The sequence below is a fragment of the Amborella trichopoda genome, chromosome 9 (genome assembly GCF_054954075.1).
Source record: "Amborella trichopoda isolate Santa Cruz 75 chromosome 9, AtrichopodaSantaCruz75HAP2 v2.0, whole genome shotgun sequence".
NCBI classification, from domain to species: domain Eukaryota; kingdom Viridiplantae; phylum Streptophyta; class Magnoliopsida; order Amborellales; family Amborellaceae; genus Amborella; species Amborella trichopoda.
Window position 1 is genome coordinate 47,860,677 of NC_142344.1, and position 144,179 is coordinate 48,004,855.

The following is a 144,179-nucleotide window of genomic DNA, read 5'->3' on the forward strand; positions in this document are numbered from 1 at the left end:
TCCATGAGTCATAATGCCTTAACGACGAACACCACGATCTGACAAGAATCAACGCTCTCATACTACATTTAAATATCAAAAAATCACCTAACTTTTTCATGATTTCATTTCCAGACCAAAACCTAGATTTATGAATTTTCAAGGCTCGTGGATTCCAGTAGTCGTTGATCAATTAGAAGGTTTTTCAACATTAAAACAACATTTTCCGATGGATTTTTTAGGCGCATATGTAATTCAACATTTTAAAGTTGCAACCTTATATAAATTTTTTCCTTTATATTTTGAAGAGAAAGTATGTTAAAATTTTAGAGAGATAAACCATATCAAATTTTAGAGACGGAAACCATTTCAAAACTCGACTATACTAAATTTGGAATTTTAGAGGAGATTATATTAAAAATTTAGAGAGAGAAAATATACCAAATTTTATTACCAAACAATGGACCTGAAAATGATTGTGAATTTTGTATTTTATATCCAAACAAAAAATTTGAGAAATCCATGACAAGAATCATTGATATTACAAATTTATAAATGTTCTTGAAGTTTAAATATCCAAAATTGCTAACGTCCTCATATCCAAACGGGCCGTTATAATATTCCTGCACACTTGGAAAGAAAGGCCCCTCTACAGACCGAACGTTCCTGCATGAGAGAGAGAGAGGAAGGGAGGGAGGGGCCGCATGTCCAACCTGTAGTTGGAACTGTTTCAGACTCCATGGCCCATTTGCCCATGTTTAGCACTGCCCTTCTTATCCTACGTGAATGAGACCTAATGCCGCATGGCAAACATGCACTTCAAAAGCTATTTCTCAATGGGTCACTGTCTATGTTTACCATTTCTCCTCCAATATAAATGGGCAACTTCACTGCAAAAATAAAAAAAATACAAGAAACCAGCAGGCTTATTGCATTTTAGTCCACAAGAATCATGAAGAGGCTTCCTCTTGCATGTGCCCTACTTCTCCTTGGGGTAGGTTATTTCTCAGTGTGCACAAAATCCCCACTGTAAACTATGCGTGTTCTGTACCATACATAATGGGCAATCCGCTATTTGCTGACTTATTGTTGTTCGAAACTAAGGCGATTCTTTTTTTTCTTTTTTTTTTTTTTTTTTTGGTAACTGTTTAACGATTTGTTTATAGAGTGCTTTTCAAGTACCAGTCCCCCTTTTTTGGTATTTGCAAATATTTTTGGGAAAATTGTTGCATGCTGGACCACAAGACAATATATGCAGTCATAAAATCGTAAGGCATCCATCTTCAAGATGGATGTAAGTAGGTGTTCCATCTAAAAACAATGGAAACTAAGGTCCAAATATTTTCTTACTAGAATTATTATTTTTAATTTTTGATAGGCCCACATTTCTATATATGCGAGCTTGGCTGCATAGAAACCGGGTCCAGCTTTGTGTTTAGTCTTCGTGTAATATGATATTTTGAGTTGAACAAACATGCATCGATCTTTGTCATGTCCCCTGGCGGGACTACTGATCTTCACCGACTTCTTGTTAAATGCTGCCTGCAGGCAAGACTTAGTCATTACCATGTTGGGGCCAGGAATTCCCTAACCCTCGAATTCCTGATGTTATTCGTGCCCGCTTTCGCCTTTTGCCGTTAGGACTGTTGCAAATGGGTTCGAGCAATCGAGACCCCTGCTACACTGAATTCTCTAAGGAGAATTGTAATTCAAGAGAAACAACCTACTTCTTAGAAAAGGACCTGAAAGTAGGAATGAACAAAATTCTCTGCCTTTGCAAGTCGGAATTCAGTTGCGCCTCTCCTTTCCTTTCTCGCGAGGATGCATTTGTCATACCTTTCTCGTCTGGTGAGCTCCCTCGCATAACTTCTTGTTTCCTCCCACTTCTAGTGAGGCTGAAAAAGTGGGTCTTACCCTAAATTGGTGTGAATCGGTGGAAGCCGGGGAGAAATGCCTAACTTCTTTAGATGCCATGTTAGAGTATAGTACCCCCTCTGTTGAGGACCACAACATTATGATGCTCCACACTAGAATCAACAAGAATTCCATGCTCCATGCTTACACTGCAACAAAACTACAGAGGATTCCTGTTAAGCCAAGCTCCAAAGTGTGCCATAACATGCCTTATCCTTATGCTGTCTACTATCGCCACTATATCCGAGGAAGAATCTTTGAGGTTAGCTTGAAAGGGGAAAGATGGGAGCACCATAAAAGCAGTTGCGAGTTGCCATGCCGACAGTAAGTATTGGGCAGCACTCTGTATTCAAGCCCTCCCCACAGGCGATAAGGCAAATCAACACAATCATGCTTGCCATTTTTTACCTGATACCCACATCATTTGGGCTTATGTTTAAGCCGCCATGATCAAAGGATGCAATCATAATAACTCATGCTACCTATATGTCGGAATAACAACGATGCATGTGTTACAAGTTTTTGGATAAGGCTCTGATGCTACTAATGGTTTTTTTTTTGTTCTTTTTTTTAAAAGGTGCATAGCTGCTACCACTTTGTGTTATTTTCAAAGCACATACTCACTCTTGGAGTTAATCAGAAACTCAAGGTTTTTTTCATATATATCATTTCACAGGTTACGTACAATTACATCCATTGGTTGCAGACAAGTTACATACACCGGTTGAACATATCTCATTACATAATGCCCATTTATAGGCGTATACAACAGTTATGCAACTACCCACAACTCACAAACCTGATTAGATAACTACCTACAAAGCCTGTGTGATTAGATAACTCCAACTACCCATTACCAACAAAGCTACGTGATTAGATAACTCCTACAAAATAACTACCCACTCACCCACATAGACAGAGATAGCTATCCATGACTCTTAATTACCCTCACATCTACTTAGAGAAATAGAGATAAAAAAGACACTTACCCCATAGCTCCTATTATTTTGCATCATTTTCAACACTCCCCCTTGATGTAAAATTTCATCTTTTTCTTTTAAATGTCATATACATGATTTTCAATAAAATTACGAAGATTTTCATTTTGCTACTTCAATACAGAAACCAGGGCTTCAAGCTTTTCAATATGCTTCTTCATTTCATAAATTTCGTCTTCCTTTGAAATCTTCATCTTCTTATCTTCGTCATCTTTAATTTCAATGGCTTCTTTCATTTTTTACAATTGTGATATAGCAAAATAGGCTGCATTGTGTTCGACTTCTTTTTTTGTATCCATATATGATTCTTTTCCTCCAACTTCTACCCGTCAGATAAAAATAACGCTATGGTTGGGTTCCCCGTTGATAGTTTTGTAAATTGATTTTTCGATTATATCAGTGTTAGTGGGTAGTTATTTTGTGGGAGTTATCTAATCACGTAGGTTTGTGGGTAATAGGTAGTTGGAGTTATCTAATCACGTAGGCTTTGTAGGCAGTAATTTAATAAAGTTTGTGAGTCGTGGTAGTTGCATGACTGTTGTAGAGGCCTATATATGGGCATCATGTAATGAGATATGTGCAACCAGTGTATGTAACTTGTGTGCAACCAGTGGATGTAATTGTGCATAACCTATGAAATTATATATGTGAAAAAAATCTTGAGTTTGTGATTATCTTCAAGAGTGAATGCATGCTTTTGAAAATAACCCAAAGTCGTAGCAACTACACACCTTTTCTTTTTTTAAAAAAATAAAAACATAAAAAAATAAAAAAAGGCTATCATCAATATCAGAGACTTATCCAAAAAGTTTCAACATGGTATCAGAGAGTCCATAACATTTCAACAACATACAGGAATGTAATAAGTGTGGCACACAATTGATTTAAATTTCCTTGTCCATAGCTTCCCATCGTTTACTAGTGTATCCAGACTTGGCCAAGTCCATTCATACTTTGGCCGAGTACCCCCGAGTTGTGTGTACAGCTCGAGGATACATAAAAAAGAAAGAAAAATCTAAATAATCATTAAAAATACCCTCTCACTTTCTCTAAACCCCTTTCTCACCCCCAACTCTGCTGTTGGATTTGGTGCTATCCAAAATCACCCACATAAGGAAATTCCATATTTTAAAGGATTGATTAAGATTGATCCATATTATGTGGGCTTGAGATATTTTCATATTATGTGAGATTGAGATAGTCCCATATTATGTGGGATTGAAATTGATATTAATAAGTTTTCTAAAGAAAATAGAAATCCAAAAAGGATTAATACTTTTGGATATATCTCTTGGTCTTTTGAGATATATGTATGATCCATAAGAAGTTTTCTATTTAGTATGGATTCCTAACTTTATATATATGAATTGAAAGTGCAGAGAATTTGTGGGCCCCATTTGGGTCACTTTATGGGAATAGTGGTTCCTCTAAAGAAAGAGAGAGATAGAGAGAGAGATATATATAGCCTCTGGTGCATAAGATGCAATTTCCTCTTAAAAAGAAGCGAGCTTCGTATGAAGAAAAACATTGATGATGCCTCTTAAAGATTCTTGTAGAGTGAGAGATTGATTTCTTGTAGAGAAGCGGTTCCCATGGAGATTTTGGGTTGTTTCCTCTTTTAGTAAGATAAAGCCTCGTTTGCTCTCAAAGTTATTCTCTTCCTATACAGTGATCTAGTTATGGAATAGAGATGAGAGAATCAACATGGTGCTGTTTAGGAGAGGAGGTTTAAAAAGGGTTTGCTCGACTGTATTTTTGTCGAAGTTTGTTCTAAAATCTTTGATGTAACTTTCATTAGTATAGTGGATTTTCAGTTTGCCGTGCCCGTGGATGTAGCTCTTTTAGGTTGAACAACGTAAATCTTTGTGTTCTTGTTGTATGTATTTCATGCTTTATTTCTCATACTTTATTTTTCAAATATCAACCCATTGGTAAGACTTTTTGCACACAACAAGTGGTATCAGAGCCCTGGTTTAGAGTTTTCGGTAAGGCGATAAAGGTTTCGAATGCAAAGTTCGAGGTGGAAAAATTTGCTGGCAAACACTATTTTTTCAACATGAATGGTGAAGAAATTTATTTGGCAAAAGATGAAGAATCCATAAAGCTATCAAATGAATGTTGGTAGGGTGAGGAAGAGATTTTGATATCAAGGTGAAGATTGTTGGATTTCGTGCTATCCAAAATCACTCCTATAAGGAAATCTTATATTTTTTTGGGATTGATTAATATTGATCCATATTATGTGGGATTGAGATGTTCCCATATTATGTGGGATTTAGATATTCCCATATTATATAGGATTGAGATTGATATTGATAAGTTTCCTAAAGAAAATAGAAATCCAAAAAGGATTAGGACTCTTGGATATATCTCTTGGTCTTTTGAGATATATGTAAAATCTATAGGAAGTTTCCTATTTAGTATGGATTCCTAACTTTATATATATGAGATAAAAGTGTGGAGAATTTGTGTGCCCTATTTGGGTCACCATATGGGAATGGTGGTTCCTCTAGAGATAGAGGGAAATAGAGCCTCCTGTGCATAAGATGCAATTTCCTCTTAAAAAGAAGAGAGCTTCTTATGAAGAGAAAAATTAATGACGCCTCCTAAAGACTCTTACAGAGTGAGATGTTGGTTTCTTGTAGAGAAGTGGTTTTCATAGAGATTTTAGGTTGTTTTCTCTTTTAATGAGATAAAGTCTCATTTGCTCTCAAAATTGTTCTCTTCCTAGATAGTGGCCTAGTTAGGAATAGAGATGAGAGAATTAGCATGGTGCTGTTTGGGAGAGGAAGTTTGAAAAGGGTTTGCTCGACTGTGTTATTGTCGAGGTTTGTTTCAAAATCTTTGATGTAACTTTCATTAGTATAGTGGATTTTCAGTTTGTCGTGCTCGTGGCCTTTTTGGGTGAACCATGCTTTATTTTTCATACTTTATTTGTAAAAAATCAACCCATTGGGTTTAGACTTTCCACACACAACACCTGCCCCTGCCCCCGGGCCCCTTTTTCTCCCTCCTCTCTCTCTAACATCTTTCCTGAGCAACTATTTTTTACCCCATCTGCGTTTTTCGGCATTCTGCACCGTTGGGATTCCAAAATGCTTCTGTTGAGGGAAGTTATCTTTCTTGGGTGGAGACGGACCATGTAAATCTGTTGGGCAAAGTCATGCTCATGGTGGAGAGAGACCACGGTTCGAAAGAAGCCATGGAGGGAGAGAGAGAGGTACATGTGCCATGGGTCGGCGATGGAAGAAGGGAGGAAAGAGAGAGAGATGTTGTGGAGAGGGTTAGGTGGGTGAATTCATACTACCTGAATTCAAATAAAAAAAAAAAAAAAGAGGATTAGGTGGGTGCATGGGAAAGGGGAGACACGTGTTTTAAGCAATTTCTTTGCTCGCCACACGTTTATTTGTGCTTCCTTGCGCTAACCTTACCCTCAAGATCCTTCCTCTCTTGGCCGGGCTTTTAATTTTTGTTTTTTTTTTTGTACTTGTTTTCAAGTGATTTACGTGCTGAACTTAAAATTCCGAGCAAAATATAAATGCTTTGCTTATAGGCAGAAATTACAAAGAAAGTTGGTTAATCGGCATTTTTATATTTTAAAAAATTATCCCTCGGTAAACCTGAAATTTGATATATATATATATATATATATATATATATATATATATATATATATATTTAATCTTTTTTTTAGTTTTTTGCTTTAAGGCACTAACCTACTAACGAAAAAACTAAAAAAAATCGAAACTTGAGTTGACCAAAAGGTAATTTTGAAAACAATAAGGGTCGAACGACCTTTATAATTTCCCCATATGAGTGGAGTATTTCATATTTTACTTAAAATTTTAAGGTCCGAACGTAAATCACTATTTATTTTTTAGTATCCATTTGATTGAGAGAGGTTCTTGCTTGTTATTTTCAGCCTCTACTTCGGGGTGGCGACAGGCTGGGTCAAGTCCGTGTTAGCATCGACCCTGACATGACCCGACTAGGCGACTTGAGCCAACCAGATATGGTTGATAACAAACATGGATGCAAGCTAGGTACAATCCAAGGCATTTGGACCCATACTCGACCTGCAGGGTCAGAAACTTGGAACTAGACCAAGACCCAGTTCGGGTTTCACTTGCCAAATCGATTGCTACACCTACCTATACCATGATTCCAGTTTGTGATAAAAGAGCATGTATATTATACTCCTGCATGAGCAATGTGGTGCATTTACTCATTTAAAATTCGTATTTTGGAGGGGTCTTGTCATTCGGGAAAGTTTTCGAAATCAAATAAGAAAATAGGTGAATATTTAGGTACGAATGATTCTAATTTTAAGTTTTTGACACTTACATCACACGATTCAAAGATTTGGACAATCTCTGATCGATCTTGACATGTTATTTTCTTCTAATACCTAGAGAGCTTAGTTTGCAAACTTCTTTTATTTTATTTTTTTACTGTTTGTCAATGGTAAAGAAGGTGTATCCCTAAAACTTAAGCTCCTAAAATTACACTTGTATTGGGGTTTACCAGAGAGAGAAAGGTTTACCAGAGAGAGAAATAAACAGTCTCTAATGGGTGTATAAAACCTTTTGGAATAATAATATAGAACTTGTTTGAATAAAAATCAAATGCCCTTGTTCAAAACTCAAACGAGTGTAAATAGAATTGCTTGCATATGAGAAGCATTATCACAATGCTTACACATACGTAGATGGCAAGCATACAAAGAGACCATTTATTTGTCACACAAAGAGGTCACAATCACCATTATCTATTGACTTAAAATTGGGTGATTGTAAATGTGTTATTGACTAGACTCTGAGTTGATTTCTCAAACTTTGTATCACATTTCAAGTCATTTAATTTGATATCTACTGGCTAATAACAATTGTAACCTCCTTGTAAGAAAGATTAATGGCCTCATAGTATACATTCCATTAATAAAAACCTCACATATAAGTGTCATAACACATATATAGACTTCATCCTTATCTAAAATAAAAATAGTCGAAGGTTATATTCATCATAACAAGTAATTTATAGGCTTGAAAATGATAATCAAATATATCCCTGAGAGCTTTCACAAAAGCACAACTTTGTCAAGTGTCCCTGTGAGATTAACCCCATATTAGGCAACAAGTCCTCTCACCCATTAAAGAATTTCAGAGAGACTTGTCTTATAGTGGTTCTTTTCATTGTATATATAATACAAACTCAATAGTGTATTATACACTTTCTTATTTTGTTACATGCATTATAATCTTTATTATCATGGTTACATTCTCCTCTCCAAAGGAAAGAGCAATATTTCTATTATAGGCTTTCCAAATGCTAGAATTTTTTAATTTTGTTTCTTTTACCCCCCTCAAACTCGGCCAAGGAAGCATTTGAAGCTCGAGTTTGAAGCGAAGCTCTCGAAAAACATATTTTGGCAAATGCTTGGTGAAGATATCAGGTACTTGATTACGAGAGGAAACAAAACAAGTGAGAAATAATCCAAGAGCAATGTTTTCGCACACAAAATGATAGTTTAACTCAATGTGCTTTGTTCATGCATGAAAACAGGATAAACTGTTAGGTAGAGAGTACTAATGTTTTCACCGAAGAATAAAAGAAAGTCATGTCAATTCTGCAGCAATGAATGCCTTAGATCGGTATTCATCTTCAGAACTGAAACAAGCCACAGTCAATTATTTTTTAGCACTCCAAGATATGCATTTGGATCCAAGATAGGTGCATAAACTAGTAGTTGAACAATGAGTGGTTGGACATCCATTGCATTCTGCATCAAAGGAAGCATATAACTCAAGTGAACTAGCAAATAAAATTCTTATACCACAAGATTGTGTAACATTGAGATAATGAAGAATCTGCTTAGCTGCCTGAAAATGCGCAATTGTTTAGACAAGCATATATTGACACACTGTATTAACATTATGGGAAAGGTCTAGCCATGCTATGGTAATGTGTTGGAGTGGACCAACAATGCCCTGATAAAGAGATGGATCAGGAAATAGATTAGAATTCCCATGAATATTATTTTTCATTGTCATTGTTGTTTAAATAGGTTTAGCACCGAGCATCTAAACATGACCATGAAAATCTTGAGATTAGATAAATCCCACATGAAAAGTAAGATACATCTATTCTAACATGTTACATCCACAAGGTACAATTATCTCATTACATGGTGCATACAACAGTTTTGAAACTACCCACTACCCTTTTACAATAGCTTTGAAACTATACCCACTTTGGGATTATATAACTTCCCCATAAAATAACAACCCACTAACATATAGACAACAGTTTTGAAACTACTCATTACCCACAAACCTAGATAACTCCCCACAAAGTAACTACCCACTAATGTATATAGAGAGAGATAATTACCCATCACTCATAACTACCCTAACATCTACTTACAAGAGAGATAAGAAATACACAAACCCCACAACTCTTATTATTTTGTATCATTTTCAACAATAAACCCCCATCCAGGAGCATTCACGGTATAAGAGAAGGATAGTGAAGGAGGACCCATAAGTCCTATTATTTTGCATCATTTTCAACAATAAACCCCAATACAGAGGGAGCATTGACTGCATGAGAGAGGGATAGTGAGGGAGGGGACGCATGTCCAACATGCAGTTGAACCGTTTCAGATTCCATGGCCCATTTGCCCACCCTCCTTGTCCTACATGAATGAGACCTAACGCCCCATGGCAAACATGCACTTCAAAAGCTGCCTCTCAATTACTCACTATCTATGTTTACCATTCCTCGTCCAATATAAATGGTTCACTTCACTGCAAAAATCAAACAAACTCAGGAAACCAGCAGCCTTATTGCTTTGTAGTCCACAAGGATCATGGATAGGCTTTCTTTTACTTTTGCATGTGCCCTACTTCTTCTTGCGGTAGGTTATGTCTCAGCGGCACAAAATCCCCAGTGCAAATTATGCGTGTTGCCATACACAATGGGCAATTTACTTTTTCTTACATATTGTAGTTCCTCGTTTAGGCGATGCCTTTTTTATTTTTAATTTTATTTTTTTTATATGTTACTTGTTTAGATCTTTTTTGATATGGGATGCTTTTCAAGTACTAATCACCCCTATTTTATATTTGCTAAGTTTGTGGATTCTATACTGATATGTTTACTGATTGTTTTCTCTGGTAGTAATCTAGTTTTCATAACATGTTTTATTGCTCGGACGAGCCAGCTCGGACGAGCCAAGAGAGTCGGGTATCCAACTTGGGGATCTTAAAAAAAGAAAATGAGATTTATTTGTAATATGTTTTTCTTATGATTTCTATCATTTTTGTAAAGATGAAAAGTACATTTGGCCATGAATACTTATTATTATAATTTTTTTTTATTTTTGGATTATTTTCTAAAATACCCCTGTTTACAAATTAATGTTTTCAAAATTCAAACTTTTCACTACTTTTTTAACCTCATTTCATTGAGATGTGGTTTGTTTAGTTTTACTTTAAGCATTTTGCCTTAATTTTTGGATTTTTTTATTTTTTTCTGTTTTTAGTTTTAGCACTTTTTGGCCTTGGCCAAAACTGGGCCAAAGTTATTTGCCAAAACGCGGCCCAAGTTAATTGCTTATTATTGTTCCTCATTAAGGCGATATTTAAAAAAAAATAAAAAATTTGTGGTACCTGTTTAACGGTTTATTTAGAGTGTTTTTAACTACCAGTCCCCCTCTTTGGATTTGCATACTTTTTTGTTTTCTATACAAGAAGCATTATGTGTACTAATTGTTTTCACTGTTAGTTTCATGAAATTATTGTATACTGTCTTCGTGTAATGGGATATTTTGAGTTGAATAATGAGCATAAATGGATCTTTGTCATGTCCCCTACCGGGAGTACTGATCTTCACTCCTTTGTTAAATGCTACATGCAGGAAAGGCTTAGCCACTACCATGTGGCGGCGACACCAGAGAGGTATTGGGCTCAGGCATTCCCTAACACTAGAATTCCTGATGTTATTGGCTCCCGCTTTCGCCCCGTACCATCAGAACTGCTGCGTATGGGTTCGGGCAATCGAGATCCCCGCTTCTTCTACTCCGACTTCTCTAAAGAGAATCATGATCCAAGAGAAACCACCCTCTTCCTAGAAAAAGACCTCAAACTAGGAATGAACAAAATTCTCTACTTTCGCAAGTCGGAATTCAGTTGTGCCTCTCCTTTCCTTTCCCGTGAGGATGCAGATGCCATACCTTTTTCGTCTGCTGAGCTCCCACACATCTTACAGCGCTTCTCGTTTTCTCCCGCTTCTAGTGAGGCCGTAGAAGTCGGTGTTACTCTAAAATGGTGCGAATCATTGGAAGTCGGGGAGAAATGCGTCACTTCTCTAGAGGCCATGATAGACTACGCTACCCCCTCTGCTCAGGACCATAACATTACATTGCTCCACACTAGCATCAGCAAGGCTTCTGAGCTCCAAGCTTATACTGCAACAAACGTGCAGAGAGTGCCTACTAAGCCAAGCTCCACAGGGTGCCATAACTTGCCTTATCCTTATGCTGTGTACTATTGCCACTCTATAGGCGAAGGAAGAATCTACGAGGTGAGCTTGAAAGGGGAAGATGGGAGCACAGTAGAAGCAATTGCAAGTTGCCATGGCCACACTAAGAATTTTGAACCATTTCCAATTTGGTTTCAAGCCCTCCCTGCAGGCAAAAAGGCGGATCAAAACAATTATGCTTGCCATTTCTTACCAGATACCCACATCATATGGGCTTCTGTTTAATTCCTCATGATGTGAGGATGCACTCAAAATAACTCATGCTACCTATATGTTGGAAAAGTAACGATGTATGCAGGATCTTAAAAAAGTGTGGCTCATGTTGAATTATTTTCAACTAGGGTAAACATGAACACCGTTGGGTTGGAATTATTACATTTTCATAGTATTCAAAGGCCATCGTTGCTGGAAATTACAATTACAGGTATGTATGGACTCGGCCTTGTCCATTCATACTTTGGCCGAGAAACCCCGAGTTGTGTGTACATTTTTCATCTATTTGGTTTTATTTTTCAAGTATAGAATGAAACCATTTAAATTTTATATATAGTGGTCACAATAATCTTGACTATTGGATGTAAAGTTGGTTGGTTGCAATTATTCCTTTGACCAAGTTCAAACTTCAAAAGAATTTTTCTCAAAATTTGTGACTCTTTCAAGCTATCAAATTTCTTAAGGAATTGTGATGACCTTGTACAAAAGGCAAATGGTTTCATTGCATATAATCCCACAAAAATATTACTCCTTACAACCACCTTTGTGTTGAATCAAGCATCGCAAACAAACTAGAAACTAAGGAAAAGAAGTGAAATAGGTTTCGAGCGTGAGATCGTCCTGAAAGAAAAACTTTGAGCTAAATTTTAAGGGACAACAAACTTTTTATTCAAGATATTGTACGCACGACAGTATACGGATACATACGTAGTAATTCATACCCAAAGTGAAGGCCATAGGGAATGGATTTTTTTTGTTTTAAGAAGCACGGGGAAATAGCTCTGATACCAAATGTTAGAAATATGGAAGCAGAATAGGCTAAAAAATATTTTACTATTACAAAAACAAGTGGGATTACAAGGGAGTAATATGGTCTGTAAAGACCACAAGTATATTTTGAACTCTCATTTTCTTTTACTACTCTTTCATACGTATGGGGCTAGGGAGACTTTTTCTATTTTACACAAATGGATGGGTACAGCTTCTTGAGAAGCTCTCTCTTTCACACGAATAGATTGATACAACACACCTTCAAGCCCCCTTTTTATAGGCTTGTTTATGACGGTGGAGAGAATAGTAGATTGGCGGTGATGAAAGATCTAGAGAGAGAAGGAATGGCAGTGGAGAGATAGAGAGTGTAGAGTTTTCTAGAGAGAGGGAGAAAACTTATACAATTTAACATATTTGGCAGGCTTATAAATGCCTTTAAAAGTATTTTCACATGAAAGAACTCTTCTATGTGATTGAATGTAAGAATTGTTTCACACAATTGGCCCCTAATTAGTATGATATGCAAAAACTTCCATACCTTATCACATTAGGGAGTTTTTTATATAATAATGCTTTCATGGTTACCAAAAGTGCCCTATCGCATTTGCAAAACATTTGTGTCAATAATGTTTCTCCAATTAATAATCAAGGGTCGGTAATTGTTGTCCCTCCACTTGGCACAAAAATGGTTAGCTTTTGAGTGGAACAAGGGCTCTGTCTGTCCTATACCATACACTTTATCCGTATAGAATGTTTTTCACTTCTCAACAAAACTAATCTATTTACCAAAAAACAAAAAAGCAAGTATTAATCCCTCACATATAGAAGTTTTCCCCCTAGCGGAAGTACTGATCTTCACTCACTTGTTAAATGCTGCATGCAGGCAAGGGATAGCAATTACCATGTTGCGGCGACACCAGAGAGGTACTGGGCCCAGGCACTCCCTAACACTCCAATGCCTGATGCTATTCGCACCCGCTTTCACCTCGTGCCATCAGGACTGCTACATATGGGTTCGCGTAATCGCGATCCCCCGGTTCCCATACTCCGACTTTTCTCAAGAGAATCGCGACCCAAGAGAAACCACCCTCTTCTTAGAAAAGGGCCTGAAAGTAGGAATGAACAAAATTCTCCACTTTCCCAAGTCGGAATTCAGATGTGCCTCTCCTTTCCTTTCTCGTGACGATGCAGATGCCATACCTTTCTCCTCTGCTGAGCTACCATGCATCCTACAACGCTTCTCATTTCCTCTCGCTTCTAGTGAGGCTATACACGTTGGTGTTACCCTAAAATGGTGTGAATCACTGGAAGCCGGGGAGAAATGCCTCACATCTTTAGAGGCCATGATAGATTACGCTACCCCCTCTGCTCAGGACCATAACATTACGGTATTTCGCACTATCATCTACAAGGATTCTGTGCTCCAAGCTTATACTGTAACGAAAGTGCAGAGAGTGCCTGCTCAGGCAAGCTCCACATTGTGCCATAACATGCCTTACCCTTATGTTGTGTACTATTGCCACTATATCGGAGAAGGAAGAATCTACAAGATGAAGTTGGAAGGGGAAGATGGAAGCACAGTGGATGCGATTGCAGGGTGCCATCCTCACACCAAGAATTGGGAACCACTTTCATACTGGTTTCAAGCCCTCCTTATAGGCAAAAAGGCCAATCAACACAATTATGCTTGCCATTTCTTACCTGATACTCACATCATTTGGGCTCATGTTTAATTCCCCATGATCCGAGGATGCAGTCAAAATAACTCGGGCTACCTTTGTGAAAATAACTCATGCTAGTTAGATATTGGAATAATAACGATGCAAGCAAGGTATTCATAAAGTATGGCTAGCTTCCCTCAACCCATCTTAGTTTCCTTGTCTGCTTTGCTCATCTTGAATTATCACGTTTTGAAGTATTCAAAGCTCATGGTTGCTGAAAAACACAATTAACAGTGTAGTGTACTTGGACTCGACCAAGTCCAATCATACTTTGGCCAAGTACCCATCGAGTTGTGTACAGCTTGGGGATAAATAATAATAATAATAATAATAATAATAATAAATAAATAAATAAAAAGAAGTAAAAAATCCTATGTCACTTACTCTAAACTTGCTCCCGGAGTTCACCTTTTCTCCCGCCCTCTCTCAAACATCTTTCCCGAAAAACTATTTTCTATCCCATCTACCCTTTTCCAGCATTCATTACCATTGGGATTCCAAATTTCCAGCAAGAACAAAGAGAGGTTTCATGCCCATAAAAGACTCCTGTTCCGGGAAGTTATCTTCTTGGGGGAGAGAGACCATGGATTCGACAGAGTCGGAGAGAAGCCATGGAGCGATAGAGAGAGTGATGTGCTATGCCTGTGGTTTGAGATGAAAGAAGGGAGGGGAGAGAGAGAGAGAGGGAAGTTGTAGAGAAGGTTAGGTGGGTGCATAGAGAAAGGAGAGACGCTTGTCTCATACAATTTTCCTGCTCCCAAAGTGTTTACCTCTGCTTTTTTGTGCTGGTCGTGCCATCAAGATCCTTCCTCTGTTGCCTGGCCTTTAATTTTCTGAAAATTTACATATGGATCGGCTTTTTTTTACCGTTATAATGATATGGCCCGAAAATAGGCCATTATTACTCGAAAGGACGTATCCATGATTTTTTTTATTTTTTTCCAAGTTTTTCCCGATCCGATAGTTGAAACATCAAATTGCTTTATTTATCCCCTCAAAAATCTGCTCTTGTCTTTCTCTCTCTTCTCTCTTCTATCTCTGTCCTCTCTGTCAAGAAACTACAGCCATTGGATGGCTCCATGATAAGTCAGCCAATTCACGAGACTGAAAACCATGGGCTATGATTTCATCAGAATGACTACGTCCTGTAATACCCAAAGGAAGTTAGTTCTTGCCTCTAAAGCAGAGAAAAACACTAAAATATCACAGTGAATTCTAAAAATCAGACGGCTACCGCAATGATTATTGAGGGTATAGTTTTTGAGATATTTCACCAAAACTAGACTTTGGACGCTGCCAGAACTCATTTGGAAGGTTTTCGTGAAGCATGAAGGGCTGAAAACACTTGCATTGAAAAGCCCGCACCTCAGTTAGGGTTTTAAAAAGCGTAACTGCTGCAAACTCTTTTTCTAACAAATACGGAGCCAAGATTATGCGAAGAACGGTAAAAATGGTGATGGGATTTGCATCATCTAGACCATTGATCCTTGTTTTTCAAAAGATGGGATTTGCATCAGCCAGACCCTCGATCATCTTTGTTTTACATTGTAGTTTTACAGGTTTCTCTATTGCCTTTCTTCTTCAACCCTGTTTTGAATGGTTCTCCCACAATCTGTTTCGGTGACTCTCTGTCACTCCTATCTTTGTTCGAGATAGGAGAGAGAGAGAGTGAGTTTATTCTAAGGGAGAGAGAGAGGACGGAGAGAGAAGAGAGATGAGAGAGAAAGAACTTCATCTTCTTTTACTTCATGATGTTGCTCAATTACACTACTACAGGGTTGTAAAATAGTATGATGTAATTTTTTTATCTTGGATTATTGAAAACCGAGAAAGGGGCTTTCTTCCCTACTGATTTACCCAAAAAACAAAAATAGAACATATTTTTGAAGGGATAAATAAAGCAGTCCGATGTGTCAAACATCGGACTGAGGGCAATAAATCTATTTTTAGATTTTATTATAAAATAGTAATTCAGGTTTGTCCTTTATAACACTAAACGACAATTTACTCCATCAATAGCACAAACGTTTCTTGTTGTGTTAACACTTATTCTAAAATACGCACGTGTGAAGGCATCCAATATTTTAGTAATTAAAAATTTGATACGCACATCTTAAAATAAAAAATAAAGGAGATACTATTTTAATAATAAAAATTTAGCATTAAATACATTAAATGTAAAATTGATCTATCTAATTTTTTAAAAATATATATTTCTGTGAACCCTCAGAACTATATTATGTAAAAGCTAATTAAACCAATTTTTTCCAATAATTTTATTCTTTACATCTTAATATATTTTTATATTTCATTAAAGAAGAGTAACTCACGTTTCTCGTTGATGGAACTAAACAACAACTTCATTAGTAGCACAAACCTTTTGTGTTGTGTTAAATCATATTCTAAAACACATACGTGAGTGAGGGCATCCAATAAAAAATTTGATTATTATCTACAAATTATTGCACATCTTAAAATTAAAAAATAAAGGAGATAATATTCTAATAATAAAAATGTATCATTACATGCTTTAAATCCAAAATTAATCTATCGATTTTTAAAAATATATATTTTAGCGAACCCCCACAACCATGTTATGTAAAAGCTAAATAAACTAAATGTTTCTAATAATTTTATTCTTTTCGTCTTAATCTCTAATGAACAATAAATCTATTTTTATATTTCATTATAGAAGAGTAATTAAGGTTTCTCCTTGATGGCATTAAACAACAATTTACTCCATCAGTAGCACAAGGTTTTGGTGTTGTGTTGACACAATTCTAACACACACGTAAGTGAGGGCACGAGATCTACAATTTAAAGGAACGTATTCCATGTGAAAGTGGGAGTGTGATCTGTGCGATCGAGCTCTGTTATGAATGCGATTGAGAATCCTGTAAATAGGAGCAAGCTCCCAAAAAATTTGAAACGGGTTCTGGTCGATATCTCAGCCACAGAGTGCCAGAGCTGAGTTCTAGAACGGGAGTGTCACCCTAGTTGGGTATGATCAGCCCTTTCCAAAATCTTCAAACATGGTATCAAAGCATTTGTAAAATCCAACATGGTATCAAAACGTATGTAAAATTTCAACACTGCATACATCGTTCTTATTTATTTCAACAAATAGGTGGCACAAGTTATTTTGACTGCATAAATTGTTCTTATTTATTCCAACATATGGGTGGCACGAGTTATTTTGACTGCATACATCTTTCTTATTTATTCCAACATATAGGTGGCACGAGTTATTTTGACTGCATCATCTGATCATGGGAAGTTAAACAGAAGCCCAAATGGTGTGGGTATCAGGTAAGAAATGGCAAGTATAATTGTGTTGATCTACCTTTATGCCTACGAGGAGGGCTTTAACCCATGTTGGAGGTGGTGCTCAATCCTAGGTGGTGCTCAATCCTTAGGGTCGCCATGGCAAGTCGCAATTGCTTCTATTGTAGTCCATCTTTCACTTTCAAGCTCACTTCGTAGACTCTTGGGAAAATTATTAAAAAACCCCAATATACACTAACTATGCAACTTACCCCCATGCTAACTTTTTCTCTCACTTTTTTCCCCACAAGAACTTTTCTTCGCAAAAGTATATTTCGAACTCTCTTTTTCTTTTACTACTCTCTCACACGTATAGGGCTTGGGAGACTTTTTCTGCTTTACACAAATGGATAGGGACATCTTCTTGGGAAGCTCTCTCTTTCTCACGAATAGATAGATACAACACACCTTCAAACCCCCTTTTTATAGGTTTGTTTATGACGGTGGAGAGAATACTAGATTGGAGACAATAGAAAGACCTATAAAGAGAAGGAATGACGGTGGAAAGATGGAGAGGAGTGTAGAATTTTCTAGAGAGAGAGACAAATTATACAATTTAAACAAGGATTGGGAACCATTTCAACTTGGTTTCAAGCCCTCCCCCCAGGTGAAGTTGGAAGGGAAAGATGGAAGCACGGTGGACGCGATTGCAGGGTGCCATCCTAACACTAAGAATTGGCAACCATTTTCAAACTGGTTTTAAGCCCTCCCCGCATGCGAAAAGGTGGATCAACACAATTATGCTTGTCATTTCTTACTTGATACCCACATCGTTTGGGCTCCTCTTTAATCCCTCATGATCTGATGATGCAATCAAAATAACTCAAGCTACCTTTATGAAAATAACTCATGCTACTTTGATGTTGGAATAATAACGATGTATGCAAGGTCTTCATAAAGTTTGGCTCAAAAAGCTTCCCTCAACCAATCTTAGTTTCCTTCCTCTTTGCTCGTCTTGAATTATTACGTTTTGAAGTATTCAAAGCACATGGTTGTTGAAAACCACAATTACCAGTGTAGTGTATCTGAACTTGACCAACTCCAATCACACTTTGGCCGAGTACCTCGGGGGTACATAAAAAAAAATTAAAAAAATTTAAGATAACAAATAAAAATAAAAAAATATGAAAAAAATTCAAAGAATAGTTAAAATTCGTACGTCACTCTCTCTAACCCCGTCCCCGAAGGTCCGTTTTCTCCAACCCTCCCTCTCTCTCTCTCAAACATATTTCTCGAACAACTATTTTCTATCCCATCTACCCTTTTCCCGCATTTGTTACCATTGGGATTCCAAATTTCCAGCAAGAATAAAGCGAGGTTTCACGCCCATTAAAGACTCCTGTTCTGGGAAGTTATCTTCTTGGAGGAGAGAGACCATGGAAATCTGTTCGGGAGAGTCATCCTCTTCATTGGAGAGAAGCCATGGAGCAGTAGAGAGAGGAAGGTGTGACATGCCTATGGTTTGAGGTGAAAGAAGGGAGGGGAGAGAGAGAGAGGGATGTTGTTGAGAGGGTTAGGTGGGTGCATGGAGAAAGGAGAGACGCCTGTCTCATGCAATTTTCCTGCTCCCAACGTGTTTACTTATGTTTCTTTGCGCTGGCCGTGCTTTCAAGATCCTTCTTCTTTTGGCCTGGCCTTTTAATTTTCCAGATATTTACTTATGGATCGTTTTTTTTTACGGTTATAATGGTATGGTCTGAAAATAGGTCATTATTACTAAAAATGACGTATCTATGATTTTTTTATTTTTACTTTTGTTCCCGATCTGATATTTTAAATATTGGACTACTTTATTTATCCCCTAAAAAATCTGCTCTAGTCTTTCTCTCGATTCTCTCTTCTGTCTATGTCTTCTCTACATTTTTCCCTTTCAAGATACTGCAGCCATTTGATGGCTCCATGGTAAGTCAGCCAATTCACGAGACAGAAAACCACTAGCTATGATTTCATCAGAATGACTACATCCTAGAATACCTAGAGGAAGTTAGTTCTTTCCTCTAAAGCAAAGAAAAGAACGAAAATGTCACAGTGAATTCTAAAACTGAAAAGGATATCACAATAATTGTCTGAGGGTATAGTTTTTGAGATTTTTCACTAAAAGGCTTCCAGAACTCATTGGGAAAGGTTTGGTGAAACATGAAGGGCTGAAAAACACTTCCATTGAAAAGCCCGCACCTCAGTTAGGGTTTTGAGCAGTGTAACTGCTACAAACACTTGTATAACAAATCCTGAGCCAAGATCATGCGAAGAACGATAAAATTTTTGATGGTATTTGCATCATCTTGACCATTGATCCTTGTGTTTGTAAAAGATGGGATTTGCATCATCCAGACCATCGATCATCCTTATTTTACATCCTTTGTAGTTTTGCAGGTTTCTCTCTTGCCTGTTTTCTTCAACTCTGTTTTGAATGGTTCTGCCACATCTGGTTCAATGACTCTCTGTCACTCCTATACTTGCCCCAGATAGGAGAGAAAGATTTTTTTAAAAGGAGAGAGAGGATGGAGAGAGAAGAGAGAGAAAAAAGATAACATATTTCCGAGGGGATAAATAAAGCGGTTCGATGTTTTGAATTGGAAGAAAACTTGCCAAAAACTTAAAATATTAAGGATGTATCCCTCAAGATAATAACATCTTATTTTTTAGCCATACTGTTATGGCGATAAAATTGAGGAGTAGGAGATTTTCATAACATAATCTTTAGAGATAATTTTAGGACCGCTATTAAACGACAAATTTTTTTTTTTATGAATTCTTCCAATTTATTCAAAGTGCAATATTATATCTATTATATTACACATAGCAGACCTTTTAATGACACATGGAAGTCACTGTAGTTGGTTAGTAGTTACTGCAGTTTTATGTATGTATGCTCCTTGTTTGCGATGCTTGATTCAACACAAAGGCGATTATAAGGAGCAATTTTGGTTTGAAACAGGTTGTAAGTAGTTAGTGATTCTGTTTGTGATGCTCTCCGATTATGTAGCTGATGGAGAGAATAGGGATGGCAATGGGCCGGGCTTGATCCTAGCTCGACCGTATTCCCTTAATATCCAGACCTGGTCCTTAAAGGAAAATAAAGATAAAAAGATAAAAAATTATAGTCCGGTCCCAAAGAGGAAAGATCTTGAGGGCACGGTAGTGCAAGGAAGAAGAAATAAACGAATGGCAAGTAAAGAAATTGCATGAGACGTGTGTCCCCTTTCCCTTGCACCCACCTAACTCTCTCCACATCTCCCTCTCCCCCTCACTTCTTCCAACTCCAACTACAGACATGGCACATCTCTCTCTCCTTCCATGGCTTCTCCCCAACTATGGTCTCCCTCCATGAAGAGGATGATTTCGCTAAACAGATTTACATGGTCTCTCTCCCCCAAGGAGAAAACTTCCCTTATCAGGAGTCCCTCCATGAAGAGGATGATTTCGCTAAACAGATTTACATGGTCTCTCTCTCCCAAGGAGAAAACTTCCCTTATCAGAAGTATTTTATTTATGGGCATTGAAGCTCTCTTTATTCTTGTTGGAAGAGGGTAGATGGGGTAGAAAATAGTGGTCGGGAAAGAAGTTAGAGGTAGGGGCGGGGGCGGGGGCGGGGGCGGGGGCGGGGGCATGGGTGGGGGTGAGAAAGGGGTTTAGAGAGAGTGAGAAAGGATTTTTAACTATTATGTAGATTTTTCTTTTCTTTTTTTTTGTATCCCTGAGCTGTACACACAACTCGGGAGTGCTCAGCCAAAGTATGAATGGACTTGGCTGACTTTGGATACACCGGTAATTGTGGTTTCCAACAACAATGGGCTTCAAATACTTTAGAAATGTAATATTTCAAGATGAGCAAAAAGAACAAGGAAAAAGGGAAGCTATGTGAGACACACTTTATTAATATCATGCATGTTGAAAATCATGAAACATTTTAGGTTGTGTGATGCAAAACTTAAGGACGTGTGGTCCGTGTTTGTTTTTTAGTTATGAGTTATGGGTATCTCTATATGTTAGTGGGTGTTAGTGGATAGTTACCTATTGTGGGGAGTTATCAAAGAATCACTCTGTGTTAGTTAGTAGTTATCTAGAAATTGTGTTTGTGAGTAGTTTGAGTGACGTAGGTTTGTGGGTAATTTGAAAACTGTTAGGTAAATGCATATAAATAGGCACCATGTAATGAGTTAATAGTGACATGTGGATGTAACATGTACAGCTCATGTGAAATGAGATATTTGTAATAAACCTTTTGAGTTTGTAATTATTTCTCCTAAAAAGAGTGTGTATTTTTTTAATCTAATACTGTAGAAGAGCCACAAATCTTTCCAAATGATACCAACAGTGGTATCCGCCCCATAGTTACCTAGAGCAGGAGTGAGAACGGCTTCAGTTTTGAGAGTGAGAGCGTAAGATCGACGGCTTCCCAAAGCTCCAAAGCTCAGGGAGAGAGTTTCGGTCAGGTTAGAAAACACAAATCAAGATCTTGTTTGAATAGGAAGCGAGTTCTCGATACATTGGGATCGAGATCCTTATTTAACGAAAACGCGTTCCATGTAAACTGAGATCGTGTTCCCATATTCATTTAGATCATGCTCCCATCGAAAATAGAAACGAGATCCCCCTTTAAGGTTGAGTCGTGCCCCTTTCTAAGAAAGGCCGCGTTTCAAATTGAAAATGATCAAGATCCATTCTAGGTGCTTTTTCAAAAAGGTTTGAATCTCCTTTTTTGCCCTTCCCAAGAAAGAAATGTATGTTCTAAAATGATAGCATTAAATGCTCGATATGTATTAAAAAAGTTATGCGAAATTGAAATGGAAATGATTGGCATAAAGGATATCATTAAAAAGACGTTAAGTATTCATGTTTGATGTGAACCCACAAGACCATATTATGTAAAAGTTAAATAAACCAAATGTTTTTTATAATCTAATTTTTTTTTATCTTAATCTCTAATGAACAATAAATCTATTTTTATATTCTATAATAAAAGAGTAATTCAGGTTTGTCTTTTATGGCACTAAACAACAATTTACCTACCTCATTTATAGCACAAACGTTTTGTGATGTATTAACACTTATTCTAAGATACACACGTGAGGGGGGGGCATCCAAATTAAAAATTTGATCATCACATCTGCATTTAATGCGCATCTTAAAAATGAAAAATAAAGGACATACAATTTTAATAATAAAAATTTATTATTACATAATTAAATGTAAAATTGGTCTATTTTATTTTTTAAAAATATATATTTATGTGAACCCTCACGGCCATATTATGTTTAAGCTAAATAAATCAAATGTTTCCAATCATTTTATTATTTTCGTTTTAATCATTAATGATCAATAAATCTATCTTTATATTTCATTATAAAAGAGTAACTCAAATTTCTCCTTGATGGCAATAAACAACAATTTACTCCATTAATAGCACAAATGTTTTATGTTGTGCTGACATGTATTATAAAGTACACACCTAGTGAGGGCATCCAATATTTTAGTGATTAAAATTTTTATCATTACATGCACATTTAATGCTCATCTTAAAAATATAAAATAAAGAAGATACTATTTTAATAATAAAAATTTATCATTACATGCATTAAATGTAAACTTACGTAAATTTGATCTATCGATATTTTTGAAACATATATTTTTGTGACCCCTCACGACCATATTATGTATAAACCAAATAAACCAAATGTTTCAAATAATTTTATACCAAATAAACCAAATGTTTCAAATAATTTTATTCTTTTTATCTTAATTTCTCCTGGTTGTGTTAACTCATTCTAAAATACACACGTGAGTAAGGGCATCCAATATTTTAACAATTAAAAATTTGATCATTATATAAGCATTTAATGCACACCTTAAAAATGAAAAATAAAGGAGATAATATTTTAATAATAAAAATTTATCATTATATGAAACATTAATCTATCAATTTTAAAAAACATATATTTATTGAACCCGCACTGCCATCTAAAAGTTAAATAAACCAAATCTTTTAAATAATGTTATTCTTTTTTTCTTAATTTCTAAAAAACAATAAATCTATTTTTATATTCCATTATAGAAGAGTAATTTAGGTTTCTCTTTAAAAGCATGAAACAATGATTTACTCCTTCAGTAGCACAAACTTTTTGTGTTGTATTAAAACGTACTTTTTGTGTTGTATTAAAACGTATTATAATGAAACAATGATTTACTCCTTCAGTAGCACAAACTTTTTGTGTTGTATTAACACGTATTATAACACACGTGAGTGAGGGCACCGGATCTAAAATTTAAAGGAACAAATTCCGTGTAAAAGTGGGATCGCGATATGTGAAATGGTATGATCGAGCTCCGTTATGAATACAATCGAGAATCCTATATATAAGAGTGAGCTTCCAAAATAATTGAAACGGGTTCTAGTCGAGATCTCGACCACAAAGTGCCAGAACTGAGTTCCGAAGCGGCGCCAAAACTGAGTTGCGGAGCGAGAGCACCACTCTAGTTAGGCGCTCCCAGTAACTATGATAATCCCTTTCCTAAAACTCCAACATAGGATAGAGATTTTGTAAAACTCCAACATCAGAGCATATGTAAAATGTAAAATTTCAACACTCCATACATCGTTCTTATTCAAACATATAGGGGGCACGAGTTATTCAAACATATAGGTACTATGTAAAATTTCATCTGACCATGGGGAGTTAAACAGAAGCCCAAATGACGTGCGTATCAGGTAAGAAATGGCAAGCGTAATTGTGTTGATCTGCTTTCTTGCCTACGGGGAGGGCTTGAAACCACATTGGGATTGGTGCCCAATCCTTAGTGTCGGCATGACAAGTCGCAATTGCTTCTACTGTGCTCCCATCTTCCGCTTTCATGCTCACCTCGTAGATTCTTCCTTCTTCAATATAGTGGCAATAGTACACAGCATAAGGATAAGGCATGTTATGGCACACTGTCGAGCTTGGCTTAGTAGGCACTCTTTGCACTTTTATTGCAGTATAAGCTTGGAGCACAGAAGCCTTGTTGATGCTAGTGCGGAGCATCGTAATGTTATGGTCCTGAGCAGAGGTGGTAGCGTAGTCTATCATGGCCGCTAAAGAAGTGAGGCATTTCTCCCCGGCTTCCAATGATTCGCACCATTTTAGGGTAACACCAACTTCTACAGCCTCACTAGAAGCGGGAGGAAACGAGAAGCGCTGTAAGATGCGTGGGAGCTCAGCAGATGAGAACGGTATGGCATCTGCAACCTCGCGGGAAAGGAAAGGAGAGGCACAACTGAATTCCGACTTGCGAAAGTAGAGAATTTTGTTCATTCCTACTTTAAGGTCCTTTTCTAAGAAGAGGGTGCTTTCGCTTGGATCACGATTCTCTTTAGAGAAGTCGGAGTACAAGAATCGGGGGTCTTTATTGCCCGAACCCATACACTGCAGTCCTGATTGAACGGGGCGAAAGCGGGCGCTAATCACATCAGGCATTCGAGTGTTAGGGAATGCCTGAGCCCAGTACCTCTCTGGTGTTGCCGCAACATGGTAGTGGCTAAGCCTTGCCTGCATGCAGCATTTAAGAAGAAGTGAGTGAACAGCAGTGGCTAAGCCTTTCCTCTCTTTCTAATACTTGCAATTTACGTTCCTAAAGAAACCAAAGGGACTGCTTTCCATATATATCCTAATTTATTTCCATCCAAAGAAAAACATAACATCTACTTATTAAAAAAAAGGAAAAAAAAACCATACTAATTTTATTTCTCAAAAAAGGTAACTCTAATAAAAAAATACAAAATTCTACTTAAACTTTAAAAATAAAATATCCCCTTAATGAGGAACAACAATAAGTACGCAAATAGTGGTACAGAGCACGCATAATTTACGGTGTGGATTTTGTGCACACTGAGATATAACCTACCGCAAGGAGAAGTAGGGCACATGCAAGAGGAAGAGGGAGGCTCTCCATAATTCTTGTGTGCTACAAAGCAATAAGACTGCTGGTTTCGTGAATTTGTTTGATTTGTGCGACCCATTTATATTGGAGGAGGAGGAATGGTGAGAGACAGCTTATGAAGTGCATGCTTGCCATGGGGCGTTAGGTCTCATTCATGTAGGATGAGGAGGGCAGTAATAAACATGGCCAAATGGGCCTTGGAGTGAGAAACAGTGTCAACTACGTGTTGGACATGCGGCCCCTTCCCCTCTCTCATGCTGTGAATGGTTGCTCTGTACAGGAGACTTTCTTTCCAGATATACAACAATATTATAAGAGCCTGGAATTTTGGATATTTAAAATTCAAATTTTTTTATAAATTTGTAATATCCAGGATTCTTCTCATGAATTCCAGAAATCTCTTTTTTGATCTATAATACAAAATTCACAATCATTTCGATGTTCATTGTTTGATTTCGATGTTCATTGTTTGGTAACAAAATTTGAAACATTGTTCACTTTAAAATTTTAATATACTCTCTATAATTAAAAATTTAGGATAGTCTCTCCCTCTCTAAATTTTTCGAGATAGTTTCCGTCTCTTAAAATTTGATATGGTGTCTCTCTCTAAAATTTTAATATACTTTGTTTAAAAAACTTAAAACTTAGTATAGTTTTTCTCTTTAAAATTTTAAGATACTTTGTCTCTCTAAAAATTAAAATTTGAGATAGTTTCTCTCAATAAAATATGATATAGTTTTCTCTATGAAGTTTTTAGATATTTTCACTCTTTAAATCTTAAAATTTGAGAATATTTCTCTCTAAAATGTTTTGGACAGTGTCTCTTTTTTAAAAAGTTTAGCTACTTTCACTCTCTAAAGTTTGATATAGTTAGTCTCTCTAAAATTTTAGAATAGTTTCTCTCATTAATACTTAAATTTTGAGATAGTTTCTATGTATGAAATTTTGAGATAGTTTCTCTCTCTAAAATTTTAATATAATTTGTCTCTCTAAAACTTAAAACTTGATATAGTTTCTCTCTCTAATAATTTTGAAATACCTTTTCTCTCTAAAATTTGTAGGTACTTTCTCTTTTAAAAATTTGACATATTTCTCTCTCAAAAATTTAATAATACTTTCTTTCTCTAAAACATAAAATTTGATATAGGTTGTCCCTAAAAATTTTTAGATAATTTCTCTCTCTAAAAACTTTTAGGTAGTTTCTCTATCTAAAATTTGATATAATTTCTATCTCTAAAGTTTCGTCATACTTTCTTTCAGAACTTTTAAATTTGAGATAATTTCTCTCTCTAAAGTAATTAAGATATTTCTCTCTTTAAAAATTTTCTGGCTATTTCTAACTCTAAAATTTAAAACAGTTTCTCTCTCTCAAATTTTAAAAATACTTCCTCTCTCGAAAACTTTAGATTTGAGCTCTCTCTAAAATGTTTGGGTATAGTTTCTGTCTTAGAAAACTTTCAGGTACTCTCTCTAAAATTTGATATAGTTTCATTCTCTAAAATTTGATATAGTTTTTCTCTCTAAAATTTTAAGATAATTTTTCCTCTAAAGTTTAAATTTTGAGATACTTTCCTTAACCATAATTTAAAATTTGAGATAGTTTCTCTCTCTAAAATTTTTTGGGTAGTTTCTTGCTCTCTCTAAAACTTGTTATAGTTTCTATCTCAAAAATATCAATACATTTTCTCTCTCTCTAAAACTTAAGATTTGAGATAGTTTATCTCTCTAAAAAATTTGGGATAATTTCTATCTCTAAATATTTTCAAGTATTTTCTCTCAAATTTGATATACTTTCTCTCTCTAAAATTTTACGATACTATCCCTCAAACATTAAATTCAGGATAGTTTATCTCTTTAAGAAATGGCATGCACATTCTCTCTCTAAATTTTGATATAGTTTCTTGTTCTAAAATTTTAGTATAATTTTTCCCTCTAAAAATTAAAATGAGGTAGCTTCTCTCTCTAAAATTTTTGAGATAGTTTATCACTCTAAAATTTTTTTACTCCATTTTAATATAGTTTCTCTCTCCAAATATACTTTCGCTATCCAAAACTTAAAATTTGTGATAGTTTCTCTCTCTGAAAATTTTGAGATAGTTTCTCTCTGTAAAATTTTTTAGCGGTTTCTTTCTCTAAAATTTTCATACCTACCAAATGTGCCACAAGTTTCGGGTCCAAGAGCCTACTAGTGGAATTCACGGGCTTGGAAATTAAAAAAAATAGGTTTTTGTGTAGAAATGTAATTGTAGAAAAGTTAGGTGATTTTCCAATATTTAATTTCTATGGAGTTGTAATATGTACGTGCCCTCAAGATCTTTCCTCTTTTTGGCTGGGTCTTTAATTTTTATATTTTTTTTGCTTTATTTTCTTTTAAGGGCCAAGCCCCCAGTTTAGGGGAATAGAGCCAGACTAAGATTAGGTCTGGCCTGGCCCAATCTCGGCCCATTGCCGACCTTGCTCTCTGCGTTGGTTACATAAGCCGACAACATCACAAACAGACACAAGCTCTCTGCATTGGGAAGCCGAAAAAGAAATGCAAACGGCTTCGAGCATGAGATCATCTTGAAAGAAAAACTCCCAACTAGTTTTTCGGAGATAACAAACTTCTTTTTATTCAATATGTTGTGTGTACGTATAACTGAAGTAACTATTAACCACAACATACGACTACATTAACTAATATATACATGATATCCATGATCAGTGCTTTTAAAATCCACTGGCTTCCTAATGCTACGTACCCAATTCCCACTATTGAATACATGCAAATTTATTTATTTTTAACATTTAACAGTAGCTTTTCATTGATGGGATGAAAAATTAGAAGAAAGAGTAACTGAAAAAGAAAAGCAAACGAAGAGAAAAAAAGAAAGCACAATTACAATCCTACTCCTCTCGCAATAGCGTCAGCACTCCCTTTCCTTCCCCTATGAATATGAATAAAGGAGACCTCCTTCCTACATAGGCTTTTGTTAATACTATCCCAAAGATGGGTCCATTGCTAAGGGGTAAAAGTAGGGTTCTTGCACCAATTGATGACATTGAGGGAGTCTTTTTTTATGAGAATTTTCTGAAACGAGTAGTTGAGTTTACTGGTTCCATGATAGAGGGCCTAAAACTCACCTTCATTAGCAGAACATGTTGGCAGGGTCCCATGAAAGGAGCAGATAATATTACCAGAACAATCTCGGAGAAGCCCCCCATAGCTAGCGACCCTCCCATCCTCCCTGACACTACCATCGAAATTAAAGTTTCACCCAGCCAGGAGGTGAAGGGAACCACGTGCTGTCTTTCATAAATTTCTTTTTTTTCAAAGCCAAAAGCTTATGGAAGATGGAGTCGAAAAACTCTTTCGAGAAGTGCTTGAAGAATAGAGTCAACAATGATATCAAACTGTCTAGCGTTTCCTTCAAAGCATCGAGCATTTCTCTCCTTCCAAATGGTTTAAAGGATAGAAGCAATGCTTAGGTGCCAAAGGACAGACACCATGAGGAGAAAGGGAGGGATCATCCATGAGGAAATAGGCCCTCAATATTATTAGGCATCGCCCAATGCCAATTACTTTTGAGTAAAAGCCAGCCCCAAATCTGTTTCAAAAAAAGGTAGTGTAGAAAGATGTGATATGCAAACTCTCCATCCTACTTGCAAAAGACGCAAACATTGACAATTGGAACTTCCTAATCCGAAGTTGATCCATGGTGAGGACACGACCCCAACGAAGCAGCCACATAAACGGTCTCAGTCTAAGAGGAGCTTTACATGACCACACCTTTCTAGAGAAGTTATTTGCGGGGATGAATCTATCCATCCACAGTATATTGTAGAGAGACTTAACTATGAAAACACCCGAAAGTTCCAGGTCCCAAATGACCTTGTCACCCCAAGAAGGGGAGAGGCATAGGTCGTAAAGTCTAGACATTAGTTGCAGGTACTGATGTTCCACTTCAAAGCTAACGCGTCTTGAAGAGAGGGTCAGATTCCAAGTGATGTTCTCCCTTTGCCATACTGAAACATCACTAATGAGAAAATTCTTTGGGATACATTTAAGAAACAAGTCAGGGTACTTGGATTTTTAGAGGAGGACCTCAAAGTAGGAATGAAGGAAAATTTCCACTTTCGTGGGTCGGACTACAATAATTCCTCTCCTTTCCGTTCTCATGAAAATGCAAGCACTACACCTTTCTCGACTGCTAAGTTCCCCGAAATCTTGCCTCCTATGTCTAGAGAGGCTCAGGAAGTGTGCGGAGCCCTAACGTGGTGTGAATCTTTGGAAGCCAAGGAGAAGTGTCTGACTTCTTTGGAGGCCGTGATTGAACATGCCAACTACTCTGCTCTGGGCCATAACATTACTATGCTTCAAACCATCACCAACAACGCTTCTGTGCTCCAAGTATACACTGTGAAGAAAGTGGAGAGAAAGGATACCAATTCTTGCTCAGTAGTGTGCCATAACATGCCCTATCCTTGTGCTTTCTACTATTGACACTATGTCAGAGATCGAAGAATATACAAGGTAAGGTTGGAAGGAGAAGATGGTAGAATAGTGAATGCAATTGCCGGGTGACATGCAAGCTTTAACTCTTGGACTTCTCCGAGCTTTGGGTGGATCGGCCCCCCTCCTGGCATGAAGCCGGATCATGGTTTTCTTTCCCATTTTTTGCCTGATAGCCACATTGTATGGGTTAAAGTCCCAATGATTTCAGAAAGCAGTGAAAATTGCTGATCCTAATCTTATTATGATTGCCATGAGCACAATGTAAGCAAGGTTTTCTAATGAATATGTTTTACATGGCTTTATTTAATTCGGTGCTGAGTTTCCTTTTTTTTTTTATTTTTTTTTGTCTATGTTTTCTTGGGTTTGATTGGCTTTCAATGGGGAAAACCTGTGTTTAAAAAATAGGTGATCCAGATCAGAACCGGCCGATTTGGATAAAGAAATCAATCAGTCCAATCCGAATCCTATAATACATCGGGAAGCAGCCGATTCCCTAATGAACTGGCACGTAGCGGCTGGTCCTTTCCAATTCTCAAACAGAACTGACGGTTTTGTCAAAGAACCGATATAAACTGGCTCCACTTTTCTTTTTTCATAGTTACTAAACTAGTTGTTTGGGTTCAATTCTATCCGGTTCTATCAGAGAATTGGCCAGTGCCACCTCCAGTTAAAATTTTCAAAGTTTTCTTTCAAAGTTTTTTAATTCTTGGTCTAGTAGACAACATTGCCAATCCACTAAACTACATCATAAATCTAGAAGCACGATCCGGGTCACCGATGCATTTCTTAAATCTTCAAGAAAACCTATAAGCTTCGTTCCTTGAACGAGATAGGCTGACCGGGAGCTATTCAATGTGCTTTTCAATTAGATATTTTGTTCATGATATGAATACTGTAGAGAACTCTCTCTTTATTAACTTAATCAAAAATATACATGACCCCGTATAAATATACTACCAGTAATAATTAAAAATAAATACCAATAATTATGGAAAATTACTTACTACTCTTATCATAATCAAGAGACACCTAATTAAGAGATATATTCCCATGCAGTTATATATATATACTGATATGTATTCATAATGATGTATATCAATATCGATATCCATATGCTAATACTCCCCCTCAAACTCAAGATGCTTTTACACAAAGCAGCTGGAATTTAAACAATAAGTTGCATAAACGAACGAGTTGGATCTTTAAGTCTTCACGTTCATAGCATAACCAATAGAAGCAGTGGTCTCTTGCTTGAACAAGAAGCACATAATGGCACTTTACAGAATGACACTTGGAAGAGCCAACAGAACTCGGTGTGGATCCGAGATAGATTCATCAGCTCGTAGTTCGAAACAAATTCAACAACTCGCAATCAAGAACACAAGCCAGAACAAAGACAAAGGTTGTTTTGTAGAGAGTCGAAACACGAGTCGACAGATAGTCGAAACACGACTCGACAGATAGTCTAAACACAACTTGGCAGATAGTCGAAACACGACTCGACAGAGAGTCGAAACACAACTCGGCAGATAGTCGAAACACGACTCGGAAGAGAGTCGAAAGCGAATCTGAGACCTTTGGCAATGCTTCCTTGTGCTATGAGTTTCTCTCACTAAGCTAAGAGTGATGATTGCTTCAACCATGGACGAAAGGAGTGCTAAAGTTTTTGTGCTTTAGAATCGAAGCGATCGATAGAAGAAGCTTGCGCAAGTTTTGAGTATGTCTTTATTGGGGTAAACAAAGAGGCTTGACTCTAAGAAGACATAAGAGTCGAGGAATTCATTCGAGAGATATTTAACAATTGAATAGTCAACAATTATGCACCGTGTAGAATCAAGGATCTCTTCGATTTGTGTGCCAGAGAGGGTGCGAAGGCCAAGACCTTTGGGGTCAGCACAGACCGGGGGCTCCCTGAATATGATCTCAAGTAGCTTCTCAAACCCCTCAAAGCCAATGAGGGAATGAAAGGCCTTTCTTATGCAAAGCACATTCAAAGTGCAAAGGAACAAAATGCATATTGAACGGAAGAAAAAGCTTTATATATAGATGGTGCAAGCTCTCTTGTGCTGTTTTGGGGTGAATTGTTTGCTAGTGTAGATACCAAGGAGGGGATTAGATTGCTAGTGTAGCGTTGGGCCAAACAAGGGCGAGAGCAGGCAATGCAATTCGATGCAAAACGGTAACGAGGGTAAGCAATGAGAGTCCAACGACCAGAACATGTGGATTGTAGGCGTTACTTTTAAGCGATGAGAGCAGGCAATGCAAACAGCTACGAGATTTTTTATTTTTTTTTTGCAGAGGGTTAACATTGAAGAAAGAGAGTCGGAATGAATTTGAAGCCAAGCTCGGATCCGACAACCTCATATCAGAGGTGTGAGCTCAGATCTCGGGTTGAGGAGCCTATGGCTCTGATACCACGTTAGAAACTCAGAATACTGTAGAGAACTCTCTCTTTATTAAATTAATCAAGAATATACAAGATCCCGTATAAATATACGGTCAATAATAATTAAAGATAAATACCAACGGTTATGGATAATTACAAACTAATCTTATCATAATCAAGAGACACCTAATTAAGAGATATAGACCCTTCATAATGATATATATATATATATATATATATATATATATATATATATATATATATATATATATATATATATATATATATATATATATATATATATATATATATATATATATACACGCTAACTGGTATAATATCCGTATCAGATTTGACCAATATGTTGACATTTTCAATATCCATTCGAGAAGGGAAGAAAGTGTGTTAGCATATGGTTACGAATGCTGCCTCTGCTTGTCAAAAAGAGATCAACCTAATTGGGACAGCGAAATAAGCTCAGATCATACTATTTGCTATTGAGAAATAAGTTGTGTGAGAGAGGTTCTTACTTATTATTTTCTGCCTCTACTCAGGGGTGGCGATGGGCTGGTACAAATCCGTGGTGACCCCGACCATGAAATGACACAACTAGGGGACCTGACCCGACCAGATAGGGTTTATAACACACTTGGATGCAACTTGCGTTAAGTCGAAGTCATTTGGACCCATAAATGACCGTCCAGGTTAGAAACATGGACCTGGACCCAAACCCAAGTTGGTTGACTTGCCAACCTGATTGTTACACCTACCGGTACTTGGATTCTAGTTTGTCATTGAAGAGTCTTGAATTTTCTTAAATTTCAAAGTACATCACAAGATTTTATACTTTTGGTATACAACTTCTTCACCATTGAATAACCTCAGTAAATAAAAAAAGAAAGAAAAGTTTGCAATTGGGCTCTCAAAGTATAGGGAAAAAAATAAAGTAGATGATTATTTAGGTAAGAATGAGTTTTTTGACACCTACATCACACGAATCAAAGATTGGACAATCTCAGTTAGGTCTTGAGAATTTATTTATTTTTTTCCAATACTTAAGAGAGCTTAATTTGCTAACACTTTTTTTTTTTATTGAGGTCACTCAATTGTGCAGAAGTTGTATCCCAAAAATTAGAATTCTCAAAATTACTCTTTTTTTTGGAGTTTATCCTAGGCCGAAATGGACAAATCTCTAACGGGAGTATAAAATCTTTTGGCATAATAATATAGTACTTGCTTGAGTAAAAATCAAAGGCCCTTGGTCAAACTCAAAACGATGGCAAACAGAATTCCTTTCATACAAAATGCATTATCACATTGGTTTCACAAAGCTATATTTTAGTAGAATGAAAAGTATACAAGGAACCATTTACTTGTAACACAAAGAGGTCACACACTATTGTCTGCAGATTTAAGATTCGGTAGTCGAAAGTGTGTCATTGACTAGACTCTGAGTTGAAAAATATTTCCTCGGAGTTTAAGTCACAATCCAAATCATTTAATTTGACATCTAATGGTTACTAGCAATTGTGACCTGCCTACAAGAAAGAATAATGGTACACAATCCCTTAATAAAAATCCCTTATAAAAGCATCACAACACACGTATAAAATATGGACTTCATCCTCATCTAAGGTGAAAAAATAGTACAAACTTATATTCATCATAAAAGCCAATTATAAGCTTGAAAATGAAAATTAGATGTATTCCATAGTACTTTTACGAAAGAATAGCTTTGTCAAATGTTCGTGTGAGATTAACCCCAATCTAGGCAACAAGACCAGTTACCCATAACTACATATAACAGCTCTTTTTATGAAATTTCGAATCGGGGAAAAAAAATAAAATAATAATAATAATAATAATAAAAAGGACATGATTTCCATTTTTCCAAGTTAAAAAAAAACGCGTTTTGGAGAACAAACAACATTCTAAAATGAATTGAGAAATAACAAGAGCAACAACTTATGTGAACTAAACTAAGATCTCTCAATAACATCAAAGAAGAAGATGTTTTAATCACAAAGTGTGGTCTGCTTGGAATATAATACCCATTTAATTCGTTTCTCTTCATTTATTCATTGCGAATTAGTAAAATTGATTAGATAAAGACTTTTTGCTTTGAAAAATTGAAATCAAATGTTATTAACAGTCCTACGAACGATATCACTAGAGATGAAATAAAACCCAAAAGGTTGAATTTGGCTCATTTGATTTGTTTTTCCTTGTTTAGTGTTATTTTTTTTAAAGACCAAGTGCATATTTCAAAGGAGCACCTCCTTCTCTCTCTCTCTCTCTCGGTAATGCATCTTAAAGAATAATCAAATGCCTTAGTTTGGATGTGTAACAAAAACCGTTCACCTTTGGAAAACAGGATTGCATGTTATATGGCAATTTACTTTTAGTATAAGGAGTTCACAATTAGTTATGGCCTTCAGTTATGAAATCTGACCGCCTAAGGTATAATACAAAGTTTAAAAAGTTTTATTTTGGGTATTGACACTAGTTAATATAATATTTTCAGCCTATTGAGTTCACATGGTTGATTATGATCTCTTTGTACAAAAGATAAATGGTATTATTGTATATTTTTTCTTAAAAATCTTCTAAGTTATTTGACATTGAAATGAGAATAAATATTATTTTACTTTATTGTATTGGTAGACTCCTTTATCATTTATGAAAATATTTGAAGCATAATATATCGGATGTATCTGTTTGGCTAGTTTTCAATAGATTTTGACATGACAAAAAAGACTACCGTATAATGGTTGAAAAAAATCACACGGTCAAAGTTTATTCAATCTAAAAAATAAGCCAATGAAAACCATGGATTAGAGTCCATATAAGCAAGGAAACGGCATTTAGTAAATAAAATCCTAGATACTACAAAATATGACTTCTCCACGTCGAATTGAAGTACATAAACTTAAAATGGATGACTAATAATATTCTCGGTACTTCAATTCCAATTGAAATTTAGCGGAAAAATCGGCCGAGTAGTTTCTACTCGGCCGAGTTGCTCAGGCTCGGGCCGTTGCCAAGCCCAAGTAATCCTGAGTTGGAGGTCTAACTAGGGGAATTTATAAAAAAGCTAGGAAAATATAAAAAAAGGAATGGTTTCGCAACCTTAAACAATCCAATTAAGGCGCACCTCCAAATCCTATCACAATATATAATTTATCTGAAAAAATTCTTAGGATTATCTGAAAATGTATTTTCATATCTAATTAATTTTTTTTTAAATGGTTAAAATTAACTAGATCTATAAACATATGAAAATCAAGAAAATAGATAGTCTAGATAATGCCATGCAAGATGCACTATTTTTTAGAATTAAAATATTTGTTTTTTTCATCTTCATACATCCCGATCTCGATATGATCAATTAGAGGGGTTTTCAACATTAAAACAACATTTTCAGATGGGTTTTTTTATGTGCATCTTTAAATCTATGTTTTAAGGTTGCAATTTTATATAAATGTTTTCCCATAAAAATCCTAAAAAAGAAAAGAAATATATTTGTAATACGTTTATTTATGGTTTCTATAAGTTTGGTAAAGATTGGAAAGTATTTTGGCCATGAATGTTGGTTTTTATATTTTTCCATATTTTTTATAAAATTTCAAAAAATGCCCCGATCATAAACTCATTTTTGAAAATCTATTTTTTGTTGCTTTTTAAACCACAATTAGTTTATCTTGTTGCATTTTATTGAAATATATTTTTCCTATTTTTAGGATTTTTTGGTAGTTTTTTCTGTTTTAATAATTTTCAAACAGTACTCGTCTCTACTCGGGCCGAGTTACTCAAACTAGACTAGCACTGGGTTGGGGCATAAGCAAAGTAGTCGGCCAAGTCGACTTTTCCAACCCTTCGTTTAGAATAACGAGGTAAAAAATCTTGCTAACCGCTAGATGTAGAATTGGGTAGCTGAATGTATAACTTGATACCAAGTCCAAAATAAAATTTATTGAAGGCACGCTCCGAAGCCGTCCACCTTTACATCTAATTTCTTGAAGAAACACTCCAAAGCCGTCCACCTTTACATCTAATAACTAGGCTTGATTGATCCCATTCCATTAACATATTTTTCAATGAAATCGTTTCCTTAGTACTTATTCCAATGAATCAACGTAAAGTTTTTACTACATTATTTGTAATGGAGCATCCAAAATTTTGTGGGGGATCTAACTTCCATACTTATCAACTTCAAATTGTTGAAGAGAGAAGTCGTCGTTTCATGCACCACTCCTTTAATGATCGTTGGATCATGGCTTATTTGCCTACGTGGAAAGCAAAGATCTCCATGCACCACTCCTTTTAATGATCGTTGGATCATGGCTTATTTGCCTACGTGGAAAGCAATTCTCGTACCAACCATTGGATTCACCACTTTAGAGAGAGAGATAGGTCAATGGCCGCATGTCCAACATGCACTGAAAACGCTTTCCCTCTCTCTATGGCACGTTGCCTATGTTTAATGGAGCCCTCTTCCAATATAAATGGAAGCCCTCACTCCACCACAATACAAAACCACCATCCTCTCTGCTTTTGTATAATCATGGAGAGGCTCCATCTACCATTTGCCCTACTTCTCTTTCTGGTATGTTATGTCTCAGCATTCACAAAATCCTTTGAAAATAAGCATGTTGTGTACCATACACAATTGGCCATCTACTAATTGCCCAAATAATTGGTACTCAATAATGTTACTTGGAAAACCTTTTATTTGTAGTGTTTCGTATGTTGTGTAATGAATGGATTTTTACTCCCTTTGCTCTCTTCAAGAGCACATTTGGTAAGCTTATAAATGTTTTCGTGGAAGTATTTTCACATGAAAGAATTCTTTTATGAGATTGAATGCAAGAGTTGTTTCACATAATTGGCCGCTAATTAGTATGATGTGCAAAAACTTCAACACCTTATCATACACCTTATCACATGAGGGAGTTTTTTTTATAAAAATACTTTTATGGTTACCAAAAGTTCCTTAAGGCATTTGCAAAACAATTGTGTCAATAATATTTCTCCCATTAATTATCATGTATCAATAATTGTTGTCTCTCCACTTATCACAAAAATGGTGAGCTTTTGAGTCAAACAAGGGCTCTGTCTGTGCTATGCCGTACACTTTATGCATATACAATGTTTTTCAATTCTCAACAGTAATAATCTATCTAACTAAAACAAAAAAATTTCCTAACTGGAGTACTGATTTTCACTCACTTCTTGTTAAATGCTGCATGCAGGCAAAGATTAGCAATTACCATGTTGCGGCGACACCAGAGAGGTATTGGGCCTAGGCACTCCCTAACACTCCAATGCCTGATGCTATTCGCGCCCGCTTTCGCCCCGTGCCACCAGGACTGCTGCGTATGGGTCTGGGCAATCGCGACCCCCGCTTCCTATACTCCGACTTTTCTCAAGAGAATCGTGATCCAAGAGAAAGCACCCTCTTCTTAGAAAAGGACCTGAAAGTAGGAATGAACAAAATTTTCTACTTTCGCAAGTCGAAATTCAGTTGTGCCTCTCCTTTCCTTTCTCGCGAGGATGCAGACACCATACCTTTCTCGTCTGCTGAGCTCCCAAGCATCTTACAACGCTTCTCGTTTCCTCCCGCCTCTAGTGAGGCTGTAGAAGTTGGTGTTACCCTAAAATGGTGCGAATTATTGGAAGCCAGGGAGAAATGCCTCACATCCTTAGAGGCCATGATAGATTACGCTACCCCCTTTGCTCAGGACCATAACATTATGGTTCTCCACACTAGCATCAACAATGATTCTGTGCTCCAAGCTTATACTGCAACGAAAGTGCAGAGAGTGCCTACTAAGGCAAACTCCACATTGTGCCATAACATGCCTTATCCTTATGCTGTGCACTATTGCCACTATATTGGAGAAGGAAGAATCTACAAGGTGAAGTTGGAAGGGGAAGATGGAAGCATGGTGGACGCGATTGTGGGGTGTCATTCTGACACTAAGGATTGGCAACCATTTTCAACTTGGTTTCAAGCCCTCCCCGCAGGCGAAAAGGCTGATCAACTCAATTATGCTTGCCATTTCTTACCTGATACCCACATCGTTTGGGCTCCTGTTTAATTCCCCATGATCCGAGGATGCAGTCAAAATAACTCATGCTACTTAGATGATGGATTAATAAGGATTTATGCAAGGTCTTCATAAAGTGTGGCTCACAGAGCTTCCCTCAACCGATATTTGTTTCCTTGTTCTCTTTGCTCATCTTGAATTATTATGTTTTGAAGTATTCAAAGCCCATACTCATGGTTGTTGAAAACCATAATTACCAGGGTAGTGTATCTGGATTCGACCGAGTCTAATTAGACTTTGGCCGAGTACCCACCTAGTTGTGTACAGCTCGGGGTACATTAAATTTTTTTTAAAAAATACAAATAACAAATAAAAAATAAAAAAAGATGTAAAAAGAAAGAGAGGGATGTTGTGCAGAGGATCAGGTGGGTGCATGGAGAAAGGAGAGACACGTCTCTTTCAAGCAATTATCCTGCGCCCAACGTGTTTACCTCTGCTTCTTTGCACTGGCCGCGTCTTCAAGATCCTTCTTCTTTGGCCTGGCCTTTAATTTTTTGAAAGTTTATGCATAGATTGGGTTTTTTTTACCGTTAAAATAATGGTATTACTTCTAGGTCATTATTATTCGGGACGTATTCATGATTTTTTTTTTTAAATTGATCTCCAGTCCGATATTTGAAACATCATATTGCTTTATTTATTCTTTCAAAAATCTGCTCTCGTCTTTCTCTCTTCTCTCTTTTGCTCTTTTGTTTTTGTCCTCTGTATTTCTCCCAAGAAACTGCAGCCATTGCATGGTTCCATGGTAAGTTAACCAATTCAAGAGACAGAAAACCACTGGCTATGATTTCATCAGAATGACTACATCTTGGAATACCTAGAAGAAGTTAGTTCTTGCCTCTAGAGTAAAGAAAAACACGAAAATATCACAGTGAATTCTAAAAATCAGAAAGCTACCGCAATGATTATTTAAGATACAGCTTTTGAGATTTTTCACCAAAACTAGACTCTGAATGCTTCTAGAACTCATTTAGAAGGTTTTGGTGAAGGCTGAAAAACACTTTCATTGAAAAGCCCTCACCTCAGTTAGGGTTTTAAGCAGCGTAACTGCTGCAAACTCTTCTTATAACAAATCTTAAGCCAAAATCATGAAGAACAGTAAAAATTGTGATAGGATCTGCATCATCTAGACCATTGATCCTTGTTTTGCAAGAGATGGGATTTGCATCACCCAGACCATCGATCATCCTTGTTTTACATTCCTTCGTAGTTTTGCAGGTTTCTTTGCTACCTTTGTTGTTCAACACTGTTTTGAATGGTTGTCCCACAATCTGGTTCGGTGACTCTCTGTCACTCCTTCTTTTGCATCATCCAGACCATCGATCATCCTTGTTTTGCATGAGATTGGAGAGAGAAAGAGAGAGTGAGTATTTTTTAAAAGGAAAGAGAGAGAGGACGAAGAGAGAAGAGTGAAGAGTGAAGAGAGAAAAAAAACTTCACCTTCCTTTACTTGGTTCAATTACCTTATTATAGGGTAGTAAAATAGTATGATGGGGTTTTCTTCCTCACTGATTTACCCTAAAAAGAAAAAAAAAAAATATTTTCCAGGGGATAAATAAAGCAGTCCGATGTGACAAACTTGATAAAAAATAAAAAGTTTATGGATGTGTCCTTCAATGTAAGAACGGCTTATTTTTTTGCTAGACCGTTGTAACAATAAAATTGAGGACCAGGAGATTTTCAGAAGATAAAAAATCTTGAGAGATAATTTTATGGCCGTTATTAAGAGAGAAATTTTTTTTTTTTATGAATTCTTCCAATTTATTCAAGGTGCAATATTATATCTATTACATTACGCATAGCAGACATTTTAATGACACCTGAACATTACGCATAGCAGACATTTTAATGACATCTGATAGTCACTGTAGTTGTATGTCATGGTTAGTAGTTACTACATTTGTATGTATGTATCTAAAAAGTTTTCTTTCTCCTAAAATCTAGTTCGGAGTTTCTCTTTCAGGATGATCTCACACTCGAAACCTTTTGCACTTGGTTTTCTTGCTTCCTAGTTTGTTGTTTGAGATGCTTGATTTAACACAAAGGTGGTTGCAACGAGTAAGTTTTTTTTAAAACAGGTTGTAAGTAGTCATGGATTCTATTTGCTCCCTAGTTTGTTTGCGATGCTTGATTTAACACAAAGGTGGTTGCAAGGAGTAAGTTTTTTTTGAAACAGGTTGTAAGTAGTCATGGATTCTATTTGCTTCTTAGTTTGTTTGAGATGCTTGATTTAACACAAAGGCGGTTGCAAGGAGTAAGTTTTTTTTGAAACAGGTTGTAAGTAGTCATGAATTCTATTTGTGATGCTCTCGGCTTATGTATCTGATGCAGAGAATAGGGATGGCCATGGGCCAGGCCTGGGTTAGGCTAGGGCTGATCCTAGCTCGGCTCAATCCCCTTAATGGCTGGCCCTGGTACTTAAAGGAAAATACAAAAATAAAAAAATAAAATATTATAGTCCGGGCCCAAAGAGGAAGGATTTTGGTGGCATGGTAGCACAAAGAAGCAGAAATAAATGCATGGCATGCGGAAATTGCATGAGACGTGTTTGTCTCTCCAATCATGGTTTCCCTCCATGAAGAGGATGATTCCGTCGTTACATGGTTATCTAGAAGTTATGTTTGTGGGTAGTTTAAGTCACGTGGGTTTGTGGGTAGTTTGAAAATTGTTAGATAAATGCCTATAAATAGACACCATGTAATGCGATAATAGTAACATGTGGATGTACCATGTGTATCTCCTGTGAAATGAGTTATCAGTGATAAACGTTTTTAGTTTGTAATCATCTCTCCTAAAAAGAGTGTGTACTTTTTTTAATCAAATACTGTAGAAGCACCACACATCTTTCCAAAATATACTAACAGCAGTATCAATGGCTGCCCAAAGCTTCAGTTTCGAGAGTAGCAGCATCAGATCAATGGTTGCCCAAAGCTCCGGAGCTCGTGGAGAGAGTTCCGGTGGTGGTAGAAGATACGGTTCAAGATCCCGTTTGAATAGGGACCGAGTTTCCGATACATTGGGATCGAGATCCTTATTTAACGAGAACGCGTTCCATGTTAAATGAGAACGTGTTTTCATGTTCATTAGGATTGCACCCCCCTCCATAATAGAAACCGGATCCCATTTAAAGTTGAGTCGCACCCCATCTAAAAAAAACCACGTTCCTATTTGGAGATGATGGAACTCCATTCAAGATACATTCGCATAAAGGTTTGAATCTCCATTTATTCTCTTCCCAAGAAACAAATAAATATTTTGAAATGATAGCATTTTGAAATGATAGCATTAAATGCTAGATATGCATTCAAAATCTTACGTGAAATGGAAAGCGAAATGATGAGCATAAAGGATATCATTAAAAACATTTTAAGTATTCTTGTTCCATGTGAACCCACAAGACCGTATTATGTAAAAAGTTAAATAAACCAAATGTTTTCTATAATTTAAAGTTTTTCATTTTAATCTCTAATGACCAATACATCTAATTTTAGATTTTATAATAAACGATTAATTCAGGTTTGTCCTTTATAGCACTAAACAACAATTTACTTCAATAGTACATACTTTTTGTGTTGTGTTAACACTTATTCTAAAATACACATGTGGGTGATGGCATCCAATATTTAGTAATAAAAAACTTGATTATTACATACGCATTTAATGCACATCTTAAAATAAAAAATAAAGGAGATACCATTTTGATAATAAAAATTTATCATTACATACATTAAATGTAAAATTGATGTATCTTATTTTTTAAAAATATATATTTATGTGAACCCTCACGAACATATTATGCATAAGCTAAATAAACTAAATGTTTCCAATAATTTTATTCTTTTCGTCTTAATCTCTAGTGAATAATAAATATATTTTTTATATTTCATTATAGAAGACTAACTCAGGTTTATCCTTGATGCCAATAAACAATTTACTCTATCAGTAGCACAAACTTTTTGTCTTGTATTAACACGTATTCCAAAATACACAAGTGTGGCATTCCAATATTTTAGTAATTAAAATTTTGATCATTACATGTGCATTTAATGCACATCTTAAAAATACGAAATATAAAATATTTATCATTACATGCATTAAATGTAAAATTGATAGATCGATTTTTTTTTAAACATATATTTTTGTGAACCCTCACGACCATATTATGTATGAGCTAAATAAATCAAATATTTCCAATAGTTTTATTCATCTTGTCTTAATCTCTAATGAATAATAAATCTATTTTTATATTTCATTATAGAAAAATTACTCAGGTTTCTCCTTGATGGAACTAAACAACAATTTACTCCATCAATAGCAGAAACCTTTTGTGTTGTGTTAACTCATACTCTAAAACACACACCTGAGTGAGGGCATCAAATATTTCAATAATTAAAAATTTGATCATTACATATGAATTTAATGCAAATCTTAAAAATAAAAAATAAAGGAGATAATATTTTTAAAATAAAAATTTATCAATACATCCATTAATTAATATATCGATTTCGAAAAACCTGCACAACCATATTATGTAAAAGCTAAATAAAGTGTATGTTTCTAATAATTTCATTCTTTTCATCTAACTTTCTAACTAACAATAAATCGATTTTTATATTTCACTATGAAGAGTAATTCACGTTTCTCCTTGATGGCATTAAATAACAATTTACTCCATCGATAACACAAACTTTTTGTGTTGTGTTAACACGATACTAACACACCGTGAGTGAGGGCACAAGATCTACAATTTAAAGGAATGTGTTCCGTGTAAAAGTGGGATCACGATCCGTGTGATCGAGCTTCGTTATTAATGCGATTGAGAATCCTATAAATAGGAGCGAGTTCCAAAAATAATTGAAACAGATTCCAGACGAGATCTCGACAATGGAGCGCCAGAGCTGAGTTCCGCAGCAGAAGCACCACTCTAGTTGGGCTCTCTTGGTAACACTGATCAGCCCTTTCTACTGTCTCCAATGACTTGCTCACTAAAGTGATGCACCTGACGACAACTTAAGATGTATGGGAGATGCTTTACAACACACATAAAAGGAAAACAGTTGCCAAGGTTCTCCAATTTAAAACAGAATTGATCAATTTACAAAAAGGCTCTCAATCAGTGGCTGAATACCTGAACAAGTTTAAAACTATATGTGACCACCTTGCAACAATTGGTAGTCTAGTAAGTGATCAAGATATGGTTCTCTATACCCTCAATGGTCTTGGTCTAGAGTTTAAGTCCTTTGAGACCTCCCTAATGATCAAACCACCATTTCAGCCCTTCTTAGAGCTTCGATATTCTCTTCTTACATATGAAGTTAGGTTTGTATCTTCATCCATTGTTGAAAGTAATTTTCAAGCCTTGGTGAACACATCATCAAGGCATAGAGGTGGATATATTCAAGGACGTGGTCGTTATGGAGGTAGAGGTCGCATCCTAAATCAGCAAGGCATCCTTGGAGCGAACCCACCTTTCCATCACTCTCCTCTATCAAGAATGGGAATGATACCTCACGTAACTTGCCAGTATTGTGGGCGACATGAACATATTGCTAAAAACACCTGGGACTTAAAAAATATCTCATCGTCCCACAATGCACTATTGCATGATTTCAACAATCTATCGACCACTACACTAACTAATCCTTCCTGAGTTATGGACTCTTGTGCAACTGCTCATATGATAGATGAAAACTCTCAACTTAAAGGTTTGATTCCTAACCAAGTTCTTGTATGGTATTCATTGGAGATGGTACTGCCCTACATATAACCCATATTGTAACTGTGAGTATTTCCACTACCTTTGGTTCCTTAAATATTCCCAATGTTTTACTTGTTCCCAAACTAAAGAAATAACTCATATCTGTATCTCAATTTGCTAAAGATTTTAAGTGTTGTTTTGAGTTTACCCCTCATGGTTGTGTTGTAAAAGATCAACAAAGTGGGAAGGTGATTGTTGAGGGGGTGCTGAGAGAAGGTTTGTACGTGCTTCAAAATGATCAACTCTATAGTCTTGCTATAATTATCTCCAAAGCTAAAGGAGGAGCTAATTTGTAGCATGAGCGCCTAGGTCATCCTAGTTTCACTACTATCAGTCGTCTTGGAAGAGAGTTAGCTCTACCTAATTTTGTTGATGATTTATCTCCTGGCTCACTGTGTTCTTCTTGTCAGTTAGGAAAACACTTTGAGTCTACACTTGACTCTTCTAATAGAAAGCTTTATGCTTCTCTTGATTTAATTCACATTGATGTTTGAGGTCCAGCCCCAGTTACTTCCTTATCATATTCTAAATTTTATGTTATTTTTGCGGGTGATTATACTCAATTTACTTGGATATATTTTTTGAAGCAAAAATCTGATGTGTTTAATTGTTTTGTTAAATTTAACAGTTATATTGAGCATCATTTTTCTCGCAAACTCAAGGCTTTTAGATCTGATGGTGGAGGTGAATTTACATCACATGTTTTTAAAGAATATTTGAGTCAGCAGGGAATTCGTCATCAATATTCTTGTCCTTATAGAGGAAGTATAGAAACCTTTCTTTTACTTTACAACTACTCGATTTAAAATCTAAAGCACAAGAATGATTCTAACCTCATCCGACACAAAATATTTATTAGGAGTAAGCTTTGTGCACGCGAGATGCGGGATGCCTAACACTGATGGTTGCAGTTTTAGTGCAAGACCATATAAATGAGGAGGCATTTGCTACTGCTACTAGGTTCAATGATGTGCCCTATATAGTGATAAACTGTAAGACATTGACTCTCTTATCTAACTATGGTTCAGAATATTGTTTGTAATCCCCCCTCTCTCTCTCATGTACGACAGTGAAAAAATGAATTTTTATTGCATGGTATATCTATCTAAATTATTTTATACATGAAAATGTATAAAATGAGATTATTTACTTTTGATACAAGGATACCATAATCATCATTGACGGTTAGATTTAAAATCGGGCGGTTGAAAGTGTGTCATTGTTTAGACACAAAGTCCAAAGCAAAACTTCTCGAATTAATTTATAAATTTAAATTTATAATTGAGAAATATTATTAATTGATATAAAAAAGCAAATTTTAATTTATAAATATTTTAAATCACAAATAAAGTCAATAAGATCACTCACTTTTCAATTATCTACTAGACAACTAAATTAGTATTTAAAATTATGAAATTAATGTTGTCTCAATTGGACCTAACTAGTTGGTTCTTATTCAAAACCAGTGAACTAGTGGGCATTCCGGTCTCTTTGAATCCCCAGATTGGAATAGCCATCAAACCGGCCTTGAATTGGTGGACCAACCAGTCCATTGGGAATGGAAATATTATATTTGCAAGGGAAAATTACATAAATATCTGTTATATTTGGTGTTGTTACGGATGTACCCAAAAGTTTCTGTTATTACATGTCTGTCCATTTTTTACCTTTCATAATGTAATTTTTTTAAAACGACGGTGTTTAACATCCGAATTTAAGGGTTTTCGGATGTTCAACATCTGAATTCAATGTATTTTCGTCAACAACCGAAAATATGTTGAATTCGGTTGTTCAACAATCGAAATTTAGCGATTTTCGATTTTGATTAGCAGAAAATTTTTGCCCTAAAACTTCCCGTGTCTTAGCGGAATGTTTATGTTTTTTTTTTTATAAAGTTGGGAGGAAACAAACAAAATACAGTATCATACGCACATCATGCCTCCTTTACTGTCTCCCCAATATAGTATCCTACAAAGTTGAAGAGATTGACTCACTATTTGGTCGTGATTGGTACCGTTCTTACTATTGCCTTATACTGTTGATTAATTTTTGCTTATTTTGTTACAATTAATACAATATTATATTTTTTTATTAGTATTTGTTGTGTATTGTTGATTAATAAATAAAATTTGTTAAATATTGTTGAAGTAGTTTGTTTGTATAATTATTTGTTGGTTGTATTAATATTTGTTGTTTGTATATTGTATTCCTTGTTTTGGCTAATTATTGTTCAACTTATTTGTTTGTATTAATATTTTTTGTTTATTTTGTGCTTATTTAAGTATTAGTTGTTTTTTTTTGTTTATTGATTACTTGACTTTTTTTAGTATTACACTATTTCAATCTAATATGTAATACTGACATTTTATGAACCCTAAAGTAGTTAGAAATATCCAAATTTTTTGTATTCCTTATTGTATTGATTTTTTGTAACACAAATTTTGCTATGCATTTAATGCCATAGTATTGACGATGGTTATCGAGGGAGTGCAACTGGTATTCAAAAATGGGGGGTCATTTGAGACGAATGCAGATGATGAACATGTTATTTATGAAGGGAGAAAATTGAAGGTCACGAAGTATAATGGAAATACTTTATTGGAGGAACTAAAAAATCATTTTGGTATTTTAATCATGTGTGATCCAAACAAATTAGCTATTATGTACCACAACACAAGTTTATCTGGTGGGCTTGAGTTGATTGATGTAAGTGATGATATAGATGTATTTTTTATGTTGGGAGGAGAATCTTGAAGAATTGTTGTATATATTACCACTACAATGGAGTCAGCACGAGAATCTGTTGCTGATGGTCCATCTTCAAGGAATAGGTATATCTACAATTTACTTTGTCATCTGTAAATTGTTTTATTTTAATCTTTTATGTGCAGAAATTGTTACTTCACCTTACACTCTATCTTTTGTCTACAGTTGGCGTACGTTTTACCTGATCAAGATCAAAACATTGAAGTTGTGCCCGACCTTGAGCTTGTACCAGAGCATGATATGGAGGATATTGAACCACTAGAGAGCCCATGTAGAGGAGTTGGTAATGAGGATCAATTGGATTTTGGGCAAATATTTGAAAATGTCAATGAATGCTGGCATCTAGTTGATTTTGCAATCCACAATAATTTTGTTTTGCAGTTTGACAAAAGTGAATTGGACGGATGTAGGCAAGTTGCAAGGCAGAGGGTGTACATGGTAAGTGCAATGCTTACGAATTGGCAGTACCACATACTTTAAAGTGAAGTCTATTGTTAAGGAGCACATATGTGATGGTCTAATGGGGAGGGTCCATCAGCCACTAGCTCGTAATGATTGAGTGGAAAAAAGATTAAAGGCCGCCTTATTGACCAACCAAAAATTAGAGCAAAAAACATCGTAAAGGATGTCCAACGTGATCATGGTGTCAGGCTTTCTTACATGCAAGCTTGGCGGGGAAAAGATGTTGCTAGATAGATGATAGATAGACCTCATGAACAACAATACCATGACCTCCCCTTTTATATGGAGAAGATCTGAAGAACCAACCCGGGAACCGAAGTTCGTATCCACACAGATGAAGGCAGGTTCAAACGACTATTTATTGCTTATCGTCCATGCATTATAGGTTTTGTTAATGAATGCATGCCACTAATTGATATTGATGAGACATTCTTAAAAAGAAAGTATCAAGGCATATTATTGTGCATCATCGCCCTAGATGCAAATAATGGGCTCTTCCCATTGGTATTTGCAGTAGTTGAGAAGGTGATAACCAGAGTTGGTATAATCTTAATTATATTGGGTGAGATATTGAATGAGTATGCTAATCTGTCTACCTTAACAATTATATCAGATAGATAGAAAAGCCTACAAGAAGCAATAGAGAAATGCTTTCCCACATGTTTTTCCATCATTCTACATGCGACATATGTGAGAGAACTTCAAGGGCGTTATGAAAAGGTCAGCAAATACTAAAGTATTGCTGATGCTGTTTTGGAAGGCTGCCCATAAAGCGACCATTGGTGGGTTTGAAAAAATAATGTTTGATATACAGTGTGTCGATCCAGAAGCATATGAGTGGATTAAGAATATCCCTCCCAAATTTTGGACGTGCCTATTTCTAAGGGTCAAGATACCTCTACCATGACCGAGTCTTTCAATGCTAAGATTTTATCTACTCGAGAGAAACCGATCATTACAATGTGTGAAGATATAAGGGTACAATTGATGACCAGGTTTGAAGAGAAGATAGAGTTAGGTAATACTTGGAGTGGCATGCTAGTACCGAAAGCTCATGAATTACTCGACTTGTGAAAAATGAAGGCTAGATATTTATACATAGTTATAACTGCCATGGACACACAGTTTGAGATCCACTATCTCTGGAAGAAGTATGCTTTCGATTTAATGCATTGGACGTGCAGTTGTAGAAAATGACAACTTAGTGGCATTCCATGTGATCATAATATTGCGGCTATTAACCATATGCATTTAGGTCCCACTGCGTACTGCCTTCAATATTTCACAGTGGAATAATTTAAAATGGCATTTCAAATTCCCTTTGGGCCTATCCCGGATGATATTGAGTTGACAGGTATGTTCAATCAGACAATGTTGCCACCAAGGACTACACACTTTTCTGGTAGATCGAAAAAGCAATGAAGAATATCCGAGACCGAACAGCCTATAACGAGGCCAAGAAGTGCAAACGATGCAGTGGAATGGGTCATAATAGGGGGACATGCAGAGAAACGATAGAGTGAATTACGTGTTGTAAATCTTGTGTTTTTGTATCAAATTATCAATTTCATTAATTAATGAATAGAGTGAATTCGGTGTTGTCAATATTGTGTTGTTGTACTTGGTGTTAATGTGATTGGAATTTGATGCTGTCAAAAATCTTCAAATTGATCATCTCGACAATATTCCATAAAGCATATTGCGAGATGTTCTTAGATGATATGTTATTAAGAAGCATATCTTAATACCATAAAGATCTACCAGTCTGCTTTACCATAACACAAAACAATTTACAAAAGTATGATCAGAATTTTACTTAAAGTAAGAACAATTTACAGAAGTAAGAATAAAATTACAGAAGCATAATTTAATAACGTAAAGATCTATCAGCATGATTCACAATATCCCTCACATTTCAGAAAGCTTGCATTGCCATTTTCAGATGTTGAACATCTGAAAATAATTTCGGATGTTGGACATCCTAAAATAGCATATTTTTTGATGTACAACATCTAAAAATATGCTATTTTCGAATGTTCTCGGATGTTAATACGCCCACAAAATTCCAGAAACCTTCTGGAATTTCGCAGGCAAATTTTTCGGATGTAGAACATCTGAAAATATGCTATTTTTGGATCACATTTTTTGATGTTAAAATTTGAAAATAATTTTAGATGTTGGACATCCGAAAATATCACATTTTCGAATGTTGAACACCCGAAAATACCACATTTTCGAATGTTGAATATCCAAAAATGTGATATAAAAGGATATGCATGTGTTTTTTGAAATTATTTTAGAAAGTAGTTGTTTTCTTATCTCATATGCTTCTTAAAGAGTTGACTTACTGCTTCTTAAGAAGAAATACAGATTTACTTAAAAAAACAAAAGTGCATTGAACGAATCAATCCAAAAACAAGTAAGAAAGTAAAAAGACTTGACAAAATTCATTTAACAAATTGGGTGGGTCAAAATGACAAATACATTGGGTAGGTCAAAATGACTAATACAATACAAGGGTCAAAAGACTATTACACTGACCGCTTTCTCTTGGGCTGATACTATTTCTTTCGTGTGTTATATCTCCTGGGCTCCTCAACTGCAGTTTGTGTGGATGGAGCTAGGTCTTCTGCAGCCTGACTACGTTCACCCACTACACATGTTTGACCTCGTCAGATACACATTCGTCATTATATTCACATTTTCTATCTTGGCTTCTATATATATATATATATATATATACATATGGAATGGCTGCTATCAGTTCATGTGTTGACTGCTACAGTGGCAGCCAATGGCCCAAATTGAATCTGGGCCGATCTGATGGTCACGACCTTATTTCGTATTTGAATTTTCCTTTTTTTTTAACAAATTCAAATCATTTAAAAATTTAGGGTACATTCTACTCATCAAAGCACACCAAATAAAAATATAAATAAAATAATTCAAAATATATAAATTGACCAAAATACCCCCAAAAGGTTTCAGGGGAATTTTGCTAAATTTATATTTTTGAATTATTTTTTTATATTTTTATTAGATTCTAATATTTTTTTAAGAATAAACATTCAAAATTTCAAGTGATTTAGATTTATATAAGAAAACAAAAATTCAAATATGAAATGAGATCGTGACCATTGGATTGGGCCCCGATTCAATTTGGGCTATTGGCTGATATATATATATATATATAGATATAGGGTGCGGTTTATATAGAGCCTAGGCTCTAAACAATCAAATTACAGCCTACCTTCAAATAGTATCGAGAAATGTGGTTTCAATACTAGAAATCTTTGTGATAACCTTAAAATATAATTTCATCTTCATTTATAAAGTTTAACGCTTCAAATATAGTGTAGATCGACATATTTATGAAACTTGAAAATCTTGAAAATCTTGAAAATTGACGATAAAAAAATACGTTACACAATACACTATTTTCAAAACTTGAAATCTATTTTTTTCTCATGTCCATGCATCTTGATGTCGAGATGATCAATTTTAGGATATTTGGGCATCAAAACAACCTCTTCTAGTGAAATTTTTGTGGTAAACTCCAATTTCATTGTTTAGAGCCTTGGCTCTATATAGACTTCTCCCACATATATATATATATATATATATATATATATATATATATATATATATATATATATATATATATATATATATATATATATATATATATATATATATATATATGGGTGTGTGTGTGTGTGTATGTGTGGAAGATACTACAAAACTCATATAGGCGAAAATGAACAGTGATTTCGCCTACCCTCATCACCGTCAAAAGTTCTTCGCATGGTCACGATTGTCAGATAGTGCTTTATTTTTCAATTTTTTTTTACAAATCAGAATGACTTGAAATTCTGATTGTGTATTTATCAAAAATAGGCGAATCTACGAAAAATATCAAAAAAATATTTTACATGAAGACAATTGACCAAAATACCTCTAAAATATTTTGGGACTATTTAGGTCAATATATTTTTCATGAATTATTATTTTTTATATTTTTATTAGATGCGCCTCACTAAGATGTACACACACTCCAAATTTCAGATAATTCCGATTTGTATAAAAAAAATGAAAAATAAAATACTACCGGACCATTATGACCATGTGATGAACTTTGGACGGTGATAAGGGTAGATGAAATCATTGTTCATTTTCACCTATAGGCGTTGGGAAGAATTTTCCACAAATATATATTTAGAAAATACCTATAAAACACCTATATGTGAAATGCTACAGTGTTTCGTCACCGCCCTCTCATGCTGGTCCATTAACCACCCACGATACCTTGGCAGTACAATAATTTTGGAAAATGGTATTGATCTCTATGGAGTTAAAAATCTCCAAATGAGGGGACCAATTTTGAGAAAATGTAATGATATTTCAATGTACATGTCCCTTTGTTGGATCAAATGCCTATGCCTTCCGAGTGAGCACCTTGGCTTGAATGGAGTAGCTAAGGCTGAGCCAAATCAGTAGGTAGCAGTCTAAGACCGATTCCCTCCTCTCTCTCTCTCTGTGCCTTTCTCTCTCTAAAATCCAAGAGGTCCTTTCTTGTCTCTGAGAGCATGCTCAGAGATCTTTAAATTACAGTATTATACTCTCTCTCTTACAAATTGTAGTAATATTTTATCTCTCCCCCATCACTTGCTTCATAATTATGTACGGACTAGAATAATTGCCTAAAATTCAAAATGATTTGTTATAGGAGGAAATTAAAGCAAGGTTGGTCAACCCATACTTTTTATTTTTACAAAATTGTCTTTAAGTATGAGGAACGCTTTTCTCTAAAAATAAGAAATAAATAGCGGTCTGAGGATGGGGACCTCTGATCGCTCACAAATTAAAGCCTGCTCAATTCAAAGGGTGCCACTACCCCTAAAGCTTGGAGCACTACCCTACTAATAAAAACTGAAAGAAATTTTTTTTTAATGCAGTCGAAGGATGACATCCTTGGATTGACGGATGAATTTTAAAAAAAAATTTAAAAACATAGGTTGACCAACTTTCTACATAATTTTTGCCCAAAACAACGATGTTTCGTATTTTAGATAAAGTTTTTGGGTCCCTACATAATCACTCTTCCTTCTTTGGCAGGGTATCCAATTTTTTGTATTTCTTTATAATCTTTGCACTTGTAGGCTCACGGTCCACACTGCATAGTTGTGGTTGAGAGAGAGATGTGAGATGTTATAATGTTGTTGTATTAAAGAGAGAGGATTTCGACATAAACTCATGAGAAAGAGAAAGAATGTAGGTGTAGATATAAATTGCTCGATGTGTTTGAGTGTAACATATATAAATAGGGAAAGAGAGAGGAGAGAGAGATGTAAGATGTTTAATGTTGGTATGCTAGAGAGAGAGAATTCGGCGTACCCATGAGAGAGATAATTTACGTGCATATAGTTATATGTTTTATGTGTTAGGGGTTGCAATGGGTTGGGTCGTTTTGAGAAGGGTGGTTTCAAAATATATTTTGGATCATAAAAATTCTAAGTTTTATATCTTTTAATCTCTTAAACCAACTTTATCCTCTTTAAACTTATTTTTTTGATCCAAAGGCATTATTAACTCTACCACAATAGTTTATAAGCCAAATACCTGGAGCAATATGGGATATCTTGATAAATAACTGTATACTTAGTTATAAGGTAGAATCTTTTTTGGTTTTGTTTGGAAATAACCAAATTATTGTGGTTAGATATTTAATATAGTTATTTATATAGCCTAATGAAATATATTAAAAGCGCTGTGAAATAACCTTTTATTGCGATAACTAAATTTATACTATCAGAAAGTTACTGCAAGCACAGTTATAACTTTCATTTTGAGTTAAATAATAAATCTTTTATTATACCTTTCCAATCATATTTGAGTTATTCCATTAATCAAACTTAGTTACATTACGCTTAGAGTTTATATGTGGACAATTCATAAACCCCAACTTTAAGGTATATACAGGAATAACATATTTATAAACTGAGACTGTATATCAATAACAATAGAGATCAACTGCATAAAATAAATAAGTTCAAAGCCATCTAAACAGATTAACAGAAACTTAGAAACATGTATCTTGCTAAAACATAATCTATTAGCATATACTGTTTAACTTTGGTTCATAGCAAATGTACTTAGGAGTTTCATATAATTTTTTTTTTGTAACTGTTAACTTTATTAATTGAACTGGTAGGGTACAAGAGCGTGGTTTCTCAAATCGGGACGGGGAACAAAAACTAACAAATGGGTGATTTTAACAGAAGCCAGAAAACAAAAATAAATAAGGTAAAAGAGCTGAGGAGCAACACCTCCCAATGCAGCTACTAGTCTTCCACTTGGGGTGTAATCCCCGCACCTTCTTTGGCAAGGATGTCCGTTGTCGCATTGCTCTCTAGCCAAATGTGACTCCAAGATATTGAAATCCTCAAATAAAAATGGGCAATTTCTTCAAAGGTATGGGCCAATGACCACATATAGGGGACAACCGCTGAGGCCCAACAAATCACGTTGAGAGAGTCTCCTTCAACAATGAGCAGAGACGTCCATCCTGTAGCATACAGACGCAGGCCTTCGAGAAGGGTGAGGGCTTCGGCAGTTTGAGCATCAGAATGACCAATAGATGAGGAGTTTTCATATAATTGTGCCATCTATAAGCTCCATTTGCTTGGGGCAAAAGACCTAGTGTTGTTATCCTTAACTCATGTGTACGAAAGGTCATTGAGTACCTGCAGTAACAAGCTTGCATGAAATTATTGTACAACAGTTAGTCCATCTACCATTAGATACAAGAGCAGAACATGTCACACCACATTAAAAGCTAACATAGTACCTGCCATAACATTTTCTTTGAGTACCTGCAATAACAACCAAGTTCTTCTTTGATTTCTGAGTGGTAGCCCGTCTAGATGGCCGCACAATACTCAAACGCAACCAGGGGATTGTATATAGACTGTGAGAGCCTTGTCTGGTGGGAGAGAGAGTCCATTAAGTAGGAAGATGCACATTTCTCTAATCTGATCATAGGCTTCGCCTGCAAACCACCATGCAAAGATGGGTTCAGTTCTTGTTATGCGTTTAACCAATAACGAATTTCAGTGTACTTAAGCCAGAATTTTTGGTGAAGAAGTAAGTGTCACTTTCCATTTCTGTAAAATCGTTCCAAGTTTGAGCAATAAGTTTCCAAGATTCTGAGATTCAATTTCATATTAAGTTTACTAGAGCCAATTTCAAATTTCAAAGTTTGCTATCTCAAAAGGTGATTTTGGTCACTATTGAATCCATAATTTTGGAAAAGAAAATACAAATTCCTCTCACCGTTTCAATATAAACACTTTCTTTTGTGAAACTTTTAAGTAAAAAACAAAATACTTATCTTTCCAAAATTTAAAAGAATTTCAATAGCAGGAATCCAAAATTTCAACTCTTAAAAACACCAGCTTGCTTTTTACAAGAAGAACATATTTATGGTCTTCTAGGGAGTGCGAGATACAGCACCTAACTTCTCTTAAAAAAGGAAAACGTTCATACAAGGTTGCAACTTTAAAATGTAGAATTACGGATGCATCTCAAAAATCCATCGAAAATATTATTTTAATGTTGAAAAACCTTCTAATTGAGCATCTCAACATCGAGATGTTTGATTATAAAAGAAAAAATGATTTTGAGTCTTAGAAATAGTACGTCTTACAACATATTATCTAGACCATCCATGTTTTAAATTTTCATATGTTTATAGATCTACTTTTTATTTTAACTATTTTTGGAGTTTAAAATTTTATAATTAGATATGAAATAGATTTTGAGATAATCCTAAGAATTTTACATCAAAATTATATGTTATGATCAAATTTGAAGGTGCGCCTTAATTGGATTGTTTAAAGTTGCAACCTAATAGAAACCACACCCATGAAAAAACCATACAAGGGTTTTATAAGTATCCAAAATTGACTCTTGTTTTCAAAATATTATCCTCCTATGATCTAAACTTACCAAAGCATACACCTTTAAGCATATCTAAGAAGGGCGTGCTTTCTATGCTTCCTCTACATCATAAAATTTTTATACTTCGCCTTATCTAACCGTCCATTCTGAATGGAAGGTTAAGATTGCCCCAATCACAATGTCACGTCTCTATACTATTTTATTTTTATTTATTTTTCTATATACTATTTTGACACCAAATTTTGGACGTCCAATCCTCGACTAAACTTGCATTAGCGAAAAATATAAAAAAATATTTTCGATAAAATAAAATGATGAAAATACCCTTGAAAGTTTCAAGGGGTATTTTGGTCATTATATTTTATTGGAAACTTATTTTTAATATTTTTTTATAGTTCTGCCCCAATGAGAAGATGGCACGTGCTAGATTTCGTAGCCATCAAATTTTCATACAAAAACTAAAAATAAAATACTTTGAAACGTCGGATCTAAGATCTAACAATGAGCGACTCTCTTGATCAAAATTAAATAGTTGGATAGTAGTGAAAGCATAAATCTTCTATGCTGCTGAGAAAATATAGAAACCTTTCCCACATAATTGGGCAAACACTACCCATACATGCAGCATATTGACAGTACGCCACATGTCATCTTGACTGTCCATGCTCAAATGGACTATAGATATTAGCCCTTTTTTACTCGTAACCACATTCTTCTCTGCTCAAGCAGCAGGGCTCATCTCCACCATCCATTGTTAAATGCACAGCGGAGATAACATGTAGCATATTGTTGGTGTGTTGTCTCTACCGCGGTATCCAATCTCAATCGGAAAAGACCCAAAAGGAATGGCACCAACAGTTGGTAAATGCCCTAAACGAGGGAGTTATGTACCCGCTGGAGCATATATCACAGCATGCTTCTACGGGATCATACTGTACAATTACTCCATTAGCTAAAGCGCAGGAAGATTTTGTCTCGAAATTTTGGTGTGCATTGAAAAAGCTCTTTCTCTCCGTTCTCTTTATCTCAGCCCGTGCGACCAAAAGTGCAAGAGCAACCTCTCTTTCTCACGCTCCCTCTCTAAAAAAAAATTTGGTCTTGTTAGCGAGGTACTATTAATAAATCGGTTCACCACAAAATTAGAAACAAATTGTTTTTATTTTAAAAAATTGGATGAAAATATTAATAAAAAATACGGAATATTGAATTAGGCTAAAAAAAATTGTAGTAAAAAAATCAGATAAACTTATAATATTAGAAATTTTATAATTCTAAAAAATAAAAATTATGTCAAAATCATCAATAACTAATTCTTCCATAAAAATTTTACTAAACTAATATAATTCAGTCAATTAATTTAAATACTTTCTGGCTCTCATTCAATTATCTAATATAATACCAAAAAAATATACCCATTAAATATTTTAAGAAAATCATACTTCTCATTATATACCAAAAATAAATATACTATATAATTTTATTTATTAAATATTTTAAATATAATATGGTGACAAATATACTATATAAATTTATTCATTAAATATCACATTCAGCAGGTAATAAAAAAAAGAAAAAGCAGAGAATAGACAATTTTTGTTTTCTCGTTACAATGATTTTAACTATAGTATGGTTACTGCGGTCACTCCATAACTATGATTGAAGTTTTATAAATTTATTTAGTTGAAATGTGGCCCGCATATATTTGGTTCAAGTCTTTGTTTACGGTTTAGGGTTTAGAGGGGGAAGGAAGAAGAAAGAGAAGAAAATTGGGCTGAGCTGATAGCCATTATGGTTTATAGAGAGTGAAGATGGAAGAAGTCATCGGCTTCACAAACCCTAATGGAAGTGTTATCGGCTTCACAAACCTTAATGGAAGAGGCTTAGAGAGAGAAAAGGAAGATGATTTTTAGAGAGAGAAAAAATTTGAAGAGGTTTTTCTCTCTTTGGGATGTTGTTTGAGAGAAATTCTTAATTGATTTTTAGAGAGAGAAAGGGAAGATGGAATGGTGATTTGGGATAGTTTGAAGAGGGTTTTTCTCTCTGAGATGTTATTTGAGAGAAAGTCCTAACTTTGTAAAGAGCCCTAACTGATTTTTAGAGAGAAAAAAGAAAAAGGCTTTTCATTTTCTTGGGGGAAACAACATGCAGAACTGAAGGATTGGGTTTGGGAAACTAATTGCTCCTGTAAGTTTACAATTTACACTATATTGTTTATCTTTGTTATCACATAATCAAAACAAAATATTGATTACTCGGTCCTGTAGTCACACTCTCCGCTTCTCGTTAATTAGTAAAAGACTATGTTTTGAGCTCTAATTGCGCCATAAACAGTATTGTCATAAAAACAATTATCACAAATAATCACAGAAATCTACATGTATATGATTTTCTTTACACAATGATTTACTTTACAAAGTGATTTGCTATAAACAATATTTCATTTACGCAATGATTTTCCATAATAATATATGAAATCTGCATGTATTTGTTTAAGTTGAAAAAAATAGGGGAAAAAGAAATCATACCTTCAGTCTGCAACTGTGGCTTTGAAGAACACAGTGGGGATAAAAAATTTTATTTTAGTTTTTTTTTTTTAAAGAATATTTTTTTTTCAAAAGCATGAAAGTAGCAATGGCTGCAATACACAAAACAGGATAAAAAAGAAAAATCTTTCAAAAAAAAATTATACGTAAAAAAAGATACAAGTTTTTGGCCTGATTTAAATCGTATTATGCAGAAGGAGCGATTTTTTCCCGATATTTTCAAAAGTCACTGTTTAAAACTGTTTCCATAAAAACGCCGAGTTTTTTAAAAATCACCTATTAAACGGCGATTTCCTTACTAATAGGCTGTACTTATTTTTCCCTGTTGTAAAGCTGCTCTAAAAAAATTTAGAGCTTTGCTTCTTTTTTTTTATGCCCTAAAACTTTGATAATATGGTTTATTTGATTCCTAATATTCGATGCCCCAAATTCATGTCAAAAAGTACGTTTTCCAATCTGGGATATTCTTCTCAATTGATGAGTGTTCCTTAGATATTTCACTCTGATCGATAGTTAGCAAATTTTTGTTTAAAAGACGATTTTTTGGAATCAGTTTAGAACTCTGAGATTTTCAAAAGATCTTAAAAAAATCACGTTTTTTTTAATAGAGCTGATTTAAATCAGTATTTTATCTTTTTTTCAAAAAACATTTCAAAAAAATTCCTCCCCATAGCTGTATATCTTCTTTAACTTAATATTATTGAATTTTGGTTTAAATATAAGTTCATTAACAGTGGGAGTAAATTAAAAAGCTTGATTTAACAACAACTTCTATCAAAAATTTCCCGAATGAGTTTCTTGTATTGACAAAACAAGCAATATGTTCCACAAAAAAAGTAATCAAAACAATCCTATCTCAAAATAATAGGTAGACTTAGAGGAAGAGTAACCCAATGAAAAATATATATATTTTTCTTTAAAACCAGCATTTTATAACAAGCAAGAGAGAGATTCAATGATATTAGAGATTTGGGTAGTTAGGAGTTAGATTCAAAATTGCTTCAGTATTTTGTTTTTTTTTTATTAATTTTTTTTTTATTTTTATTTTTTTATATGAATAGAGAAGTTTTGATTAATTTCATATCTTACTTTTTATCTTTTATTTCATTGGTTATACAACATAGCATTTTGGATGGACCACTATATTACATATTTGGGTCATTGTGCTTTCTTTTAATTAATTGCAATCCCATATTGAGCAATGATTTCATGCAACGGCTGTATGAAAAATAATCATATACCTTCGTTCACAGTTCTTGTCTTTAGTATTGTTGTTATTTCATTTTATGCTCCTATGTATTTTATGTTATGACAACATACTAAGTATTGTTTTTGGAGTTATTGAAAGTTTCAACAAAAAAATTGTCAAAGTATTACTCTAGTGACACTAGTAGAGCTATAAAATTATTGTTTAATGGCTTTAATATATCTATACAATAGTTGCAAATCATAATATTATATTGTGTTAGATTTACATATCCGACTTTTTCACTACGTTTTTTTGAACCAAATTCGAAATATTCACGATTAGATAACTTACCTTATTTTTTTGGCGATCCTTGTTTTTTACCCGATTTTTTCCTCCGACATTTTGAAATAAAACCGATTTATTTTCGATCTATATTTTATTTTTTATTTTATTTTGTTTCTAATGTTATTATGATTCAAATCAAAATTCTCTTCACATTTGATAAAATATAGATCTGAAATAAATTGGTTTTGTTTCAAAAAGTCAGAGAAAGAATTGGGTAAAAAATAGGGATCTCAAAAAATAAGGTAAGTTATCTAATCGTGAATATTTCGGATTTGGTTAAAAAAAATTCAGTGAAAAAATCAAATATGTAAATCTAATACAATATAGGATTATGATTTGCAACTATTGTATAGATATATTAAAGCCATTAAACAATAGTTTTATAGCTCTACTAGTGTCATTAGAGTAGTACTTTGACCATTTTTTGTTGAAATTTTCAATAACTCCAGCAACAATACTTATTATGTTGTCACAACAAAAAACACATGAGCATAAACTGAAATAACAATAGTACTAAAGACAATAACTGTAAACCAAGGTATATGATTATTTTTCAAAGAAAAAATCAGAAAATACCCCTAATATAGGAGGGACAAGAACTGTAAACCGAGGTATATGATTATTTTTCAAAGAAAAAATCAGAAAATGGCCCTAATATAGGAGGCAGTGATTTCATGCATCAGTTGTATCATAGTATAATGCAATCATACTTCTAAAAAACCATGATTGTGGTATTTGTATGACCTAAAATTTTGTACACACTCAGTCACTAAAAAAAAAAAAAAAAAAATTCAATTTGAACCCTAGATATGGTCAAAATTAATCCCCTCCAACAATGAATCTAGGCCATTGATTTGGTGAATTTCAAGATCTTAGTCGTCACAAACTCAAAATCATTTTTTTCATTTTTAACATTGTTCATCTATTGATAATAAAGCTATCTAAAAAATGGAAAAAAAAAAATCATTCTAAGGCCTAGATCTAAGCATCTTATCAAAATGGACGGTCTATGTTAATTGGGCTAAAAAAATATTTTTTAAGTTGTATTTTCAATTTTTTCTTTTTTTGTAATTGTTCATTAAAATGAAAAGAGTGTATATTTCAAAATTTGAATCAAACAAATAACCCTAACATGGTTTTTTGAAAATTCCTGCATCATAATAGAAGTGTTGCATGAAATCATTGCCTTTTTATTGTTCCACGACATGCTTACTATGCTTTGATCACGTTTGAAGGTTCTTTCACTCTGATCACCTTTGACTGGTTCTGTATCATATCACCATTGCATGACCTGATGAAGATCTGGAGAAGATTTTGTTTCTAATGTTACTATGATTCAAATCAAGATCCTCTTCACATTTGATGAATGCTGCTTAGAGCCCGGCTGGCCTAGTTTCCAGACCGGACCTTTATTTTTTAATCTTTTTCTCTATTTTATTTTCTTTAATTTTTACCTGGCCTGGCCCGTACCGGCCCTGATAGAGCTACAGTCTGCTCTCTCTCTCCCTCTAAAGACGGGAAGCCCGAACCGCTACTGCATTCAGGGTCTTCTCACCTCTGCATCAGCTCTAACCTGCACTATTCCTCTCCTTCCCCTCTTTCTCTCTCTAAACTCTGCAACCCCACCTCTCTCTCTCCTTCTGCTCTTTCTCTCTCTAAACTCTGCAACTCCACCTCTCTCTTTCAATGCAAGCCCCCACCTCCACAGCACCCTCAATCTCTTACTTCTCCTCCCGGCTCTCTCACATTTGATCTCTCTTCAAAAGCAGGCGAATAACCCAAGCAAAGTCCCTCCTCCTTCTCTCCTCTTACAGCCCCATTCTCCTCTCTTCTCTTCTCACTCGTCCCCACCCCACCCCTCCTCGCCTCCTCCTCGACCTCTCTCTAACCTGCCTCTCTCCTCTCACCACTCCTCCGCTCTCCAAGTTTTCTCTCTCATGAAAACCCGAAACCTTGCCCCGTCTCTCCTGACCTTCAACAACTTCCTCCTGTCTCTCTCCTCCTCACTTCCCCTTTCTCTCTCTGACTCCCGCTCTCTCCTCTCTGATATGCGCTCTCTCTCTCTTTCTAACCCGCCTTCCACTTATTCTTACAACCTTCTGATTACCGCTAGTTGTAATCGCTCCCGGCTCTCAAGTGCTCTCTCTCTCTTCAAGGACATGCCCACTTTCTCTCTCTACCCTGACACTGTAACTTACAATTCTCTAATCCATGCGTTTTGCAAGAGGGGGTTCTTAATGGAAGCTCGGGATCTTCTTGCTCGAATGAAAAGACAGAAATTCCACCGAATCGAATCACTTATACCACCATTGTTGCAGGTTATTGCAAGCTTGGAAGAGTCAAAGAAGCTGTGAAGCTTGTGGACCTCATGTCTCAGAGCAACCAGGTTTTGCCTGATAACTGGACTTATAACGCACTATTGAGTGGTCTCTGTGACCAAGGGAAGATTGATGACGCATTAAACTCAGAGATGACATGATGGGTAAGCTCAGAACTCCTCCTGATGCTGTAACTTATAACACCATTATTAGTTCTTGCTTCTGTTGGGGTCAGAGCAATCGTGCTTTAGAGGTTTTCAAAGAGATGGTTTCGAAAGGGGTGGCTCCTAACTCTGTAACCTACAATATTCTGGTTAATGGTTTGTGTAAAGATGGGAAGCTTGACTCGGCAAAGGCATTGTTGAAAAAAATCGTTGGTGATGGTTTCTTGCCTGATTCTGTATCATACAACACTCCGATAGATGGGTATTGTAAAAGTGGCTGACTGATTGAAGCTTTTAAGCTATTGGATGAGATGGTGTCAAAAGGATTGAGAATGGATACTTTCACTTTCAATACTCTTCTCAATTGTCTATGTGACGAGAAGAGAGTAGATGATGCATATGGTTTGCCTGTTTCTTCGCATGGAAAGGGATTTTTTGCTGATGAAGTTAGCTATGGAACTGTGATAAATGGGTTTTGTGAGAAAAAGTGTGGATAAAGCTATGGTTGTTTGGGATGAGTTGATGAAAAATGAGATTTGTCCAAGTGTTTCCACCTTCAATTCGATCATTAAGTGTCTCTGCAAATTGGGTCGGACCAGTGATGCCTTATTGTAGTTCAAAGGGATGTTAGAGAGAGGATTGGTTCCTGATGGTACCACTTATAATACTCTCATCCATGGCTTTTGCAGAGAGGGAAGACTGGAGGAAGCCTTTCAGTTTCATAACCAGGTGGTCGAGAAGTTTTTCAAGCCCGATGTGATCACGTGCAATATTTTGATTCATGGGCTTTGTAATAGGCGGATGGTGGGTAAGGGTATTAAGCTTTTTGAAATGTGGGTTTCTAGAGGAAAGACTGTGGATGCCATTACCTATAACATATTGATTAGAGGGCTCTGTTATGAAGGCAGGATTGAAGATGCAATAAAGCTTTTTGAGGAAATGAGGGAGACGAAATTGGGTCCTGATAAATTTTCTTATAATGCTATTCTTCGTGGGTTATCTAGAGCTGGAAGAAAAGAAGAGGCAGAGAATTTGCTTAGGAAGATGATAGAGAGTGGAGTTTTACCAGACCAGATTACCTATACAGTATTGGGAAAGTCTCACTCTAAGGAATCTAAGCATGATAGCCAATGCCTAGATGAAGAGTCGGAATCCAAGTTTTATATAAATAACATCAAAAAATTTTGTAGTGAGGGTAGGTTTGAGGAAGCAAAATATGTTATGGAAGAAATGGTGCATAAGGGCCTCTCAATACCTAGCTCCACATATGTAGATTTGATTGATGGGTTCATCAATAAACAGAATAGAATTGTGGAGGACGGGTATAAGATGGCATTGTGTGATTAAAGCTTGCTCTAATTCTCATGGAAATCAGAGGGGCTACCATTCTGAAGGAGCTTGGAAATTGCAGAAATTTGGTTCTTTAAGGCATTCAAAGGTTGCATGCACTTCTCAAAAGTTGCGGTGGTGACCTCGATGACTGTCAGGTATCTTTGAAAATTTCAGGTATTCTTGAAAATTTATATTATGTCTGTATTTTTTGGCCATGAATTAGTGCTGGTTCATTGTTTAGTAGCATATTTTGTTTGTACATCGATGGTTTTGAATGTTGTGGGAAATGAATCTGTGAAATGCTTAGTGGAACATGAAATGAACCATTTATTCCTCAAAGAGGATATGTACCTTCCTTGTTAAATAAAAGTTAGCTGTAATTTGGTTTGTTAATGTATAGTAGATACTTCATTTTTTTTAAGTTAACAAGTTGTGTAGATACTTTCATCTGCTGCAAGAGAGGAAAAATCTTTGGTAATCATGAGAAAACCTATGAAGAGTGATTCTTTTGTGGATCTTCCAAACAGGGCATTTGTGGCTTGCATAAGTGCCAATTATCGTTCAAGGTCAGCAACTAACAGGGCCTTAAGCTTATCTTTATTTATATCACCCCCTGGTTTTGTTTTTCCACGCTAAGTGAAGACCATAGCTGAGATCCCATGTGATTTTCATGAAGAATTGCATATTCTTTCTCATATATTGTTACCCAGAGGGCTTAAAATTTTGGATTTGTCTTGTGTTAAGCTGAGGAATCATCATGATAATGAATGACTGCAAGAAGTAAATGATCCATTGGAATGAGAATGTGCGCGAGCATGTTAGGAGTCGAAAAACCTCCTGGACAATGAATGGAGTGATATGGTTATGGGGGAGCAATGGGTGGATGAAGAGGAAGAAATCATACTAGAAAAATTGATGGGAAAAAATTGAAATGGAACATTTGCAGTATAGCTGAGAAACTCATGGTGGATCTTGAATATTTTCAAGAGAAAATGATAAGTCGTTAAATGGTCACCTATGAGATATAATGACATTTTTATGCATTGTCAAGTTTTAGAGTGACCATGGAAATCGATTTAACATGATGGACAGTAATAAACTCATTACTGTCAAAATTTCAACATGGAAATAACCATTGAAAGATGGAGGTGTATGGATAACAGGACAAACTGACAAACATTGAGCCATAAGATAGCCAAGGCCAAGTTTGGGTTGGGAACATGAGCCCTAGTTTGTATTAGGCAGCTTGGACCACTTGTCTGATTCTTCGGCGATTGTTTTCACTATGTTTTGAAAATTAGTTACAGATGCAACGTTTGGTAAAATGAACTATTTAAGATTAGATTTTGTAGTTTGCTCTAGTGTATTGTGATTGATGTACTTGATACTTAATAAAAGGTTGAACTTTTGGGTTCATTAGCGACAAGTTATTGTTATCCCACAATCAAGAAGGAAGTAAACAACTAGTTGTTATCCCTCCAGGACATACTGATATTGGCCGTCATGGCCAATTGAAGGTCAAAGTTCATTGGATTGTGAAAGTTTTTCCTTTTTCAAAATTTTGTACTTTAGTTTTCATATTTGAATCAGCTAGCTAATTGTTTATAGGTAAAGGGGGTTGTGAGTCAATAGAAGATTACCGTCCCACTCAACAGAGAGTTGGATTTCAGGGCTCACACCTTAATGAGGATTGGAACTGCAGGTTTTTGGTTAAAATAGGAGGCTTCATAACATGATATTTCTAAATTATTTATAGGTAAATGATGGTAATCTTCTATTGACTCAAAGCCAATTATGTATAGGACTATGAATATCTAACAATTTGTAACAGTATATTATAACATATTATTTGTAGGGATTGTAGAATATGAGACCATTTACCATTGTTAAAAAGAAGTCACAGTTATACCTAGCTATTCAATGTCAAAATGTTTTTAACAAAACTTTGAGTTCCAGCAGGCGACACACTTGCTACCACCCAATATAAAATTTGATAGACAATAGTGATTGTGACTTCGTATTAAAAGTAAGTAACCTCTTTATACAAATTTTTTTTTTTTTTTTTTTACTTTTTTTTTTAAAAAAGCACACGGATTAATGTGCCACGCACGTTTTGTTGCTTGTATAATTAATAAATGGAGATATACGTTTTTTTTTACCCCATAAAATTAGGGATGTGGTTAGCATGCGGCCAAGCCCGCACATTTATAAATGCGAGCTTGGCAATAAATATATACTAGCTTAGGGATGGGGGGTATATGACAGATAAGTTTCAAAGTATTGAATAATGAAAATGGGTTTAGACGGGAGAAGTCGAAAAGAAGTATGCACCCGTATAAGTTCACATGGAACATAGAGAAACATGACATCTTAGGAGCAATGGTTTAAAAAACGGATCAGTGCCTCGGATCGAGCACCCCAAAAATCCATCCAGATCTGTGAATCGGCGATCCGGATCGGTAACAGACCCACTTGGTTGGATTAAGCTTTAAATAAAATCTACAAAAATGATTAAAATTCATTATAAATGTTGTTTTTTAGGAATCCAATAAGAAATGAGAGTACTACATTTAACTTGTATTTTTTTCATCAATATGCGAATATTGAGATGTTCTTTCTCTGTATGAACTTATGTTTACCATTAAATTTACATCACACAAAAGAAAAATCATAGAATTATCATGGATGAAGTATATAATCATATATGGACTACAATAAAGAATGGATTAAATCGATGAAAGAATGGCCGCTAAAATCTCGAATTGGTGGAAAACCCTAATCCGCTAATAAAAACCCTAAATTATTACAACCTAACTAATTATAATCCAAAATTATTACAACCTAATTAACTATAATATTATATACTGAAATTAAAATTGTTGGTTTATATTTTATAGTTTATTTTATTATACAAATAATGACAAATCCCAAATATCTTATAATATCATGTAATTTAAAATGTATTATTGACAATTGTAAGAAAAAATAGTACATCACATAATTTATAATACAAATAAATTAAAATAAATAAAATAAAATAAAATATTTGGTTATCAATGTAGAAATAAATTCTAAAGTGGTATGAGTTAGTGTTATTTTTCTCTCTTAAAATATCCTCTAAACTAATATTTTTTTATATTCAATAAACTAGAATTAGTATTATTTTTGTTTTTTAATATCCTATGAGCTAGTACTAATTTTTATTCTCAATTAACGACTTAATTAATTATTAATCATATAATGAAATAATCCCCTGAGATAATAACCTAATAGAATTTTTATGTTTCATTTGGGCAAGTAAATTTCGACTTTTTTGTTGGAAGATAGGGGTGGTGAGCACCCAATTATTATTTTTAACAATGTTTTCCTTTTTTTATCAGATAATTTAATTACCACCACCGAGTCGACTCGTCGTTTTTTAAATCTCTGATTATAACTATTAATTATAATATAGTATTATAATATAAAATCAAAATAATTTAAAAATATTAAAAAAAACTTTCATAGATTTTAAAAATAATTTAGTGTATATAAAAATAATTATATTGACATAAATTTAACGTAATTATATTTAAGTTATTCACATAAACAAACAACAATTTCATATAATTATGTTATTTTTTGTAAATTATTATATAGCATTTTATTTTTGTAATTATATGTAATTAAAGATTATATGTACTTTATATTTGTATACCATAAAAAAGAAATAAATATATAATTAATCTTAAAAAGGGTTAAATCTTAAAAATAAATAAATATAATTAATCTTAAAAAGAATTATAGACTATTTCATTTGATAGATGTCATCGTATAAGAGAGAGATCTATTTATAAAATATTTAATTTGTACACAATTATACATATGAGAGAGAGAGCTATTTATAAAGTATGTAATTTACTTTATAGTATGTAATTTATTTTATACATATAAAGTATATAATTTACTTTAGAGCGAGAGCTATTTATAAAATATGTAATTTACTTTATACATATGCACCATTATTACCACTATACATATGAGAGAGAGAGCTATTTATAAAAATCGCAATCACACTGTTTGATGAGAATTATCCCACATCGAACTTTTGAAGAAGATTTACATGGTATAAATTGTATGTGGTTGCTGCAAGTGCGTTGGCTAGTGCGTGACATGTGCAACTCATAATATGTATGTTATATGGTCCCCGTGGAACACGGTTGACATTGTATGCCCCCAAAGTTTAAAAAATTCAAAAGCTTTTGAAAATTTGAAGAAGGTTTTACTGTTTGATGGGAATTATCCCACATCGAACATACATGGTATAAATTGTGTGGTTGCTACCCAATGTTGCGAGTGTGTTGGCAGGTGCGTGATGTGTGCAACCATGTTGTAGTGACGGTTCGCCTCTAGACATGCTCAATCTCTGGTTATAATCGAGAATCGGCACGGGATTATTGATTTTTGGGTCGAATTGCGGCTGATTCCATGCGACTCATGTCGATTTATCCGTTACAATTAGCCGGTTCGCCTCTAGACACGCTCGATTTCCGGTTATAATCCGGGCGATTTGCCTCTAGACACGCTTGAGTTCTGGTTATACTTGAGAATCGGTATGGGATTACCGCTTCCTGACTCGCATCGCGGCAGATTTATTGCCGACTCCGGCGATTTTTAAACCACTGCTTAGGAATGAATCTACATTTTTCATTGTTTAACCCATACTGAAACCTATTTACGTGTACACCAGTCGACAAATCTCTGAATGCACAAATTAAACTTGAACTTTTAGCTGGAGTTTGTCCAATTGACAAATCTCTGAATGCACAAATCAAACTTGGACTTTTAACTGGAGTTTGTCTTTGGAAAGCTTTGACTAATAAACTATAGTCGTAAAATCCAAGTTTTTTGACTAATATAATGCCAGAGGAACTCTCAGAGATGGAAGCATCTATCCCATAAATTTGACATTATTTACCAGAGACACTTGAGAACCTAGGAGTTCAAATCTATATGGAGCACTAGAAAACTAACATAAATTTGACATTATTTACCAGAGACACTTGAGAAACTAGGAGTTCAAATCTATATGGAGCACTAGAAAATCAACCAGAGTGTGACTCGTGTGTCAGAGAAAAGCAAAAGAAATTCTATTCTGTAATTGGGGTTTTGGACAAAGGATGTTTGGGCTGAGGTGCTTTCAGGTTTGAGAAGGAAGTATTGCTTAGGATGCAAGAGCCTTCTAACAAGGTTGAGGGCATTCTCTGAGTACTTCTGTGGTTTCCGATTATTAGCTGAAGGTGATTTTATGAATATCATTTTGTGGGTGCAAGGCAAGGCTCTATTCCCTTGAGATTAGCTAGAGATTGGGTGTCCATTCATTATGTCCTTAGGGAGACCAATGAGATAGTTGACTCTTTCGCAAGTTTGGTAGTTAGAGAAAAGTTTGACCGATGGAATCTTATTTCACTCCATCAACAGATATCCTATATTGTGAATTGTACCTCCTGATACCTCCATTTTGTGTATCGTGATGATATGTTGTCGATTATATGAATGAAATGCTATAATGGCACACATAAAAGAAAAGAGATGCTAGTTTTCGTTCAGAAAGCAATATTTTAAACTGAGGGCAGGCGAAATGTAATTCCTAAATGCAAAAGACACCAGAGCACCTATGCTATCAAAGGAAAAATGCAACTGGATGAGGTTGCCAAGAGAAGTGCTTAGAATCCATTACCAAACAGTATTTTGATATACACTTGTGAACTTTGTCATCTTACTCCGGATTCTATGGACATAGAATACCCTGGTCACTAATGTTAATCACTTTTTTCAGGGGTAGTTTTCATTATTTGTCAAGAGCACATGTGGAATATATGTCCTTTTGGATGAGATGATGAACTGTAAATGCTTCAGTAAGGCTGACGTCGAAAACAAAAATGTGTCAGCACAACCAAACGACTCCCACCCAATGACGATTTGTACCTGTGGGCAAAATGGTATTTAAGTCAGTTGGAAACAGAAGGTCTCGATCAATGATGTATTTTATCAGTGTCTAACAAACATCTGGGTATGTATATACAGATTTTGATGGTGTGTGTGTGTGTGTCAGATTTTAATGAGATCATTAACATGTCCGACAACATCTGTGCACAGCATGGAGAATATGTCCATTTTCTGAGCATTCACAATACCTAACTTTGGTGCAGGTTGGAGACTTTGAAATGCACCTGAGGCGGAACATTGGAAATACAAAGGTTCCTGCTCCTTCCCCTATTGTGTCACCTTCAACTCCTCCGCCAGTTCCAACTAAACCCATGGTTGAATTGGCTCCTGCTACTGCTCCATCTGTCACACAAAAGGCCCTCCAGTTGCTTCCAGTCCATTCTCTAATGTTTCCGCAGAAGTGTCAAAGTGATGGATCAAATGCATATGTTATAGTGGCTTCTCCAACTGTATGATCAATTAGATAATTAAATTTTCAAAGAAAAAAATTTTCACTCTTTCCATTGTAAATTTATGTCTTGATATCTGTGTTGGTTTTGTAAGTTCAGGTTGGGAAATTTCGAACTGGAAGAATTGTGAAAGGAAAAGCTGTTGGTTATGGGGATCCTCTCATTGCTGTCTTGCCTTCCTTTCATGGGATAAAAGTGATTTTAATTTTGTCCATTCATTCTCCTTGGTAGTTCACGTTTGACGTTTTTTGGATTTTCCTTATTTCTAGTTTTGTTCAACCATTTGAGCATTCAAAATGCACAACTTAATGTCCTACAAGAAGAGAGCGAATAATATGATGAAGGGGAGCTTGATTTAATTATTGAATTCAGGAGGTCCTCCAAATTCATGTAGATTGAAGCTGGGCTCTTGGTAGCGTTCAAGATTTTCAAATTTTCATAAATCTATTCGATCTACACTATTTTTAATGCTTTAAATTTTATAATTGAAGATAAAAACATATTTTAAAGCTGTTACAAAGATTTTCAGTATTGAAATCAAGGTGTGTTTTACTTTGATTGTTTAGAGCCTCGGCTCTATACACACTGTACCAAAAAAAAAAAGAAAAAAGGTTGCATGTATTTTGGTTGAAATCCCCGAACCAAATTCCTAGGAACGAAAATTTAATTCGTTCATGCTCCCGCAAGAGTATTTTGTAGACTTATTCCAGGATGTTGAAAAAAGTATATTTTAAATAAAAATATTTTATATGAAAATTATGGTATAAATAAAAATATTTAATATACTTTTAGTTGGAATAGTAGGTCTTTCTTACTTAAATAAAAATTTGGGAAATTTAGCCCTTATAACTACCGGTTCTCAAAATATATCTACATATTTTATAAATAGTTCTACACCACTCGTTATGAGGAATGAAGTGGACGATGATTCAAAGCAATTTGAAATAAATAGTTCCACGCCACTTAAATGAATTGAACGGAACTAATCTTTTTGAACCACTTACGTACTAGAACGCTTCGACACCTTACAATAAGCATTCCATAACATTTCCTACAATGAGCCGTGTAGAACTACTTAGTGATTTGAAAAATGTATCGGTTATCCAAATCAGGCACCCCAAAAGCCTATTCAGATTGGAGGATTAGCGGTCGCTGTATAATTGTGTGAAAAAAACAATACATCGACAAAAAATTACATACAAACCCAATGAACTTGCCAAAAACCGATCCATAGGTGAATCAGCGGGTCCGGATCATAGTTTTATTATAGAAAATCGAAATTTATTATGTTGAACTATCGGTTTCCTTCTAGATTCACCCCTTTTCCTATATACCCACAGAATCAGAACTAGGTGATTGATTCATAGGTTGGACCGAACGATATTACGTCAACTCGGCGTTTTTTAAATCATTGGAACTAATAGCTCCTAACGATTTTGATTCCTTATTCCTTAGAATTAGTCCAAGTCCCTTGTTAAGAGTTGTTCATAGCTAATAGTTAAGATTAAGGGATATTTTGGAAAGTGTGCAGTTGGTATATGGACATCTTGTAGAGGTAAGGTGCACCTTCAAACTTTATCGTGGATTATAATTTTGATGTAAAATGCCTAATTATCTTAAAATTTATTTCTATATCTAATTATAAATTTTTTAAATTTCAAAAATAATTAAAATCAAATTGATCTATAAACATATGAAAAATCTTGAAAATAGACGATGTGGATAATATGTTGTAAAATGCATTATTTATGAGACTTAAAATCCTTTTATTTTTTTATGGTCATACATCTAGATATCGAGATGATCAATCCAAGGGTTTTTCAACATTAAAACTAAATTTTCTAATGGATTTTTGAGGTGTAACCGTAGTTCTACGTTATACGGTTGCATCCTCATATAAATTTTTTCCTTTTGAAAAAGATCAAAGAAGTGCCAAAAACAAGGATATGAATAAAATATAAAATATAATGTAAATGTTTCAAATACTACTAATTACAAGGATACCAAATTTCCCTAAAAATTTCGAGCATTATGGTATAGTTACTGACTTCACGGCACGTACCAAAGATGATGATGTATGGATACCTTTCTATACCTAGACAGAACCAGTGTTTTAAAAAACAGCCAGTCGAACCTAACTCGCCCTGTTCGACTCGGAAACACGCGTGCCCGTGCCTCTTCCAACCGAAAACTGGGAACCGCCCGGTTCTAGAGTGGAACCGCCAGTTTCCATCCGGTCCAGCCCGGTTTAAGAGTGGAACCGCCAGTTCCCATCCGGTTCAACCCGGTTCTAGAGTGGAACAATCGGTTCCCATCCGGCTCAGCCCGGTTCTAGAGTGGAACCGTCGGGTTCCCATCCGATTTAGCCCGATTCACACACGTAACACATGACACGCACGTGCGAGCGTGTCCCACGCACACTCACACGCGCACACGTGTGTCCGAACGCACGTGCGAGCGTGCCCCACACACGCTCACATGCGCACACGTGTGTCCGAGCACACGTGCGAGTGTGCCCCACGCACACTCACTCATGCACACGTGTGTCCTAGCGCACGTGCGAGCGTGCCCCACGCACACTCACACATGCACACGTGTGTCCGCTCGCACATGCACACGTCTGTCCGAGCGCACGTGCACACGTGTGTCCGAGCGCACCTGCGAGCGTGCCCCACGCACACTCACACGCGCACACGTGTGTCCAAACGCACATGCGAGGTTGCCCTAATATTTTTATACACATTTTATAATTCATATTGCATAGGTATTTATATACCAAATTTGAATACCCATCTTTCGATGTGGGATAATTTCCAAACATCATTAAATGAAAACGAAATGTAAATATAATCTATTAATCAGCAATTTATAGTCACATGTAGTTAGATGGCTTGATGGTTATGATTTTGAATTTTTTACTTGAGGTTCCAAGGTCGAATCCCCTTGGGCAACCCCTTGGGCATGTGTTGCATTTGAATCCCCTTGGGCATGTGTTGCATTTTTATTGTGTATATAGTGGTTGGTATAAATATTTTTTTTGTTTTCGAATCCCCTTGGGCATGTGTTGCATTTTTGTTATATATATAGTGGTTGGTATAAATATAAATATTTTTGTTGTGTATATAGTGGTTGGTATAAATATAAATATTTTTGTAAATAATATAAAAGACATAAAAAAATGAAAAATAAAAAAATTAATTTTTATATAACCGTTAATTTTTATTGTATATAATGGTATAACTATTTTTGTAAATAATATGAAAGGTATAAAAAAATAAAAATAAAAATTTTATTCTATTTGAAATCTCCATCTTTCTACTAACAGTCTCTTTTATTAAATTTATTATAGAAACCTAAAAAAATAAATTTTTGAAAAATTGAAGTGTTATTTCCAAAATTTGTATGCATTTTATTATTTTTTACATTGATAACCAAATCTTTTATTTTATTTATGAATTTTTACATTATAAATCATGTAATGTACTATTTTTCTTACAGTTGTCAATAATACTTTTTAAATTAGATAATATTATAAAATATTTTTAATTTGTTATTATTTGTCTAATAAAATAATTATAAAATGTAAACTAATAATTATAATTTCAGTATATAGTATTATAATTAGTGAGATTGTAATAATTTTGGATTATAGTTAGTTAGGCTGTAAGAGTTTGAGTTTTTTTAGCGGGTTAGGGTTTTTCGCCAAAACGAGATTCTAATGGCCATTCTTTCATTGATTAGTCTACTCTTTATAATAGTCCATATATAATTATATATTTTATCCATGATAATTCTATGATTTTTTTTTTATGTGATGCAAATTTAATAGTTAAATAAATTTATACAGGGAATGAACATTTCAATATTTACAAATTAATAAAAAAAATGAAAGTTAATAATGTAGTACCCTCATTTTTTATTGTATTCCTAAAAAACAACATTTATAATGAATTTTAATAATTTTTTTCGGATTTTTTTTAAACTTTAATCCGACTGATTCAGCAGATTCCTGATCCGGATCGCCCATCCGGATCGGTTTTTGAGGTGCCCGATTCGGGTCACCGATCCGTTTTTTAAACCATTGGACAGAACACATGCACCAATCAAAGTCCATCTCAAGATATATATATATATATATATATATATATATATATATAAAATACCTATAGGTAAAAATGAACAGTGATTTCACCTATCCTCATCACCATCCAAATTTCACCGCATGGACACATTTATCCAATAGTGTTTCAATTTTCAATTTTTTAACTAATCGGAATGATCTAAAATTTGGAGAGTTTGTACATCTTAGTGAGGTGCACCTAATAACAACATGAAAAAAAATAATTTATGAAATATAAATTAACCAAAATACCCCCCAAAATTTACGGTGGTATTTTGATTCATTTATATTTTACAAATTATTTTTTTCATATTTTTATTAGGTGTGTCTCACTAAGAAGTACACACGCTCCAAATTTCAAAAAATTCTGATTAATTAAAAAAAAGAAAAGAAAATTGAAACACTACCTGACAACTGTGTTCGTGCGATAAAGTTTAGATGGTGATGAGGGTAGGAGAAATCACTGTTCATTTTCGCCTATAGGCGTTTTGTAGTATCTTATATATATATATATATATATATATATATATATATATATATGACAATGATTTCATGGAACCTTAAAAAATCATCTTATGACCATTTGTTTGATCCAAAATTTGAAATATACACTCTTTTCATTCTAATGAACAATCACAAAAAAATAAAAAATTGAAAACACAACGTAGAAAGTATTTTTTTAGCCCAATTAACATAGGCAGTTCATTTTGTTAAGATGCTTAGATCTAAGCCTTAGAAGAATTTTTTCATTTTCAAATTTTTCGGATGCTTTTATTATCATTAAATGAACAATGTTAAAAAAAAAAAAAAAAGTGGTTTTAAGTTAATAAAAGCTAAGATCTTGAAAATCACAAAATGAATGGTCTAGATTTATTTTTGTAGGGGACTCGACCATATCTAGGGTTCAAATTGAACTTTTTTTTTTTTAGATTGATTATTGAGATGAAGAGAGTGGGTATGCAAAATATGGGGTCTTACAAATACCACAAACATGGTTTTTTAAGAGTCTCATTGCATTATACTATAATATAACCGTTGCATTGGATCATTGTATATATATATATATATATATATATATATATATATATATATATATATATATATATATATATATATATATATATATATATATATGAAAATTCTTCCTAACGGCAAAAATGAACAATTTCATCGCATGGTAACAATTGTTCGATAGTGTTTCAATATCATTTGTTTTCTAGAAAACCAAATTATTTGAAATTGGGAGCATATGTACATCTTAGTGAGGCGCACCTAATAAAAATATGAAAAAAATTATTCACAAAATATAAATTGACCAAAATATGTTAAAAAATTTATAGGGGTATTTTTGTCAATTTATATTTATGAATTATTTTTTTTTACATTTTTATTAGGTGCGCCTCACTAAGATGTACATACACTCCAAATTTTAGATAATTCTGATAAGTAAAAAAAAATTGAAAATTAAAACACTACTGGACAATTGTGACCGTGTGATGAAGTTTGGATGGTGATAAGGGTAGACAAAATCACTGTTCATTTTCGCTTATAGGCATTTTGCAGTATCTTATATATATATATATATATATATATATATATATATATATATATATATATATATATAAGAAAAAGTTAACAATAGCTGGCCAGCTATAATAAATAGTAATATAGGTAGAATGAGAGCCGTCAGATCTTTATCATGTGGTTCAAAATGCATATCACCATTTTAATTTTAATTATTTTTTTTATAAATCATATCATAATGAAATTTTATACATATGTACTAAAAAATAAGGCGCACAAATAAAAAATATAAAAAACATATTTTCCAAAATATAAAATGATCTAAATACCTCTGAAAGATGATAGGGGTATTTTGGTCATTTTAAGTTATTGAAAGTATTTATTTTATATTTTTATATGGTGCGCAATAGTGTTAGATATATACATCCAAAATTTCATCTTAATCTGATTTATACAAAAAATTAAAATTAAAATAGTGATGTGCATTCTGAACCACATGATGAAGATCTAACGGCTCTTATTCCACCTATATTATATTCATTATTGCTGCCCAGCTGTTATAAGATTGATATATATATATATATATAATGCCAGCATAAGCCTACTTGTCTACAATTATATATAGACCAAACGACCTAGATTGAATCTGAGTCGATCCAATGATCACAGTTGTATGAGATGTGACGTTGTAACCTTGCATCACCGACTAAGCAAAATGACGTTGTTTGATATGTGACAAAGATGAGGGATCTAGAGGAACAAATCCGACTATGGAGCTATCAACAGCTAGCAATAGATCGGTATGCTTTGATACCATGTAAAATTTACAATAAAAAAAATAGAGAAGAAAAATCAACACGACATATATTTGATTCAGCAATGGTGCCTACATCAACGGAAGGTAAACCAATATCTCATTCACAAGAATTATTTTGGAATTATAATTCTTGTCCTTTTTAGAAAATAAATCTCATTGCAATAATAATCCCACAGAAAACTTAATATATTACTAGATAGGAAACTCAATATGAGAACTATAGAGAAGCAAGAAATTTTTGTCTTTGCTATCTCTCTCTAATAGCGACTAATAGCAACATTCAAAGAAGAGTCTTATCACGCTGAGAAATTCCCTGTATAACAAGACAAGCATTTGAATTTCAAAAAACAGAGAACTTTCCTCTCCCTAAAAACGCTTCACTTAATATGTTAAATGTGCAATTCTTTCAATTGATCCAATTAAAATAGTTGCTAAAGTCTTTTAATAATCTCACTCCTTGTCTCCTTGATAAGGATTTGGAAAATACAAGAGACAAAATTGATCTGCCCTTTGATGATTTGGATAGCTACTCAATTGCAAACTTGGGGATATTGCATTATGAAAAAACCTCTCAGAAACTTGGAAGATACTGCACATTTCACCATTAACCGCAGCTGAAAACCAAAAAACAGAGTTTCTCTCTTTTTCAAAGCTTCAAAAAGTCTATCATCAGATATTTAAAAGATATTTAAATGAATTTGGTTTCTATTTTAATAAAATCAGATATACTTGCTATACCAACAATATCGTAATTAAAAGCACATTGAGTAGCTATTTGTCTTTCCTACCTCATTTAAGGTACAATAAAAACAAAATCCTAGATTTTGTCACCATTGACACTCCAAAAAAAAAAAAAAAGGGGAAAAAATTTGAGAAAAAAAAAGAGAAGAGGGGTGAAATGCAACTATAGGCATCAACAATTAAAAGGCCTTGTATACATCATTATTATGCCAACCACAATAAAAGGAGGATGATATCAATATTTTGAATGCATCCTCAAGTTATGAGACTTAAGCAGAAGCCCATACAATGTGGGTATCAGGTATGAAATGGCAAATAAAACCTTGATCCGGCTGCTTAATGCCTGCAGGAAGGGATTGAAACCAAAATGGCAAACCGATCCAGTTCTTATTATGTGCATGGCAACTTGCAATTGCTTCTACAGTGCTCCCATCTTCCCCTTTCAAGCTCACCTCGTAGATTCTTCCTTCTTCACTATAGTGGCAATTATAGACAGCAAAGGGATAGGGCATTATATGGCACACTGCTGAGCTAGGCTTTGTAGGCACTCTCTGCACTTTCTTCACAGTGTATGCTTGGAGCATAGAAGCCTTGTCGATGCTGGTGTGGTGCAGGGTAATGTTATGGTCTAGAGAAGATGGGGGTGACATAGTCAATCATGGCCTCCAAAGATGTCAGACACTTGTCCTTGCCTTTATTGGACTCGCACCACGAAAGGGTAGCGTGCATTTCATGGGCCTCACTCGAAGCAGGAGGGATTGAGAAGTGGCGCAATATGCGTGGGAGCTGAGCAGACGAGAAAGGTATGGCATCTGCATCCTCACGAGGAAGGAAAGGAGAGTTATTGTTGAAGTCGGCCTTATGAAGGTGGAAAATTTTGTTCATTCCTACTTTGAGCTCCTCCTCTAAGAAGGAGGTTGTTTCTTTAGCACGGCTCTCCTTTGTGAACTCGTTATTCAAGAAGCGGGGATCTCGATTTCCCGAACCTATATGCATCAGTCCCGAAGGCACTGGGCGAAGGCGGGAACGGATTACATCGGGCAACGGATTATTGGGGAATACCTGGGTCCAATACGACTCGGGTGTCGCCAATACACAGTAATGGCTCACCCTTCCCTGCGTTTCACAAATAACAACATTAGCAGTAACAATAGGAAAAAAACATTCTATATTTGAGGATTAATATCAGGTGAAAGCCATTGAATATGCATAAAGTGTATGGTATAGCACAGAAAAAGAGCTGATTGTTCCACTTAAAAGGCCCACCATTGTATGCTAAATGGATGGACAACAATTCCAGAATATATATATATTTTTTTGGGTGAATCAGTGTGGATGACGGGCCCTATCCATTTTCTTAAGAACCTAAAGAAATAAAGAAAGAAAAAACAATATATCACAAAGTTCTCTAAATACGAAAAGGGACATTGACCTACCGCAATGAGAAGTAGGGCACATGCAAGAGGAAACCTCTCCATGATACTTGTTGAATACAAAAGAAAGAGGCTGTTGGTTTTGTGATGCTTTAATTTGTGCAGTAAGGGTGAGGTCTCTCTTTCATTTACGTGGAGGAGCGTCATGTTAAATATAGGGAATGGCCATGGAGAGAGAAATGGTTTTTGATGTGCATGTTGGCCATGCGTCGTGAGGTTCCTTAATTGTAGGGTTATTTGATGTGCATGTTGGCCATGCGTTGTGACATCCCTTAATTGTGGGGTTATCCATCTATATGGGATAGGAAGGGCCATGCCCAATATAGGAAATGGGCAAAGCGTTTTAAGTGCATGTTGGACATGCGGCCCTTGGCGACACACTGTCTGTCTAACGTGCTGAGGTCTGTATAATCCAATGACCTCGCAAAACGCTGATGCAAGTGACTAGGTTTTGGAGAATGTGGGACCCACAAATAAAAATGGTCCTGCATGTCCTCTATGCTACCTTCGGACTTTCCCCATCCATGACCCTACACTGTTTTGTTGGATGGTAACTAATCTCTTCTTGAAACTTCAGTAGTAACGATTATTGTGGATTATCGACTTGGGATTGTCTATAAAGAGACTATTGATCTTTGTAGATAGAGATCACAATAATTCTCATTTATTAGATGTCAAATTGGATGGTTTGAGGTGATTCGCGATGTTCAAGAATTTTTGTTTTGGAATCTTTGTGTCTATTCAATGACACTTTTCCCACCACCCATCTTGAAATTTAAAGGACAAGAATGATGGTGATCTCTATCTAAGTTCAGAAGATAAATGGCTCTTGATAGATGATCCCTTATGAGTTTTAGTTGTCCATTGATTATAATATATATTGGAAAGAGAAAGTAGTCCCCTCCATGTGACTTACGGTCAATAGACCCTCGGGTACATGCAAACCGGTGACCCTTTTCGCATTTAAAAATTTAGACAAAATAACCCCCTCCATGCTTTTTTTAATATAAGATAATTAAATTATTCATTTTCTTTCAAAGTACTCTAATTTGATATAAAAAAGAAAAAAAAAAAAACAAAATCTCATGGGAAGGACCGTAAAGTTACAAAAACCTAAAGCCCTATCTATCCCAAGAGAACTCTCTCGGAGAGGTCTCATTAGATTTTTGGCCGCTGTCCACCATTGGGCTTGCACCAAACGGGTAGGATTAGCCTATCATGCAGATAGCCCTCTCCATTTTTTTTGGGTAAAGAACGTAGAGAAATACTTTCTGATCCTACATGGTGCTCGTTCATCACCAAGTAATTTTGAACTAAAATATCATCTTCATACTGCGGATGGAGAACTTCTTTCTTATCCTACCTGGTAGTAACACTCCGTTCATCACCAAATAACTTTGAACTAAAATATCATCTCCATTTTTTGGATGGAAAACTACTTTCTAATCCTACCTGGTACTGACACTCCATTCATGTGGGGAGTCAGTTTATGTCTATTTCCTGCTCTGTTCCCTTTGTTATTATGCTTTCACTTTGTTATCATGCTTTGAGTCTGATGCTATGGCTGGCTTCGATCCTATAAATCTTCTTTTTAACATTATGTTTGTTTCTATGTGGGATGGGTAGGAAATGTTAGTGATTGTTGTTCTATTACTGCCTTCTTTATTTTGGGAAAATTAAGGAACAAGATGTGGTGGCTCGTTCCAGTGGTGAAGCTAAATACAATCCTCATACACATGCTATAACAAAAAATGGTTAGTTCCAAGAGCTTCTCGAGACAGAGGCATTGTTCACTCTCATTGTACTCCATTTTATATGATGGGAAAGTATAGAACGAGACCATTTACCTTTGGTACAAGGTGGTTACTTTAATGTTAACTATTGGATGTGAAGTTGGGTGGCTACAATTATTCCATTGACCAAGTTTAAACTTCAAAAGAAATTTTTTCGAACTCTGTGACATGTCCAAGCTATCAAATTTCACATCGGATGGTTGGAAGTAACTGTGACTATCTTGTATCAAAGGTAAATGATCTCATTATATACAATCTTTTTTGTGACAATAAAATCTCAATTAATATGGTTGACCGGTCATATTGAAATTGATTATCACTTTTCGCGTCATTAGTTTTTTTTCAGGGCACTCTTACTTTACGTATTGTTTCTTTGAAGGATAAAAAAGTTAATCATTTCACAATGGCTCACCTATGTTTTTTCTGTTTGTTGTCCAAACTCCAACTTCTCTATCGTAAAGTATTGTGAGTTTGAGGGAGGATGTCTGTGAGTTTGAGGGAGGATGTCAAGGGAAGTGTATATTATTTACAAGGTTCGTACAAAAAGTGTATAGTATATTCGATATGTATGGGAAGGGTAGGTATATTATCTTGCGCTTTATGATAAGTGTTTATGGAAGCTAGGTTCTCATGATTTTTTTCGTCCTAGCTTACAGATATAGTCAACGCCCAATCACTCAGATTCAATTTGAACCTATTTAACGGTCATAATTATATTTTGTATTTAATTTTTTATCTGTTTTCTATGAATCAAAATCACATGAAATTTGGAACGTCGACTCTAGTAATTAAGGAACACCTAATAAAAATATTAAAAAATAATTGACAACTCAAAATACCCCTAAAAGTTTTAGGGGCATTTTAGTCAATTTATTTTTGAAAAATTATTTTTTTAATATTTTTATTAAATGTGCCTATTTTTTTAAAATATATGCTCTAAATTTCAAATGATTTGAATTTTTTGAAAGAACTAAAATTCAAAGACAAAACATGATTATGAGCATCAGATTCGCCCAAATTTAATCGGAGCCGCCGTTGGGCTTATACTATTGCATCAGTCCATGACTGATATAATTTGTTCCCCTCTCTCTCTATATATATATATAGTGAGGAGAGAGAGAATTCTCTTCTGAAAAACTCGAGGCTCTACCAATTTCATACTTGAGGATGATGTTTTGTGAAAAGTCTGTTAGACATATGTTAGACAGTGCATATTTACTGTTAACCACAACCAAAAACTAAAAACGATTGTTGTTATTAGTTTTTTTTTTTTACAAATAAAATCCAACTTCCTTTTTTGAAGACAAAAAAGTGTTTGATTGAATTTGGACTCAGGTAATGATACAAAATTAGACTCTATGGTTGTTGACTGTAAATTCAGTACACATACATAACCACCGATATTTTAATGAAAAGCACATCGAGCAGCTATGAGTCTTGCCAACGTCATTTTGGGCCTCGAATACTAGAGCCCATCGCAATTAACGGCCTATCAAACAAAAGTAAAATTAAGATAAAAAAGAAAAAAAAAATCATCACCATTGTCAAAGCTTTTGTCCAACTAATAGGTTAGTAGCTACATGAATTTTGGTCGGTTATTTTACTCTACTACTCTATTAAATACTCTATTAAAGGAAGAAAAAAGAAAAGAAAAGATAGTAAATCATTGGGACTTAAACAGAAGCCCATACAATGCGGGTTGGCATGCATAATTCTGATTGTCGGTCTTCTTGCCTGCCGGAAGGGATTGTGGCCAAAGAAAAAAGGTCCAACCTCTGGCATTTTCATGGCACGCCGCAATCACATCCACAATGCTCCCATCATCTTCTTCCAACATCACCTCATAGATTCTTCCTTGAAGTATATGGTGGCAATGGTAGACAGCAGAGGGATAGGGCAAGTTATGGCACACTGTTGAGCTAGCCTTTGTAGGCTTTCTCTCCACTTTTTTCACAACATATGCCTTGACCGCAGATGCATTGTCGATCCGAGTTCGGAGGATAGTAATGTTTTGGTCCACACCATAGAGGTTGGCATAGTCAATCATGGCCTCTATAGATGTCAGGCACTTCTCTTTGCCTTCAATGGACTCGCACCATGCAAGGGTCTCGTTCATTCACTTGCTTCAGTAGAAGCAAGAGGAATTGAGAAGTGTTGCAGGAAGCGTGGGGGCTTTGCAGAAGAGAAAGGTATGGCGTCTGCATCCTCACGGGAAAGGAAAGGGGAGGCATTCTCGATGTCCGACTTACGAAAGTGGAAAACCATTTTCATTCCGACTTTGAGCTCCTCCTCTAAGTAGAGGGTTGTTACTCTGGGATCACGATGCTCCTCTGTAAAGTCAGAATACCAAAAGCGGGGATCTAGACCGCCTGAACCCATATACAACAGTCCTGACGGTACTCGACGAAGGCGGGCATGAATGATATCGGGTATTGGAGTGTTCGAGAACGCGCATGCCCAATAGCTCTCGGGTGTCGCCAATACGCAGCAATAGTTCAAACTTCCCTACATGTCGAATATGGCGAGAAGCCAAGTAAAGATTCAGTAGAATACAAAGGGAAGAAACACTTCTGCAAATACCAGAAAGACATGACCTTCCGCTAGGAGAAGTAGGGCAGATGCAAGAGGGAGCTTCCCCATGACACTCGTAGAATACAAAGGAAAGAGGCTGATGGTATTTGTGAATGTTTAACTTTGTGCAGTGAGAGTGAGGTGAATGCTAAATATAGGGCCATGTTCAACATAGGTAATGGGCAAGACCTTTGAGGTGCATGTTGGACATGCGGCCCCTGGCCACTGTGTCACTCTTAACGTGTTGAAGTCTGCATAATCTAACGGTCCCTGTAACGACCTTCGCTAAGTGGTTTAGGAGAGTGTGGGACCAACAAATGAACAACGTCAGTGTTCAGAAAATTGACTCGGTCAAAGATGCTCGAATCTTGACTGAGATAATTTAGCCCATTTTTTTAAAAACAGAAAATCAAGAAGAAAAATTGTATATATAATATGAGCGTCAATTTTTAGTAATCAAGTGGTGCGTGCTGCTTAGCCTACCCACGCCAACATGCCTCTTTGCAAGAGGTCATCTGATCGATTATGGGTTCTTTAAAGCAAAGTAAAAAGAGGTCATGTCATCGATCTCTTCTTTAAAGCAAACGCAAATGAAGATAGGCTATGTATAAAATATGGGGGCCGCTAGAATGTGCATAGGTATACATTCTCCATGAAAATAAACCATAACCAAAGAACAACACACTTTAGAGAACAAGTTCATCCTCATTTTCATATACAGGAAAACAATGTTCGCCCATCGTGCTTCTCGGACATTGGCCAAGGTAAGAAAATCGACAGCCAACGTGCTCGGACATTGGCCAAGGTGAGTAAGAAAATCGACTCGGCCAACCAACCTGCTTGGATATTGGCCAAGGCCTGAGTCTGAGTAACTCGGATGAGTTCATGCCATCCTAAATAAAAGGAATAACAAAAGTAAATGTGAAAAGTAAATATGGTTTATATATATAGTAAGATACCTATTTTTGTCATTAAGACCCAAGCAGCATATTGGTAAAATAAGACAAGAGGTTGAGGCCTCAAATCCTGCTCAAGGCATCTCTCTTTGAGGTTGAGGCTTATTTGTTTTTATTTTAAATAAAATAAGACAGATTTATTTTTAAATAAGAGTGTATGTGCAAACTTTTGGGTCACACAAATACCACAAACATGGTTTTATAGAAGTGTGGTTGCAATATACTATGTTACAACCGTTGCATGAAATCACTGCTCATATATATATATATATGAAAGATACTACAAAATGGCCATAGGAAAAAATGAACAATGATTTCGCATACCCTCATCACCATCCAAACTTTATCGCAAGGTCACAGTTGTCCAGTAGTGTTTCAATTTTCATTTTTTTTACTAATCGAAATGCTCTGAAATTTGAGTGTGTGTACATCTTAGTGAAGTGCACCTAATAAAAATATGAAAAAAATATTTCGTAAAATATAAATTGACTAAAATACCCCCAAAAAGTTTTGGGAGTATTTTGGTCAATTTATATTTTACGAATTATTTGTTTCATTTTTTTATTAGGTGCGCCTAACTAAAATGTACACACCCTCCAAATTTCAAGTAATTTGGATTTGAAGATAAAAATGAAATGTAAAACACTATCGGACAACTGTGACAGTGCGATGAAGTTTGGATAGTGATGAGGGTAGGCATTGCGAAGAGTTTATATATATACATATATATATACAGGGAAGTATAGAATGAGACCATTTACCTTTGATACAAGGTGGTCATATTAGTCTTGATCATTGGATGTACAATTGGGTGGCTACAATTATTCCACTGACCAAGCTCAAAATTCAAAAGAAATTTTCTCGAACTATGTGACACATCTAAGGTATCAAATTTCACATCAAATGGCTGTAAGGAATTGTGACTACCTTGTCTCAAAGGTAAATGGGCTCATTGTATACAATCCCTATATATACATGGGGAAAGTATAGAATGAAACCATTTACCTTTGGTACAAGGTGGTCACATTAATCTTGACCATTGGATGTGAAATTGGGTGGCTGCAATTATTCCATTGACCAAGCTCAAACTTCTCGAACTTTGTGACACATCCAAGCTATCAAATTTCACATCGGATGGTTACAAGAAATTGTGACCACCTTGTATCAAGGGTAAGTGGTCTGATCGTATACAATCCCATATATATATATATATAAAATTCACTGTAGATCTGGGCACGTTTTGGTATCAGAGCCATCAGTAAACTGTTGAGAGAAAAAGTTACAATATTACTGTAGAAACCTAGTTAAATTTACATCTAAGAAAGTTGGTCTGAGAGTTAAGGCAAGAGACGAAAGGAAAAGTCTAGGCAAAGTACCCGCCAAGGCCAGGAAGAGCCGCTTAGGGGAACACGCTGGACCCTTGATCGTCTAGATTGTCATTATCCGCAACCTACAGATGGCAAATTTAATTAGGAGTCTTAAAGGTAATACTGCAACTCAATCTCAGACATTAAGAGTTAAAAATAAGGAGGAGATTATTATAAATGATATTGAACATCATATCCAAAATTGGAATATTCCTAAGGTACCAATAAAAGATATTTATCATAAAGGATCATTTAAATTCAAATTAGGTTATGCTATAAAAACAGTAGAAGAAAGTCTATCCGTAACTCAAAATCAAGAAGACTTTCAATTATTATCAAGAAAAATTATTGAAAAACATAAAGAGAATAATTATAAATATTTGCATATTGGGCTAATCCAAATAGCCATTAAACCTTTATCCCGACTAGGGTTAAACACTTCAGTGCTTGTATGCCTAAGAGATACAAGACACAATAACTTCTCAGATTCACTCCTAGGCATGGTAGATTCTAGCCTATGTAGTGGACCTATATATTTTAATTGCTTTCCAAATTTTTATGTTTCTTTAACAAACCCAAACATATTAGATATATTATCTATAAATTTGAAAACTCATGGATTTAATATGATACATGGTTCTCAGAATTTAGCAATAGTATACAGAATTTATTACAAAGTAATGAATACTCTTTGTCCTAATATTATGCAGGCTGATCAAAAAGATCAAACTATATTATTTCAAACAAATATAGAAAAATCAAATACGATTATACCCAAAACAATTACTTGGTCCGATATTATTCTACCTCAATCTTGGGCATTACAACATGCAAACCAACCCCAAGAAGCACCTAGAAATAATATTCGAAACCAAATAATAGAACATCCAGATGGAAATATTGAAATAAAATTCCAACAGTCTATAGTCAAAGATGATATAGATATTAATAGGAAAAGAAATAAAAAACCATTAATACCTGCTAGAAAATCTTGTCATACTACTCCTGATGTTATCATACTTCCTTCTGCTTCACAACCTACACCATCTTCAAACTTCCAATTACAAGGAGTCAATAGAACAGCTGATCATGTAGTCATTCCTACCTATACATCTGAACCAGACATAGAGGAATTTCAAATACTTACATTACAAATAGAAGATGTTACAGAAGAAGAAATAAATAATAATAAAGCCGTACTTCCTACAAAATATAATGTAATAGTATATATTAAGGTGTTTACTGCATCACTTTCAGTATAAATTATTTCTTGATTTTGTTCATTTCTGGCGGTTCATTGTCTTGTATTGGTAAGGATTCTATTTTTTGTTTCATCATCCACATAGAAATCCTACCAACCTCTTAGCCAGCCAGTGAATCCACTAACTATTGCTTTAGCCACTTCTTGGTCTGGATTACCTGCCATTTTGTTTGCAGAGGTAAACATGGTCATATGTCTCATGACATCTAGTATTTTTAATTCAGATAAACCGTCTATTGTCCAATTAACTATTGATCTTCCTGAATAGGAAACAACTTGTTGTATGTCATCTTCTTCAAGCTGGACATCAACAAGTGTAGGTCTTTTATAATATGGTAAAGCTGTGATTGGTTTCCATGTTTTACCATAGGCTATTCTTTTTATATCAATAGGTGTAGTATCCATAAAAGCATTTTCTTGGTTTTGTATGGTGTCTTCTATAATTGGTTCTACTTCTTGGAACATCATTGTTTCATGCTCTGGTATTTTTGATTTTCTTTTATTTGAAGATTCTGGTAATGGAACAGGTATATTTGGTATGGAAATACTGAGTTTGGGAGAAGGAATTTCTTTAATATCTAACTGGGATAATTTGGCTATTAACTGATCCATTAAGGTTTTATTATTTTCACCAATATGAAATTTATTTTTATTAAGTTATGGGGGTGGTTTGAACAGAACTGCTTTAGGAAGAGAAGGTGTTACTCCTTTATATATATATATATATATATATATATATATATATATATATATGAAAAACACTATGCAACACCTATAAGCAAAAATAAATAGTGATTTCGTCTACCCCCATCACCGTCCAAAGTTCATCGTGCGGTCACAATTGTCTTGTAGTGTTTCATTTTTCATTTTTTTTCTATAAATCAGAATGACTTGAAATTTGGTATGTATATTCATAAAAAATAGGTAAATATTTTTAAAATATAAAAAAATTATTTTACATGAAAACTATTGACCAAAATACCACCCAAAACGTTTCGGGGGTATTTTGGTCAATTTTGTTTTCACAGATAATTTTTTTTATATTTATATTAGATGCCCCTCAGTAAGATGTACATACCCTCTAAATTTCAAGTCATTCCAATTTATAGAACAGAATATGAAAAATAAAACACTATAGAACAATCGTGACCTCTCGATGAAACTTGGAAGGTGATGAGGGTAGGAGAAATTACTATTCATTTTCGCCTATAGGAGTTAGGAAGACTTTTCCTCTCTCTCTCTCTTTCTCTATTTATATATATATATATATATATATATATATATATATATATATATATATATATATATATATATATATATATATATATATATATATATATATATCTTATGGAAATGATTGTATTTTGTATTTGAATTTGAATTGTCTTTCTACAAATCCAAATCACATAAAAATTTTAAAAGAATAATCTGTAAATATAAAATTGACCAACATATTCTTTATGAGTAATTTGGTTCATTTAATATTTGTAAATTGTAAATGTATTTTGGTCTATTTAATTTTCATGAATTTTTTTTGATATTTTCATTAGATTGACCTATTTTTTAAGAATAGACGCTTCAAATTTTAAGTGATTTAGATTTACAGATAAACAATTAAAATTTGAATAAAAAATTCAATTATGACCATTGGATCAATCCAAATTCAATCTAGATCTTTAGGCGTTCACGTTAGCTGCCAACTAGCGGGTTGACCTCATAATCTCCCATTAAGTTAACATGCAATACCACCAATATCTTAGTGAAAAGCATGTCGAGTAGTTGTTAGTCTTCCCAACCTCATTTTGGGCCCTAGTGTCCATCTCAATTAACATCCAATCAATCAAAAGAAAATTATATATATAAAAAAAATTTGTAGTGAAAACTAAGGCCAAGTTGAGTACAACTTCTAAAACTATGATATATATATATTTTTTGAGTAGATTAGGCCCCTACTTGCTTTTAGAAATAATTAGCAGTTTTTGAATACACAAGTGGGAATGAAAACCTAAACAGATAACCGAAGCTCAAGTGATGCTACAACCACAACCTCATCCTCATTCCCAAACCAAGATTAATAATAGAACTTGCATCATGCTAAACCGTAATAAGAGGAGGGCTATGAATTATTATTATTATTATTTTTATTACATCCTCTCATAATGGGACTTAAGCAGAAACCTACACAATGTGGGTATAAGGTAAGAAATGGCAAACAAAACTGTGATCTGCTGTCACGCCTGTGGGAAGCGATTGTGGCCAAAGTGATAGGACCCAATTCGTACTGTGTGCATGGCACACTGCAATCGCTTCCAGTATGCTCCCATCTTCCCCATCCAGCTTCACCTTGTAGATTCTTCCTTCAAGTATGTGATGGCAATGGTAGACAACAAAGGGATAGGGCATGTTATGGCACACAGCTGAGCTAGGCTTTGTAGGCACTCTCTTCACTTTCTTCACAGTGTATGCTTGGAGCATAGAAGCCTTATCGATGCTAGTGTGGAGCATAGTAATGTTATGGTCCCCAGAAGATGGGGTGGCATAGTCAATCACGGCCTCTAAAGATGTTAGGCACTTCTCCTTGGCTTTCAATGACTCGCACCATGCTAGGATCTCACGCACTTCATTTGCCTCACTACAGTCCGGAGGCAATGAGAAGCGCTGCGAGGGAGCTCCACAAACGAGAAAGGTATGGCATTTGTATCCTCACGAGAAACGAAAGGAGATGCATCGTTGAAGTTTTGACTTATGGAAGTGAAATTTGTTTTTCATTCCCACTTTGAGCTCCTCCTCTAAGAAAAGGGTCGTTACTCACGGATCATGACGCTCCTTATGAAATCAGAATACCAGAAGCGGGGATCTCGAATACCCGAACCCATACGCAACAGTCCTATTGGCACCGGATGAAGGCGAGCGTGAATGGCATCAGGCATTGGAGTTCTGGGGAATACTTGTGCCCAGTACCTCTCTAGCATCCCAAGTACGTTGTAATGGCTCGGAGTTCCCTTCATATTGCATATAATAAGAACTTAGTACTTGGAGAAAAACACTCTATATTTGACGATTAGTACTAAATGAAAACCATTCAATTTGCATTAAGTGTAAGGTATAGCACCAAAAAAAAGAAAAAAAAGAGCCAAGGCTTAATTGGTTAGCTCTTGACCATTTGCAACGCTACATCCTAGGCTCAAAAATTGGTTGCGACAAAAAAATTCAAAATATAAAATAAAAATGTTTCTACATAAAAGAACATATAGGATACTTGTAACAAAACTATCACTATTGATTTAGATTAGAAAACAATACTCTAGAATAATAGAGCAATATGATATACAAGACTATCACTTCAACGATCTGTTTTTTCTTCTACCTCACTCTATGGGCTGGTCTCTTAACAACACACTTCAATCTAACATATCAACCACTCTCTTTCACATGCGCCCTACTCGCGCATTCTATCTAACACTCACACTAACATCGATTATATATAGACTCAACTAACCGCCCATCCATTTGGTTTACGATGGGCCACATGGCCCATCATATTGTTAGCTATGGAATGGTCACGTAAACTTCAATTTACCAAGCACTGATTCAGTTTTGGTAAACAGCCTATTAATAATCATCTATTTAGAGAGAGAAGGAGCGGAAGTGAGGCATAAGAGGACAATTCTTTTTTTAAACATCCTCTTAATTTGTCACTCTTATTCCAAGTAACATTCTTAAATGACAAAATATTTCAGTTTTTAGTGGCTTTGTCAGAATATCTGCAACTTATTCTTTTGATCTGCAAAACACAAACTCAAATTCATTATTCTTCACATGTTCTCAAATGGAATGGAATCATATATTTATGTGCTTGCTTCTGCAATAAAATATTGGATTCTTGGCCAATGCTATTGTTGATTTGTTGTCAACCTTAATCGTTGTAGGGCCTTCTTGTGGTACCTCTAAATTCTTTAGCACATTTCGCAACTAAAGGCATGACAGACACATGAAGATGTTGCTACATATTCAATTTCACATGTGGATAATGTAACAATTGGTTGCTTCTTGGAACACCAAGTAAAAGTTGTAGATCCAATATGAAATACATAACCTGTAGTACTTTTTCTATCATACATTACACCTCCTTAGTCACTATTATAATAACCAACAATCTTGAGTTCATTTGAATGAGAATAGAGCAGTCCATACGCCTTTTAGATAGCTAAGAATCCTTTTGGCTGCCTTCAAGTGAGTTTTATTAGGAGCTTCCATATACCAACTTATTAAGCCCACTCCATAAAAAATATTGGGTCCAGTAAATGTCTGATAATGCAAAATTACAACCAAGCTTTAAAAAAGTGGCATCCACTCTCGAATCATCATGTCTTCCTTTGCATTCTATCGAGTAGTTATTGAATTGCAATTTTCCATTTTAAATATTTTGGGAATTTCCTTTGCATACTATTTTGGAAAATATGAATCCCTTCATCACATTGTTTAACTCGAATTCCAAGAAAGTAATTCATAAGCCCAATATTTGTCATATCGAATTCAGTAATCATGGATTGCTTAAAATCATCAATCATGTTAAGGTTATTTCTGGTGAAAATTAAATCATCAACATATAATCAAACTATCAATATATCACAATTATCATTCATCTTCAAATATAGAGCATGATCAAAGGGACCCTTTTCTTGAAAATATTTATCTATTCTTGCATTTCAGGCTCTAGGAGCCTGTTTCAAACCATAAAGTGCCTTTTTCAATTTATAAACTTTATTTTCATGCCCCTTTATAATGTAACCTGGTGGTTGTTTAATATAAACTCCTTCTTCACGATGACCATATAAAAATACAGATTTGACATCCATTTAAAACATTTTCTATTTTCTTTGGGCAGCCATAGCAATAATTAATCTAATAATATCCAATCTAACAACATGAGTAAAAACCTCTTTGTAGTCAATCCCGGCTCTTTGCTTGTATCCTTTGGCGACCGGTCTTGCTTTGTATCTTTCTACTTCACCATTCTCATTCTTTTTTGATTTATACACCCATTTCACACGAATTGCTTTTTACTGATTCGGAAGTGTTGTCAGCTGCCATGTGTCATTATGCTCAATAGCTTGAATCTCGTCATCCATGGTTTTTTTTCACCTTTTGTCACGAACTGCACAGTAGAAACCTACAAGTTCACATTAAACAAAAAAAGAAGCTAAATCATGCTCATTGTTAGTATTTTATGTTTGAGCATAAATTTCATTCAAACTCATTGTCCTTGGTGGCCTTTCATTTGAACTTTTAAACATAGAATAAATAGATGAACTTGACTCTTGTTGAGGAGGTAAGGGTGGAGTATTTTTTTCTTGTGATCTCTCTTGAATATTGTCATTTCCATGCATTTCAATTCTTACATGAATTTTCTTTTCTTTTTTGCTCCATTCCCATGAGGTTTCTTCATTAAATTACATATCTCTACTAATTATAAACTTCTTATTTTCAGGATCATAAAGCTTGTAAGCTTTTGATTTTTCATCAGAACCAATGAAAATACATTTTTGACTTTTGTCCCATAATTTGGTTCTCATTTGATTTGGGACAAGAGAGTATGCAATGCATCCAAATACCTTTAATTGTGTCACATTAGACTTATGTCCACTCCAAGCCTCTTGGGGTGTCCTAAATCGCACACTTTTGGTGGGACACCTACTCAAAATATAGACGTAACAAGAGACTGCCTCAGCCCAAATTTCTTTTTTCATATTTTTGCATTTCAACATGCTTCGTGCCATACCCAAAATTGTCCCATTTTTTCTTTCAGCCACTCCATTTTGCTAGGGTGAATATGGTGCAGTAAATTGATGAAGAATACGATGATACTTACAGAACTCATCAAATGCCTTTGAGAAAAATTCATTACCCCTATCTGATCTTAAAACTTTAATAAAATAGCCACTTTGTTTTTCCATAAAAGCCTTGAAATTTTTGAAGATCCCAAAAACTTCTGATTTTTCTTTTAAGAAATAAACCCAAGTCTTCAGATTGAAATTATCAATGATGATAAGGAAATACTTATTTTGCCCATAAGAAATTAGGTTAAGTAGCCCACATATATCCGTATGGATGAGTTCAAGGGGTTTGGATGCTCTATGTGAAACACCATCTGGGAAGCGTTCATGGTGATGCTTCCCGAGCATACATCCTTCACGAAGTTGTTTTGGATGATCAAAACATCAGTTTTGATATCCAAAGAAAGTATCTTATTTTTTGACATGCCAGCTAGCAATCAAGTTTCCTTTTTATCTTCTATGATGAGGTTTAAATCCTTTAAACGAATATCATAACCTTTTTTCAAAAGTTGCCCCAAACTAAAAATATTATTTTACATGCTTGGCACATAATTGACATTGGAAATAAATTCATGCTTTCCAATCTTGAGTCGAATTGACATTTTACCTTTCCCTTTGACCGGAACTTTTGAGAAATCACCAAATGTTACGTTACCATTCACTGATTTATCCAACTCCGCGAACATTTCTTTTCTTCCGCATATGTCGTTGCTTGCCCCACTATCAAGAAACCATGAGTTGCTACTTTCACTTTCTTCTTCTTTGTACGCCAATAGGAGGGTTGGTTCTTGATCTACTTTGGATTTTTTTGCAAAATTCACTTGTTCTCCATTTTCTTGCGAGTTGTTAAATCTGCATTCGGAACTATAATAACCAAATTTTTTGTAATTAAAGTATTGAATCGAAGATCTATCATACCGTTGATGATTGAATGGTCGAGTAAATTTTCTACCACCTTGACCTATTAAGGATTGCAACTTTTGGCTGTTCCTCTTCCGGCACTGAAATTGGAATTGTCATAGTCTCTTTCACCTCTATTGAATATCCCACATCCTCTTTGACCTCTACCTCTAAATCCTCCTCTTTCATCTTTTAGGGAGATATTAGTTTTGAGCACTTGCTCCAAAGGAGTAATTGTTTTCTTCATTATTCTTTGTTCATAGGCTTGCAAGGAACCACAAGTTGATCGGTAGTCATAGTCGACAAATCTTTACTTTTTCCTATTGCTACAACTATGTTCTTAAATTTATAGGTAAGAGATCTTACTATTTTTTCCATGATACATACCTCATCTAGCACCTCACCATTTCTCTTAAGTTGGTTTTCTACTACGAATACTCTTGAGAAGTAATCAGAAATTAATTATGTCTATTTCATGTAAATCATCTCGAACTCGGCTCTTAGTGTCTGCAGACAAACTTTCTTCACTTTTTCTTCTCCTTTGAAAACATTTTGTAAGATCTCCCATGCTTGTTTTGTAGAGGTGATGGAAGCAACCTTTACAAAGGTGTTTTCGTCAATGCCTTGATAGATTAGAAAGAGAGCTCTTTTGTCTAGTCTTCTTGAGTCTTTTAAAGCAGCCTTCTTCTTCATTTCAGATTCCTCTTTTGGGGTTTGCGATTGAATTTCCTCTTTGACAATATCCTCCCACGCATCATGTGATCTGAGTAGGGCTTTCATCTGAATGCACCAATTTTTATAATTTTCTTTTGTAAGACAAGGAAATTGAGGTTGGGACATCATACTTGAGGACGCCATATGTTATGAACGTCGCTCTGATACCAGTTTGATAGAAATTTGTTGCGACAAAAAATTCAAAATATAAAATAAAAATGTTTCGACACAAAAGAACATCTAAGAAACTTGTAACAAAACTTTCACTATTGCTTAAGATTAGAAAACAAGATTGTAGTACAATAGGGCAATATGATATGCAGGACTATCACTTCAGTGATCTGCTTTTTATTCTACCTCACTCTATGGACAGGTCTTTGAACAACACACTTCAATGTAACATATCAATCACTCTCTTTCACTTACGCCATACTCACCCATTCTATCTAACTAACACTCACACTAACATCAAATATATATAGACTCAACTAACCACCCATCCATATGGTTTACGATGGGCCACATGGCCTATCACATAGTTCGTTATGGAATGGCCACGTAAATTTCAATTCAGCAAGCACTGAGTCGGTTTAGGTAAACTTCCTATTAAGAATCATCTATCCAGAGAAAGAACGAAAATGAGTGAGGCACAAGAGTACAAATTATTTTTTTGACATCTCCCTTAATTTGTCACCCTCATTCCAAGTAACATTCTAAAATAATAAAATGTTTTAGTCGTTAGTGGCTTTAAAATGTTTTAGTCGTTAGTGGCTTTAAAATGTTTTAGTCGTTAGTGGCTTTGTCAGAATGTCTGCAACTTATTCTTCTGATTTGCAAAACGTAAGCTCAACTTTATTATTTTTGACATGTTTTCGAATGGAATGGAATCTTATATTTATGTGCTTGCTTCTTCCACAAAAAACTGGATTCTTGGCCAATGATATTGCTGATTTGTTGTCGACTTTGATAGTTGTAGGGCCTTATTGTGGTAACTGCAAATTCTTTGGCACATTTCGTAACCAAATGGCATGACAAACACATGATGCTGTCACATGTGGATAATGTAACTATTGGTTGCTTCTTTGAACACCAAGTAATAGTTGTAGATCCAATATGAAATACATAATTTGTAGTACTTTTTCTAGCATACAGGTCACCTCCCCAATCACTATCACAATAACTAATAATCTTGAGTTCAATTGAATGAGAATAGAGCAGTCCATAATCCATTGTGCCTTTTAGATAGCGAAGAATCCTTTTGGTTTCCTTCAAATGAGTTTTATTAGGAGCATCCATATACCGACTTATTAAGCCCACTCCATACAAAATATCGGGTCTAGTACATGTCAGATAACAAAAACTTCCAATCAAGCTTTTAAAATTAGTGTCATCCATTATAGAATCATCATATCTTCCATTCATCTTGCATTCTACCGAGTAGTTACTGAATAGCAATTTTTCAGTTTAAAATTTTTGAGAATTTCCTTTGCATATCTATTTTGGCAAATATGAATCCCTTCGTCATATTGTTTAATTTGAATTCCAAGAAAGTAATTCATAAGCCAAATATCTGTCATCTCAAATTCAGTAACCATGGATTGCTTAAAATCATTAATCATGCTAAGGTTATTTATGGTGAAAATTAAATCATCAAGAAATAAAAAAACTATCAATAGATCACCATTACCATTCATCTCCAAATATAGAGCATGATCAAAGGGGTATTTATAAAAACCATTTTCTTGAAAATATTTGTCGATTCTTGCATTCCAGGCTCTAGGAGCTTGTTTCAAATGATAAAGTACCTTTTTCAATTTATAAACTTTATTTTGATTCCCCTTTATAATGTAACTCGGTGGTTGTTTAATATAAACTTCATCTTCAAGATGACCATTTAAAATGTAGATTTGGCATCCATTTGAAAATTTTTCCATTTTCTTTGAGCATGGAGAGCAATAATTAATCTAATAGTATCCAATCTAACAATAGGAGCAAATAGCTCTTTGTTGTCAATCCCGAATCTTTGCTTTTATCTTTTGGTAACCAGTCTTGCTTTGTGTCTTTCTACTTCAGCTTTCTTATTCTTCTTTGCTTTATAAACTTATTTCACACCAATTGTTTTCTGCTGATATGGAAGTGCTGTAAGCTTCCATGTATCATTCTTCTCAATAGCTTGAATCTCCTCATCCATTGCTTTTTTCTACCTTTTGTCACGAACTGCATAGTCAAAACCTACAGGTTCACATTAAACAAAGAAACAAAATAAATTGTGCTCAATGTTAGTATTTTTTGTTTCAGCATATTTTTCATTCAAACTCCATGTCCTTGGTGGCCTTTCATTTGAACTTTCATCAATGGAAGAAATAGATGAACTTGACAGGTGAGGGTGGAGTATTTTCTTTTTGTGATCTCTCTTGGACATTATCATTTCCATTCATTTCAATTCTAATATGATTTTTCTTTTCCTTTTTGTTCCATTTCCATGAGGCTTCTTCATTAAATTCCATATCTCTACTAATTATCAATTTCTTATTTTTAGGATCATAAAGCTTGTAAGCTTTTGATTTTTCACCAAAACCAATGAAAATACACTTTTGACATTTGTCCTCTAATTTTGTTCTAATTTGATTTGGTACATGAGAGTATGCAATGCACCCAAATACCTTTAAATATATTACATTAGGCTTATGTCCACTCCAAGCCGCATGGGGTGTCCTAAATCGCACACTTTTGGTGGGACACCTATTTAAAAAATAGACCGCACAAGAGATCGCCTCCACCCAAAATTCTTTTGGCATATTTTTGCATTTCAACATGCTTCGTGCCATATCCAAAATTGTCCAATTTTTTCTTTCAGCCACTCCATTTGTTGGGTTGAATATGATGCTGTAAATTGATGAAGAATACCATGATATTTACAGAAATCATGAAATACTTTTGAGAAAAATTCACCACTACTGATCTTAAAACTTTAATTAAATAGCCATTTTGTTTTTCCACAAAAGACTTGAAGGATTTAAAGATCCCAAAAAGTTCTGATTTCTCTTTTAAGAAATAGACCCAAGTCTTCCAACTGAAGTCATCAATGACGGTAAGGAAATACTTATGTTGCCCATAAGAAATTGGGCTAAGTGGCCCACATGCATCCGTATGAATGAGTTCAAGGGGTTTTGATGGTCTATGTGAAATACCACTTGGGAAGCTTTCATGGTGATGCTTCCCGAGCATACATCCTCCACAAAGTTGTTCCGGATGATCAAAAAATTAGTTTTGATAAATGTCCTCTTTTTTGACATGCCAGCTGTTGCAATCAAGTTTTCCTTTTTCTCTTTTGCGGTGAGAGCTAAATCCTTTAGACGAATGTCATAACCTTTTTCTAAAAGTTACCCCAAACTAAGAATATTATTTTTCATGCTTGGGACATAATTGACATTGGAAATAATTTCATGCTTTCCATTCTTGAATTGAATTAAAATTTTACCTTTCCCTTTGACCAGAACTTTTGAGAAATCACGAAATGTTACATTACAATTCCCTGATTCATCTAAGTCCACGAACATTTCTTTTCTTACGCAAATGTGGTTGTTTGCACCACTGTCAAGAAACCATTAGTTGCTACTTTCACTTTCTTCTTCTTTGCATGCAGACATGAGGATTGGTTCTTGATCTAATTTGGAGTTTTTTGCAAAATTCACTTGTTCTATATTTTCTTAGGACTTCTTAAATTTACATTCAGAACTGTAATGGCCAAATTTTAACAATTAAAGTTTTGAATCGAAGATCTATCATACCTTTGACGATTGAATGGTCGAGTAAAGTTTCTACCACCTTGACCTCTTGAGGATTGCAACATCTGGCTGTCTCTTTCGGCACTAAAACTAGAATAGTCATAGCCTCTTCCACCTCTACTGAATGTCCAACATCCTCTTTGACGTCTACCTCTAAATTCTCCTCTTTTATCTTTTAAGGAGAGATTAGTTTTGAGCACTTGCTGCAAATGAGTATTTGTTTTCTTCATCATTCTTTGTTCATGGGCTTGCAAGGAACCCACTAGTTGAATGGTAGTCATAGTCGACAAATCTTTACTTTCTTCTATTGTTACAACTATGTGCTTAAATTTATGGGTAAGAGATCTTAATATTTTCTACATGATACACACCTCGTCTAGCACCTCACCATTTCTCGTGAGTTGGTTTGCTACTACCAATACTCTTGAGAAGTAATCAGAAATTAATTATTTCTCTTTCATGTGAAGCATCTCGAACTCGGCTCTTAATGTTTGCAGACGAACTTTCGTCACTTTTTCTTCTTCTTTGAAAACCTTTTGTAAGATCTCCCATGCTTGTTTTGAAGAGGTGGAGGAAGCAACCTTTTCAAGGTGCTTTCGTTAATGCCCTAATAGATTCAAAAGAGAGCTCTTTTGCCTAGTCTCCTCAATTATTTTAAAGCAGCCTTCTGATTGTTTGTCATTTCAACTTCCTCTTATGGGGTTTGCATTTGATTGTACCGTTTTACACCAATCTCTCACGCATCATGTGATCCGAGTAGCGCTTGCATCTGAATGCACCAATTTTATAATTTTCTTTTGTAAGACGAGGAAAATGAAGTTGGAACATTATACTTGAGGGCGCCATGCGTTACGAACCTCGCTCTGATACCAGTTGGATAGAAATTTGTTGTAATAAAAAATTCAAAATATAAAATAAAAATGCTTCCACACAAAAGAACATATAGGAAACTTGTAACAAAACTTTCATTATTGCTTTATATTAGAAAACAAGATTGTAGTACAATAGAGCAATATTATATGCAGGACTATCACTTCAGTGATCGGCTTTTTCTTCTACCTCACTCTACGGGCTGGTCTCTTAACAACACACTTCAATCTAACTTATCAACCACTCTTTCACATACGCCCTACTCACCCATTCTATCTAACTAACACTCACACTAACATTTATTATATATAAACTCAACTAACCGCCCATCCATATGGTTTACGATGGGCCGCATGGCCTATCACATTGTTAGCTATGGAATGGCCAATGTAAACTTCAGTTCACCAAGCACCGAGTCGGTTTTGGTAAACCGCCTATTAACAATCATCTATCTAGAGAGAGAAGGAACGAGCGTGAGGCACAAGAGGACAAATTATTTTTTAAACAATTCCTACCGGGGTTGAGGCCCTCTCCCCACTGGCTCACCCAAAAAAAAAAAAAAACAAATAAAAAATCACCCAAAAAATGTGGAAATGGGACTAAGGTCCCCATTGACATTGACAAACCTAAAAAAAAAAGAAACAAAAAATAACACAAAAAGTGGAAAAGGGGCCAAGGTCGTAGTGGTAGCCCTCCCAGTAAAAGTTGTGGCTTCATTTCCACTGACAACTTAAAAAACCACTAACTAATTCAAAAATTGGTAGGGGTCTGTATTGCCCATTGAATTACAAAAAAACAAAAAAAAACAAAAACCACTAACTAATTCAAAAACTAGTAGGGGAGTATCTACCCCATTGAATTACCCAAAAAGCAATTTAGCATAAAAAAATGCTCATTTTTTCCACTAAAGAGCCCCCCATATTATGCTATATACTAAGTGGAGGGACACCAATTTGACAATATATCACTACTGGAAAAAAACAATATATACACAGTTCTGCAGATACCAAAAGGAAATGACCTCCCGCAAGGAGAAGTAGGGCACATGCAAGAGGGAGCCTTCCCAAGATACTTGTAGAAACAAAGGAATGAGACTGGTGGTTTTGTGAATGTTTAATTTTTGTGTAGTGAGAGTGAGGTCTCTCTTTTATTTATGCTGGAAGAGGGTCGTTGCTAAACATAGGGAGTGGGTCATGGAGAAATAAAAGCTTTTTGAGGTGCATGTTGGCCATGCGTCGTGAGGTCTCCTATTTGTAGGGGTCCACATCAATATGCTTCGTATTCATTGTTGACCAATGGCACAATGGATTATGTATTGCCATGCTACCTTTCCTTTCTATCACCATCCACTCTTTCTTTAGATGGTAGCGATCACATGGACTATGATTTTATTGTTCATTACTTACATATTACTCTTGTGAAAAGTTTGTATTCCCTTACCATGTGATTTATGGTCCGCACAGACCTTCGGGTTCATGTAAACCGGCGTGCACTTTCGGGTTTCAAAAGTTGGAGGCACATCCCAAACGTACCTTAGAATTCTTTGTTAAAAGTAGCGATCACAAAATATTTTGGTTGGAAAAAAAATGCACATGAAAGATCACATTAAATCAAATTTGGTTCATATCTAAGATGAGAATAATAGAGCAACAACATAAAGTCCCCTGGCACCTGTATTCATTTTGGCTTCAAGTTTTAGAGTTGGAGGGATCGACGAGAATATCATTTCATCAGGTGCACAGAGAGTCAAATGAGGTGGCTGATACTCTAACGAAGAGATAAAAAAGGTATTTTGGTCTCAAAATGTTTTGACTATTTGACTGGATGAATATAAAAAAAAAATAGTGTTGAGGTTTAGAGTATAAAAAAAAGAGTATTGGAGTAGGATGTGTAGAAAGTTGAAATTGAAGAGTATCTATAATTTTCCCTTCATAAAGAATTTCAACATTGGTCAAAAAGTAATAATAACAGAAAAACAACAAATGAAAAATTGTTTTTCCTCTTTGATAGGGATCTTCAAAGAAGAGTCATCAAACCTATAAATTCCGTATCTAATGACAAGAATTTCTAAAATTTAAGCAAATTATTCTCTCTAAAAAAAGCTTTGCTTAGTATGTCTAGCATGCATTTCGCGCTTGGATGATTGTACCCACAAGATACAAGAAAGCCATCTGAATACTTGTTAAAGTCTTTTGAAAATTTCATTCTTCGAGCCTTTGGTGAATACAAGGGAAATAAGTGTTTTGGCCCGGAATTTGACTTCAAACTCGAGGATTACAAAATCTCAAAGAAAATTGGAGGAAACCTCATTACCAATAAAGGCAGCCAAAAACCAAAAAAATTACAATTTATCTTTTTTGAAAAAGGTTTACATGTGACTCCACAAAGATACAAATTGTTGTGACCTCTGCTCTTAGTTATCAAATCTGAGTACATAGTTGGGATGACTTGAGTCACACCGTCACAAGTTTGTTTTCAAGAATTAGATCTTGATCCTACAGCTCAAAGTATTAAACTTTTTATATTTATTCAATAAAGCATTTTGATGTGAAATTTGGAACATGCATGCATGTGACAGGGATGCACATGATAATAATATTAAAAAAAATATTTCCTTTGACAAAAAAGACTACCAAATACCCCTGAAATTTCTAGGGTCATTTTAATGACTAATTTTTGTGAGAATCATTTTTCTTTTCCTTTATCTCGGTGCGCCACAATATGAAAAAACTGCTCAATAAAAAAAATTTAAAAATAAAAAAGTGTTTGGACGTGATATAGTGACGTGAGCAATTCTAACCGTCCATTCCATTCCAATAGCTGAGAACTGAGGTCACTTGGAATTTATACGTGGGTGAAATCACATAGAAATCTTTCCCCTCTTTCTAGGCCTCAAACAATGTTTGATTCAATTTCTAATTTGGTATTTGCAGGAACTTTAAGTCTATAATTAACAATAAAATCAACCATACGTGTATTATTAAACAATAAAATAAAGTATACGTAAAAAAGAAAAAAAAAAAAAAAATTACATATATATATATATTTGAAAATTCTTCTAAGGAGAAAATGAACAGTGATTTTGCCTACCCTCATCACCATCCAAACTTCGTCGCATTTTCACAGTTGTCTGGTAGTGTTTTAATTTTCATTTTTTTCTACAAATCCAAATTACTTGAAATTTAGAGCGTGTGTACATATTAGTGAGGCGCACTTAATGAAGAGATGAAAAAAATAATTCATAAACTATAAATTGACCAAAATACCCCTAAAAATTTATAGGGGTATTTTTATCAATTTATATTTTACGAATTATTTTTTTCATACTTTTATTAGGTGAGCCTCACTAAGATGTACTCACGTTTCAAATTTCAGATTATTCCGATTAGTAAAAGAAACATAAAAATTGAAATACTACCAAACAGCTGTAACCGTGCGATGAAGTTTGGATGGTGATGAGGGTAGACGAAATCACTATTAATCTTTTCCTATAGGAATTTTGTAGTATCTTAAATATATATATATATATATATATATATATATATATATATATATATATATATATATATATATATATATATATATATATATATATATATATATATATATATATATATATATATATATATATATATATATATATATATATATATATATATATATATATATATATATATATATATATAGGGTAAATTAGAGGGGGAGAAGACCCCCTACCCAGTTTTCTTTAATAAAGATGGGAAAAATTACATCATACTATCTTACAACCCTACAATAAGGTAATTGTGCCGCATCATGAAGTAAGTGGAGGTGAAGAAAGTCTGGAGGCCTAGAGCACTAAATGGTAGACTCTGGGAAAATTGTAGCCTTTTTAGCCAGTGCATCGCTACCATATTAGCCTCACGAAAAACATGGCAAATAGACCATAAATAATTCTCAAGTTGGGACTTACAAATAGCGGCTATGGTATGAAGTGCCCATGGAAATTTGTAGCTGCCTTGTATACCCTGAACCAACAAGGACGAATCGCTTTCAATTTGGAGAGGGAAACAATTCATCTAAATAGCTAAATAAACGCCTGCTTCTAAACTACGGAATTTCGCCCAATTATTTGAAGCCATGCCTAAGGTTATAGAGAAAGCAGCAATGAAAGAACCATCATCCCTTCTAATGACACCCCATAGCCAGATATGCCTGGATTTCGAAGAGAAGACCCTCCAACGTTTAACTTGAAATGTTGTGGATCTGGAAACGCCCATGCCACTGCTTTTGTTAGCTTGATCCTTTGTTGCCGCTAGGTGAGTTGTAGGTTTTCAGTAATCGCCTTCTCTAAGATATGATAGGACCAGGCCTTAGCATTCGTTAAGTCACGAGCATGGGACGTAACCCTCCTAATCAATTCCTCTCTCGAGAGTTTCCTCCCTTGAAACATTCAATGGTTACGCTCCTCCCAAACCATCCTCCCAAACCATCCAAACTGTTGTGAAGAAAAGAGATAGCCAGATATTAATAATGCCATTAGGCTGGAATTTAAAAGGTGACCATTTCCTCAAAGAGGTTGCAATAGAGCAATCCGGGATAAAACATTTTCCCCATTAACTACAATATTTAAAAAAAAAAAAAATTTGCCGATCTCAATCGAAATCCTCCAATTTAGATTGAAAATCATTCCAACTAATCTAAATTCCTGAACCAGCCTCCGGTTCTTTGTACTTATGAATGTTTTCCCTCCAATGTTTGGAGGGTCCACGACATAGTTTATAGTTCCACCATTATTGTACCGCAAGTCTACAACTCGGTGGCGCAATTGTGCCAACACCTGGTTTCCTCACTCGGAGGTGCAACTGACACTAGTGGCAACGGGGTTGCGCCTTTTACATCCCCATTCGCTCCCACAAACATCCGGTGTGATATAAATTTTTTTAGCCGTTTGTCTATGGGGTGACTAATATTAGCTTATGGGATAATTAAAATGAGAAAATAATACTAGTTCATAAGATATTAAAAAAATAATAATAATATTAGCTCATGGAATATTTTAAAGCAAAAACTACCGCTGGCTCATGGGGTACCTTTAGTATATATATGCCCACTTCATAATTTATTTTCAAGTTGCTTCATCCATTATTCTTCATTGTAAGTATTGAGTCATTTATCTAGTTTTAAATTTTATTAAAATATTATTGTAAATTCATATTTTCAAATTCTATATTACTGTTCATATTAATTATTACACATTAGATCTATTTATTTGTGAGGGTCATACATTTTCTACTCTCTATTAAATCAAAAGGTCCAAAACTATTATACATTTTTATTTTTTTTCTCTATAAACTTCAGTTAGAAGATCCATTTTACTGCAATCAGTTGCATTATCATTTTGACTACTAAATGAATATAGTGGATAACAAACATTCAGACATAAGACATATTCTCAGTATTTATATATTTTAATAAAATACTAAAAAACTATAATGCAATACTACTATTTTTTAAAAACCTAAAAAATAGATTTTAAAAAAAAAATTAGTGCTTTTTGAAATTGTTTTAATGCAAGATCTTGCTGATTAGCCGTTCAAACCCGGTTTTCAGAATGGTCGATCGGGGTCACCAATCCATTTTTTCAATCCTCAATTAAGAATATCCTAATGGGAAGCACATTGAGTAGCTACTAGTCTTGCCTACCTCATTTAGGGGATTTGAATCGTAGAGTTTCTCCTGATTAACAACCTATCAAACCCAATAAAACAAAATTATGAAAGAAACTGAAACCTAAGAACCAAATTGAGTATAACTGCTTCAGCCATCATTAATTAAAAGACCTTGCATACATGGCTATTCCACCCATCATAATAAGAGGACAATGAAATTTTATGATTGCAATCCTCAAATTATGGGACTGAACCAGAAGCCCATACAATGTGAGTATCACGTAAGAAATGGCAAGCATAATTCTGATGATCCGCTTTCTCTCCTTTGGGTAGGGATTGTGACCGAACTGGCAAATTTGATCCAGTTCTGAGTGTTAGGATGGCACCCTGCAATCCCGTCCACCGTGCTCCCATCTTCCCCTTCCAACTTCACCTTGTAGATTCTTCTTTCTCCAAAGTAGTGGCAATAGTGGACAGCATAAGGATAAGGCATGTTATGGCACATAGCTGAACTAGGTTATGTAGGCACTCTCTGTACTTTCTTCACTGTGTATGCTTGAAGAATAGAAGCCTAGTGGATGCTAGTGTGGAGCATAGTAATGTTATGATGATCTAGAGAAGATGGGGTGACATAGTCAATCATGGCCTCTAAAGATGTTAGGCACTTCTCCTCGGCTTTCAAGGACTCACACCACACTAGCGTCTCATGCACTTCATTAGCCTCACAAGAGGCGGGAGGGAACGCGAAGCGCGGCACGATGCGTGGGAGCTCCACAGATAAGAAAGCTATGGAATCTGCGTTCTCACGAGGAAGGGAAGGAGAGGCATTGTTGAAGTTGTACTTACGAAAGTGAAAATTTTTGTTCATTCCTACTTTGAGCTCCTCCTCTAAGAAGAGGGTGGTTTCTTTAGGATCGCAGTGCTCCTTTGTGAGCTCATTATTCAAGAAGCGGGGATCTTGATTTCCCAAACCCATATTCAACAGTCCTTATGGTACTGGGTGAAGACCGGCGCTAATTACATATGGCATTGGAGTGTTGGGGATCGCCTGTGTAGAATACCTCTCGGGTGTTGCAATACACAACATTGGCTTATACTCCCCAGCATTTTGCATACAACAAGTGAGTGAAGATTAGCAGCAGCACTAGGTGGAAAACATTCTATATTTGAGGATTAGTCCCAGGTGCAAAAACATTAAATAAAAAAGGAAAATGGTTTGATGGTCCTATCAAAATAAGTAAAACTTCACCTCATAACTCATCAAAAATTACAATTCAAGTATTAAAAAACTTTTACATCAATCATCTCGGCTCGAACACTATATGGAACACAGAAGCAACCTACAGCAAGAAGAAGTGGAGCACATGCAAGAGCCTCTCCATGATTCTTGTGGAATTGAAAGCAAACTTGCTGGTGGTTTTGTGAATGTTTAATTTGTGTAGCGGGAGTGAGGGCCCTCTTTTATTTATGCAGGAGGCCCATGGTAAAAATAGGAATGGGCAATGGAGAAAGAAAAGCTTTTCGAAGTGCACGTTGGCATGCGGACTGGACAACTGGCGTCTCTCTTGTTGAGTCATACATAATCCAACGACCCAGGCAAAACAATGTAGATCATGATCATCGTTCGCCGATGAAATGTTGGAAGCTTTAGAAAGAGTGGAACCCACAAATGGTAGGTTTGTAATAGCTAAAGAATAGCCCCAGTTGAGGGTTTTCATGGCCAAAAGGGCAATATAAATAATAATAATAATAATAATAATAATAATAATAATAATAATAATAATAATAATAATAATAATAATAATAATAATAATAATAATAATAATTAATAATAAATAATAAAAGGAGAAGAAGAAGTGGGTCGGGTTGGTGCACGTAATATTGGACACCAAATAGTAATAAACCCCATAATATGGTTTGTATGTAATTTGCTAATGTATTATTTATTATAACGTCATTTTTCATTAAATTTGTGATAGTTTTATTCTTAGAAAAATTAGAGATAATTTCTCTCTCTACAATTTTTCAAGTAGTTATCTCTCTAAAATTTGATATAGTTTCTCTCTCTAAAATTTAAGATAATTTCCCTCTCTAAAACTTAAAAGTTGAAATATTTTCTATCTCTAGGCGTGTTTGATAACTGAAATTTTCTGAAAGTGGGAGTTAAATGTCCCACTTCCATGTTTGATATTAATGTGTGGAAGCTGTAAAGTGGAAGGGTGACCTTCCATACAACTTATTTTTAGTGTTAAAATGGATTCATTTTTGGAAGATCTCTCTTCCATAAAAAATGATGGAAGAGCAGTCTTCCATAATTTATTGGAGAGTCCCTTTCACTCCCAAAAATTCTATGTGTCAAACACACCCTAAAAATTTTGAGATTGTTTTTCTCTTTAAAAATTACAAGTATTTTCTCTTTCTAAAATTTGATTTAGTTCTTTCTCTCTAAAATTTTGAGATTTTTCTCTCTCTAAAATTTTAATGTAGTTTTTCTCTCTAAATATTTTTATGTAGTTTCTCTCTCTAAAATTTGATATAGTTTACCTTTTTAAAATTTTAAGATACTTTCTCTCTAAAAGTTAAAATTTGAGATAGTTTCTCCCTCTAAAAATGTAAACATAGATTCTCTCTTCAAAAATTAAAATTTTGAGATAATTTCTCTCTCTAGAAACATCATTATAGTTTTTCTCTAAAAAAGTTGGAGATGTTTTCTCTCTCTAAAAAATATTAGACACTTCCTCTCTCTAAGACTTAAAATTTGACATAATTTCTCTCTCTAAAATTTGAAATAGTTTATCTATCTAAAATATTACGTACTTGCTCTCTCCAAGACTTAAAATTTGAGATAGTTTTTCTTAAAATTTAAAATTTGAGATAGATTATCACTCTAAAATTTTTGAGATAGTTTCTCTATCTGAAACATAAAATTTGTGATTGTTTCTCACTAAAACTTTTCCAATAAATCTCTCACAAAAATTTTCAGGTACTTTTCTCTCTCTAAAACTTGAAATTTGATATAGTTTCTCTCTTTAAAGTTTTGAGACAATTTCTCTTTTTAAAAGTTAAGATTTGAAATAGTTTCTGTCTCTAAATATTTTGAGATATTCTCTTGCTAAAATTTACAGCTAAACTCTCTTTGTAAATCATAGAATTTGATATAGTTTCACTCTAGGAATTAAAATTTCAGATTGTTTCTCTCTATAAAAATTTTGTGATACCTTCTCTCTCTAAAATGTTTTAGGTACTTTCTCTCTCTAAAATTTTAAATTTGGTGTCGTTTGTATCTCCGTGACTTAGAAATTTGAGATAGTTTGTCTCTAAATTTTTTGAAAAAGGTTATCTCTTCAAAATTTTCAAGTACTTTTCTCACTAAAACTTAAAACTTGAGATAATCTCTCTCTAACAATTTTGATAAAGTTTCTCTCTCTAAAATTAAGTTTCTCTATCTAAAATTTTTGAGATGGTTTCTTTCAGTAAAAATTTCACGTACTTTCCCTCTAAATCTTAAAATTTGATATGGTTTCTCTCTCTGACAATTTTGTGATAGTTTCTCTCTCTAAACTGTTTTAGGTACCCTCTATTTAAAATTTGATACAGTCCGCATTTTGTCTTTGGCCTACCATTGAGTAACCTCAGTAACTAAAAATAAAAAATAAAAATTGCAAATTGAGATCTCTAAGTATTAAGAAAAAATAACATCTCCAGATCGAATAGAGATGTCCAATCTTTCGATCTTGTAATTGAGTTTCCAAAAACACAATTTAAAGTATTCTTAAAACACAATTTAAAGTATTTTTACCTACATAATCATCTATTTTTATATGAGTAATGATCCTATAGGACCTTTCCCCACCCATGTGTGTAGGACCTCAAAGGATCACCATTAAAGTTGGTACGGATCTCTAGAAAAAATATCACATGGGTGTGAGACTTAACTTTTCTAGAGATTTGCGCCAACTTTAACGGTGATCCTTTGGGGGTCTTACACACATGGGTGGGAGATCATTTCTGTTTTTTTATTTGGCTTCCAAAACTTTTTAAAATGAAAAAGACATCGAAACTTTTTAAATGCACAATGATGGTCTTGCAAGAGCATAGTATACATGCTCTTTTATCAGGAACAAGAGTAAAGGTAGGTGTAGCATTCGGATTGGCAAATCAACCCGAACCAGGTCTGGATCTAGGTCCATGTTTTCGATTTGGCGGGTCACGTATGGGTCCAAATGACTTGGACTTAACGTAGGTTTCATCCAGTTCCGTTGTGGACCCTATCTGATTGGGTCAAGTCACCTAGTCTGGTCGTGTCCATCGCCAACCCTAGGTAGAGGAAGAAAAGAACAAGCAGGAATCTCTGTCATACTGCTTATTTCTCTATACAAATTAGGTTTATTTACTTTTGACAAGAAGAGGCAGCATGAGCTTTCGTCGATGAGTTTTTTTCACCCGTACCTGCTCATTTGAGAACCACACCCTACTCCTATAGTGACGAGCGGAAACCCTCATTTGCGTGCCTTCATGAACAGTGTGTGACCACCTCATGAAGGGGGCCTCACCCGGTTATCGCTTAGTATCATACAAACTGCTATGAATGTCACCATGTGACTTCCTTTCCTTTCTTTAATGGATATCGAAAATGTCAACATATTGTTCAAATCAGATACGGACGCAATACCAAGAATAGAATACCCAATTGAAATGCACATCGAATAGCTCCTAGTCTGCCTATCCTGTTCAGGGAATGAAGCATGTAAGTTTCTTTGATGTTTTAAAAAATAGATCGATGATTCGGATGGCCCCTCTAGATTTTCAATCAAGTACGATGGATTGGCGCTTTGGTCTACACAGCAAAAAATTCAAATAATTTGTAAAATTAACGTGGAGCCGGCTCTGTTTAGTTCTCTGATAGAACTGGACAAAATCAAACTGAACTGGGTAGTTTAGAGATTAATCGGCCATTCATTAGGGCACCAGCCAGAACTAGCAGTTCTATCAGATATTTGGTACAGACTGGTTAGAACCGGCTAGTTCATTAGAGGAATCGGCGGATAGCGAATATATTATAGGATTCCGATCTGTCTCACCGATTGCTAATTCAAATCGGCCAGTTTTGATCTGGATGACCAATTTTTTAAATACTCGTTTTCCCCATTGAAAGCCAATCAAACCTAAGAAAACAAAGACAAAAATAAAGAAGAAAAGGAAACTCAGCACGAAATTAAATAAAACCATATAAAACTTATTCATTAGAATACCTTGCTTACATTATTTTTATGCTAATCATAATAAGAATAGGATGAGTTAATTCATTGCACCTCAAATCATTGGGACTTAAACCCATACAATGTGGGTATCAGGAAAGAAATGGAAAACAAAACCGATCGGGCTTCATGTCATGAGCGGGGTCGATATACCAATAGGCTCGATCACTCCAATGCTGAATGCTTGCATGGCACCCTGCAATTGCATCCACTATTCTACCATCTTCCCCTTCCAAACTTACCTTGTAGATTGTCTCCGACATCGTGGCAATAGTAAAAAGCACAAGGATAGGGCATGTTATGGCACACTGTTGAGCTAGGCTTCGTATCCTTTCTCTCCACTTTCATTGCAGTGTATACTTTGAGAAATGAAGCATTGTTGATGATGGTGTGGAGCATAGTAATGTTATGGCCCAAAGAAGAGTTGGCGTAGTCAATCATGGCCTCCAAAGAAGTCGGACACTTCTCCTTGGCTTCTACATATTCACACCAGGTTGGGGTTCCTCACACTTCCTGAGCCTCTCTAGACACTGGAGGCAACGAGAACCGGTGTAAGATTTGGGGGAACTTGGCAGTCGAGAAAGGTACAATGCTTGCATCCTCATGGGAAAGGAAAGGAGATGCATTATTGAAATCCGACTTAATATTTTGTTCATTCCTACTTTGAGGTTCTCCTCTAAAAACAGGGTGGTTTCTCTAGGATCCAGATGCTCCTTTGTGAAGTCTGAATACAAGAATCGGTTGGTTAAACCCATATGCTGTAATCCTGATGGCACGGGGCGAAGAGCACGAATGATGTCAGGCATCGGGGTGACGGGAGTGCCTGTGCCCAGTACCTCTCAGGTGTCGCCAATACGTGGTTCTGGCTCATCCTTCCCTACATGTAGCATATAACAAGGAGTACATTTTAACACCGAAGACAGTACGTGGTATAACATAGACAAAAAGACATGTTACATTGTTTAACTCAAAATACCCCATTTTACACAAAGACCATACATAAAAGATTCATCAAACTAGTGTTGAAATGATCGACTCGGCCTGTGTTCGAGTAACTTGGCCTTAAAACAGTCCATATGTAAATTTCCCAAAATAAAATATACAAAAATATCCTAAAATATAGAAAAAAATACTTAAAGGTAAAAAAACCACATCTAAATGAGGGAAAAAAAGTAACGAAAAAAATTGATTCCTGACAACCTAAATTGGGAAATGGGGGTATTTTAGAAAATAATCCAAAATGAAGGAAAATTGTAAGAAAAAGTTATATTGGCTAAACATACTTTCTGATCTTTGCCAAAAAAATTTAAAAAAAAAACATATTACAAATAAACTTTTTTTTTTGTATTTTTTTAAGTTCCCCAAGTTGCATACCCAACTCGGGACTCGGGAATCGGGTGTGTCCAAGCTTGCTCTTCCGCGTAATCAAACACCGTACTACAAGAGAAAACAATCAGTACACATATCAGTATAAAATACACAAAGCTCCCAAATACCATAAAGGGGTGATTGGTACGTCAATGACATTCTATATCAATAAAGCGTTAAAACAAGTAACATACAAAAAAATTAAAAATAAAAATAAAAAAGGCATCGCCTTAATAAGGAACAACAATGTGTAAGCAAAGGTAGACTGCCCAATGTGTATGGTATGCAACACGCACAGTAAGATATAACCATGCAAGAGGAAGCCTCTCCATGATTCTTGTGGATTACAAAGCAATAAGGCTGCTGGTTTCGTCAATTTGTTTCATTTGTGCAGTGAAGTGAACCATTTATATTGGAGGAGGAAGAGTACTAAACCTAGACAGTGAGGCATGGAGAGACAGCGTTGGAAGTGCATGTTTGCCATGAGGCGTTAGGTCTCATTCATGCAGGATAAGGAGGGCCGTGGCAAACATAGGCAATGGGCCATGGACTGAGAAAGAGTTTCAATTGCATGTTGGACATGCGGCCCCTCAATCCCTCCCCCTCTCTCTCATATGCAGTGAATGCTTGCTCAGCATCGGGGTTTATGCGGTGAATGCTCGGTCTTTAAAGTGGTTTATTTTCCATGTGTGCAAGAATAATATCAGGGAAAATTATTAAATACTATGACAAACTAGTGAGTTGGATGTGTAAGGTGTAGTGATATTCAAAATCACCTTATCTATGTATTTATTAAATGATTAAGGGTTTCATAATAAAAAGAGAATGGGTTTCTTGAAGTGCAAGAAATAAGTCCACGTGATCTCTATAAAAGTATCAAGAGAAACATAATACTCATCTTTTTGAGTGTCATCCCTTTGGGGGTTACGGATCTCTAGAAGAGAAGATAGGTCTCCAAGAGAGAGACGTGACCTCATTGATAGAGGAGGTATTCCCAAGAAGTTTTGGGTTGATTCAGTTTCCACTTCTAGAGAGAGAAAGTTTTTCGGCTTCTCCAGAAGTTATCATTCTGGCAGCTGTATTATAGTGGAAAAAAAGATATTGCTCGACTGTAGTACTCGATTAGAAGAGCTAGTTTAGAACGAAAGACAGGTGATTGGTTTTATCGATGTTTAGAGAGAGACATATCTCTTGTAATGTAAAACTGTAATCTTCATTGTGATAGTGGACTTCTAGTTGTCGCAGCGGTAGATGTAGCTCTACAGGTAAACCACGTAAATCGTGTGTTGTGGTGGTATGAGTTTTTAAGTTTTTTTTATTTCTCATGCTCGATTTATAGTTGTATTCATCCACTTCGCATTTAGCCAATAATGTAAATGATCTTGAGTGGGATTCCCAGTTCTGCAAGGTAGGGGTTCTCTAGAACCCTACAATTGGTATCATAGTAAAAGATGGGTACGGTGCTAAGGTATCCAGTAAGAAAAAAATGAATGGTGGAGTTTGATAGATACATGGTTTGAGGTGAAAAATATGGAGGCAAAGTGTTTGCGAAAATTTCACAATGGCGGAAAATGTGAAGAAATCAATAAATCAATTCAATTCAGATTGAAATGGAAAATATAATGACTTTACTCTTAAAGTGGAGATTGTTAGGTTTGGTGATAGTTAAAATCACCATACTTATGTTTTTATTAAAAAATTAGGGGTACCATGATAAAAAAAGAATTAGATTCTTGGGGAGCAAGAAATAAGCTCAAGTGACTTCGATAAAAGTGTATTAAGGAAAACATAATTCTCATCCTTTTGATGGTCACCTCTTTGAGGGTTATGGGAATGGATATCCAAAGAGGAGATAGGTCTCCAAGAGAGAGATATGGCCTCATAGATAGAGGCAGTATTCCCATGAAGTTTTGGGTTGATTTAGTTTCAATTTATAGAGAAAGAAAGTTTCTCGGTTGCTCTCGAAGTTATCTTTCCGGTAGCGTTATTGCGGTGGAAAGATATTTAGCCCTACAGGGTAGACCACGTAAATCGTGTGTTGTGATGGTTTGCTTATTTATCGCACTCAATTTATAATCGTATTCATCTACTTCGCATTTAGTCAATTATGTACACAATCTTGGGTGGGATCCCGTTATTTGGGATTCTTGGTTCCACAAGCTAACGGTTCTTGAGAAGCCCACAATTGGTCCCAGAGCGTAAGCTGTGTATGAGCTTAAGGCTTGCATTAAAAAAAAGATAAATTGTGGCGTTTGATGGATACATGGTTTGAGGTAGAGAAATATGGAGGCAAAGTGTTAGTGAGAATTCCACAATGGAGGCAAGTGTGATGAAATGGTGAAATCTAATCAATGAAGATCGGCAAGGCAAATATGGAGATTTTACTATCAATTTGGAGTTTGTTAGGTTTGGTAATAATCAAAATCACCGTACCTATGTTTTTAGTAAAAGATTAAGGGTATTATGAGAAAAAGAGAATGGGTTTCTTGAGGAAGAAGAAATAAGCTCAAGTGATCTCTATAGAAGTGGATCAAGGAAAACATAATACTCAACTTTTTGAGGGTCACCCTTTTGGGGGTTATGGGAATAGATCTCCAAGGAGGAGATGGTTTGCCAAGAGAGAGACATGGCTTTACAGAAAGAGGCGGTATTCCCATGAAGTTTTGGATTGATTTAGTTTGAACTTATGGAGAGAGTTTTTCGGTTGCTCTCGAAGTTATCTTATTGGGTGCGGTATTGCGGTGGGAAAGAAGCTATTGATTGACGGTGTTGCTCGATCGAAAGAGCGGGTTTAGAATAAAAGATCCGTGAGGGGTCTTTATCGATGTTTAGAGAGAGGTATATCTCTTGTAATCCCAAGCTGTAATCTTTATTGTGATAGCGGATTTCTAGTTGCTGAGGCCACGGATGTAACCCTATGGGGTGACCCATGTAAATTGTATGTTGTGCTGGTGTGCTTTTTTGTGTATTATTTATTTCTCGCATTGATTTATCGTTGTATTCATCAACTTTGCATTTTTTCAATCATGTACACGATCTTGGGTGGGATCCCGGTATTAGGAATTCTCGGTTCCACAAGTAAGGGGTGCCTAAGAACCCTACAGGATGATGCATTCGAGAACCCATCCTATGCACACGCTCCTCGTTGGAACCTTATGTTCGAGAGACTAGATTTTAGGATTTCAACTTAAAAATTGATATACCTCGGATTGATGAAGAATGAATTGAATGCAAAGAATAAGTAGGTTTGTAAATTCAATTGGAATCATCATTTATTGATGTCATAGGTGACCCCATCTTTGATAAAATTCCTATATTTGATGACGAACGCGATCCTATAGGCTATCCAATTTGCGATGACAATCAAGATTTTGTGGATAAACCAATATTTGACGTTGAAAGAGATAGATGACTAAAAGGAGAATCAGTAGGTGAAGTTAGTTCAGTCGTCGAAAGCACTCATCTAAAAGATGCACATGTGGTGTATTCTAGGTTTGAGCATAGGCAATTTCAACAAGATTATATAGATGAATTAATGCAGTTTCAAAAAGTTTATCTAGTTAAACATATTCTACAGTGACCCTTTCTTTGAGATTTGCAGTTTTATTGCACATTTGTTGTGTTTTGATTAGTGCAACAACCTATAAGTCCTAGGTTCGTGTTTATAATATTCAGGTTGATGAAGATTGCATGACTAACACGAAATTCGTATTAACTTATTACAAACCTTGAGGACGAGTTTTAAGAATGATGCCGATATGATAAATTAATATTTTTATTTTATTATTTATTTTGATTTTCAGGTCTACTTGTTATTTTCATTAGGTTATTTTTTGGGAATTATATTTATTTAGGAGCTAGGGTTACGTTTTATTCATTTTAGGAATGCTCATCTTTGAAAAATGTGAAGAGTAGATAATTATGTTGTTTTAAGGAAGGTTTCTTTTAGATAATACATTGAAGAAGTTTGTCTTAGAAAAAGGGTGAAATAGGATGTTGGAGAAGGGAAACTTATCCTTCCCTATCTTTTGGTTTTTAGGATGAACCTATCTTTTAATGTCTTATTTATCTTATTTACATGCATATCCTTTACTTCTCTTTTTAAGGTAGTACGTTATCTTTTGGCCTTATCTTTAGAAAGAAAAGCTTTATAAATAGAGCGGACATTTAATGATCTTCGCATACCAGGCATGTGGGTTCTAGTTGACACCTTTTCCTCAGCTAAGGGAATTCCATAAAATTGGAACTACAAAAACCGAGGGGCCCTGACCAAGACCCTCCCCAAGCATGTCCCAAAACTAACACCAAGATTTCGCCCTATCAAAGTATACTTTTCCTGGCCTAAGCCACACTAAGGATTACATTAACCTAAGTTGTCCCACTCATGCTCTATTACACTTTATAGAACAACCTAAAAAACCCATATAGGTCCCATCATTAACTAAACCCCGATCAATTAACTTTAAACTCACTCAACGAACATCTAAACTTAGTTGGGAACCCTTATACCCTTGAAATCAACCAATGCCTAAACTAACACAAGAACCAAGATGGAAATACCAAATTTATTAGGATATTTCGTTATTAAGTCCAAATTTGTAGAATTAATATAAGCAGATTTGGTTACTATAATTTGTTTAGTCAAATTATTCAGATGAACATTAGTTTCCCAATATTATTGGAAGGTGAATATTTGCATGTATTCTCTTTCAGCCTTATGCTTGCAGGGGTAGTTCAACCTACCTTGCTCACTAGTCTTTTGGTCGCTCCTGATGGCCCTTCTATCTGCTATCGTTAGCATGCTGATGATACTCTTTGGTGGCTGAAGGACACTTCTCCCAAATCATAGCCCTATGGCTTTTCCTTAAATTCTTTGAAGTTATATCTAGTGCTAAGGTGAATATGCATAAAACTTCTCTTATGGGCATTAATTGCTTGGAAGAGGAGATTCTGGATTGGGCCTCTTGGCTGGGTTACAAAGCTGATTCCTTGCCATTAACTACTCGGAATTCCTCTTTTCGATGGTTGGTTATCCAGTGCTCAATGGACCCCAATCATTGAAAGTTTCCGATATAAACTTGATGGATGGAAGTAAAGGTTCCTATCCCTTCGGGGAAGAGTCACCCTCATCAATGCCACTATGGCAAATTTGCCCATCTATTTCTTTTATCTTTTTAGAGCTCCACAAGCAGTTATTAAAATTCCTGAGAGACTGATAATGAACTTCTTATGGAGTGGATCACAAAACAAGAAAAAATTCCACTTGGTTAGCTAGCAGATTCTTTGTATGCCTAAAAAAGAAGGTGGACTGGGTATCAGGAGGCTCAAATCAGTTGATTAGGGCTTACTCACTAAATGGTGGTGGTGGGCCTCGAGCTCTCATGGTCAATTATGGTTATTGGGGGTTATTGCCAAATATCGGTGGGACCAATGCTACATAATTCCTACAAAACTCCCAAGAAATAGGTCTGCATCTGCAGTATGGAAAGGGATATCTTGTTCTTGGCCTACAGTCGTGTTCTAGATGAAAATGGCTAAAAAAACCAGTTTTGGCATGGAAAATGGGTAGATGATGGCCCTTTAAAATCCCAGTACCCCGATTTGTTTCGTAAATGTATCCCAAAGAATCTTCTCATTAGTGATGTTTCAGAATGGCAAGGGGAGAACATCAATCTAACCCTCTCTTCAAGAAGAGTTAGCTTTGAAATGGAACTTCAATACCTACAACTGATGTCTAGACTTTACAACTTGTGCTTCTTCCCTTCTAGGGGTGACAAGGTCATTTGGGACCTGGAACCTTTGGGTGTTTTCACAGTTAAGTCTCTCTACAATATATTGTGGATGGACAGATTCATCCCTGCAAATAACTTCTCTAGAAAGGTGTGGTCAGGCAAAGCTCCCCTCAGGGTGAGAGTGTTTATGTGGCTGCTTTCTTGGTGTCTTGTCCTCACCATGGATCAACTTCGGATTAGGGGGTTTCCAATTGTCAATGTTTGCATCCTTTGTAAGCAGGATGGAAAGTGTGCGGATGACATCTTTCTAGACTCCGTATGACAGATTTGGGGCTGGCTTTTACTCAAAAGTAATTGTCATTGGAAGGTGCCTAATAATATTGAGGGCCTATTTCGTCACGGATGGTCCCCCCCTTTCTCCTCATGGTGTCTGGTCCTTCGGCGCCTAAGCATTGCTGCTATCCTTTGAACCATCTGGAAAGAGAGAAATGCTCGATGCTTTCAAGGAAAGGCTGGACAATTTGATATCATTGTTGTATCTATTCTCAAGACTATGTCAAATTTTAAAGAGAGAAACTATATCAAATTTTAGAGAAAGTACCTGAAATTTTTTGAGATAGAAACTATCCCCAAAATGTTTAGAGAGATCTCAAATCTAATGTTTTCAAGAGAGGAAGCATTCTAAAAATTTGAGAGAGCAACTGTTTAAATTTTAGAATAAGAAACTGCCATAAAGTTTTTACAGATAGAAACATCTCAATTACTTTAGAGACATAAATTATCTCAAATTTAAATGTTTTAAAAGAGAGTATGTCGAAACTTTAGAGATAGAAATTATATCAAATTTTAGATAGAGAAACTAATTAAAATTTTTTAGAGAGAAAAATTATCTCAAAATTTGTAGAGACAAACTATATCAAATTTTATGTTTTAGAGAAAAAAAGTATTACTAAATTTTAGAGAGAGAAAATATGTCAAATTTTTAAAGAGAAAGTACCTACAAATTTTAGAAAGAGAAGGTATATCAAAATTATTAGAGAGAGAAACTATCTCAAGTTTTAAGTTTTAGAGAGACAAACTATATTAAAATTTTAGAGAGAGAAACTTCTCAAAATATAATATATAGAAACTACCTCAAAATTTAAGTATTAGTGAGAAAAAGTATCCTAAAATTTTAGAGAGACTAACTATATCAAAATTTAGATAATGAAAATAGCTAAACCTTTTTGGAGAGAGACGCTATATATAATATTTATAGAAAAATTATCTCAAATGTTAAACTTTTGAGAGAGAAAATATCTAAAAATTTCATAGAGAGAAACTATATCATGTTTTATAGATAGAAACTTTCTCAAATTTTAATTTTTATAGAGAGAAAGTATATTAAAATTTTAAAGAGAAAAACTATATTAAGTTTTATGTTTTTGAAACAAAGTATATTAAAATTTTAGAGAGAAAAACCGTATCAAATTTTTAGAAAGGGAACCTATCTCAAAACATTTAGAGAGGGAGAGACTACCTAAATTTTTAATTATAGAGAGAGAGTAATGCTTCAAATTTTGTTACCAAACAATGAACATCGAAATGATTGTGAATTTTGTATTACATATCTAAAAAAGAGATTTGTGGAATCCATTACAAGAATCCTTGATATTACAAATCTATAAATTTTTTTGAGTTTTAAATATCCAAAATTCCAGGCTCTTATAATATTGTTGTGTATTTGGAAAGAAAGTCCTCTATACAGAGCAAGCATTCACTGCATGAGAGAGGGGAAGGGGCGCATGTCCACGTGCAGTTGACATTGTTTCTAACTCCAAGGCCCATTTGGCTATGTTTATTACTGCCCCCCTTATCCTACAGGAATGAATGAGACCTAACGCCTCATGCCAAGTATTTACTATTTATGTTTACCATTCCTCCTCCTCCAATATAAATGGGTCGCACAAATCAAACAAATTCACGAAACCAGCAGTCTTATTGCTTTTGTAGCACACAAGAATTATGGAGAGCCTCCCTCTTCCTCTTGCATGTGCCCTACTTCTCCTTGCGGTAGGTCATATCTCAGTGTGCACAAAATCCACACTGTAAATTATGCGTGCTCTGTACCACTATTTGCGTACTTATTGTTGTTCCTCATTAAGGGGATATTTTTTTTTAATTTTTTTTGTGTGGGAACTATTTAACCCTTAAACCTTAACGCTTTATTTATAGAGAGTGCTTTTCAAGTACCAGTTCCCCCGTTTTGGTATTTGCAAACCTTTTGTATTCTATACGGGAAACATAATGTCTACTGATTTTTTTCTGATGCAGATTAAAATTTGGTAGCTAAAAAATTTAATTTAATTTTTGTTAAATTTATTTTTAGAGTTTTGCTAGAATTTTACTTTTTATTAAATGCCATGCCATTCTTGTCTGCTGATCTCCCATCTTACAACGCTTCTCATTTCCTTCCGCTTCTAGTGAGGCTGTAGAAGTTGGTATCACCCTAAAATGGTGCGAATCGTTGGAAGCCCAAGAGAAATGCCTCACTTCTTTAGAGGCCATGGTAGACTACGCTACCCCCTCTGTTCAGGGCCATAACATTACGATGCTCCACACTAGCATCAACAAGGCTTCTGTGCTCCAAGCTTATACTGCAATAAAAGTGCAGAGAGTGCTCAGTAAGCCAAGCTCCACAGCAGCGTGCCAGAACATGCCTTATCTTTATGCTGTGTACTATTGCCACTATATTGGAGAAGGAAGAATCTATGAGGTGAGCATGAAAGCAGAAGATGGGAGCACAGTAGTAGCAATTTCGACTTGCCATGCCGACAGTAAGGATTGGGCACCAATTCCAATGTGGTTTCAAGCCCTCCCCGTAGCCCAAAAGGCAGATCAATACAATTATGCTTGCCATTTCTTACCTGATACCCACATCATTTGGGCTTCTGTTTAACTACCTATGATCAGATGAAATTTTACATACGCTCTCATACCTATATGTTTGAATAGCTCGTGTCACCTATATGTTTCAATAAGAACAATGTATGCAGTGTTGAAATTTTACATATGCTCAATACCATGTTGGATTTTTAGAAAAGCTCTGATACCACATTGGAGTTTTTGGAAAGGGCTGATTATAGGAGCGCCTAACTAGAGTAATGCTCCCGCTCCGGAACCCATCTCTGACCCTCTGTGGTTGGGATCTCGACCAAAACCCATTTCAATATTTTTGAGAGCTCGCTCTTATTTCTAGGATTCTCGATCGAATTCATAATGGAACTCGATCGTACAATTGCATAGTTCGCGATCCAACTTTCACATGGAATGTGTTTTTTTAAGTTTTAGATCTCATGCCCCCACTCATGTGCGATATAATAGTGTGATATAATACGTGTTAACACAACATAAAAAGTTTGTACTACCGATGGAGTAAATTGTTGTTTCATACCACCAAGGAGAAACCTAAATTACTCTTCTATAATGAAATATAAAAAAGATTTATTGTTCGTTAGAGATTAAGACAAAAAGAATAAAATTATTAGAAACATTTGGTATATTTAGCTTTTACATAATATGGACGTGCGGGTTCACATAAATATATGATTTTAAAAATCGATAGATTAATATTGCATTTAATGTATGTAATGATAAATTTTTTTTATTAAAATATTAACTCCTTTATTTTTGCATTTTTAAGATGTGCATTAAATACGTATATAATGATCAAATTTTTAATTGTTAAAATATTGAAAACCCCCACTCATGTTTTAGTATATGAGTTAACACGCAAAAAGTTTTTGCTACTGATAGTGTAAATTGTTGTTTAGTTCCATCAAGGTGAAACCTGAATTATTCTTCTATAACAAAATATAAAAATAGATTTATTGTTCATTAAAAATTTAGACGAAAATAATAAAATTATTGGAAACATTTGGTTTATTTAGATTATATATAATATGGTTGTGAGGGTTTACAAAAATATATGTTTTAAAAGAAATCCATAGATCAAATTTACATTTAATGCATGACATGTTAAATTTTTATTATTAAAATAGTATCTCCTTTATTTTGTATTTTTAAGATGTGCATTAAATGTGCATATAATGATAAAAAAATTAATTACTAAAATATTGGATGCCCTTACTCACGTGTGTAGTTTAGAATACATGTTATTTTAGAATACATGTTAGCACAGTACAAAAAGTAAGTTTGTACTATTGATGGAGTAAATTGTTGTTTATTGCCATCAAGGAGAAACCTGAGTTACTCTTCTATAATGAAATATAAAGATAGATTTATTGTGATAGATTTATTGTTCATTAAAGATTAAGATGAAAAGAATAAAATTAATGAAAACATTTCGTTTATTTAGCTTAACCTTAATATGGTCACAGAAATATATGTTTTTAGAAAATAAAATAGATCAACTTTACATTTAATGTATGAAATGAAAAATGTTTATTATTAAAATAGTATCTCTTTTATTTTTTATTTTTAGGATGTGCATTAAATGTGTATGTAATGATCAAATTTTTAATTACTAAAATATTCGATGTCCTCACTCATGTGTATCATAAAATAAGTGTTAACTCAACACAAAATGTTTGTGCTATTGATGGAGTAAATTGTGGTTTAGTACCACAAAGAACAAACCTGAATTTCTCTTTTATAATAAAATATAAAAATATATTTGTTGTTAATTAGAGATTAACATGAAAAAATTTAAATTTTATAAAAACTTTACTTTATTTAGCTTTTACATAATATAGCCTTGCGGGTTCACATGAACATGAATACTTAAAGTTTTTTTTAATGATATCCTTTATGCCCATCATTTCCATTTCCATTTCACAGCAAAGTTTTTAATACATACCTTGCATTTAATGTTATCATTTCAAAATGTATACTTGTTTGTTGGGAGGGCAAAAAGCGAGATTCAAACCTTTTTGAGAAAGGAATGGACCTCCATCATTTCAAAATAACAAGGTGGCCTTTTTTAGATAAGGGCATGACTCAACTTTAAATGGGATCTCTTTCTTATTGTCAATAGGAGAGCGATCCTAATGAACATGGGAACACGATCTCATTATAGGAAAATAGGGCCAAATTGAGACTAGGCCTAGCCTGGCCTGGCCCAATCTCGGCCCGTTGCCAACCCTACACTCTGTGTTGGTTGCATAAGCCTACAGTATCACAAACAAACACATCAGTGGATCAATAACTACTACTTACAACCACCTCTATGTTGAATCAGGCATCGCAAACAAACTAGGAAGCAAGAAAACGAAGTGCAAAAGGTTTCAAGCATGAGATCATCTTGAAAGAAAAACTCTGAACTAGATTTTTTTTATTTTTGTTTTTGTTTTTGTTTGTGTTTGTTTTTTTTTTGTGTCCCCGAGCTGTACACAACTCGATGGGTACTCGGTCAAAGTCTGATTGGACTTGGTCGAGTCCAGAAATAGTACATTGGTAATTGTGTTTTTCAGCAACCATGAGCTTTGAATATTTCAAAACGTAATAATTCAAGATGAGCAAAGAAGACAAATAAACTAAGATCGGTTGAGGGAAGCTAGCCATACTTTTTGAATACCTTGCTTGCATTGTTAATATTCCAACATCTAACTAGCATGAGTTATTTTCATAAAGGTCGCCCTAGTTATTTTGACTGCATCCTCGGATCATGGGGAATTAAACATGAGCCCAAACGATGTGAGTATCTGGTAAGAAATGGCAAGCATAATTGTGTTGATCTGCCTTTTTGCCTGTGGGGAGGGCTTGAAACCAGTATGAAAGTGGTTCCCAATTCTTAGTGTGAGGATGGCACCCTGCAATCGCATCCACTGTGCTTCCATCTTCCCCTTCCAACTTCACCTTGTAGATTCTTCCTTCTCCGATATAGTGGCAATAGTACACAGCATAAAGGTAAGGCATGTTATGGCACAATGTGGAGCTTGCTTGAGCAGGCACTCTCTGCACTTTTGTTGCAGCATAAGCTTGGAGCACAGAATCCTTGTTGATGATAGTGCGGAGTACCGTAATGTTATGGTCCTGATCAGAGGGGGTAGCGTAATCTATCATGGCCTCTAAAGATGTGAGGCATTTCTCCCCGGCTTCCAATGATTCGCACCATTTTAGGGTAACACCAACTTGTACAGCCTCACTAGAAGCGGGAGGAAATGAGAAGCGTTGTAAGATGCGTGGTAGCTCCGCAGAGAAGAAAGGTACGGCATATGCATCCTCGCGAGAAAAGAAAGGAGAGGCACATCTGAATTCCGACTTGGGAAAGTGGAGAATTTTGTTCATTCCTACTTTCAAGTCCTTTTCTAAGAAGAGGGTGGTTTCTCTTGGATCACGATTTTCTTGAGAAAAGTCGGAGTATGGGAAGCGGGGGTCGCGATTACGCAAACCCATATGCAGCAGTCCTGATGGCACGGGGCGAAAGCGGGTGCGAATAGCATCAGGCATTGGAGTGTTAGGGAGTGCCTGGGCCCAGTACCTCTCTGGTGTCGCCACAACATGATAATGGCTAACCCTTGCCTGCATGCAGCATTAACAAGCAGTGAAGATCAGTACTTAAAAACTTTCCATATGTGAAGGATTATACTTGGTTTTTTTTTTTTAGGTTGATAGATTGTTACCGTTGAGAAGTGAAAAACATTCGATGCGCATAAAGTGTATCCACTCAAAAGCTCACCTTTTTTGTTCTAAAAACATTCGATGCGCATAATCAATGGAAGAAACATTATTGACACAAATGTTTTGCAAATGCCTTGGGGCACTTTTGGTAACCCTGAAAGTATTTTTATATAAAAAACTCCCTCTTGTGGTAAGGTGTAGAAGTTTTTGCTCATCACATTAATTATCAGCCAATTTTATGAAATAACTCTTATATTTAACCACATAAGATAGTAGAAGTTTTTGCCTATCACATTAATTAGCAGCCAATTTTATGAAATAACTCTTATATTTAACCACGAAAGATAGTTCTTTCATGTGAAAATACTTTTACGAAAGCATTTAAAACTACCAAATATGCCCTTAAAGTACAAATCCATTCAATACAGAACATATGAAACACTACACCATATAAAAGGTTTTCCAAATAATAATATTGAGTACCAAATATTTGGGCAATTAGTAGATGACCCATTGTCTATGGTACACAACATGCGGATTTTCAAAGGATTTTGTTAATGCTGAGACATAACATACCAGAAAGAGAAGTAGGGCAAATGGTAGATGGAGCCTCTCCATGATTATACAAAAGCAAAGAGGATGGTGGTTTTGTATTGTGGTGGAGTGAGGGATTCCATTTATACAGGAGGGGTACATTAAACATAGGCAATGTGGCATAGAGAGAGAAAGCGTTTTCAGTGCATGTTGGACAAGCGGCCATTGACCTCTCTCTCTCTAACGTGGTGAATCCAATGGTTGGTACGAGAACTGCTTTCCAAGTATGCAAATAAGCCACGATCCAACCATCATTAAAAGGAGTGGTGCATGGGGATCTTCACTGACCAATGAAACGACGACTTCTCTCTTCAATATTTTGGATGCTACATTACAAAAATGTATTAAAAAACTTAATGTTGATTCATTGGAATAAGCACTTAAGTAAATGATTTCATTGAAAAATATGTACTTAAGTAAATGATTTCATTAAAAAACATGTACTTAAGTAAATGATTTCATTGAAAAATATGTACCTAGTTATTAGATGGGAAGGTGGACGACTTGAAGAGTGTCATAAAGTTCTAGGAATTTTATTTTGGATTTTATATCAAGGTATACATTCAGCCACCCAATTAAAAAGATTTTGACCTCGTTATGCTAAAAGAAGCGTCGGAAAAGTCAACTCGGGTCGACTACTCCGCCTATGCCCCAACCGAGTACTAGTCTAGTTTGAGTAACTCGGCACGAGTTGGAACAAGTATAGCATCTAAAAATTATTAAAAAGATAAAAACTACAAAAAATCCCAAAAACAGGAAAAATATATTTAAATAAAATGTAACAAACCAAACTAATTGTGTTTTAAAAAGCAACAAAAAAAAGATTTTCAAAAATGAGTTTATGATCGGGGAATTTTTTTGGAGTTTTATAAAAAATATGGAAAAAATGTAAAAATCAGCATTCATGGCCGAAATACTTTCCAATCTTTATCAAAATGATAGAAACCATAAATAAAAGTATTACAAATATATTTCTTTTCTTTTTTAGGATTTTTTATAAAAAGAAGTTTATATAAAGTTGCATCCTTAAAATGTAGAGTTAAATATGCACCTCAAAAATCCATCTGAGAATGTTGTTATTGTTGAAAACCCCTCTAATTAGTCATATCGAGATCAGCATGTATTAATATGAACAAAAAAAAAAAAAGATTTTGAGTTCCAGAAATAAAGCATCTTGCAAGACATTATCTAGACCATCCCTTTTTAATATTTTCATATGTTTATAGATCTACTTGATTTTAACTATTTTTTAAAAAAATTAATTAGATATGAAAATAGATTTTCAGATGATCCTAAGAATTTTTTACCAAAATTATATACTATGTTAAATTTGCTGGTGCGCCTTAATTGGATTGTTTAAGGTTGCAGCTTTTAAAAAATCATTCCTTTTTTTATATTTTCTTAGCTTTTTTCTTTTTAAATCCTTTGTGATTAAAACATCTTTTTCTTTGATGTTATTTGATGCTATTGAGAGATCTTAGTTTAGTTAACAAAACTTGTTGCTCCTGTTATTTCTCAATTCATTTTAGAACGTTGCTTGTTGTCCAAAATGCCTTTCTTATATTTTTTTATTTGTTTTTTTTTTTTTTTTTGGAGATTCGAAATTTCATAAAAAAGAGCTATTATATGTAGTTATGTTTATGTGGTCTTGTTGCCTAGATTGGGGGTTAATCTCACACGAACACTTGACAAAGCTATTCTTTCGTAAAAGTACTACGGAATACATCTAATTTTCATTTTCAAGCCTATCATTGGGTTTTTATAATGAATATAAGCCTGTACTATTTTTTCACCTTAGAAAAGGATGAAGTCCATATTTTATACGTGTTGTGATGCTTATATGTGAGGTTTTTATTAAAGGATTGAATACCACTATTCTTTCTTGTAAGGAGGTCAATTGCTAGTAGCTATTAGATGTCAAATTAAATGATTCGGATTGTGACAAAAAGTCGGAGGAAATGTTTTTTCAACTCGAAATCCAGTCAATGACATACTTTCAATTATCAAATTTTAAATCTGCAGACAATAGTGAATGTGACCTCTTTGAGTTACAAGTAAATGGTCCCTTTATATGCTTTTCATTCTACTAAAATATAGCTTGTGTGTTGTGAGTTTTCACCTAGGGTCTTTGATTTTTATTAAAACAAGCAATATATTATCATGCCAAAAGATTTTATACTCCCGTTAGAGATTGTCCATTTCTTCCCCAGGTAAACTCCAAAAAGGGCGTAATTTTGGGAATTCAAGTTTTTGGGATACGACTTCTTCACAATTGAGTAACCTCAAACAAAAAAAAAGGGTTAGCAAATTAAGCCCTTTTAAGTATTTGAAAAAAATAAATAAATTCTCAAGATGAAATTGATTGTCCAATCATTGAATCGTGTGATGTAGGTGTCAAAAAACTCAAAATTCAAACTATTCCTACCTAAATAATTATCTACTTTATTTTTTTTCCATGTACTTAGAAAGATCAAATAGCAAACTTTTCTTTCTTTTTTAATTTACTAAGGTTATTCAATGGTGAAGAATGTTGGGTTTATGTGGCCTTTAAAAGCCTTATAAGAGCTTGTATGAGCATTTTATATAGTAAAACATAAACTTCGAGGGAGTGTAGTCATCTTGTGGACTATACTAAGAAAATATGATTTGCCGATACTCGGACTAGGCTCGACGTGCTAGGCTAGCCCAGTTTGAAAAAACCCAAATACCTGGGCATATGTATCTACCAAGAAGGGTTTATTGGGTTGGCCCTTGATGAGGTCGGAGTATGCTTAGATGAGAGTCGAGGAACTGTGTGGCCCTTGCGCGTGATGAAAAGCCTTTAGATACAGGGCTAAAATCTCATTCTTATAGCATCACACGACATGTACATAGATAGTCGTTTTACGATTTGCTAATGAGGGTGAAGCATGTACCTACGCAAGAGATTACTCATATGTACCATAGAGTCATGGTTGCATCATGGTCTGGACTACCATGATTTTTTTGTCTCTAGGAGAGAACCTGAAACCCATAAACTAGGATTGTATCGCCTAGTCGATTGGCTGACTTTGGTGATCTAATAATGAGCCTCTGTAGTGGACTGTAGGTCATGAGAACTGCTGGGTCCATTTGAGAAAGCTATGTGGATCGTGGTCTGCAGTTGAAGGTAGAGTGCTTCCGTATATTGATAAATTCCTAGATGTAATGGATCCAATTCCCATCAAAATTAAATAGTTTTAATTAATTTTAGTATATATAGTATTTAGAACATTTATTTGAATTTTTTAGATATTTTATTTTTTTAATTTGGATTTATTAGTTAAGAGAAATAATTTTTTTCAATTATTTAAATAAAATATAAGATTTAAAAATTCTAAATACAAAATAAAATATTTTCTAAAATTATATGGGACCCTACATAAATGTAAGGGCTCAATTTAAAACATGAGAGATTGGGTGGGCCCACATGTAGCCAGCAAAGGGTGGCGCGCCCCACTCATATACACTAACTTGTTCTCCAAGATTTCGTTATAGTTATCCCTTGTTTGTGGCTTATCTTTTGGGTATAGCTAACTTTACAGGATAAGGTTGAATATTTGAAATATTTAGTAAAGCTTTGAATCAAGATTGATTGATTCAAGAAATAAGGATTGGATATAGTAAAATAGAGCTTTAAGATATATACTTTTTTTTATTTAAAGATTTGATGGGAATAGATTTAGAAAATGGAGGATAAGACTCTAGCTCATTTATTTGAATCTTGATAGTAGATTAAAGAGATAGATGACTCAAATCTCTCACCTCACAAGTCATCGACGGTTAAGATTTGACCCTACGAATTAAGGCAAACTCCAAGGCACGGAAAATTTATAAAAAGAGGCTCTCTGACCTCATAAAATCTCTACACCTATTTTTTCTTCTCTCTTTAAGGTTTTATATCTCTCTCTCTCTCATTTTTAGGTGACATGTCCAAGCTAAGGTTAGCTTGTGGTGGTTTGATTTTTGGGTAGCATAGTGATGATTTGATTTTTGGGTAGCAATGGGGAGGATCCCCTTGCTAGTAGATCTCTCCCTATCTCTTTGATCTATCTCTCATCTCTTCAAAGATCAAACTAGTAGATCTCTCCATCTCTCTTTGATCTATCTGTCATCTCTCCAAAGATCAAGTGAAAAGTACTTGAGCAAGGCTAAGGCATTGAAGATTTAGGTAGTTAGTTCTAGATTGAGATACATGCTCCAAAAATCAAGCCCCTAAACTAAGGCATTGAGGACTTAGGTAGCTAGTTTTAGATCGAGATCTATATGCCATTAAGAGGGTTTTTCCATGTAAGAGAATCAAGAGACTGATCATAGATCCCAAGCACCATCGGAAGGAGGATTCTTTAAATCCTTATTTGTGATTTGATCTTATCTTCCCATAAATGTGCTTTGATCTTACCTTCCCATAAAGCAATGAGTTAAGATTTTGATTTAAAGAATTGTATTCAATAGTGCTAGCAAGTGAGAACCATATTTGTTTTCTTTATTTTATTTGTTTCAATAGTTATTTGTTTGTAATTGGACATTGTAAATCATCTTGCAGGTATAAGAATAAGAAATTTGTAATTTATATACACCGTGCTTGATCACATAGTCTAACTTTCAGAAGTTGTACACCAAAAATTTGAGTTCCTAAAACTACTTGTATATTGGGGTTTACCCCAAAGAAAAATGGGCAGTCTCTAACGGGAGTATAAAATCTTGTGGTGTACATTGAAATTTAAGAAAATTCAGGCTCTTCAATCACAAACTAGAATCAAAGTATTGGTAGGTGTAACAACCAGGTTGACAAGTCAACTGACCTGGGTCTGGGTCTGGGTCCGGGTCCATGTTTCTCACCTGGAGGTCCAAATGACTTCAATTTAACCCATGTTGCATTCAGGTGCGTTACGAACCCTATCCAGTTGGGTCAGATCACCTAGTCGAGTCATTTCAGGGGATTTGACCTAGGTCATCGGCACCCCTAAGTAGAGACAAAAAATAATAAGCACGAACCTCTCTCACACAACTTATTTCTCAATAACAATTAGTATGATCTGAGCTTATTTCTCTATGCCAATTAGGGTGATCTCTTTTTGACAAGAAGAGGCACACTTTCTTCACTCCTTTAATGGATATTGAAAATGTCAACATATTGGTCAAATCAGATACGGATGTAATACCATGAACAAAATATCTAATTTAAAAGCACATTGAATTGCACCTAGTCAGCCTATCTCGTTCACGGAACGAAGCATATAGGTTTCCTTGAAGATTTAAGAAATGCATCGGTGACCCAGATTGCGCCTCCGATGTAGTTAGTGTTCGATTTGGTGCTATAAAAAGTCAACAACATTAAGATATTCTTAAATTATGTGGGATTGAGATATTCTTATATTAAGTAGGATTGAAATATTCCCATATTATGTGCGATTGAAATTAATATTGATAGGTTTCCTAAGGGAAATAAAAATCCGAAAAGGACTAGGACTCTTGGATATATCTCTTAGTCGTTTGAGATATATGTAACATATTCCTATTTACTATGTACTCCTAATCTTATATATATGGGATAAAAGTGCAAAGAAATGATGTGCCCTATTTGGGTCACCATATGGGAATGATGGTTCCTCTGGAGAGAGAGGGAGCTAGAGTCTCATGTGCATAAGATGCAATTTCCTCTTAGAGAGAAAAAAGCTTCATTTGGATCTAAACATTGTGATGGTACCTATTTTAGACTCCCGAAAATTGAGAGGCATGTTTGTTTCTTATAAAGAAGCGGCTCCCATAGAGATTTTGGGTTGTTCTCTTTTTTGTTAGAGAAAAAGTCAGTTTCTCGTTATTCTCGCGTGTCTATCTAGTATTGTTGGTAAGGGTTTGTTCGACTTGGGTTTTTTATCGAGGTTTGTTCCAAAATTTTTGATGTAACTTTCATTGATATAGTGGATTTCTGTTTGCCGTGCCCGTAGATGTAGCCTTCATGGATGAACCACAAAAATCTTTGTGTTCTTGTAGTGTGTATTTTGTGTTTTATTTCTCATACTTTATTTGTCAAATATTAACCCATCAGGTTTAAAGCTTCTGTCCACACAACAAGTGGTATCAGAGCACAACAAGTAGTATCGGAGCCGTGGTTTGAGTTTTCGGTAAGACAATAAAGGTCTCGAATGCAAGGTTCAAGATGGAGAAATTTGATACAAGCACTAATTTTTAGCAAGAATGATGAAGAAATTTATTTGGCAATGGACAAATAATTTATGAAGCTATCCAATGGTTGTTGACATGGTGGGGAGATGATTTTGATATCAAGGTTGAGATTGTTGGATTTGGTGCTATAAAAAGTCACCAACATTGAGATATTCCCAAATTATGTGGGATTGAGATATCCCCAAATTATGGGAGATTGAGATATTCCCATATTATGTGGGATTGAGATATTTCGATATTTTGTGGGATTGAGATATTCCCATATTATGTGGGATTGAAATTGATATTGATATGTTTTCTAATGGTAATAGAAATCCAAAAAGGACCAAGACTCTTGGATATATCTCTTAGATTTTTGAGATATATATAACATCAATAGGAAGTTTCCTACTTAATACGGACGCTCAATCTTATATATATGGGATAAAAGTGCAGAGAATTTGTGTGTCATATTTGGGTTACCATATGGGAATGATGGTTCCTCTGGAGAGAAAGGGAGCTAGAGCTTCATGTGCATAAGATGCAATTTCCTCTTAACGAGAAGAAAAATTCATTTGGACAGAAACATTGTGATGGTGCCTCTTTTAGACTCCCCAAAATTGGGAGGCTTGTTTGTTTCTTGTAGAGAAGCGGTTTCCATCGAGATTTTGGGTTGTTCTCTTTTTAATTCGAGAAAAAATCAGTTTCTCGTTGTTCTCGTGTCTTTATCTGGTGTTGTCGGTAATGGTTGCCAGAAGTAAAGAGAAAGAATTGAGAGTGATTTAGAAGGGTTTGCTCGACTTGGGTTTTTTATCAATGTTTGTTCCAAAATCTTTCATGTAACTATCACTAATATAGTGGATTTCTGTTGGTCGTGCCCGTTGATGTAGCCCTCTTGGGTGAACCACGTAAATCTTTGTGTTCTTGTGGTATGTAGTTCGTGTTTTATTTCTCGTGCTTTATTTGCAGAATATTAACCCATCGGGTTTAAAGCTCCGCGCGCACAACAAGTGGTATCTGAGCACAACATTTAGTGGATTGGCAATGTGGTCTACTGACCAAGAAATAAAAACTTTGAAACCAAATTTTGAAAAATTTAAGTGGAGCCGTCTCTGGCCAATTCTCTGATAGAACTGGATAGAATTGAACCAAAACAACTAGTTTAGTAATTAAAAAATAGAAAGGTGGGGCCCGTTTGTATCGGTTCTCCGACAAAGAGAATTGGTAAGGATCAGGCACAACCAGCCATTTTATTAGGGGAATCGGCCGATTCCCGATGTATTACGGGATCCAGATCGGATTGATCGATTCTTTATCCAAATCTGCCAATCCCGATTTAAATCACCTATTTTTTAAACACGGGTCTTCCCCATTGAAAGCCAATCAAACCCAAGAAAACATAGACAAAAATAAAGAAGAAAAGGAAACTCAGCACCAAATTAAGTAAAACCATGTAAAACATAATCATTAGAAAACCTTGCTTAGATTGTGCTCATGGCAATCATAATAAGATTAGGATGAGTTTTCATTGCTTCCTGAAATCATTGGGACTTAAACCTATACAAGGTGGGTATGAGGCATGAAATGGCAAAGAAAAGCATGATCCAGCAAGAAATGGCAAAGATAACCATGATCCGGCTTCATGCCAAGAGGGGGGCCGATCCACCAAAAGCTCGGAGAAGTCCAAGACTTAATGCCTGCAAGGCACCCTGCGATTGCATTCACTATTCTACCATCTTCCCCTTCCAACCTTACCTCGTATATTCTTCCATCTCCGACATAGTGGCAATAGTAGAAAGCACAAGGATAGGGCATGTTATGGCACACTACCGAGCTAGAATTGGTATCCTTTCTCTCCACTTTCTTCGCAGTGTATGCTTGGAGAAAGGAAGCATTGTTGATGATGGTGTGGAGCATAGTAATGTCATGGCCCAGACTAGAGGAGTTCGCACAGTCAATGGCCTCTAAGAAATCAGACACTTCTCCTTGGCTTCCAAAGATTCACACTAGGTTAGGGTTCCTCACACTTCCTGAGCCTCTCTAGACGGAGGAGGCAACGAGAATCGGAGTAAGATTTCGGGGAACTCAGCAGTGGAGAAAGGTGTGGTGGTTGCATTTTCACAAAAAAGGAAAGGAGATGCATTATTGTAGTCCGACCCACGAAAGTGGAAAATTTTGTTCATTCCTACTTTGAGGTCCTCCTTTAAAAACTTGGTGGTTTTTCTAAGATCCAGATGCTCCTTTGTGAAGTCTGAATACAAGAATCGGGGGTCTCGGTTGGTTGAACCCATATGCCGTAGTCTTGATGGCACGGAGTGAAGATGTGCGCGAATGATATGGGGCATCGGAGTGTTGTGGAGTGCATGTGCCCAATACCTCTTGGATGTCGCCAATACCTGGTACTGGCTCATCCTTCCCTACATGTAACAAGTAAATCTTAACATAGAAAACAGTATATGGTATAACATAGACAAAAAGGCATGTTACATTATTCAACTCAAAATATCCCATTTTACACAAACACACGACACAAAAACATTGTGACTGGGGGTATTTTAGAAAATAATCAAAAAAGAAGGAAAATTGTAAAAATAAGTATGATTTTGTGGATAAACCAATATTTGACACTGAAAAAGATAGATGACTAAAAAGAGAATCTGCAGGTGAAATTAGTTCAGTCGTCGAAAGCACTCATCTAAAAAATGCACATTGGTGTATTCTAGGTTTGAGCATATGCAATTTCAGCAAGGTTATATAGATGAATTAATGCAATTTCAACAAGTTTATCTAGTTAATCATATTCTACAGTGACTCTTTTTTCGAGATTTGCAGTTTTAATGCACATTCATTATGTTTTGATTAGTGCAATAACCCACAAGTCCCAAGATCGTGTTTATAATATTTGAGTTGAAGAAGATTGCATGACTAACACATAATTCATCTCAACTTATTACAAACCTCAAGGATGAATTTTCTCCAACTAAAAGAGAATGATTGCCGATATATGATAATATTAAATTAATATTTTTATTTTATTATTTATTTTGATTTTCAGGTCTACTTGTAGTTTTTATTAAGTATTTTTCAAGAATTATAATTATTTCGGAATTAGGGTTACGTTTCATTGATTGTAGGAATGCTCATCTTTGAAAAATGTGAAGAGTAGATAATTATGTTTTTTTAGGAAGGTTTCTTTTAAATAATACATTGAAGAAGTTTATGTCTTAGAAGCAGGGTGGAATAGGTTGTTGGAGAAGCGAAACTTATCCTTCATACTCTTTTGGAGGCTGAAGGGCACTTCTCCTATATCAGAACCCTATGGCTGTTCATTAAATTCTTTGAAGTTGTATCTAGTGGTAAGGTGAATATACATAAAACCTCTCTTATGGGCATTAACTCCATGGAAGAGGAGATTCTGGACTGGGCCTCCTGGTTGGGTTGCAAAGCTCATTCCTTGCCATTAACTACCTCAAAATTCCTCTTTCTGATGGTCGGCTACCCATTGTTTAATGGAACCCCAGTTGTTGAAAGTTGATGGATGGAAGTGCAGGTTCTTATCCCTAGTCACCCTCATCAATGCCACAATGAAAAATTTCCCATCTATTTATTTTCTCTTTTTAGAGTTCCACAAGCAGTTATTAAAGTTCTTGAGAGACTGATGATGAACTTCTTATGGAGTGGATCACAAAACAAGAAGAAATTCCAGTTGGTTAGCTAGCAGATAGTTTCTAAGCAAAAAAAGAAGGTCCATTGGGTATCAAGAGGCTCAAATCAGTTAATGAGGCTTTACTCACTAAATGGTTGTGGAGGGCCTCAAGCTCTTATGGTCAATTATGGTTACAGGGCGTTATTGCCAAATATGGGTGAGACCAATGCTACATAATTCCTAGAAGCTCCCAAGAAATAGGTCCGCTTCTGCAGTAAGGAAAGGACCCAAGCACACAATTCCTTCAAGCACTTTCCGAAAGAGTTTTTCGTTCTCTGTCACTTTTTCTTGTAATTTTTCATCCCATCAATGAAAAGTTGCCTGTATTCAATAGTGGGAATTGGGCACATAGCATTAGGAAGCTCTAGTGGATTTTAAAAGCATTGATCATGGATATCATGTGTTTAGTAGTTAATGTAGTTTTATGTTGTTGTTAATAGTTACGTAAGTTATACGTGCACACATCTTGAATAAAAAGAAGTTTGTTATCTCCCAAAAACTAGGTGGGAGTTTTTCTTTTAGGATGATATCATGCTCGAAGGCTTTTGCATCTCTTTTTCTTGCTTCCCAGTGTGTTTGCGTTGCTTGATTCAACACAAAGGTGGTTGTAAGTAGTAATTTAAGGAGTAGTTATTGATCCATTGATGTGTCTGTTTGTGATGCAGTCAGTTTATGTAACCAACTTAGAGATTAGGGTTGGCAACGGGCCAGGCCAGGCGTAGTCTCAATTTGGCCCTATTCCTCTAGACTCCGGGCTTGGCCCTTTAAGGAAAATAAAGCAAAAAAAAAAAGAAAATTAAAGGCCAAGCCAAAAGAGGAGAGATCTTGAAGGCTCATGCATATTAATGGACTTTAAATATTGAAAAATCACTTAATTTTTTTTCAATTACATTTCTACAAAACACCTATTTTTTTTAATTTCCAAGGCCCGTTGATTTCACAAATTTTAAGTTTTACATTGAGAAAGTATACTAAAAATTTATAGAGAGAAACTATATTAAATGGGAGTAAAATTTTTTAGAGAGAGAAACTGCCTCAAGAGAGAAACTATATTAAATTGGAGTAAATTTTTTCAGAGACAAACTATCTCAAAATTTTTAGAGAGTGAAACTATCTCAAATTATAATTTCTTGAGAGTAAAATTATACTAAAATTTTAGAGCGAGAAGCTATATCAAAATTTAAAGAGAGAATGCACATGCAATATTTTAAAGAGAAAAACAATCTTGAATTAAAATTTTGCGGGAGAGCACCATAAAATTTTAGAGAGAGAAAGTATAACAAATTCTAGAGAAAGTACCTGAAAATGTTTAGAGATAGAAACTATCTTAAATTCTTTCGAAAGAGAAACTATCTCAAATCTTAAGTTTTAGAGAGAGAGAGAAAACGTATTAATATTTTAGAGATAGAAACTATAACATTTTTAGAGAGAGAAACTACTTGAAATAAATTTAGAGCAAGAAACTGCTTAAAAGCTTTTAGAGAGTGAAACTATCTCAAAATTTAAATTATGGGGAAATAAAGTATCTCAGATTTGAAATTTTAGAGAGAAAAAGTATCTTAAAATTTTAGAGAGAAAAACTATATCAAATTTTAGAGAAAATACCTAAAATATTTTTGAGATAGAAACTATTTCCAAAATTTTTAGAGAGACCTCAAATCTAAAATTTTAGAGAAAGGAAGTATTTTTAAAATGAGAGAGAGAGAGAGAGAGAGAGAGAGAGAGAGAGAGAGAGAGAGAAACTATTTTAAATTTTAGAATTAGAAACTCCCAAAAAACTTTTAAAGAGAGAAATATCTCAATAACTTTAGAGAGGGAAACTATCTCAAATTTAAAATTTTTGAAAGAGAAAGTATGTTGAAACTTTAGAGATAGAAACTACATAAAAGTTTTTAGAAAGAGAAATTATCTTAAAATTTTTAGAGACGAACTTTATCAAATTTTTTGTTTTAGAGAAAAAAGGTATTATTAAAATTTTAGAGAGAGAAACTATGTCAATATTAGAGAGAGAAGGTATCAAAATTATTAGAGAGAGAAATTATCTCAAGTTTTAAGTTTTAGAGAAACAAATTATATTAAAATTTTAGAGACGGAAAATTTTAGAGACGGGAACTATCTCAAAATTTCATATATAGAAACAATCTAAAAAATTAAGTGTTAGTGAGAGAAAGAATCCTAAAATTTTAGAGAGAGTAACTATATCAAAATTTAGATAGTGAAAGTAGCTAACCTTTTTCAGAGAGAGACACTATCTAAAAGGAGATTGAATTTTGATTAATAGAGAAAGTTGCACGCTATTATAAAAAGGAGATTGAATTTTGATTAATAAAGAAAATGTTTTCTTGGATATAGAGAGGCTCTTTGGGGGCATTGTTTCTTTCTCTTTGTTTATCTGCCTGTATCTAAATGCTTGTATCCATGCGTTTTGTTCTTTCTTCTTGTGCTTCCCTTTATGATATTTATTTCTCTCTTTAATGTGGTTAGTTTTGTCGGTGTTACTTGCAGGTAGATTTTATAGTGCATCATTTTCATTGTTAGTAATCTAGTTCTGTGAAATTTTTGTGTATTGTCTTCGTGTAATGAGATATTTTGACTTCAACAATGAGCATGCATGGATCTTTGTCATGTCCCTTTACTTGGTGTTAAATGCTATAAGAAGGCAAGGCTTAGCCACTACCATGTTGCGGCAACACCAGAGAGGTACTGGGCTCAGACATTCTCTAACACTCGAATGCTTGATGTTATTCACGCCTGCTTTCGCCCCGTGCCATCAGGTCTGCTGCATATGGGTTCGAGCAATCATGACCCCCGCTTCTTGTACTCCGACTTCTCTAAAAAGAATCATGATCTAAGAGAAACCACCCTGTTCTTAGAAAAGGAACTCAAAGAAGGAATGAACAAAATTCTCTACTTTCCCAAGTCAGAATTCAGTTGTGCCTCTCTTTTCCTTTCTCGCATGAATGCAAATGCCATGCCATTCTTGTCTGATGATCTCCCATCTAACAACGCTTCTCATTTCCTCCCGCTTCTAGTGAGGCTGTAGAAGTTGGTATCACCCTAAAATGGTGTGACTCATTGGAAGCGCGGGAGAAATGCCTCACTTCTTTAGAGGCCATGACAAACTATGCTACTTCTTGTTCCCAGGACCATAACATTACGATGCGCCACACTAGCATCAACAAGGTTTCTGTACTCCAAGCATATACTGCAATAAAAGTGCAGAGAGTGCCTAGTAAGCCAAGCTCCACAGCGTGCCATAGCATGCCTTGTCCTTATGTTGTGTACTATTGCCACTATATTGGAGAAGGAAGAATCTACAAGGTGATCTTGAAAGCAAAAGATGCTGTGACTTGCCATGACGACACTAAGGATTGGGCACACCTCCAATGTGGTTTTAAGCCCTCCCCATCGGCCAATTTATGCTTGCCATATCTTACTTGATAACCACATCATTTGGGCTTCCGTTTAACTCGTCATGATCAGATGATGCAGTCAAAATATCTCAGGCCACCTATATGTTGGAATAAATAAGAACGATGTATGCAGTCAAAATAATGCGTGCCACCTATATGTTGGAACAAATAAGAACGTGTTGAAATTTTACATACGCTTTGATACCATGTTGAATTTTTACAAAAGTTTTGATACCATGTTTGGAGTTTTTAGAAAGGGCAGATCATGGTTACCAGGAGGTCCCAACTAGGGTGGCGCTCCCATTCCGAAACTTAGCTCTGGCGCTCCGTGGTTGAGATCTCAATTGAAACCCATTTCAATTTTTTTGGGAGCTCGCTTCTATTTATTGGATTCTCAATCGCATTTATAATGGAGCTCGATCGCACATATCATGATCCCACTTTCACGTGAAATAGGTTCCTTTAAATTGTAGATCTCGTGCCCTCACTCACGTGTGTGTTAGAACACAACACAAAAAGTTTGTGCTATTGATGGAGTAAATTGTTGTTTAATGCTATCAAGGAGAAACCAAAATACTCTTCTATAATGAAATAAAAAATAGATTTATTGTTCATTAGAGACTAAGAATAAAAGAATAAAATTATTAGAAACATTTGGTCTAGTTAGCTTTTACATAATATGGTTGTGCAGGTTCACTGAAATATATGTTTTTAAAAATCGATAGATTAATTTTGGATTTAATTCATGTAATGATAAATTTTAATTATTAAAATATTATCTTTTTTATTTTTTATTTTTAAGATGTGCATTAAATTCATATGTAATAATCAAAATTTTAATTATTAAAATATTGGATGCCCTCCATCACGAGTGTGTTTTAGAATATGAGTTAACACAACACAAAAGGTTTGTGCTACTGATGGAGTAAATTGTTGTTATTTCCATCAAAGAGAAAACTAAGTTACTCTTCTATAATGAAATATAAAAATAGATTAGGACAAAAAGAATAAAATTATTGGAAACATTTGGTTTATTTAGCTCATATATAATATGGTCGTGAGGGTTAATAAAAATATATGTTTTAAAAAAATCGATAGATCAATTTTACATTTAATGCGTGCAATGATAAATTTTTATTACTAAAATAGTATCTCCTTTACTTTGTATTTTTAATATGTGCATTAAATACGCATGTAATGATCAAATTTTTATTTATTAAGATATTGGATGCCCTCACTCAAGTGTGTATTTTAGAATAAGTGTTAACACAACACAAAAAGTTTGTGCTATTGATGAAGTAAATTGTTGTTTAGTGCTATAAAGGAACCTGAATTACTCTTTTATAATAAAATCTAAAAATAGATTTATTGTCCATTAGAGATTAAGATGAAAAACATTTAAATTATAGAAAATATTTGGTTTATTTAACTTTTACATAATATGGTCTTGTGGGTTCAAATGGAACATGAAAAAATAATTTTTTTTTAATGATATCCTTTATGCCCATCCTTTCCCTTTCCATTTCACGTAAGGTTTTTAATGCATACCTACATTTAATGCTATCATTTCAAAAGATAAATTTATTTCTTGGGGAGGGAATAAAAGGGAGATTCAAACCTATTTGAGAAATTACCTTGAATGGAGCTCGATCATCTCCAAATAAGAACGCGGCCTTTCTTAGATGGGAGTGTGACTCAACTTTAAATGGCATCTCATTCCTTTTGTGGATGGCAACGTGATCCTAATGAACATAGGAATACGATCCCATTTACCTTGGAACGTGTTCTCATTAAATAAGGGTAATGATCCTAATGTATCAGGAACTCGTTCCCTATTCAAATGAGATCTTGATCTGAATTTTCTACCCTCACTAGAACTCTCTCCCTAGCTTTGGAGCTTTTGGCAGCCATCGATCTAATGCTACTGCTCCCAAAATTGGAGTCGTTCCCGCTCCCGCTCTTGGGAACTATGGGGTTGATACTACTGTTGGTATATTTTGGAAAGATGCGTGGTGCTTCTATAATATTTGATTAAAAAAGTATGCAGTCTTTTTTTGAGAGATAATTACAAACTCAAAAGGTTTATCATTGATATCTCATTTCACAGGAGCTACACACGTTATTTCCACACGTTACTATTATCCCATTACATGGTGTCTATTTATAGGCATTTACCTAGCAGTTTTCAAACTGCCCACAAACCCACGTGACTCAAGCTACCCACAAACATAACTTCTAGATAACTACTCACTAACATGGAGTGATAATTTGATAACTCCCCACAATAGGTAACTACCCACTAACACCCACAAACATAGAGAGATACCCATAACTCATAACTACATTAGACATAGGTCGCACGTCCTTAATTTTTGCATCACACAACCTAAATTTTTTCCTCATTTTCAACATGTAGGATCGTAATAAAGTGTGGCTCTAATGGCTTCCCTCTATTGATCTTATTTTCCTTGTCCTTTTTGCTCATCCTGAAATATTACATTCCTAAAGTATTTGAAGCCCATCATTGCTAAAACCCACAATTATCAGTGTATCCGGACTCAGCCAAGTCCATTCATACTTTGGCTGGCTGAGCTCGGGGATATAGAGAAAAAGAAGGAAAAATCAAAATAATAGTTAAAAAATCCTTTCTCACTCTCTCTAATCCCCTTTCTCACCACGCACCCCCCCCCCCCCCCTAACTTCTTTCCCGAACAACTATTTTCTAACCCATCTACCCTTTCGCAACAAGATTAAAGAGAGCTTCATGCCCATAAACTATTCCTGTTAAGGGATGTTTTCTTCTTGGGGGAGAGAGACCACGTAAATTTGTTCAGCTGAATCACCATCTTCGTGGAGGGAGACCATGATTGGAGAGAAGCAATCGAAGTAGAGAAAAAAGTGACATGCTAGTTAGAGATGGAAGAAGGGAGGGGGAGGGAGAAATGTTGTAGAGAGAGCTAGGTGGGTGCATGGAAAGGGGAGACACACACGTCTCACGCAATTTCCTTGCTCCCCATGCGTTTATTTCTACTTCCTTGCGCTACCGTGCCATCAAGGGCCTTCCTCTTTTATCTTTTTGTTTTTTAATTTCCTTTAAGTGCCACTGCCCATTAAGGGAATTGAGCCGAGCTAGGATAAGGCCTAGCCTAACCCATGCCCGGCCCATTGCCATCGTTATTCTTTGCATCAGCTACAAAAGCCGAGAGCATCACAAACAGAATCACTTACTCCTTACAACCTATTTCAAAAAAAAATTACTCCTTACAACCCCCTATGTGTTGAATCAAGCATTGCAAACAAACTAGGAAGCAAGAACACCAAGTGCAAAAGGTTTTGAGTGTGATATCATTCTGAAAGATAAACTCCAAACTAGATTTTAGGTGATAACGAACTTTCTATTCAGATGTTATATGCACGACACTATACGGATACATACATATAATTGCATTAACTACTAACCATGACATACAACTACAGTGACAACCAGGTGTCATTACAATGTTTGCTATGCACAATGTAATAGATATAATATTGCACTTTGGATAAAGTGGAAGAATTCATAAAAAATAAAATAAAAAAAAATCTCTTAATAGCGGCCATAAAATTATCTCCAAAGACTCTCTATCTTCTGAAAATCTCCTACTCCACAATTTTATCGTCATAACGGTATGGCTCCAAAAATAGGCCTTTATTACCTTGTAGGATACGTCCATGATTTTTTTTATGTTTTTTTCAAGTTTGCCCTCGGTCCATTGTTTGAACACATCATACCACTTTATTTATCCCCTAAAAAATATGTTCGTTTTTTTTTTTTGGGTAAATCAGTGGGGGAGAAGGCCACCTACCTGATTTTCAACAATCCAAGATAGAAAAAATTACATCATACCATTTTACATCCCTGCAGTAGGGTAATTGAGCCATATCATGAGTAAAGGAAGATGAATTTCTTTCTCCCTCTTCTCTCCCCGTCCTCTCTCTCTCTCTCCCTTTAAAAACCATCTCTCCCTCTCTCTCTCTCTCTCTCTCTCTCTCTCCTATCTCAGGCAAGGATAGGAGTGATAGAGAGTCATCAAACCAGATTGTGCGAGAACCATTCAAAACAGGGTTGAAGAACAAAGGCAGCATAGAAACCTGTAGAACTACAAAGGACGTAAAACAAGGATGATCGATGGTCTGGCTGATGCAAATCCCATCTTTTGCAAAGCAAGGATCAATGGTCGAGATGATGCAAATCCCATCACAATTTTTGTCGTTCTTCATGTTGGGTTTGGTGATAGCCAAATCACTATACCCATATTTTCTTCTAAAAAATTAAGGGTATTATGGAAAAAAAAATGGACTTTCTTGGAAGCAAGAAAATGATATATTTTTAAGAGAGTGAAGGAGGACATAATACCGATCTTTTGAGGGTCACTCCTTTGGGGGTTATTGGAATGGATCTACAATATAGAGATAGGTCTCCAAGAGAAAGACATGGCCTCTACGAGAGAGGTGGTATACCCATGAGTTTTGGGTTGATTAACTTTCACTTCTAGAGAGAGAAAGCCTTTCAGTTGCTCTCGAGGTTATATTTCCGGTAGTAGTATGATATTGCGGAGGAAAAGAAGATATTGATCAACGGTGTGGATCGATTTGGAGAGCGGGTATAAAAGGAAAGATCGATGATGGCCTTTTATCGATGTTTAGAGATAGGTATTATCTCTTGTAACCCAAAATGTAATCTTCATTGTGATAGTGGATTTCTAGTTGCTGAGGCTGTAGATGTAGCCCTATGGGATGAACTACGTAAATCGTGTGCTGTGGTGGTATGATTTTTATGTTTTCTTTATTTCTTGCACTCGATTTATAGTTGTATTCATCTACTTCGTGTTTAACCAATCATGTACACAATCTTGGGTGCAACCCGATATTTGAGATTCCCCGTTCCTCAAGCTAGGGTTTACCAAGAACCCTACAATTGGTATCAGAGCCTAGGGTTTATTCTTCATTGTGTCTATGAAGAAAGGGGTTTGTTGCTATTGTGGTTATTTGCTGTATTTTTTCTTGAAAATGAAAAGGGCAATAGAATTTGAAAATTTAAATCAAAGTAATTTGCCAATATGGAAAATAATGATTGAAGATTATCTTATTGGAAAAGAATTGGATCGTCCACTTCGAGGTAAGGAGGCCATGCCTGTTGGAATGGAAGATTCGGAATGTGATGTTCTTGATAAAAAATTCTTTATCAGTTATTAGACTAAGTATTTTAACATTAATTTTATTTGATGTTTTTAAATGTAAAACATCTGCATAGCTTTGGCAATCTTTAGGGCAATCTTTTGAATAACTCTCTGATGCAAATAAAATGCTTGCAATAAAAATATTATTTCTTTTGAAAATGAATGAAGGTGCTACAATTAGGTCGCATCTGAGCGAATTTAATTCAATTTCTACACAATTGAGGTCTTTGAAAGTTAATTTGGATGAAGAAGTGTTATGTTTGCTTTTGCTGAGGTCTTTGCCTGTTAGTTAGGATACCTTGGTTACCACTGTGACTAATACAATGGGTAACAAGTTTAATTTAAGAGATGTTGTAGCTTCATTGTTAAATGAAGATACTAGAAAGGCAACCACACAAACACTTGTCGAATCAAATCAAGCATTGGCAGCAGGAGATAGAGGAAGAGCACAATATAGAGGCCAACCCTATGGATTTAATAAGGACAAATCTCATAGCAGAGGCAGGTCCAAATCACAGGACAAGAAGGTTACGTGCTGATATTTCAAGAAACTTGGTCACATAAATACTTGCAATTTTATGAAAAGGTAAAAGTGTGTCATATGAACACTTGAGAACATTTGGGTGTGGTGCTCATGTTCAAGTACCCAGTAAAAGTAGAGCCAAGATAGATGCCAAGTCAAGAAGTTGTGCTCTTTTTAGGCATGGTGGTGATGATAGAGGTTATAGGATTTGGGATCCTATTGCAAAGAAGACGATTAGAAGTCGGGATGTTCTCTTTAATGAGAATGTAATGTTTGCTGAAAAGAAGCAGGAAGAGTCGAAACAAGAAAAGCTTGTTGTGGATATACAAGAACCAAATCCCATTGTTTTATCTCGACAAGTGCAAGAAAGTCATGCTCAAGCTCAAGACAGTTTTGATGGAGGTGATATTAGTTATGAGGATGACACTGAATTAGTTCAAGATGAAGAAGTACTACCAGTTACACCTAAACCAGAATTGAGAAGATCCACTTGCCCTCACAAGCCCACACAAAGGTATTCTCATTCCTTATATTATACTTTGTATACTGACAGTGGTGAACCAGAGTCTTTTCAAGAAGCTATTTATTGCCCTAATGTTGAAAAGTGAAATAAGGCAATGGAGGAGGAGATTGATGCTTTGTATAAGAAAGATACGGGAGAGTTGGTGGAACTTCCACATGGAAAGAAAACATTGAAGAATAGGTGAGTATATGCTATTAAGTGAGAGGCAAATGATCTTATGCGATATAAGGCTAGACTTGTGGTGAAAGGTTATGGGAAAGATTCAGGTGTTGATTTTAATAAATTTTTTGTCATGTTGTTAAGCGTAGCTCTATGAGAGTTGTTTTATCTTTGGTTGCTAACTTTAATTTAGAGCTAGAACAACTTGATATTAAAACTGCTTTCTTGCATGATGATCTTGATGAAGAAATTTCTATGTGTCAACTTGAAGATTATGAGAACAAAACCAATCCTAACTTGGTTCATGTTGAAAAAGGGACTGTATGGTTTGAAACCAGTATCTAGGCAATGCTATAAGAAATTTGACAGTTTTATGCTGGGTGAAGGTTATTTCAGATACGAATTTGATCATTGTGTGTACTTCAAGGGTTCAACATATGATTCTTTTATTGTTTTGTTGCTTATGCTGATGATATGCTTGTTGCTAGCAATGATTTGAATGAAATAAACAATTTAAAGCTTGATATGTCTAAGCATTTTGCCACCAAGGTTGTTGGACCAGCCAAAAAGATTTTGGGCATGCACATTGATAGTGACAAAAATAAATGTAAGCTTTAGTTAAGTCAATCTGAATATATTTCTAAAGTTCTTGAGCGCTTCAATATGATTGGCTGTAAACTTGTTTCTACATCATTAGCTGCACATTTCAAGTTGTCTAAAAGAGACTCTCCAATGAATGAAGTAGATAGAAAAAAGATGAATAATGTTTCATATACCTCTGTAGTTGGTAGTTTGATGTATGCAATGGTTTGTACTAGTCTTGACATTGCCCATGCAGTGGGAATTGTTTCCAGATTTATGTTTAATCCAAGTTGGGAACGTTGGCAAGCAG

The 144,179-nt window shown here is 35.1% G+C and overlaps 7 protein-coding genes, 2 long non-coding RNA genes and 2 pseudogenes across 12 annotated transcripts; 5 read left to right on the forward strand and 6 right to left on the reverse strand.

Moving 5' to 3' along the window:
- The first annotated feature begins 738 nt into the window (after window positions 1–738).
- Window positions 739–7,137, forward strand: LOC148780577 (uncharacterized). Of its 2 annotated transcripts, none has more exons than XR_016040171.1 (2): window positions 739–973; window positions 6,814–7,137. It is a non-coding gene; the product is annotated as an uncharacterized LOC148780577 (long non-coding RNA). The 2 variants fall into 2 exon arrangements; XR_016040172.1 differs by lacking the exon at window positions 6,814–7,137 and adding an exon at window positions 1,528–2,561.
- A 2,571-nt stretch (window positions 7,138–9,708) lies between these two features.
- LOC105421222 (BURP domain-containing protein 3-like) lies at window positions 9,709–11,975 on the forward strand. The gene is made up of 2 exons (XM_011627797.3): window positions 9,709–9,807; window positions 10,809–11,975. The coding sequence occupies exons 1-2, from the start codon at window positions 9,760–9,762 to the stop codon at window positions 11,655–11,657; spliced, it is 897 nt and encodes a 298-aa protein (XP_011626099.1). The 5' UTR covers window positions 9,709–9,759; the 3' UTR covers window positions 11,658–11,975.
- A 1,559-nt stretch (window positions 11,976–13,534) lies between these two features.
- On the forward strand, window positions 13,535–14,149 carry LOC105421234 (BURP domain-containing protein 3-like). The gene has a single exon (XM_011627829.1). It carries the CDS (start codon window positions 13,535–13,537, stop codon window positions 14,147–14,149), a length of 615 nt encoding a protein of 204 aa, XP_011626131.1.
- Window positions 14,150–23,998: 9,849 nt separating this feature from the next.
- LOC18441805 (BURP domain-containing protein 3) lies at window positions 23,999–25,426 on the reverse strand. The gene is made up of 2 exons (XM_088845968.1): window positions 25,343–25,426; window positions 23,999–24,987 (listed from the first exon to the last, which is right to left on the reverse strand). Exons 1-2 carry the CDS (start codon window positions 25,388–25,390, stop codon window positions 24,139–24,141), a joined length of 897 nt encoding a protein of 298 aa, XP_088702094.1. The 5' UTR covers window positions 25,391–25,426; the 3' UTR covers window positions 23,999–24,138.
- A 4,048-nt stretch (window positions 25,427–29,474) lies between these two features.
- Window positions 29,475–38,524, forward strand: LOC105421233 (BURP domain-containing protein 5-like; annotated as a pseudogene). The gene is made up of 2 exons (XR_016041390.1): window positions 29,475–29,768; window positions 37,512–38,524. The product of XR_016041390.1 is annotated as a BURP domain-containing protein 5-like (transcript).
- A 22,094-nt stretch (window positions 38,525–60,618) lies between these two features.
- On the forward strand, window positions 60,619–63,345 carry LOC110007884 (uncharacterized; annotated as a pseudogene). The gene has a single exon (XR_016040173.1). The product of XR_016040173.1 is annotated as an uncharacterized LOC110007884 (transcript).
- Window positions 63,346–77,012: 13,667 nt separating this feature from the next.
- LOC18441801 (BURP domain-containing protein 6) lies at window positions 77,013–78,415 on the reverse strand. The gene is given in 3 exon segments (XM_088845969.1): window positions 77,013–77,470; window positions 77,472–77,960; window positions 78,281–78,415. Coding segments are annotated over 3 exon segments (888 nt in total). The 5' UTR covers window positions 78,323–78,415; the 3' UTR covers window positions 77,013–77,113.
- Window positions 78,416–81,733: 3,318 nt separating this feature from the next.
- On the reverse strand, window positions 81,734–82,186 carry LOC148780578 (BURP domain-containing protein 6-like). Its single transcript, XM_088847823.1, has one exon. It carries the CDS (start codon window positions 82,184–82,186, stop codon window positions 81,734–81,736), a length of 453 nt encoding a protein of 150 aa, XP_088703949.1.
- Window positions 82,187–104,556: 22,370 nt separating this feature from the next.
- Window positions 104,557–104,961, reverse strand: LOC18441799 (BURP domain-containing protein 3). Its single transcript, XM_006852025.1, has one exon. The coding sequence runs from the start codon at window positions 104,959–104,961 to the stop codon at window positions 104,557–104,559; it is 405 nt and encodes a 134-aa protein (XP_006852087.1).
- Window positions 104,962–109,165: 4,204 nt separating this feature from the next.
- On the reverse strand, window positions 109,166–110,946 carry LOC148780579 (uncharacterized). Its single transcript, XR_016040175.1, has 3 exons — window positions 110,908–110,946; window positions 110,618–110,680; window positions 109,166–110,120 (listed from the first exon to the last, which is right to left on the reverse strand). It is a non-coding gene; the product is annotated as an uncharacterized LOC148780579 (long non-coding RNA).
- A 10,941-nt stretch (window positions 110,947–121,887) lies between these two features.
- LOC105421230 (BURP domain-containing protein 3-like) lies at window positions 121,888–123,652 on the reverse strand. The gene is made up of 2 exons (XM_011627823.2): window positions 123,541–123,652; window positions 121,888–122,865 (listed from the first exon to the last, which is right to left on the reverse strand). Exons 1-2 carry the CDS (start codon window positions 123,580–123,582, stop codon window positions 122,017–122,019), a joined length of 891 nt encoding a protein of 296 aa, XP_011626125.1. The 5' UTR covers window positions 123,583–123,652; the 3' UTR covers window positions 121,888–122,016.
- Between the last annotated feature and the right edge of the window lie 20,527 nt (window positions 123,653–144,179).

What these genes read in the sequence shown, in the direction of transcription:
- LOC105421230 (XM_011627823.2), bottom strand. Translation starts at nt 123,582, where the DNA reads ATGGAGAGGCTCCATCTACCATTTGCCCTACTTCTCTTTCTG. An exon ending in TTGCCCTACTTCTCTTTCTG is followed by an intron (nt 122,866 to 123,540) that starts GTATGTTATGTC and finishes TGCTGCATGCAG; the next exon opens with GCAAGGGTTAGCCATTATCA.
- LOC18441799 (XM_006852025.1), bottom strand. Translation starts at nt 104,961, where the DNA reads ATGGGTTTGGGAAATCAAGATCCCCGCTTCTTGAATAATGAGCTCACA.
- LOC105421234 (XM_011627829.1), top strand. Translation starts at nt 13,535, where the DNA reads ATGAACAAAATTCTCCACTTTCCCAAGTCGGAATTCAGATGTGCCTCT.
- LOC18441805 (XM_088845968.1), bottom strand. Translation starts at nt 25,390, where the DNA reads ATGGAGAGCCTCCCTCTTCCTCTTGCATGTGCCCTACTTCTCCTTGCG. An exon ending in GTGCCCTACTTCTCCTTGCG is followed by an intron (nt 24,988 to 25,342) that starts GTAGGTTATATC and finishes TGCTGCATGCAG; the next exon opens with GCAAGGCTTAGCCACTACCA.
- LOC105421222 (XM_011627797.3), top strand. Translation starts at nt 9,760, where the DNA reads ATGGATAGGCTTTCTTTTACTTTTGCATGTGCCCTACTTCTTCTTGCG. An exon ending in GTGCCCTACTTCTTCTTGCG is followed by an intron (nt 9,808 to 10,808) that starts GTAGGTTATGTC and finishes TGCTACATGCAG; the next exon opens with GAAAGGCTTAGCCACTACCA.
- LOC148780578 (XM_088847823.1), bottom strand. Translation starts at nt 82,186, where the DNA reads ATGAACGAGACCCTTGCATGGTGCGAGTCCATTGAAGGCAAAGAGAAG.